Source organism: Rhinoderma darwinii, chromosome 3 (assembly GCF_050947455.1).
Source record: "Rhinoderma darwinii isolate aRhiDar2 chromosome 3, aRhiDar2.hap1, whole genome shotgun sequence".
NCBI classification, from domain to species: domain Eukaryota; kingdom Metazoa; phylum Chordata; class Amphibia; order Anura; family Rhinodermatidae; genus Rhinoderma; species Rhinoderma darwinii.
In genome coordinates this window covers 377,160,481-377,304,659 of record NC_134689.1, presented here as the reverse complement: position 1 = coordinate 377,304,659, position 144,179 = coordinate 377,160,481, and the positions used below count along the sequence as shown (strand labels likewise).

General features: G+C 41.3%; 2 protein-coding genes across 3 annotated transcripts; one reads left to right on the top strand and one right to left on the bottom strand.

Annotated features, from left to right (window-relative positions):
• Positions 1-42,388: 42,388 nt before the first annotated feature.
• On the bottom strand, positions 42,389-58,974 carry LSM1 (LSM1 homolog, mRNA degradation associated). Its single transcript, XM_075858805.1, has 4 exons — positions 58,790-58,974; positions 51,660-51,728; positions 47,167-47,282; positions 42,389-42,806 (listed from the first exon to the last, which is right to left on the bottom strand). The coding sequence occupies exons 1-4, from the start codon at positions 58,959-58,961 to the stop codon at positions 42,636-42,638; spliced, it is 528 nt and encodes a 175-aa protein (XP_075714920.1). The 5' UTR covers positions 58,962-58,974; the 3' UTR covers positions 42,389-42,635.
• A 445-nt stretch (positions 58,975-59,419) lies between these two features.
• Positions 59,420-120,663, top strand: BAG4 (BAG cochaperone 4). Of its 2 annotated transcripts, none has more exons than XM_075858804.1 (5): positions 59,420-59,628; positions 113,549-113,641; positions 114,188-114,442; positions 116,142-116,297; positions 120,120-120,663. In XM_075858804.1, exons 1-5 carry the CDS (start codon positions 59,461-59,463, stop codon positions 120,588-120,590), a joined length of 1,143 nt encoding a protein of 380 aa, XP_075714919.1. In that variant the 5' UTR covers positions 59,420-59,460; the 3' UTR covers positions 120,591-120,663. The 2 variants fall into 2 exon arrangements, with proteins under 2 accessions (XP_075714919.1, XP_075714918.1); XM_075858803.1 differs by having other exon boundaries at positions 116,139-116,297.
• Positions 120,664-144,179: the final 23,516 nt, after the last annotated feature.

The following is a 144,179-nucleotide window of genomic DNA, read 5'->3' as shown; positions in this document are numbered from 1 at the left end:
AAAAAAAAATCATACTTGCCACTGGAACACACAATAGGCTGACATTTCCCATTTTCTGCTGCACACTTGTCAATTTGTCAGTCATATAAGGCTCAGTATGCAGCTCCCCTGCCACTCCCCTGGTCTCTGGGGGAGGGGCTGTACGCATCACTTCTTGAAGACTGTATGAGTCTATAGACACTTTTCTGTCTATTAACTCCCATAAATTGCAGCAGCCATAAAACACACCCACAGTGCTGTACTGTCTATACAGACAATGCAGTAAAGATGCCTCCTGTGTGGCTGCCCCTATGGAAGTTTCACGGTATTTTGACACATGGCGGATACGCTGCAGGTTTTTCATCCATATTTGGGCTGAAAAATCCACAGTGTATTACAGTAGCAGCAATGGATGAGATTTGTCCGGTATGTGTGGATGTACCCTAATGAATAATAAAATAAATGTCATTAACACATTATTTCTCTGCTACATACTGAAATAGAATTGCTTAAACTAAAATGACATATATGATACATTCCCTTTTATGTTGATGAACACTTTTCCAGGCACCCACTTAGTAAGTTTTATTTGGCTCTGTTTATGTGTGACAATCTTTTTCTCATGGATGGTTTAGTAGTCTGCATTTTAGAATCCCTCTATCCTTGCTGTAATGGAAATCAACCCTACATGCACTTATTTCCTGATAAGCATGTGGTGGGCTTGTGTTTGTATTTGGCAGCCAGTCAGAAGAGGAAGAGCTGCAGTTTAAATAGGCTCTGTCACCACATTATAAGTGCCCTATCTCCTACATAAGGAGATCAGCGCTATAATGTAGGTGATAGCAGTGCTTTTTATTTAAATAAACAATCTATTTTTACCACTTTATTAGCGTTTTTAGATTTATGCTAATGAGTTGCTTAATGCCCAACTGGGCGTATTTTTACTTTAGACCAAGTGGGTGTTGTACAGGGGAGTGTATGACGCTGACCAATCGGCATCATGCACTCTCCATTCATTTACACAGCGCATAGGGATCCTGTTAGATCCTTATGTGCTGTCTTATACTAACACATTAACAATACTGAAGTGTTTAGACAGTGAATAGAGATTCCACGGGATGTCTATTCACAATCTCTGCACTTCGTTACTTTTTCTATGGTAGTTACAGCCGAGGAAGCGTGATCTCATTGTAACCTGTCATTTACCGCGTAATCTCGCGAGATTACGCGTCCTCTGCTGTAACTACACAGACAGAGTAACGAAGTGCAGAGATTGTGAATAGACATCCCGTGGAATGTCTATTCACTGTCTAAACACTTCAGTATTGTTAATGTGTTAGTATAAGGCCTCATTTACACGAGCGTATTATACGCGCGTGCGACGCGCGTGCTTTTCACGCGTGTCGTACGCACCTATAATAGTCTATGGGGCTGTTTAGACGATGCGTGAATTTTGCGCAGCGTGAGTGCGTTGCGTAAAACTCACGACATGTTCTATATTCTTGCGTTTTTCACGCAACACGCACCCATTGACTTCAATGGGTGCGTGAAAACAACGCATGCCACACTGACGGTCCTGCGTTGCATGCGCGAAAATCACGCAAGAGCTGTCAAAAGGATGAATGTAAACAGAAAAGCACCACGTGCTTTTCTGGTTACAAACATCCAAACGGAGTGTCAAATTAGAGATGAGCGCACCGAACTTCACCGGGTTCGGCCGAACTCGTTTTAACCGAACCCGGCAAAAAATGTTCGGGTACGCGACGTCAGGAGACAGTCACTGCCCACGGTGCTGAAAGACTTAAACTGTTTCAGCACCATGGACAGTGACTTTCGATCACAATATACATATACGTGTAAAAAAAAAAGAAGTTCTGACTTACCGATAACTCCCGGCTTCTTCCTCCAGTCCGACCTCCCGGGATGACAATTCAGGCCAAGTGACAGCTGCAGCCAATCACAGGCCAAGCACAGGCTGCAGCCAATCACAGGCTGCAGCGGTCTCATGGCCTGCCGCGTCATCCTGGGAGGTGGGGCCGGATGACAAGAGAGGGACGCGTCACCAAGGCAACGGCCGGGAGACCGGACTGGAGGAAGCAGGCAGTTCATGGTAAGTGTGAACGTCTTTTTTTATTCACAGGTTGGTGTAGATTGTGATCGGCATTCACTGTCGAGGGTGCTGAAAGAGTTACTGCCGATCAGTTAGCTCTTTCAGCACCTTGGACAGTGACGGGCGTCGACTACCTCATCTCTATGATGGCGGCTGCGCGAAAATCACGCAGCCGCGCATCATACACGGATGACACACGGAGCTGTCAATTGCCTTTTGCGCACGCAAAACGCAGCGTTTTTTTGCGTGCGCAAAACGCACACGCTCGTGTAAATGAGGCCTAAGACAGCACATAAGGATCTAACAGGATCCCTATGCGCTATTTAAATGAATGGAGAGGAGTGCATGACGCTGATTGGTCTGCGTCATATACTCCCCTGTACAACGCCCACTTGGTCTAAAGTAAAAACACGCCCACTTGGGCATTAAGCAACTCATTAGCATAAATCTAAAATCGCTAATAAAGTGGTAAAAATAGATAGTTTTTTTTAAATAAAAAGCATTACTGTCACCTACATTACAGCGCCGATCTCCTTATCTAGGAGATAGGGCACTTATAATGTGGTGACAGAGCCTCTTTAAGGAGAGAGCAGCCTGAAACTATTATAAGACAGGAAGTGTTTTTTAGACTCCCTATAGGCACTGTAGCTATGCTGAAGTCACCAATCATACCAACCAAAACCAGCCAAAAAGCAAGAACTGAGGATAATAAATAGCTGGTAATCATCGCCTACAGGTATTGACTTACCTATGATTTTCGTGCTCACAACTGAACATCTGCTTTAACTGCATTTTCAATGTTTTTATTATAAACACATTTTTAATGGACGAAAAGGAATCAAGATCTGATCATGTCCAATGTTGTTAAGGTAAGTAGAATAATGTAATCTATATATTATGGAGAAGGACTGTTCTTTAATTGATTCAGGGAATTTATCCTACTGGCGTGTGGGGTCAGGAAGGAAGGTTGTTGTCTTTTACCCTCCCATGAGACAAAATTGGCTGTTGTTGGCCAGGTGGTTTTGATTTGCCGTTGTCTGGATCAAAAAGCTGTGTGTGGGAAATGTTAAAGTTGATGGTGTTGTTTCAACTTTCCCAGGTCGATTGCCCTAAATAAAATGGCTCCCGGTTTTGAGTTTATATTTCCGTCATATGTTAAATCCATTATAGTTTCTATAAGAAAGCCATGAGTTTATTGGTTTATATACACAAGCTTTTAACCCCTTCCCAACATCCATCATACAAGTACGGCAGAAGGAGGGAAGTATGGAGCGGGCTCAGCCTGCTCTATACGCAGCAGTTGTTAGCTGTGAGACACCCTGCTCTAATGCCCGGAACCAGAGATAATTCCGATCCCGGCCATTAAACCACCTGGATGTCCCAATCAATAGCAACCGAGGCATCTAAACCATTTGACCGGTCCCTCTGTCACCCCATTTGCCCCTGCAACGCGATCGTGGGGTGCCGATGGGTTGTCATGGCTGGAGACAATGTCTGGTCATTGTCCCGACACTCTGGTAAAGTTACTGTGGGAGTAAGTGACAGCCCAGCGTGATCTCGCGAGATCACGCTGCGATGTGAGTACAGCTGGACATGAATGAAGAGAAGTGGATGACGCTGATTGGTCACTGATTGGTGAGCGTCATACACTTCTCTTTACAACGCCCACTTGGTCAAGAGTAAAAATAAAAAACCCGCCCAGTTGGGCATTTAGAACGAATTAACATAAAACGAAAAACCTGTTGGAGATAGTGAGAAAAAGACCAAAATTGGACCTATAACGGCGCTGCTAAGATGAAGTTTAAAACATCAAAGTATAAAACATATATAAAACACGGACGTGAAATACGCTTGTGTGAGTAAGGTTTACTGTCAGAGTGACTGTGACGTCACACTGACAGTTGGAATACATTACACTACTAGGTAGTGTAATGTATTCTAGCAGCGATCAGAGCTGCAGGTAAAAAAAAAAAGTAAAATGTTTAAAAAAAAAAAAGTTAAAAAAAGTTTATAAAAATGTTTTACAAAAGTGTAAAAATAAAAGTAGTTTTCCTATAATAAGTCTCTTATTATAGGAAACAAAATTAAACCGTTAAAAAACAGTACACATATCTGGTATCACCACGTTCGTAACGACCCAAACTATATAACTATAATGTTATTTTTCCCGCACGATGAACACAATAGATGAAAAACAATGCCAGAATCACTATATTTTGGTCACCACCCCTCCCAAAGTATAGATTAAAATGTGATCAAAAAGTTGCACGTACCCCAAAATAGTACTAATAAAAACTACAACCCGTCCCGCAAAAAACAATCCCTTACATAGCTTTTTTGACTAAAAAATAAAAAAAAGTTATGGCTCTCAGAATATTATTATTTTATAAACAAGTGATTTTATTGCACAAACGCTGCAAAACATAAAAAAACGATATACATATGGTATCGCCGTAATCGTACCGACCCGCAGAATAAAGTAAAACTGTCATTTATAGTGCATAATGAACGCTGTAAGAAATAAAGAATTTAAAACACCACAATTACGTTTTTTTGGTCACTTTAGCTCTAAATAAAATGTAATAAAAAGTGATCAAAAAGTTGTATGTGCCAAAAAATGGTACCAATAAAAACTACAGCTCGTCCCGCCAAAAATAAGCCCTCACACCGCTAAATCGACAAAAAAATAAAAAAGTTATGGCTCTCAGAATGTGATGATACAAAACTATTTATTTATTTTTAAATTCTGTTTTTATTTATTTATCAAAGGTGAATGACAGAGAAATAAAACATTTTACGACTCTTTGATATACAGTTATGACATAGGAGCACAAATGAAAATTATACAGACATAGAGAATACAAAGAAAGAGAGTGAGTGAACCGGAAAAGAGAAGGGTAGAGGGAAGGGGAAGAAGGGTATATAGGGGGGACATATCCTCAGCATCCAGCCCATAAGCAGACGTCCCTTAGGAGGAATACGTAAATTCAGTTACACACTATTGGGTCAGTAGATCAATATACTCCGAAGAATTCTCAAAGCTTACCCATGTAGACCATACTCGCATAAACTTATCATGAGTGTCCCGCAAGGAAGCCGTAAACTCCTCCATACGTTTCACTTCCTGGATCTTCTGAAACCAAAGGCGCACCGTGGGGGGGCTCAACCTGTTTCCACATAACCAGAATGCAAGCACATGCCGTGTTGATCAGATGTCGTACTATTGACTTCTTGTATGTGGAGATCGGGATGTCACACAGATGAAGCAGGAAGAAGTGCCGCAGTGCCCTCTGTGGATGCTGCCGCAGTGCCCTCTGTGGATAATGCAACACACCCCTAGATAATACCACAGTGCCCTCTGTAGATAATGCCACAGTGTCCTCTGTACATGCTGCCACAGTGCCCTCTGTAGATGCTGCCACAGTGCCCACCGCAGATGCTGCCACAGTGATGTCAGGGGCTTGCCAAGAGCTGGAGTCCCGGAGCAGAGCCGCTTCTAGCACTCTGCCTGGGATTCCAGCTCTGCTCCTGACATCATTGCCCATATATGTACAGAGATGTCAGGGGCAACCCCAGAGCTGGAGTCACGGGCAGAGCACTAGTAGGCTCTTCCTGGGACTCCAGCTGTGCTCCTGACATCACTGGGACTCCTGCTCTGGGGAAGCCCCTGACATCATTGTCGATGTATGGACAGCGATGTCAGAGGCTTCCCCAGAGTCCCGGAGCAGAGCCTATACTAGCGCTCTGTCCGAGTCCCCGCTCTGGGGAAGACAGTGATGTCAGAGAATTCCACAGAGTCCCGGAGCAGAGCCTATACTAGCGCTCTGCCCGGGACTCCACTCTGGGGAAGACCCTGACACACTGTCCATATATGGACAGCGATGTCAGGGAATTCCACAGAGTCCCGAAGCAGAGCCTATACTAGCGCTCTGCATGGGACTCCGGCTCTGGGGAAGCCCCAGACATCGTGTGTCCAAACATGGACACCAATGTCAGGGAATTCCACAGAGTCCCGGAGCAGAGCCGATACTAGCGGCTCTGTGTCCCTCGGGCTGCAGATGACAGCCCCAGGGGCCGTATGCTTGAGACCCCTGCTCTAGGTGCTCCTTTGCTTCTGAGGCCGGTGCTTCAGTCCATTACCACACTAGGTCCACATGTGGGATATTTCTAAAAACTGCAGAATCTGGGCAATAAATATTGATTTGCGTTTCTCTGGTAAAACCTTCTGTGTTACAGAAAAAATGTATCACATATGAATTCCGGCAACAAAAAATGAAATTTGTAAATTTCCCTTCTACTTTGCTTTATTTCCTGTGAAACGCCTAAATGGTTAAGAAACTTTCTGAATGCTGTTTTGAATACTTCGAGGGGTGCAGTTTTTAAAATGGGGTGATTTATTGGGGGATTCTAATATATAAGGCCCTCAAAACCACTTCAGAACTAAACTGGTCCCTGTAAAAATAGCCTTTTGAAATTTTCTTCAAAATGTGAGAAATTGCTGCTAAAGTTCTAAGCCTTGTAACGTCCTAGAAAAATAAAAGAATGTTCAAAAAATGATGCAAACGTAAAAGTAGACATATGGGAAATATTAACTAGTGACTATTTTGTGGGGTATAACTATCTGTCTTACAAGCAAATTTATTTACAGGAAAATGCTAATTTTTACAAATTTTCTCAAAATTTTGGTGTTTTTCACTAATAATTATTGAATTTATGGACCAAATATTTTCATTAATATAAAGCACAATATGTCAAGAGAAAACAGTCTCAGAATCGCTTGGATAGGTAAAAGCATTCCCAAGTTATTAACACATAAAGATTTGAAAAAAATCGACTGTGCCACAAGGCCAAAACAGGGTGTTTCCTTAACCCCTTCCCGACGCAGCCCTTCAGATTTTCATTTTAGTTTTTTCCACTTTATTTTTCCATCGATATAGTACTATGAGGGTTTAATTTTTTCGAGAGGAGTTGTAGTTTTTCCTAGCAGCATTTATTTTGGCATATAATGTACCAGGAAACGGGAAAAAAATTATTTGTGGGGTAGAAAATGAAAAAAACTGCAATTCCTCCATGGTTTTTTGCGCAACGTTTTTACGGAATTCACTGTGCAATTAAAACAACATGTTAACTTTATTCTGTGGGTCAATACGATTACGCCGATACCAAATATATATCGTTTTTTCTATATTTTACTACTTTTACAAGTAAAAACCTAAGTGTAAAAAAGAAAATGTATTTTGTGTCGCCAAATTCCGAGAGCCATAACTTTTTTATTTTTTCGTCAATTAAGTGGTATGAGGGCTTATTTTTTGCAGGATAAGCTGTAGTTTTTAATAATACAATTTTGGTGTACATGCGACGGTTTGATCACTTTTTAGTTATTTTTTTGTGGGAGATTAGGTGACTAAAAATTATAGATTCTGGCGTTTACAATTTTTTTTACGGCGTTCACCGTGCGGGTTAAATAATGATATATTGTAATAGTTCAGACTTTTACGGACGCGGCGATACCAATTATGTTTACGTATTTTTTTTTTTTTTTTACTATGCTCTAGGGGGAAAATGAGAAAAAATGAGTTTTTTGAACTTTTCATTTTTTTAATTATTATTTTTTTTTTTTTACACAAAAAAACGAACTAATTTGTACTTTTTTTTATTAGTCCCCCTAGGGGATTTCAACCAGCGATCGTTAGATCGCTTGCACGATATACTGCAATACTAATGTATTGCAGTATATCGTGATTCTGACAGGCACTATTAAAGGGTTATTCCCAAGTTGAGTCCAATATTTTTTTTTTTAGACATTCTAAGCTGGAATGAAATAATAAAACATTTGCTGTGAAAAATTTGTAAAAATTCATTCCCTAACTACCTTTTTTTCAAACTTGATAACTCAGCTAGTGCTGGTTCTTTTCTAAAAAGGGGCGTGAGTGGCTCGATGTCAATCAAGCCGCTCTGCAGTGTGCGCGCTCCTGACGTCGCTAGATACTGTAGTTCTAGCAGCATCGGGAGAATGTTCGCCTCAACCAGGCATGGTAAGCCTGGTTGAGACGAACACACCGTGAATGTCAACACGCAACCCTTCTATGCAACACTCTTTTCACCCCGTTTCGGCAAGCTACTTCTCCCCCTCCCAGCTAAGCTGCCCCCCTTCTCACCCCATGTAATATCTTTAGCCGTTGCACTGGTGCTGCATCCACACCCGGCGAACAACAGAAAATATATATTTTTTAAAAACTCACCTAAGACGTTCCTACGGAGATCTGAACGGTCTCTGAACGGTCCTGTCACTTTCCATCTTACTGTTGCCTTGCCCTGCATCTACTGCGCATGCGCCGATATGCGCGTTCATGAGATAAATGACATCCTCTACTGAGGACGGAGAGGATGTCATTGCGCATGCGCGGCCACCGCTAAAGGTAAATAGCGGTGGCCGGATCCCTAGACAACGAGCTACAAACAAAGAGGGACTGACAGCGACTTCAATCAACAATAGCAAGAAAACGACATCGCTGGGCTACAGAAAGGTAATTAGAAAAATTATTAACTTTAGAAGGGTGAGCTTCATAGCTACATTTATGAAGATGGGAATAACCCTTTAAGCCCTGCCTGAGGCAGGGCTTAATAGGTGCACAAAGATGGCGGACCTGGGGGCCTTCATTAGGCCCCCAGGCAGCCATAGCAACCATCGCCCCCCGCGATTGCATTGCGGAGGGTGCAATGAGCTATTAGAGGGGGTCGCTCCCCTCTTTCTAACGATTTAAAAGCTGCTGTCGCTATTGACCACCGCATTTAACGAGTTAAACTAGCGATGCCGCACGTTACTCTGAAGTGTCGGCTATAACAAACAGCCGACACCCGCATCGTATGGAGCAGGTTCACTCCGTGAGCCCGTTCCATACTTCCCCTACCCGACTTTGGCGTATGGATACGTCAAATGTCGGTAAGGGGTTAAGGCAGGGGTCGGGAACCTATGGCTCGCGAGCCAGATATGGCTCTTTTGATGGCCGTATCTGGCTCGCAGACAGGGCTCCTACCCAGTGGCGGATTATCATTAGGGCGTTTCGGGCGGTCGCCCGGGGCCCAAGACTGCCAGGGGGCCCAAGGAGCCTATGACCGCCCGAACCCCCTCATGCCCAGTGGCGTCGCTAGCACCGGAGGGAGCCCCGGTGCCAGGACCGCACCTGTCAGGCGAGGGGAGCTTTGCTTCTACTTAGCAGCCGTGGTCTGTGCTGCTTTAGAAGCTCCCCCTCCAGCCCCCCTTCCCTGCTCTAAACATCTCTGCTGCTAGCTGTCGGGACATGGGGGAGGGGAGACTGTCGGCGGGCTCTGTGCTGTGAGCAGGAGAAGAGCTGCAGTGAAGACATAAAAGGTAAGTGCATGTGTGTTTAATATCCATATTCATGTGTGTTTAATGTCCATATTCATGTATGTTTAATGTCCATATTCATGTATGTTTAATGTCCATATTCATGTATGTTTAATGTCCATATTCATGTATGTTTAATGTCCATATTCATGTGTTTACAAGGTGTACTTTGTGTATAATGTGCATACTCGTGTATAATGTGCCTACTTAGTGTATAATGTGCATACTCGTGTGTACTTTGTGTACTATGCATACTTTGTGTATAATGTGCCTACTTTGTGTACTTTGTGCATAATGTGTGTACTTTGTGTACTGTGCGTACTTTGTGCATAATGTGCGTACTTTGTACTGTGCGTACTTTGTGCATAATGTGCGTACTTTGTGCGTACTTTGTGCATAATGTGCGTACTTTGTGCGTACTTTGTGCATAATGTGCGTACTTTGTGCATAATGTGCGTACTTTGTGTACTTTGTGCATAATGTGCGTACTTTGTGCATAATGTGCCTACTTTGTGCATAATGTGCGTACTTTGTGTACTTTGTGCATAATGTGCGTACTTTGTGCATAATGTGCATACTTTGTGTACTTTGTGCATAATGTGCGTACTTTGTGCATAATGTCCTTACTTTGTGCATAATGTGCGTACTTTGTGCATAATATGGTACTTTGTGTACTGTGCGTACTTTGTGCATAATGTGCCTACTTTGTGTACTTTGTGCATAATGTGGTACTTTGTGTACTTTGTGCATAATGTGCGTACTTTGTGCATAATGTGCCTACTTTGTGTACTTTGTGCATAATGTGCGTACTTTGTGCATAATGTGCATAATGTGCGTACTTTGTGCATAATGTGCGTACTTTGTGCATAATTTGCGTACTTTGTGCATAATGTGGTACTTTGTGTACTGTGCGTACTTTGTGCATAATGTGCCTACTTTGTGTACTTTGTGCATAATGTGGTACTTTGTGTACTGTGCGTACTTTGTGCATAATGTGCATAATGTGCGTACTTTGTGCATAATGTGCCTACTTTGTGTACTGTGTGCATAATGTGCGTACTTTGTGCATAATGTGCGTACTTTGTGCATAATGTGCGTACTGTGTGTACTTTGTGCATAATGTGCCTACTTTGTGTACTAGTGTTTAGGTAGTGTTAGCAATAGTTACGGCGCGGCAGGGTGGTGGTGGAGAAGGGGGGCCCAAGTTTGGGTAACAGCCCAGGGCCCATGGTCTTCTTAATCCGCCACTGCTCCTACCTGTCTATGGGAAGGATGCATGCACCGCGCTCCATCAGCCCGTGCACCGCGCTCCATCAGGCCGCGGTGCACGCTGATATTGGTAGTTCTTTGATGGCCTGATAAGCATTGGCGGCAGTGGTGAGCGGCAGGGAGCATGGACTACATTTCCCATAACTCCCTGCATAGCCGCGCCGTCTGCAAGCACGCACCTGCGTCCCCTAGTGAAGCGGCATCTGCCTCCTCCCTTGTGTCTCCCTTGGACGTTAACGGTAGGAAGTATTCTATTCGTCGTTGGTTAGCAACAGCATTAAAACGTTATTATGTTATAAAAAAAAGAGTTCGGAGATTTGTTGTTCTTTAAAATTAAATACAAGTCAATGTGTGCACTTTATGTACAGTGAGACTATTTAATAAAGTTCAATTATTTATTACGCTGGGTGTGCCTGCTTGTATGTACCACTTTAAGTAGTAAATGCTTTAGTTCCCTATGGGTCTGAGCCTCTCTTTTTTGTTCATTTTCTGTAAGACCAACACTTTTAAAAGGGCTACTGACAGATACAATTGCTCCAGCGGTCACTTAGTACACAAAGGAGTGTTCCTCTCTGCTGCACTAAGCCACCGCTGGACCTAAACAATAATTCGCTGTAAAATAATAAAATAGATAATTGACATAACTGACAATGCGTTGTGTGACATGTCCAACATTCCAGCTTCTTTCTTCTGCGAATGCCTCAAAGCTGGCATTCTCTCAACATCAGGTGGGAAGAATGCCAGCTTCCAGTCATGCGCAGGAAAAAGAAGAAGCCAGACTGCTGGACTGATGTCATGCATCGCAAGCTCACAATGTAAGTTATTTATTTAATTTTTTTACTGCTAATTACCATTGTTTCAGTCCAGTTGTGGCTTTATACAGCAGGGAGGAGCATTCCTTGCTGTACTAAGTGAACATTGGAGCGATTGATCTGTCAATGGCCCTTTAAACATATTGTACGGCTCTCGCGGAATTATATTTCAAAATATGTGGCGTTTACGGCTCTCTTAGCCAAAAAGGTTCCTGACCCCTGGGTTAAGGTATTTATAATTTGCCTGGACTAATAACAGGGCTCAGAAGTGAAGAGCTACATGAGCATTTGAGGCATTTTTTTTTTTTTACAGCATTGACCCAGAATTGCAGGGCTCTGAGGTCAAATAGTAAAACAAACACCCAAGTAGTAACCCCTATTTTGGAAACTACACACCTTAGTGCATTTTAAGGGGTGTTGTGTAGTGAGAATTTTAACCCCACAGGTGTTTCTTCACTAGAAATTAATGTGCAGCGGATGGTGCAAAGTGAAAATTCCAATTTTTTTACTGATATGCCATTTTAATGCACAATATGTTGTGCCCTGTTTGTGCCAATGAGGACAAATACTTCATAAACTGTTAAGCCAGTTCTCCCTGGTATGGGAATGCCATATATGTGGACGTAAACTGCTTTTGAGCCTGAGCATGTGCCATTTTCTTTCTAGGGCTGGAAACCTTTTAGGCCCCGCCGTTGGCAGACAGGAGGCCATTGCTAGGCCTCCGGTCTGCCAGAGCAGTCATCGGAACACCGTGATTGCATTGTGGGGTTCCAATCTGCTAGTAAACACCATAGATGCAGAGCTTGCTTTTGAGTGCTGCATCTGAGCGGTTAATTGGCCAGATCGGAGGCCATGCAGAGACCTGGCCATGCAGCACGGTGTCAGCTGTATTATACATCGTGGGAACAGAACATCGTAAAACCCATTGAAAGCAATGGGCAGATGTTTGTAGGCGTAATGGAGCCGATTTTTCACGCGTAATTCGAGGAGTAAACCGCCCGAATTACGTCTGAAAACAGTGCGTGTGAACATACCCTTACATGGTCATCTACTCATTCAAAGGGGCACCATGTAATACTATATATCTCCTGCAGTGGCCGCTACAGTGAAAATGTGGGGCTGATCGAAACTTTCCCCAGTGATAAAAGCTGATGGACAGGGTTTTCAGATGCTGGACCTATGTCGATCGGTGACTGCCGAGGCAGCTTTCTTTTAGAAGAAGTTACCATGTTGAGGTGAGTGTCCTGGGCACTTGCATGCAGGGGATTTTTTTTGGAGAAGCAATAAATGACCCCAATTCTTACACATTATTCAGAGGAATGGATTGATAATGTTTTGTAACAGCACTGCATTAACATGCCGCTTGTTTGGCCAAACTTAATGGGCGTAATTAATAAACATTTCTATGACCGTTTTCTGGTGTAGAAAAGTCGCAAAAGGAACCGTGGTCACTGAGGGTCGGCAAATTTCTATGACCGTTTTCTGGTGTAGAAAAGTCGCAAAAGGAACCGTGGTCACTGCGGGTCGGCAAATTTATTATAATTTATGCCGGAAAACTGATGTAAATTATAGTGGATATCTAATCCAGCTACGCCATAACCCACTCTGTGGGCCATACTCTGAGAGCCACCTTCTTTTTGCATATAAACATCATAAAACACAAACGTCGAGCTCTTTCATGTCAATACCTCTAATACATTTTTTTTTTTTTAAACTTTTTAATTTACTATGGAGAAACTTTGGATTTCTTTCTGGTAATCTCCTCCATTCCCAGAGAAGAAGGTGAACCAGTGAGGTCCAGGAGAACCAGACAAGCGGTTTTTTTTCTTCTCTCCCATATGAGAGTGTAGAAACTTAGGATTGCCTTCTATCTCCACCACACCCAGAGGAGAAGGTGAACCGGCGAGGTCCAGGAGAACCAGACAAGCTGCTTTTCCCATATGGGATTGTGTAAGTACTAAGTACTGACTTTCTATCTGGCTAATTGCATAAACTACTACACTATCAGGTGCAGGTCTTTCCCCCTTTTTTTGTATTTCTCTATACACCAAGACAAGTTCCGACCACACCGGATTGCCAAGACCTACTGCCAACCCAGAAATGTTATTACTAAAAAGAAAAACAACACTTCCAGTGCGGGTTACTCTATTTATCTACGTGTTCATTTTTTCTTTTTTTTTTTACATTGTGCTTGGGGGAAATAAGAACATTTTTTTTTATCTTGTTATATATATATATATATACATATACACACACTACCGTTCAAAAGTTTAGGGTCACTTAGAAATTTTTTGCTGTTTAGAGGAGTTATAAAACGGACCTTCCTTTGAGCTAGTTGAGAATCTGGAGCATTACATTTGTGGGTTCGATTAAACTCTCAAAATGGCTAGAAAAAGAGAGCTTTCATGTGAAACTCGACAGTCTGTTCTTGTTCTTAGAAATGAAGGCTATTCCATGCGAGAAATTGCCAAGAAACTGAAGATTTCCTACAACGGTGTGTACTACTCCCTTCAGAGGACAGCACAAACAGGCTCTAACCAGAGTAGAAAGAGAAGTGGGAGGCCCCGCTGCACAACTGAGCAACAAGACAAGTACATTAGAGTCTCTAGTTTGAGAAATAGACGCCTCACAGGTCCTCAACTGGCAGCTTCATTAAATAGTACCCGAAAAACGCCAGTGTCAACGTCTACAGTGAAAAGGCGACTCCGGGATGCTGGCCTTCAGGGCAGAGTGGCAAAGAAAAATCCATATCTGAGACTGGCTGATAAAAGGAAAAGATTAATATGGGCAAAAGCACACAGACATTGGACAGAGAAAGATTGGAAAAAAGTGTTATGGACAGACGAATCGAAGTTTGAGGTGTTTGGATCACACAGAAGAACATTTGTGAGACGCAGGACAACTGAAAAGATGCTGGAAGAGTGCCTAACGCCATCTGTCAAGCATGGTGGAGGTAATGTGATGGTCTGGGGTTGCTTTGGTGCTGGTAAAGTGGGAGATTTGTACAAGGTAAAAGGGATTTTGAATAAGGAAGGCTATCACTCCATTTTGCAACGCCACGCCATACCCTGTGGACAGCACTTGATTGGAGCTAATTTCATCCTACAACAGGACAATGACCCAAAGCACACCTCCAAATTATGCAAGAACTATTTAGGGAAGAAGCAGGCAGCTGGTAATGGTATCTGTAATGGAGTGGCCAGCGCAGTCACCAGATCTCAACCCCATAGAGCTGTTGTGGGAGCAGCTTGACCGTATGGTAAGCAAGAAGTGCCCATCAAGCCAATCCAACTTGTGGGAGGGGCTTCTGGAAGCATGGGGTGAAATTTCTCCCGATTACCTCAGCAAATTAACAGCTAGAATGGCAAAGGTCTGCAATGCTGTAATTGCTGCAAATGGAGCATTCTGTGACGAAAGCAAAGTTTGAAGGAGAAAATTATTATTTCAAATAAAAATCATTATTTCTAACCTTGTCAATGTCTTGACTATATTTTCTAGTCATTTTGCAACTCATTTGATAAATATAAGTGTGAGTTTTCATGGAAAACACAAAATTGTCTGGGTGAACCCGTATGTGTGTGTATTAAAAAAACTTTACTTTACAGTATTTAACTTTTTTTACTTGTCCCCATAGGGGACTTGAATCAGCGATCGTTAGATCGCTCGCATGATATACTGCAATACTAATATGAATACTGACACTCTTCTATGAAGCACTGCCGGAGGAGTACAAAGATAGCAGAACTGGGGGCTTTCATCATGCACACAGGCTGCCATGCCAACCATCGGCACTCCACGATCTCGTCACAGCCATTGCAATGTTACAGGGGGCCACCACCGTTTCGAAACATTTAAATGCTGTGGTCGTTATAAACCATGGCATTTAATGGGTTAAACAAGCGGGATCGTGCTTGAGCGGTATCCTGCTCGTAAGGCTGAGTACACACGTTGCGGATTTGTCGCAGATTTTGCAAAGTGTAAAATCTGCGCTGAAAATCTGCGTCAAATCCGCGACATGTGAACTGCAGTGTAAGATACAGCCGACACGCTCTTTCTATGGGAAAAACGACAACTTAACTTTATTCTGCGTCTCAATACAATTACGGTAATACCAAATGTATATAGTTTGTTTTTTATTTTATACTACTTTTACAAAGAAAAGAATATTTGTTAAAAAAAATAATTGTTTTGTATCATCACATTCTGGGATGATAACTTTTTTATTTTTTGGTCGATTGAGCGGTGTGAGGGCTTATTTTTGTCAGGACGAGCTGTAGCTTTTATTGGTACTATTTTGTGGTACATACAACTTCTGGATCACTTTTTATGAATTTTTTTTTTTTTAGAGCTAAGGTGACCAAAAAACTGCGATCTTGGCGTTTTAAATTATTTCTTACAGCGTTCACCGTGCACAATAAATTTTGTTTTACTTTATTCTGCGGTCGGTACGATTACGGCGATACCATATGTATATAGTTTTTTTTTTTATGTTTTGCAGCATTTGCACAATAAAATCTTTTTTTGTGTCACCATATTCTGAGAGCCATAACTTTTTGATTTTTCAGTCAAAAAAGCTGTGTAAGGACTTGTTTTTTGCGCGACGGGTGTTAGTTTTTATTGGTACTATTTTTGTTCACTTTTTATTCTATATCTTGGGAGGGGTGGTGACTAAAAAAATAGCGATGCTGCATAGTTTTTCGTTTATTTTTTTTTGCGGTGTTCACCGTGCATAAAAAATAACATTATATTTTTATAGTTTGGGTCGTTCCGAACGCAGGGATACCAAATATGTGTACTTTTTTTAACGTTTTCATTTTACACTTTTACAAAACATTTCTATTAACTTTTTTTATTACACTTTCTTTTTTGACCTGCAGCTCTGATCGCTGCTATAATACATTACCCTACCTGGGCAGTGTAATGTATTCCAACTGTCAGTGTGACGTCAGTCACTCTGACAGCAAGCCTCTGTCAGCGGCAAAGGACCAGCAAAAATGGCGTGTCAGCTGTCAGAGGCAGCTGAACTCCCAGTTCCCAATGCACACAGTCGCCGACAGTGTGCATCGGGAATGACTCCGTAACTATACGTCCTCGTGCGGGAAGTTACTGAGCGGCGCGGCTAGGGGTTAACCCTAGGATGGCGTTAGCATGACAAAGAGCCTCTTATTTGTCTTGTGATTGGCTGAAAAAGATCCAAATGCCAAGAAGAATCAGGGCCTTACTCACCCAAGGAGGTTTTTCCCCCTGGTTTGTCCCTTCTGGTGAAGTTTTTGTCTCAGTTATTTTTAGCCAGAGGAGTGGACACAAAAGAGAGGAGATGTATTAGTCTTATCTTTATAAATTTCCATTCTTTCGAATCCACCTCTTGCGTTGGCTCAAAAAATTGCATAAAAAACTGCACCAAACTCGCATGTGTGGTCCTGGCCTTTAGGTAAATGGTAACTTGAGGTCAGTCAGGGATGGTACTAAGATATATTGTAGTTTTAACAGTTACCTCTACATATTCAAGCAGATCTGTTCATCAAAAAGAGAGTCATCATGAATGTAAGGCTTCGCACACACAAATGGATTTGGAATCCGTATTCCCATAGTAGTCTGCACTGCACATGATACTACAGGCCGAAACGCACAAGGTCATGTGCATGATGAAGTCTGATGTATTTCATTTTGTGCTTCAGAGCTGCTCTTCCTACTGTGGAAATGAATTTTCAGCAATACACAGCCATTATGTAGATTTATAAATATTTTGTCACCCAGTCACAGAACTTGTATTTTCGATAAAAAATAAAATAAATTGTAGTTTTTGTTGAACAGGGATATGCAGCTGCCAGATACTTCTGCCAGAGCTTATCTTCTGGTTGAACAAAGGATCAGACATGTTAAAATCCAACATGCCCAACAGCAGACAGTCTGGCTGCCCTCATATACATTAGATTGTCTGATCCTTTTTTGCTCTGACATCTGCCGTCAGGAAAAAGTCAGTTATGTGTATGGGCACATTTAGTTAGCCACACATTGTATGACACTACTACTAGCAAGGGGTCCGTCCACCAAATTTTAATCGGTCAAGGCTCATCACCAACTTCAGACCTGCCCTTCAAACCTTGCCCATGGATAAAACCAGGGGCATAACTAGGAAAGACTGGACCCCATAGCAAACTCTTGACTGGGGCCCCCCTGGGTGCCACAAGCAGCCCCCCTTATAAATAGTGCCCACTGTAGAATGTGCCATACAGCCCCCTGTAGACAGTGCTATATAGCCCCGCCTATAGACCGTGTCACACCCCATTTTTAGATAGTGCCCCCACCTCCCCCTCGTAGATAGTGCCAAACAGCCCCCCTGTAGCTATTGCCATAAAGCCCCCACTGTATATAGCGCTATACAGCTCCCACTGTATATAGTGCCACACAGCCCCCCCCCTTAGTAGAAAGTGCAGCACAGCCCCCCACCCCACTTAGTAGAAAGTGCCACACACAGACCCCTGTAGCTTGCGCCACACTGAGCCCCCTGTAGATAGCCACAGCCCTCCTCCTTGTAAATCGTGCCATACAGTTCCCCCTTGTGTATAGTGCCACACAGCCCTCCCCTGTTTATAGTGCCACACAGCCCCCCCTTGTGTATAGTGCCACAAAGCCCCCCCCCCTTGTGTATAGTGCCACAAGGCAATAGCGCATTCCGAGAGATGTCACTCAAACATGGAAAGGTGGGTTTGGAGGCAGGACTATGTGACTCGTCAGGATAGCGTCACCGCCCCATGACCCTCTAATGAGTAATTAGCATATAGTGTGCGTCGTTTTAAAAGTGGATTTTAAATATTTTGAGAACCATTCCATCTGCCCTGCAATTTTGTTATTATAAATATATCCTATATAACTACAGATCCAGAACCAAGCTCTGACATATATACAGTACCACAACCAAGCTCAATACATAAATACAGCACTAGAACCAAGCTCATACATGTATACGGCACGAGAGACAAGCTCATACATATATAAAGCACCAGAACCAATCTCAGTACATAAATACAGCACTAGAACCAAGCTCATACATATATACGGCACGAGAGCCAATCTCAATACATATATAAGGCACCAGAATCAACCTCAGTACATAAATACAACACCAGAACCAAGCTAAGTACATAAATACAACACCAGAACCAAGCTAAGTACATAAATACAGCACCAGAACCAACCTCAGTACATAAATACATCCCCAGAACCAAGCTCAGTACATATATACAGCACCAGAACAAAACTCATTACATATATACACAGCACCAAAACCAATCTCATACGTATATACAGCATCAGAACCAAGCTCAGTACATATATACAACACCAGAACAAATACAGCTCAATTTACTGCAACCCCTGCCGTATAGGTTTGTACGGCTTAAAACAATAGCTCCCAGCATGGCCCGAACAATGGTGAGGATATGCTGGGAGATGCTGTTTCACAAAAAAAAAATCATATCATAATCATCTCGCTGCAGATCATACAGTGACTACAGTGCTGATTAGAGGCAGAATAAACATTTACATTAAGTGACTCACCGGTGACGTCTCAGATTCTAGTTCTTTTCTTCTCCCTCCGGTCCAGACATCTATGATGGATTTCTACCGCCGTGACCCATTTCTGCAGTTTTCCGCTCAGATATCTTCAGCTTCTCACTTTTAAAACATTTCTGCACCTATAAACGAAGTTAAAATTCTCAACACCTCTAAATATAATAAAGCAGCATACACTGCACCTCTAACTATAATAGCGCCATACACTGTGTCCCTGATTATAATAGTACCATACACTGTCACACACACACCGTGCCCCCTGTAAATAGTGCCCCCATAGCCCCTGTAGATAGTGACTCCCATAGAGCCTCTGTAGATAGTGACCTACATAGAAGCCCTTGTAGATAGTGCTCACATAAGGACTCCAGAGCTGCAAGGCAATAGTGCTAACCACTGAGCCACCGTGCTGCCCTACATATAGCTTCCCCTATAGATAGTGCTCCAAGTATAGCCCATTTCTGTAGACAGTGCCTACATATAGCCACCCTGTTGCTAGTGCCCCACAGGTAACCCACCCCTGTATAGTGTCCCACATATAGCCCACCCCTATAGAAAGTGCCCTAAAAAATAGCTCCCCTATAGATAGTGCTCTACATATAGCCCACCCCGGTATAGTGTCTCACATATAGCCCACCCCTGTATATAGTGCCCCACATACAGACCACCCTGTAGATAGTGGCCCACGTATAGACCCCCCTGTATATAGTGGCCCACATATAGACCCCCTTCCCCCTGTAGATTGTGCCCCACATACAGACCCCCCCCTGTATATAGTGTCCCACATATAGACGACCCCCCTGTAGATAGAGCCTCCACTATAGATAATGCCATTAAGTTTTATGAGGGAAAAAAAACAAAAAACTTGACATACTCACATGATCCCGTTCCCACGCTGTTCGCTGGCGATGCAGATCTGCTCTCTACTGAGCGGGTCTGCAGGAGCTGAACGAGCGTCGTCCAATTACGCTGATTAGCGGGACAGAATGACTTGCCCCGTCAATCAGCGCCATTCAAGCATGGAAGCGGCGCAATGTTGTCATCGCGCCGCTAGCCAATCAGCGTCATTGTAATGCACTGAATGGTCGGGCATTCAGCGCTAGTGCATGTATTTGGCTGTCGCTAGCACCGGGGTCCCCTCCGGTGCTAGCGACGACTACATGCATGAGAGGGCCTGTGTCGCCCGGCCCATACTTGTTGGAGGCTCGGGCCCCATAGTAGCGGCGCCATAATGGCTGCTAGCAGCATTGAGCATATGGGGGGGCACGGACCCCCTCAAGCCGCGGGCCCCATAGCAGCCGCTGCTACCACGGTAGTTACGCCACTGGATACAACAGAGATTCAATAAAATTAGTGCAAGGAAAAAGTAAGTGGGGGACATGGCAACCAATCAGATTCAGAGGAGGGGTGTGTGTGTGTGTGTGTGTGTGTGTGTGTGCGTGCGTGCGTGCGTGCGTGCGTGCGTGCGTGCGTGCGTGCGTCCCAAATTATATATACCCCTTAGATAAATGAATGCCACAACCTGATTGGTTGTACATCCACCACTCTACAGTTGTACAAATTTTGATGGAGCTCCCCTAATGTGCATAAACAATACAGTCCATATGGTCAACAAAAATCTGCTCTTGGGGACCAAATTACTGCAGGGTATATACTAACATGGCATGTACTCAGTTTAACATACTATATTCATAGAAGTCTTGGAGAACCCCTTTAAGGTCATGTTCAGACGTGGCAGACAATTTCCGCTGCAGATTTTGACGCCAATTTGCGTATATATGTGAGGGTGCATCCAGACGTGGCGAATTTTGGTTCTCCGCAACAGACTGTGCATTTTGCTACATGTAGATTTTTTAAAAACCCATACACTTGTATTGTACAGTCAATTGCTGCAAAATTGTGCTGACAACAAATCCGCAGCAAAGGCGCCACATCTGAATATACACTAGGGCCCTGTTCACGCAGTGCAGCTTTGATGCAGATTTTGCATGCATTTCTTTAAACTAAAACCAGATTTGGATCCAGAAGAGGAAACACTCTTATGGTATGTTCACACGCAAACTCAAAAACGTCTGAAAATACGGCGCTCCTGATTTTCAGAAGTTTTTTTAAACCACTCGCAATTCTCACAGCGTTTTTTACAGCCGTTTTTGGAGCGGTTTTCTATAATCAATGAAAACCGGCTCCAAAAATGTCCCAAGAAGTGACCTGCACTTCTTTTTCGCGGCCGTTTTATTACGCGGCCGTTTATCAAAATGGCCGCGTAAAAAAAACGGCCCGTCAGAACAGAACGCCATTTTTCCCATTGAGATCAATGGGCAGATGTTTGGAGGCGTTCTGCTTGTCCACAGTCTATTTACCTGTACGGTTGGAAATCCTTTATCCAGACAGAACAGGAACTTGCTTAAATAAACTCCTTTTGTAATACCTGTAAGTCACTGGTCATGCAAATTTCCATAATAGGACAAGCGGAGTCCCTGCTGAACCAGCCGAGCCAGTCCTTACTATAGCTCAGCATACCAGCCTGAAATAAGATATAAGCTACACACAACAAACCTTCCGGCACGGCTATATATAGCACTCAAAAACAGTAGAACTGGTCCTACCAACAATGGGTATGTGATAGCAGTAAAGATACAATCTGACAACATTGAGCGCATACCTTTCTAAATTGAGCCAAAGGCCCAAGATGCTCGAAAGAAAATTCTTATGCAATTTTTTATTATTTTTTGCAGAACTAAATTCTGTTATCGGTTTGTCAAATATGTCAGTAATTCAGATCAAAACAGTGTGGTTATAGCTCACTGCGAAAAGTTTTCTTCGAAGTCCTACAGGATCTTCTCGTTTATGTCCTGAGGGAAGTAGGAGGAAGTAATCCATTTGTATTACCCGAATAAGGGAAGTCCAAGCAGGAAGAACAGGTTATCCTATAATATAACAGATCACTGAACCATAGATCAATAAAACATAAAAATGCAATAAATTCAAAGTACAGAAGCCACAAAGAGGAGTCTGTTCTACCACCAATATGATACATACAACCAAGCAAGTGATGCAACACGGACCATACAGGGCTGCAGGACTAAGTCTGGGATGGAGATTCTGTCGCTGTCCCTTATTTATTATCTAGTGCCCTACCAATACAGAGCACCCACACTGAAATGGGGCAACACTGTCCTGGAACCTCACCCTAAGAATGCCCTATTCTAACATCCCAGCTGGCTGCCCCCCCCCCCCCCAATCAATTAGGGTTCATCAGGTGACATATGAGGGATCAAAACTAAACCAGAAAATAATTAAAATCAAAACAGATAGAACATATACAGTACGATGTATAATACAGCCACAAAAAAGAAATAAAACGGTTATCGATAAACAGTTCCACAATGGAGCAGTCACTGAGACCCTCCTGCCCATCTACAGTATATATACTATGATTATATTAGATAATTGTTTTAATTTTTTTGGGGGGTGACCACAAAGACATGGAGAGCGTGGCAGTAAAAAGGTACCAGATGGATCATGGTACAGCACCCTTTGTGTGCTGCCATACAGGCTCTCCAGTTTGCATGAGGCCTTAGCTGACCCGATCTCATTATACCGAGATCTCCTGCTTGGGACCTACTACTGATTTTGGCTGAAATCAACAGCTACAAAAAAAAAAAAAAGCACCATATGTGCCCTCTGAAACTGTGCCAAGGTCTCTTCCATGTAAGGATTGTGCTGCTCTCAAAATAAAATCAATTGCTGTAGATTTATATAAAAAAAAAAAAAAAAAAAAAAGAAAGGCAGATTTTTGACTCTGGAAACACTGCCACTCTTGTACATGGGCTGGTATTGCACAACATCGCTTGAATGGAGCTATGCTGCAATACCAGGCACACCCCATTGACATGAGTGGCGCTGGCACATAGACTTAGGCCTCATTTACACGAGCGTGTGCGTTTTGCGCGCGCAAAAAATGCTGTGTTTTGCGCGCACAAAAGGCACTTGGCAGCTCCGTGTGTCATCCGTGTATGATGCGCGGCTGTGTGATTTTCGCGCAGCCGCCATCATAGAGATGAGGCTAGTCGACGCCCGTCACTGTCCAAGGTGCTGAAAGAGCTAACTGATCGGCAGTAACTCTTTCAGCACCCTCAACAGTGAATGCCGATCACAATATATACCAACCTGTGAATAAAAAAAGACTTTCATACTTACCAAGAACTTCCTGCTTCCCCCAGTCCGGGCTCCCGGCCGTTGCCTTGGTGACGCGTCCCTCTCTTGTCATCCGGCCCCACCTCCCAGGATGACGCCGCAGTCCATGAGACCGCTGCAGCCTGTGATTGGCTGCAGCCTGTGCTTGGCCTGTGATTGGCTGCAGCTGTCACTTGGACTGAACTGTCATCCCGGGAGGTCGGACCGGAGTTATCGGTAAGTCAGAACGTCTTTTTTTTTTTACAGGTTCATGGATTTTCGGAGCGGAAGTCACTGTCCATGGTGCTGAACCAGTTTAACGCTTTCAGCACCGTGGACAGTGACTGTCTCCTGACGTCGCGTACCCGAACATTTTTTACCGGTTTCGGTCAAAACGAGTTTGGCCGAACCCGGTGAAGTTCGGTGCGCTCATCTCGAATTTGACACTCCGTTTGGATGTTTGTAAACAGAAAAGCACGTGGTGCTTTTCTGTTTACATTCAGGAGTTTGACAGCTCTTGCGCGAATCACGCAGTTCGCACGGAAGTGCTTCCGTGCGGCATGCGTGGTTTTCACGCACCCATTGACTTCAATGGGTGCGTGAGTGCGCGAAAAACGCACGATTATAGAACATGTCATGAGTTTTTTTCTGCGCACACGCGCTGAGCGCAATTCACGCATCGTCTAAACTGCCCCATTGACTAATATAGGTGCGTACGACATGCGTGCAAAGCACGCGCGTCGCACGCGCGTCGCACGCGCGTATATTACGTTCGTGTAAATGAGGCCTTAAAAGGAAGGGGCTATAAGAGTTACAAACAGAGCTGAGCCGCAGCATTAAGTAGTGTAGATCAATAGAAAAATAATTACAGGCTTCAGAAGTACAGTGCATTCGGAAACTTTTCAGACCTTCACTTTTTTCACATTTTGTTATGCTGAGGCCTTGTGCTAAAATAAAAATAAATAAAAGTTTTCCCCATTATTCTTCATTCAATACCCCATAATGACAAAGTGAAAAGAGAATTTGACATTTTTGCAAATTTAGAAAAAAACAGAATTTCGAATGGACATAAACATCAATTTTTTTTTACTATATTGCTGATATACAGTATTTGTTCAAATTGACGTAAAGTAACCACCTGAAAGAACGCTTAAAAATTTATTTTATTAAGTATAACACTAAAATGGGCTAAGATGCCAATATACTGTATATCCGGTAACAGGCAAAAGCAACATATATCAGACTGAAGAGAGCATAGGAAAAGGAGAGCGCATAAGCTCAATTTCCATATTTAAGTCAACCTGCTGCAATTCATACAGTATCTAACTGATACAATCTGCCACTAAAAACTGCAACTATCTAGCACAGTGTGTCCCTACGCGTTTCTCCACCCAGTTGGTGTAACGAGTGCGTCCTCAGGGGTCACAAACAATCTTTTGTTAGATTTCACCGGGCAGTACTGTTATGTACTATAAGACGTGACCCGGTGTGTGTACGTCACAATAGAATGTAAACTGGCAGACAGTACTAGAAAGTACTGTATTGTGTCTCCCGGTATGCAAACGACACCGATATCCAGCAACCAATCACAGTCCACAACATCAGAGAGGTCATCCGTGACCAGTGCCACCCCCCCCCCCCCCCGTCACTGAGCCGCCAATCACAGTCGGACATCTTCACGTCCCACGTTCCCAAGGGAACACAGGCCCCTTGGGAACCTGGGACGCGAAGACATCTCTGATGTTGTGGACTGTGTTTGGCTGCTGGCTCTGATGAAGCCGATCCTATGGGCGGGACTAAGACCATTTATACTCGGCGCAAGCGGCCAGATATCAGTGTCGTTTGCACGCCGGGAGACACGATATAGTACAGCCCATTTTAGTGTTATACGGTACTTAGAACGTATATAGCCATATGGCAGTCATGAAGGGTTTAATTTTGAATCATTCTAACTGCCGATGCCCCGTGCAGTTATCACGTATATAGACGTTTGCAGCGTGCATCAGGGTTTAATGAGTGCAGAGCTGCTTCAGCGTGAGCAACTCTGCACTAATCTATGCGTCAGCTCTCTTTACAAGTGCCGACACCTCTTTGTTTTATGAAACTAAGTCAAAGATGTGTGGTTTTTTTTATGAAACTAAAGTTACAAGTGCAGCTCTGCTCACAATAAAGCAGCCTGCACTTCTCTGTAAAAAAGTGTAAAGATAAAAGTTGTTTAAAAAAAAAAATCTGCTTTTCCGATAAAAAGTCTATTATAGGAAAAAAATTAAGTATACATATTTGGTATCACTGCATCCATAAAGACCCAAAGTATAATGTTGCTTTTGCCGCACAATGAACACCGGAAAAAAAAAAAATCCAGAATCACTATTTTTTTGGTCACCACCCCTCCAAAACATAGAATAAAAAGTGATCAAAAAGTCGCATGTACCCCACAAGAATACCAATAAAAACTACAACACGTCCCGCAATACACAAGCCCTTACACAGCTTTTTTTGACTGAAAAATAAAAAAAAGTTATGGCTCTCAGAATATGGTGACAAAAAAAATATATTAAAAGTGATTTTATTGTGGAAACAATGGAAAATATAAAATCTATATACATATGGTATTGCCGTAATTGTATCGATGAGCAGAATAAAGTAAAGATGTCATTTATAAACCATGGTGAACACTGTAAAAAAAAAAAAACTGTCAGAATTGCTGGTTTTTGGTCATGTTACTTGCCAAAAATGGAATAAAAAGTGTTTAAAAAAAACACATGTACCCCAAAATTGAACCAATGAAAACGACAGATTCTCCCGCAACAAGTAAGCGTAACAGTTTGAGGTATTTCTCTTCAGTGGCACAAGCTGGGCACAACATATTGTGCACTAAAATGGAATATCAGTGGAAAATGGTAATTTTCACGACCCGCTGCACATTACTTTCTAATGAAAAAACATACGTGCAGTCAAAATGCTCACTACACCCCTTAAAATTCCCCAAGGAGTGTCATTTCCAAAATAGGGATCACTACTTTGTTAGGGTTTGTTTTACGATTTGACCTCAGAGCCCTGCAATTGTGGGCCAATGCTTTGAAAATCACCAAAATAGACCTCAAATGCGCATGTTGCTCTTCGCTTCTGAGCCCTGTCATATGTCCAGTCAAACGATAACTGCCTTTAGGGGTGTAGTTTCTAAAATGCTTGACAAGTAGTACTCCTGCCTTCCTGAGCCCTGCCATGTGTCCAAACAGCAGTTTATTACCATATGTGGGGAATTGCCTTAATCGGTAGAAATTGCTTTACAAATGTTGGGGTGCTTCTTTTCTTTATCCTTTGTGAAAATGAAAAAAAGTTTAACATTTTAGTGGAAAAACCGTGGATACTAATTTTCACGGCCTAATTCCAATACATCCTACAAAAGAACTGTGGGGTCTAAATGCTCACTATACCTAGATAAATTCCTTAAGGGGCGTAGTTACCCAGATGGGGTCACTTTATGGGGCTTTCACTGCTTTAGCCCCTCAGGGGCTTCACATACGCAACATGACACTTAAAAACCATTCAAGTGGCACTCCTTCCCTTCCGAGCCCTGTCGTGCATCCAAACAGCAGTTTAGGACCACATCTGTGGTATTGCCGTAATCGGGAGAAATTGCCTTTCAAGTGTTGGGGCTCTTATTCTCCTTTATGCCTTGTAAAAACTTGTTTGTTTTTTTTAAAAAACAGGATTTTAATTTTTACAACCCAATTCCACTAAATTCAGCAAAAAAAACAAAACAAACTGAGGTGAAAAAGCCCACTATACCCCTCGATAAATTCCTTGGTGTGTAGTTTGCCAATTGCGTCTTTTTGAGAGTGTTTCCAGTGTTTTGGAACCACAGGACCTCTTCAAGCCTGATATGGTGACTAAAATTTATTCTAATAAAAAAAGAGGCCCCAAACACTTCTAGGTGCTTCTTTGCTTCGGAGGCCGATGCTTCAGTCCAGTACCACACTAGGGCCACATGTTTCTAAAAACTGCACAATTTGTGTTTCTCTGGTAAAACCAGTATTATTTAAAAAAAACAAAGAATTAAAACAGATTTTTCTGGGGGCGTGGCTTGGCGCTGGCGGAGTGAGGACGCGTGAGCTTGGAGCTCCGGACCCGCACCACACACTACACATTACCCCGGGTCTCTCTCACCTGCTTCGTCGTCGCGATGTCCAATGGCACGCGGCAGGGTTGTCCCCTGTCTCCCTTGATCTTTATTTTGTGCCTGGAACCCTTCCTCTGTCGGGTTCGTTACAATCCAGATATAGCGGGTGTAGTAGTGGGGGGGAAGATCGCATAAAGTGGCGGCGTATGCGGATGACCTTCTGTTCTTCCTCACTGCACCCAGGATCTCCCTGCCCAACCTCATGGCGGAAATGAATAGATACTCGAAGCTGTCAAATTTTAAAATAATTATTAACTCTGTTGTCCTTGCTCCACCGCTTCATTTGGATGGGGAAACCGGCCCGTATAGCCCGCTCCACACTTTTTCGCTCTAAGAATGAAGGGGGCTTGGGGCTCCCTGACTTTATTTCCTACCACCAGGCCTCGCACTTGACGCGCATCCTGGACTGGTTCCGCCACACGGAGGTCAAACAATGGGTATCGATGGAACAGTCTTCTATGGCTGTCCCCCTACAGGCTCTGCCTTGGCTGGGCAGGGATACCCCTCTGACAGCAAAGACGCATCCGACGATAGGGCCCTCACTGACAGTGGCGTTAAAGGTCTTTCCCCGGAAAGAGATCTCCCCATCTCCGTCCCCCATGTTCCCGCTCTTAGGTAACCCAGCGTTTCCTCCAGGGCGGGAGGGGGGTCCTTTTCGGAGCTGGTTGCAGGCAGGTAGGGGCCCCGCCTCCCATTACCTGCACGGGGAGTCATGGATGACTGGCCCGCAACTGACGTCTTTGACAGACCCTCTCCCCCTCACTCCCTGGCAGGTTACTCAGCTGAGACACTTCCTGAGGTCCTTACCTAACTCTGCGGAATATGCACGGGCTAAAACTCAGTTTGAACTCCTTTGCGCAGGCTCGATGCAGCACAATCTATCCAGACTATACTCCTCACTGATCTCCCCATCTACCCTCTCCACACCAATATATTTGCTACGGTGGGAAAGGGATTTGGGAATTTCACTCGGCTGAACAACAAGATAGGGTATACACGGTGACACATAAATCGTCCATGGCCAGCAGGTATCAAGAAGCAGGATTTAAAATTTTAACGCAATGGTATAGGGTGCCTTCTAGATTACATTCCATGATTCCGGCGGTCTCCCCGCTGTGCTGGAGATGTGGTGACCAGGTGGAAACGATTCTCCATGTCTTTTGGGATTACCCGAGGCTGACTGACTTTTGATCAGAAGTGTGGCGCATCACTTCTAAATTCACAGACTTCCCGCTCCCATGCACACCGGCCTTCTTCTTGCTCCATCTGTGCGATGTTCCACTATCCTCATATCGTCGCTCTGTGGTCCGCCACCTGGTGAACGCTGCCATGGCCAGCATACCAGCGCCGTGGAGACAATCTGCTGCGCCGTCGCTCAGCATGTGGTTTAATAAGATACAGGAGATTATGAGGATGGAGGATCTCACGGCATCCATGAGAGGTACTCACGCCAAGTTCATGAAGACCTGGTATCACTGGGTCAGATTTCAATCATCAGTGGAGTTCAGGAACATCGTAGCCTCCTGATTTGTACTCTTTGCAGGGCATATATCACCAGAATTCGTCCCTTACCCTCCCTCCCGTCTTTCCTTTTTTCTCCTCTCCTTGTTCTTTCCCCCTCTTAAGTTATGCTTCACTGTGGGCCTAGTGCATGTCTGCAGGTTCGGGATGCAAGGGCCTAGCCCCAATTAATGTCGATATTTCTCTGATTGTACACACATCATACAAGATGACCTCATTATCCGGCCTGCGTGCCGAAGTGCTATATGCTTGCAGATTCTTTTTGCATCGTCGTGTTATGTTTGAAAAATTGATAAAAGAATTTATAAAAAAAAAAAAAGATTTTCTGCAAAAAAAAAAAAGAGCTATTAAATTTATACGTTTCACCTCCACTTTGCTTTAATTCCTGTGAAACACCTAAAGGGTTAAGAAACCTAAATGCTGTTTTGAATACTTTGAGGGGTACAGTTTTTAAAATGAGGTGATTTATAGGGGTTTAAATGCTTTTGAAATTTTCGTGAAAGTGTGAGAAATTGCTGCTAAAGTTCTAAGTCTTGAAGGTCCTAGAAAAACAAAAGAATGTTCAAAAAAACGATGCAAACATAAAATAGACATATGGGAAATGTTAACTAGTAACTATTCTGTGGTATTACTATCTGTCTTACAAGCAGATACACTCTAAATTTGTGGGGGGAGGGGGGGTTTATTAAAAGAAAAAAAAAAAGAATTCATCGACCAAGTTTCACCCCTCACACAAAGTACAATGCGTCACGAGAAAAATCTCAGAATAGTTTGGAAAAATAGCATTCCAAAGTTATTACCACAAAGTGGCATGTCAGATTTGGAAAAAAAAAACAGCCAGGTCAATTAGGCGAAAATATGAAGTGTTCTTAAAAGGTTAAAAAAAAAAGAGAATCAATCCTGTGAGTTGAAGCGTGCTGTGCGGTGGAAAAAGTTAGCTTCTTATACTAAGATAAGTCAATCCGCGCTAGACAAGGTCATAGATGAGGCATCCACTAGCCTTGCATCTAGTATTAAATGTATTGTGCAGGCGGAGGTTAAAAACGACCTTAAATCCCTAAGAAAGAACCGTGCTTTACCTACTGCTTATGCCATCGTAGGTGATGGGGTAAAATACAACTTCAAGTGACCTCTCCACCCCAATAGCTGGGGTCTGTTAGAATCTAAGAGGCTCCTTGCTTCCAGAAGAGTCCTCTTCCACGAATTTCAGGCATTACCCTCCATAGTAGTGATCTTTCACAAAGAATATTTCTGGGTAATCTGTTACACTGACTTAATATCTCTATATTAATAAAACTGTATGTTAGAAATTGCTCTCACAACCAGAGCGCTGCAAAACCAATAAGAATCAATATATAGACTCGAAACAAGTGTGTAATAAGGGCTGGGCACTGCAAATAACAGAACGTACCCCCCATGTCACATAAGCAGCTCCATAACAAATTCACATACCATAAAGAAACAACCAGAGCTTTTGACGCCAATATATATATAAAAGTAGTAAATTTTTATTAGACAAATAACATGGACAATTAAAATACAGAAAGATACGACTCTAGTGTGAATTGCGGAGACAATATCAATATTTGTTGCTAGCTCAAATATATGGGTGTACATATAAGTAACTAAAATGATCGAGACACATTTGACACCAATATACCCTCCCTCATAGGAAGAAAAAAGTTCTCTTAGAAGAAATAGCTGTGGAATACAGATCTACTAACTAGTGAATACCAGAAGAGGGTATAATCTAAGTGACATTGCTGTCAAAAGAGTCATATGTCAGGTCATGAACTCACCCATAGATGGCAGCAAGAAATGGTAAGTGGTGTCAGCTCCGCTACATGAACCCCATGTAGCGGAGCTGACACCACTTACCATTTCTTGCTGCCATCTATGGGTGAGTTCATGACCTGACATATGACTCTTTTGACAGCAATGTCACTTAGATTATACCCTCTTCTGGTATTCACTAGTTAGTAGATCTGTATTCCACAGCTATTTCTTCTAAGAGAACTTTTTTCTTCCTATGAGGGAGGGTATATTGGTGTCAAATGTGTCTCGATCATTTTAGTTACTTATATGTACACCCATATATTTGAGCTAGCAACAAATATTGATATTGTCTCCGCAATTCACACTAGAGTCGTATCTTTCTGTATTTTAATTGTCCATGTTATTTGTCTAATAAAAATTTACTACTTTTATATATATATTGGCGTCAAAAGCTCTGGTTGTTTCTTTATGGTATGAAAACCAATAAGAAGCAGGTTAAAACTTCAATACAAGATTGACGCAGCTTGGTTTACAGGTGAAATCACCAGATCCCCCAATGTTTCTTTTTTGTGAAGACAGTTGTAGATATCGCCTTGTACAACGGTCTCCATAAGAGACAGCTTAACCCCTTCCCGCTCCTTGACGTACTATTACGTCATGGCAGCTGTATCGTTCGCGCTCCATGCCGTAATAGTACGTCTCGGGAGTAACGGCCGTTTCGGCCGTCCTCCCGACACATACAGGAGCTGTGACGCTGCTGTCTTGTTCAGCAGCTGTCACAGCTCCTACAGCGGGGACCGATCGCTGTGTCCCCGCTGATTAACCCCTTAAAAGCCGCGTTCTATAGAGATCGCGGCTTTTTAGGGGTTAAGCTGCCATCGCCGGCCTGCTACGCGATAGCGGCCGGCGATGGTGACTATGGCAACCGGACACCAAACAATGGCGTCCGGCTATGCCATAGACGGAAGCTTAGTGGGTCCTGACAACGTCAGGACCCACTATGCTTGCTGTCAGTGAGTAGCTGACAGTTCTAATACACTGCACTACGCATGTAGTGCAGTGTATTAGAATAGCGATCAGGGCCTCCTGCCCTCATGTCCCCTAGTGGGACAAAGTAATAAAGTTAAAAAAAAGTTAAAAAAAGATGTGTAAAAATAAGAAAATAGAAGATTTAAAAGTAATAAAAGTAAAAATCCCCCCTTTTCCCTTATCAGTCATTTATTATTAATAAAAATATATAAACAAACAAATAAACTATACATAATTGGTATCGCCGCGTCCGTAACGGCCTGAACTACAAAATTATTTCATTATTTATCCCGCACGGTGAACGCCGTAAGAGAAAATAATAATAAACCGAACCACAATCACAATTGTTTGGTCACTTCACCTCCCAAAAAATGGAATATAAAGAGATCAAAAAGTCGCATGTACCTAAAAATGGTACTGATCGAAACTACAGTTCGTTACGCAAAAAATAAGTCCTCGCACGGCTTTATTGATTGAAAAATAAAAACGTTATGGCTCTTAGAATAAGGTAACACAAAAAGTGAATGATTGTTTACAAAACGTATTTTATTGTGCAAACGCCATAAGACATAAAAAAAACTATAAACATCTGGTATCGCCGTATTCGTATCGCCCCGCAGAATAAAGTGAATATGTCATTTATAGCGCACGGTGAACGCTGTAAAAAAAAAAGAATAAAAAAACAATAGTAGAATTGCTGTTTTTTAGTCACCACGCCACCTAAAAATAGAATAAAAACTGATCAAAAAGCCGCATGCACCCCAAGAAAACTACAATGGATTCCTCAAGGGGTCTAGTTTCCAAATTGGGGTCACTTTTGGGGGGTTCCCAATGTTTTGGCACCACAAGACCTCTTTAAACCGGACATGGTGCCTAATAAAAAAGAGGCTTCAAAATCCACTAGGTGCTCCTTTGCTTCGGAGGCCGGGGCTTCAGTCCATTACCGCCCGAGAGCCACATGGGGGATATTTATCAAAATTGCAGAATCTGGGCAATAAGTATTGAGTTGCGTTTCTCTGATAAATCCTTTTGTGTTATAAAAAAAATGGTATAAAGAGGATTTTCTGACAAAAAAAAAAATGTAAATTTCACCTCTACTTTGCTCTAAATTTCTGTGAAACACCTAAAGGGTTCATAAACTTTCTAAATGCTGTTGTGAATACTTTGAGGGGTCTAGTTTCTAAAATGGGGTATTTGATAGGGGTTTCTAATATATGGGCCCCTCAAAGCAATTTCAGAACTGAACTGTAACCTAAAAAAATAAATAAATGAGGCAATACTTCGCTTCTTACATTATACTGATAATGAGCCGTGCCCACCCCGAGATGACCCCAGTTTTGACCGTTTGTATAAACGGAGACCCCTATTAGACCGTTCAAGTGCCCGGTTTTCCCCAGCATACACCCCAGAGAAGTGTATTTCTATTGATGAGTCCCTGGTACATTTTAAAGGGAGGGTTCAATTCCGCGAGTACCTGCCGGGTAAGAGGGCAAGGTATGGCGTGAAGATGTATAAGCTGTGAGAGTGCATCAGAGTATACCTACAGGTTTAGGATATATGAAGGAAAGGCCACCCCCAAACCAGACTGCATCCTGGACTACAATAGGTACATGGGGAGGGGTGGACTTGTAAGATCAAGCCCTGAAGCCCTACAGCGCCATGCGGTGTGGTATAAGAAGCTGGCCGGGCACATCATACAGATGGCTTTGTACAATGCGTACGTGCTACGTCGATGTGCAGGCCAGACGGGAACTTTCCTGGAATTTCAAGAGGTGATTATCAAGAACCTAATCTTTAGGGACCAAGAAGGGGGGGCACCCAGTACTTCTGGAAGCGAGCCCACACGCATCGTACCAGGGCAACACTTTCCAGGAGAAGTTCCCCAAACTGGCAAGAAGGGAAAAAGTCAAAAGAGGTGCAATGTCTGCTATAAGAGGGCGATAAGGGATGACACAATATATCAATGTGACACGTGTCCCGAAAAACCAGAGCTCTGTATGAAAGTGTTTTAAAATGTATCATACATCCCTTGGTTTATAATTTACCCCAATTTTACTTACCCTGATGCACTCCACACAGCTTATCCCCCCTCGTCTTTTCCCTCTGGGCCCTGCTGTGTGTCCAGGCAGCTGATAACAGCCACATGTAGGGTATTGCCATACCCGGGAGAACCCACATTACAGTTTATGGGGTGTAGGTCTCCGGTCAAAATGCTCACTACACCTCTAGATGAATGACTTAAGGGTGTAGTTTTTAAAACGGGGTCACTTCTTGCGGGTTTCAACTGTACTGGTACCTCAGGGGCTTCTGCATACATGACTTCGCACTAGAAAATCCCCAGTAGGCCAAATGGTGGTCCTTTCCTTCAGAGCCCTCCCATGGGCCCAAACGGCAGTTTATCACAACAAATGGGGTATTGCGGCCCTCAGAACAAATTGCGCAACAGAATGGGGTATTTTGTTTCTTGTGAAAATAATAAATTTTCAGCCAAAACTACATATTATTTGAAAAAAATAATTTTGTTTTCATTCCCAGCCCAATTCAAATAAGTTCTGTGAAAAAACTATGGGGTCAAAATGGTCACAACACCCATAAATGAATTCCTTGAGGGGTGTAGTTTCCAAAATGGGGTAATTTGTGGTGGGTTTCTATTGCTTTGATACCTCTGGGGCTCTGCAAATGCGACATGGCACCCGAAAACCAATCCAGCAAAATCTGTACTCCAAAGAACACACAGCGCTCCTTTCCTTCTGAGCCCTCCCATGGGCCCAAACGGCAGTTTATCACCACAAAAGGGGTATTGCCGCACTCAGGACAAATTGGGCAACAAAATGGAGTATTTTATTTCTTGTGAAAATAAGAATTTTTGAGCTAAAATTACATATTATTGGAAAAAATATATATTTTTTGAATTCCCAGCCCAATTCAAATAAGTTCTGTGAAGAAACTATGGAGTCTAAATGGTCACATTACCCATAAATGAATTCCTTGAGGGGTGTAGTTTCCAAAATGGGGTCACTTCTGGTGGGTTTCCATTGCTTTGATACCTCTGGGGCTCTGCAAATGCGACATGGCACCCGAAAACCAAACCAGCAAAATCTGTACTCCAAAGAACACACAGCGCTCCTTCCCTTCTGAGGCCTCCCATGGGCCCAAACGGCAGTTTATTGCCACAAATGGGGTATTGATGCACTCAGGAGAAATTGGGCAACAAAATTGAGTATTTTGTTCCCTGTGAAAATAAGAAATTTTGGTAAAAAATTACATCTTATTGGAAAAAATGTCATTTTTTTAATGTCACAGCCCAATTGAAATAGGTGCTGTGAAAAAACTGTGTGGTCAAAATGCTAACAACAACCATAAATGAATTCCTTGAGGGGTGTAGTTTCCAAAATGGGGTCTCTTTTGGTGGGTTTCCATTGCTTTGATACCTCTGAGGCTCTGCAAATGCGACATGGCACCCGAAAACCAATCCAACAAAATCTGGACTCCAACAAACACATAGCGCTCCTTTCCTTCTGAGCCCTCCCATGGGCCCAAACGGCAGTTTATCACCACAAATGGGGTATTGCCACACTAAGGACAAATTGGGCAACAAAATGGGGTATTTTGTTCCCTGTGAAAATAAGAAATTTTGATCACAAATGACATTTTATTGGAAAAAATGAAATTTTTTTCATTTCAGAGCCCAATTCAAATACGTGCTGTGAAAAAACTGTGCGGTCAAAATGGTAACAACAACCCTAAATGAATTCCTTGAGGGGTGTAGTTTCCAAAATGGGGTCACTATTGGGGGATTCCTACTGTTTTGACACCTCAACACCTCTTCAAACCTGGCATGCTGCCTAAAATATATTCTAATAAAAAAGAGGACTCAAAATGCACTAGGTGCTTCTTTGCTTCTAGGGCTTGTGTTTTAGTCCACGAGCACACTAGAGCCACATGTGGGACATTTCTAAAAACTGCAGAATCTGGACAATACATATTTAGTAGTGTTTCTCTGGTAAAACCTTCTTTGTTACAGAAAAAAAAATGAATAAAATTGAAATTCAGCAAGAAAAATGAAATTTGCAAATTTCACCTCCACTTTGCTTTAATTCCTGTGAAATGCCTGAAGGGTTAAAAAACTTTCTAACTGCTGTTTTGAATACTTTGAGGGGTCTAGTTTTTAAAATGGGGTGTTTTATCAGGGTTTCTAATACATAGGCCCCACAAAGCCACTTCAGAACTCAAGAGGTACCTTTAAAAAAAGGCTTTTGAAATTTTTTAAAAAATATGAGAAATTGCTGTTTATGTTCTAAGCCTTGTAACGTCCAAGAAAAATAAAAGAATGTTCAAAAAACGATGCCAATCTAAAGTAGACATATGGGAAATGTGAACTAGTAACTATTTCGGGTGGTATAACCGTCTGTTTTACAAGCAGATGCATTTAAATTCTGAAAAATGCAATTTTTTCAAAATTTTCTCTCAATTTTGCAATTTTTCACCAATAAACACTGAATATATCGACCAAATTTTACCACGAACATGAAGCCCAATGTGTCACGAGAAAACAATCTCAGAATCGCTTGGGTAGGTTTAAGCATTCCGACATTATTACCACATAAAGTGAAATATGTCAGATTTGAAAAATGGGCTCTGAGCCTTAAAGAGGCTCTGTCACCAGATTTTGCAACCCCTATCTGCTATTGCAGCAGATCGGCGCTGCAATGTAGATTACAGTAACGTTTTTATTTTAAAAAAACGAGCATTTTTGGCCAAGTTATGACCATTTTTGTAGTTATGCAAATGAGGCTTGCAAAAGTCCAAGTGGGTGTGTTTAAAAGTACAAGTCCAAGTGGGTGTGTATTATGTGCGTACATCGGGGCGTTTTTAATACTTTCACTAGCTGGGCGCTCTGATGAGAAGTAACATCCTCTTCTCTTCAGAACGCCCAGCTTGTGACAGTGCAGATCTGTGACGTCACTCACAGGTCCTGCATCGTGACGGCCACATCGGCACCAGAGGCTACAGATGATTCTGCAGCAGCATCAGCGTTTGCAGGTAAGTCGATCTTACCTGCAAACGCTGATGCTGCTGCAGAATCAACTGTAGCCTCTGCTGCCGATGTGGCCGTCACGATGCAGGACCTGTGAGTGACGTCACAGATCTGCACTGTCACAAGCTGGGCGTTCTGAAGAGAAGAGGATGTTACTTCTCTTCACAGCGCCCAGCTAGTAAAAGTATTAAAAACGCCCCGATGTACGCACATAATACACGCCCACTTGTACTTTTAAACACACCCACTTGGACTTTTGCAAGCCTCATTTGCATAATTACAAAAATGGTCATAACTTGGCCAAAAATGCTCGTTTTTTAAAAATAAAAACGTTACTGTAATCTACATTGCAGCGCCTATCTGCTGCAATAGCAGATAGGGGTTGCAAAATCTGGTGACAGAGCCTCTTTAAGGCCAAAACTAGGCTGCGTCCTTAAGGGGTTAATATATTTAGCTGAAGTGGATGTGCATGGATTTGAGCCAAAATGATTGCAGGAATATAAGATGTGAATAGACCCAGGAGGAACCTCTCTCTGCAGATGGAAATCAGGGGTTGTTGTAGACTGAACAAATTATATTTTATCCTTTTCTCCTAAGGAAAAAAATTATTCTGCACCCAGGAATCTAGAAGAGTTCCCCAGAAGATTATAATCCATCCAAATTCCTCAAGATTTAAGTGCAGGTGATTTGCGACTGAATCAACTCCCTTACATACACATTAAAACAGTCTCCCTGCTTTCTTATGTGGGCTGCCCTCTCTACAATCAATTTCATGAAAGCCCGAGGGGCTATGGAAATCCCAAATGGTACAGCACAGGACTGAACGGGTTTTATTTGAGATGGATACGGTCATAGTGAGGGGGAAAACAGGCCTACTTTTAAAAGCATCACACCAGTCCATTGGTTGTATCTGGCTTTGAAACGCAGCTCCATTGGGGTGAGTAGTGCTGAGCTGCAATACCACACACAAACTGTGGACAGATGTGGTGCTGTTTTTGGATGAGTGCAACCATGTTTTCCTAATCCTGTTCATTTCTTATAAGGGTGCCTTGACACTTCACTTCTAGGAAAAGCACTTTGTGGGGTTTGCCATGATTTTGTTGGCAAAACAAGTGCAGCCAGAGGTTAGCAGAAAGTCAAAAAGAAAATATTAACCCCTTCAGGACTGAGCCACTTTTGGACCAAATGACAGAGCCTCATTTTTTAAATCTGACGTGTGTTACTTTATTTGGTAATAACTCGGGAATGCTTTTACCTATCCAAGCGATTCTGAGATTGTTTTCTCGTGACATATTGTACTTTGTTAGTGAAAAAATTTGGTCGATATATTCAATATTTTTGTGTGAAAAACACCAAAATGTAGAGAAAATTTGCAAAAAATTAGCATTTTCTAAATTCAAATGTATCTGCTTGTAAGACAGACAGTAATACCACACAAAATAGTTACTAGCTAACTTTTCCAATATGTCTACTTTAGATTGGCATCGTTTTTTGAACATCCTTTTATTTTTCTAGGACGTTACAAGGCTTATAAGTTTAGCAGCAATTTCTCACATTTTCATGAAAATTTCAAAAGCCCATTTTTTTAGGGAACTGTTCAGTTGTTAAGTGGCTTTGAGGGCCTTATATATTAGAAACCCCCACAAATCACCCCACTTTAAAAACTTCACCCCTCAAAGTATTCAAAACAGCATTCAGAAAGTTTTTTAACCCTTTAGGCGTTTCACAGGAATTAAAGCAATGTAGCTGGGAAATCTACAAATTTCATTTTTTTGGCAGAAATTACATTTTAATCCACTTTCCTGTAATACTGAAGGTTTTTACCGTTGAAGCACAACTGAATATTTATTGCCCTGATTCTGCAGTTTTTAGAAATATCCCACATGTGGCCCTAGTGCGCTACTGGACTGAAATACCGGCCTCAGAAGCAAAGGAGCACCTAGAGCCTTTTAGGGCCTTCCTTTTCTTAGATTATATTTCAGGCACCATGTCAGGTTAGAAGAGGTCTTGTGGTGCCTAAACAAAGGAAACACCCCAAAAAATACCCCATTTTGGAAACTAAACTCCTTGAGGAATTCATCTAGGGGTGTAGTGAGCATTTTGACCTCACAGGTGTTTCATAGATTTCATTAGAATTGGGCAGTGAAAATGAAAAATGACATTTTCCAATACCATGTATTTTTACCTCAAAATTTTTAATTTTTTCAACAAATAAATGATGAAAAGCACCCCAACATTTGTAAAGCAACTTCTCCAGAGTACAGAAATACCCAACATGGGGTCATGAACGGCTGTTTGGGGAAGCGGCAGGACTCAGAAGGGAAGGCACGCAATTTAGCTTTTGAAGTACAGATTTTGCTGGTTTGATTTCTCGGCACCATGTCGCATTTGTAAAGCTCCTAAGGTACCAGTACAGTGGAAACCCCCCAAAAGTGACTCCATTTGGGAAACTACACCCCTAGAGGAATTAATCTAGGGGTGTAGTGAGCATTTTGACCCCCCAGGTGTTTCATAGATTTCATTAGAATTGGGCAGTAAACATGAAAAATTTAATTTTTTTCCACTAAGACGTAGCTTTAGGTAAAAATGTTTCATTTTCTCATCAAATAAAGGAGAAAAATCACCGTAACATTTGTAAAGCAACTTCTCCAGAGTACAGAAATACCCCATATGTGGTAATAAAGTACTGTATGAATACACATCAGGGCTCAGAAGGGAAGGAGCGCCATTTGGCTTTTGGAGAGCAGATTTTATGGATTGGTTTTTCTGCACCATGTCGCTTTTGCAAAGCCCCTTAGGTAGCAGTACAGTGGAAACTACCCAAGTGACTCCATTTGGCAAACTACACCCATTGAGGAATTCATCTAGGTGTGTAGTGAGCATTTTGACTCCACAGGTTATTTTCCAATAAGACGCAGCATTAGTTAAACATTTTTCATTTTCTCAACAAATAAAGGAGAAAAAGCACCGTAACATTTGTAAAGCAACTTCTTCAGAGTACGGAAATACCCCACACCTGGTCATAAACTGCTATTTGGACACACAGCAAGGCTCTAAAGGGAAGGAGCGCCATTTAGTATTTGGAGTGGAGATTTTAGAAGATTTGTTTTTTGACACCATGTTGCATTGAGCTATAGTACCAGTACAGTGGTACCCCCCCAAAAAATTACCCCATTTTGGAAACTAGATCCCTCAAAGAATTGATCTAGGGGTGTAGTGAGCATTTTGACCGCACAAGTGTTTTGCAAAAATGAGTAAACAATAGATGTTGCAGATTGAAAATTGCTGTTTTCCACAAATATTCCATTTCAGTGCCCAATGTGTTGTGCCCAGCTTGTACCACCGTAGACACACATGCCATAAATTGTTAAGCGGGTTCTCCAGAATACAGTAATACCCCATATGTGGTCATAAATTGCCGTTTGGGTACACTGCCAGGCTCAGTTGGACCACCATTTGGCTTTTGAAGCGCAGATTTTGCTTGGTGTATTAGTGGTATTTCAGCTTATAATGTGGGGGCATATGTAAGCTGGGCGGAGTACATCAGGCTATATGTAATATGCACCGGTACATCAGGCTATATGTAAGCTGGGCGGGGTGCATCAGGCTATATGTAAGCTGGGCGGGGTGCATCAGGCTATATGTAAGCTGGGCGGGGTGCATCAGGCTATATGTAAGCTGGGCGGAGTGCATCAGGGTATATGTAAGCTGGGCGGAGTGCATCAGGGTATATGTAAGCTGGGCGGAGTGCAGCAGGGTATATGTAAGCTGGGCGGAGTGCAGCAGGGTATATGTAAACTGGGCGGAGTGCAGCAGGGTATAATAGGATGATGTAATAAATGGGGTGAATGACGAATCCATGGATTGGTGTGGTACGCTTGGAACCAATCCTTTATACACAGGCCGAGTTTATTGGGTATAATACAAAATATCTGTGCTCCAGTGTTGCCTTATATTTGACTTGTTCACTAGCCCTATAAGCCACACAAGGCCCTAAAGTTTCCTCATCTCCGCTGCATCTACGGGGTCCACCTGCGGGGTCCAGCAAATGACAATGTGGGATATTTAGTGAAATTCTACTGGACCTAAAAATGAGTCTGGGCCATCATTTAGCATCATTGCGTTTTGAGAGTCATAACGTGTTATTTTTCCGGTGACGGAGCTGTGTGAGGGAGCGTTTTTTTGTGGAATGCGCTGTAAATTTTTATTGGTTTCATTTTGGGATACATGCGATTTTTTTATCACTATTTATTCAATTTTTTGGGAGATGAGGAAACCAAAAAACAGCCATTCTAGCACGTTTCTTTTGACAGTGTTCACCGTGCAGTATAAACAACATGTTAACTTTATTCTTCGGGTTGATACGATTACAGCGACACCAAATTTATATCATTTTTTTTACGTTTCACTGCGTTCCCACAATAAAAATACTCTTCTAAAAAAATCAAGTGTCGCCATTTTCTGAGAGCCGTAACTTTTTGATTTTTTTCGTTGATATCGCTGCGGGACGGCTTGTTTTAAGCGTGGCGAACTGTAGTTTCTATTGGTACCATTTTGCGTTACTTGCAACTTTTTAGTAAATTTTTTTTGAGACAAGAACCCCAAAAAAAAAAATGCGGTTTTTTTTATAAAAATTTTTTACGGTTTTCACCGTGCGGTAAAAATAATGTGATATTTTTTAGAGATCAGGCCATTCCGAACGCAGCGATACCTATTATGTATTAGTTTTTTTTCATAATTTCATGTTTTTTTAATAAAGGAGTTGATCAGGGAAACAGGGCAAGTGTTGTTTTTATTATTTATTAACTTTTATTTATTTATTTTTCTTTCACATTTTTTACTTTTTCTTTTACACTGACCTAGGGACTTGAAGATCTGGTCTTCTGATCCCCGCTATGATGCACTGCACTACTTATGTAGTGCAGTGCATCGTAACTGTCATTTTTCATTTGACAGTTAGCGTATTAGGTCCTGCCTCGGGCAGTACCTAATAGGCTTCCGTACCTGGGCAACCAGGAAGCCTAGTAACGGCTTCCTGGTTACCATAGCAACAATCGCCACCCGCGATCCACCGCAGGGGGGGGGGGCCCGGGGGTTACAGAGGGAGCTCCCTCCCTCTGTAGACCACTTCAATGCGGCGGACATCATTGACAGCCGCATTGAAGGGGTTAAATGGCTGCGATCGGCGGTAACAGCCATCGCAGCGGCATGTCAGCTGTGTATAACAGCTGACAGCCGCTGAAGATAAAGCGCGCACAGCTCCTGTGCTCGCTTTATCTGCAGGGCGTAACTGTACGCCTGTCTGCGGGAAATCACTTTGATTTCGGACGTACAGTTACGCCCAATCGCGGGAAGGGGTTAAACGCAATCCAGCACGTTTTGTTTGGTGTTTTATTCTTTTGACTCATGTTCTTTGGCTCACTGGATTTTATTTTCAAATTGCAGTGAAGGTGAAGAGGCTGGTTTTCCTGTAGGCTTTTCCTCAGGGAAGAAAAACAAAAAAAACACAAATTCGTACAACCCACTGGTATAATAAAGAGACGCAGCCCATAGATTAAAAAATAAACCTGCCAAAAAAAATGAAATCTTTAATGGGGCGTCCGCCCCTTATCATTGTGGAACATAAGCGCCATCAGCTTGGTATCATTATTACTTGCAACCAAATTCATTTCATACATATAAACCATAATTCATACAGTGCGGCTGCAGCAGACAAGTCCAAACAGAAAAAAGGCAAAACGCAAAGTAATCCCCCTGGGATGTCTCTGGGAAGCGTGGACAGTCATGGTCCACTCAAGAGTTCAGTACTCATCCAGGGTGTCTGCTCGAGGAATGGACAGGCCTCGCTCCTTCAGGGCCTGCACCTTCATCTTCTCCGCCTCCTGTTTGCTTTGCTGTTCCACACGCTGTTCCTCTAAGATCTCCTCAATGGAGACTTGAAGTAATTGTGTGTCGCTCTCCTTCTCCAGGTCCTGTAGGGGCACAACAAGCGCAAGGATTTAGACTAAGCATTTGTATTCAGACTCTGTAGTCCTCATTTAAGGCCTCATTTACACGAGCGTGTGAGTTTTGCGCGCGTAAAAGACACTTGACAGCTCCGTGTGTCATCCGTGTATGATGCGCGGCTGCGTGATTTTCGCGCAGCCGCCATCATAGAGATGAGGCTAGTCGACGTCAGTCACTGTCCATGGTGCTGAAAGAGTTAACTGATCGGCAGTAACTCTTTCAGCACCCTCGACAGTGAATTCCGATCACCATATCGAGTAACCTGTTTTAAAAAAAAAAAAAAAAAAAGAGGTTCGCACGTACCGAGAACTTCCCGGCCGTTGCCTTGGTGACGCGTCCTTGGTGACGCGCCTCTCTTGACATCTGGCCCCACCTCCCTGGATGACGCGGCAGTCCATGTGACCGCTGCAGCCTGTGCTTGGCTTATGATTGGCTGCAGCTGTCACTTGGACTGAATTGTCATCCCGGGAGGTCAGACTGGAGGAAGAAGCCGGGAGTTATCGGTAAGTCAGAACTTTTTTTTTTTTTTTTTTTTTTTTTTTTACACGTTCACGTATATTGGAATCGGAAGTCACTGTCCACGGTGCTGAACCAGTTTAACTCTTTCAGCACCCTGCACAGTGACTGTCTCCTGCCGGGTTCGGTCAAAACTAGTTCGGCCGAACCCGGTAAAGTTCGGTTCGCTCATGTCTAAGACACTCCGTTCGGATGTTTGTAAACAGAAAAGCACGTGGTGCTTTTCTGTTTACATTCAGTTTGACAGCTCTTGCGCGAATCACGCAGTTCGCACGGAAGTGCTTCCGTGCGACCTTCGTGGTTTTCACGCACCCATTGACTTCAATGGGTGCGTGATGCGCAAAAAACGCACGATTATAGAACATGTCGTGAGTTTTTTTCAGCGCACTCACGCTGAGCAAAACTCACGGACTGTCTGCACTGCCCCATAGAGTAATATAGGTGCGTACGACACGCGTGAAAAGCACGCGCGTATATTACGCTCGTGTAAATTAGGCCTAACAGTGAGAATTCTGCAGTCCCTTAAAAAACGCCCGGCTGTTTCCTTAGGCCCCATGCACACGAACGTAAAAACGCCTGTAATCACGGGCCCATAGACTTCTATTGGCCACGGGTACCTCCCCGTATGCTTACGGGAAGGTGCCCAGGCCGTTGAAAAATATAGAACATGTCCTATTTTAGGCCGTAATTACGGTATGGGCAGGCCCATAGAAGTCTATGGGGCTCCCGTAATTACGGGTGACTGTGTGTGCACCCGTAATTACAGGAGCGTTGCTAGGCGACGTCAGGGGATAGTCACTGTCCAGGGTGCTGAGAGAGTTAAACGATCGGCAGTAACTGTTTAAGCACCCTGGACAGAAACTACAGATCACAATATAGATAGTGTTTTAAAAACAACAACTAAAAAACGTTCATACTTACCCAGAACTCCCTGCTTCTTCCACCAGTCCGGCCTCCTGTGATGACTGTTCAGCCCATGTGACCGCTGCAGCCAATCACAGGCTGCAGTGGTCACATGGACGGCCGCGTTATCCAGGGAGGTCGGGCTGGATGTCGAAAGAGGGACGCGTCACCAAGACAACGGCCGGGTAAGTATGAATTTCTTTTACTGCGGAAAGGGCTGTCCCTTCTCTCTATCCTGCACGGATAGTGAGAAGGGGCTGCCGATTAGTGCAGTGCAATTTTGCAGCGAAAACGTGCCCGCAAATACTGGTGCAATACGGATCGAATACATGTGACCACGGACCCGTATTTACGCCAGTATTTACGGAAGGAGAAAAATAAGTTTGTGCGCATGAGGGCTTAAAGAGACTGTCACCGCATTATAAGTGCCCTATCTCTTACATAAGGAGATGGGCGCTGTAAAGTAGGTGACCGTAATGCTTTTTATTTAAAGAACAATTTTTTCACAACGTTGGGAGCGATTTTGGTTTATGCTAATGAGCTTTCTTAATGCCCAAGTGGGCGTACTTTTACTTTCGACCAAGTGGGCGTTGTACAGAGGAGTGCATGACGCTGACCAATCGGCATCATGCACTCCTCTCCATTCATTTACACTGCACTAGCGATATAGATATAGATATAATACTATGTGCAGCTACATACACAAGCCCTAACATTACTACAGTGTCCTGATAATGAATACACATGAAATCCAGCCTGGACGTCATGTGTACTCAGAATCCTGACACTTCTGACTCTTTTTTTGTGAGATTCCGGCAAGTGAAAGAAAATCTCGTTTAGCTCCGTGATCTCGCGAGATTTGGTTTCACTTGCCGGAATCTCACAAAAAAAGATTCAGAAGTGTCAGGATTCTGAGTACACATGACGTCCAGGCTGGATTTCATGTGTATTCATTATCAGGACACTGTAGTAATGTTAGGGCTTGTGTATGAGGCTGCACATAGTGATATATCTATATCGCTAGTGCAGTGTAAATGAATGGAGAGGAGTGCATGATGCTGATTGGTCAGCGTCATGCACTTTTCTGTATAACGCCCACTTGGTCGAAAGTAAAAGTACGCCCACTTGGGCATTAAGAAAGCTCATTAGCATAAACCAAAATCGCTCCTAACGTTGTGAAAAAAGATCGTTTTTTTTAATAAAAAGCACTGCTGTCACCTACATTACAGCGCCGATCTCCTTATATAGGAGACAGGGCACTTATCATGTGGTGACAGAGCCTCTTTAAAGTAGAGATCCAAGAGTACTAGTTTTAACCCCTTGCCAATGTACATTCACATAACACAGCTGACAACCTATTGCAACAGTCAGGATCACTTAATCTCTTAGATGCTGCTGCTAAAAAGTAGTGTTTTGTGTCAGGGAGCCAGTCTAACAAAAAGACTGTAAAGCAGAGAACCCCTTAAAGTGATGCTTTCATCTTAGGAAAAGGACAGGCTTTCTTATATTGGAGTATAAACCTTAAAGCGGTTGTCTGGCTTAGACCCTGGATGTGATGCCTAGGTCTCAATGCTGGCATTAAGCAAGTCCTTATGTTCCCCCAAAGTAAATCTGCTAAATAAAAAAAGTGCAAATTCTTGGGAAAAAATAAAAAGTATAGGCTCCATGTGCAATGCACAGACATTAGGCACTACGCCACTACTTCAACATGGGGAATTCCAGCATCATAAGGAAATAGGTGTAGAGGGGTTCACGAAGCCAGATAAAGCACCGGTTAAAAAAAAACAAAAAAAAAAACACGGAATAGTTGCCACTTCCAGCCAACCTCAAGAGCGTTTGGAGCATACGCTGCATATTTTCCATTTAGATTTGCGGGTGGAAAATCCACAGCATAATACAGTATCAGCAGAGGGGATGAGATTTGAACATATCTCAACCACATGCTGCAAGAAAAATTGCGCACAGAATATGCGCATAAATTGCCCTGTGGTGCAAAACATAAATCTGCTGCATGTCAATTTATGCTGCGATTCAACTGCACATTTGTTGCAGAATTTCCTCATTGCTTTCAATGGAGAAGTCAAATTCCACAACAAAAGCAATGTTAAATAAACATGCTGCAATTACACTTCGATTTTGCAGCAAATTCCGCAGGTTAAAAGAAAAAAAAAAAAAAAAAAAAAAAAAAGCCCCTTTAAGTTGTAAGGGCTGTTTTCCAGCTGACATACATACACCATTTGGTTAGAGTATTTGGGCAACTTTCCCTGCATGGTCTGGGTCGTATACGCTCCGAACTTCTCCACAGCATACACACCCAGTGTGAACTTCCCCTATACTGGTGCCTGAGTAAGCAACTTCATCTTCTGTAGGTGAAGTCATCTGAAACCTAGGTTTAAACGTGTACTCCAGGGGGTACATGCCCAGCCTTCAGGGGGTACATGCCCAGCCTTCAGGGGGTGCTTTTAGTAGGCAGAATAGAAGTAGGATCATACCTTGGGGGTAACTGATGTAATTTGTTTGAATCTGCTTAGAACAGTTGACACAAAGCATTGTACCGTCTGTACTATAAGTAGGAGGCAGACATTAAATTCAGCAGTTAAAGACGGCATCAAGTCATTTCTCTGCTACTCAATAATAACCATTATACAACATTTATATAACCCACAAATGGGCAACAATCTCACGTCCATTATAACATTGAGCTGAGAGCGCCATGGTGTCACCTACCAGGTTGGATTCTTTGTCAAAGACACATGGTGCTATATGACTTACCATAGAGAAACACTGGAGTCATGGCATGATCACCCTAAGATTTTACCATGACTTGTCGCCCTGGATCCCCAGCCTACTTTATTTAGCAGGCCAATGTTGTGACAGATGCTGCTGTTAACCACTTTCATTACTTACTATCTCTCCAAGAAGAACCACGTTTTCTCCTCGTACAACAAAAATCCCCCTGGGAATATCTCCATATTTCTTCCCAACGTGTATCCTCTCCACAGTCTGGTGTAGAACAAGATTAGCTAAGAGAGGTAAGAAAAGTATGGGTGAGGGTTCAGATCATCTGTCCAATGGTTAGCAGCTGCCAACCATAGCTAAAGCAGAAGACACTGGAAGAAAATCTCCTTTCCTCTCATTTTAAAGCAGATTCCAGGAGAGAGACTATGGCTACTGTTATATCTGTTAATAAGCGTAACCGCTACGCTAGACCTGTCGTATGACCGATCCCATCGCCTTATAATAGAGTGTGATTTGGACATTAATCGCGCTGCATGCTGTCTTGTTCTTGCTGTCAAATGTGATGGAACAGTGAAGCAGGCTCCGACAGCAGTGTGAACAGAGTTATAGATTTTTTCTCAAACCTAGAAAACCCCCTTTAAGGGCAATAATTTTTTTTACTTCACCCATGACTGCAACCCAGAAGAGAACCCACATTTATCTGTAAAACCTTCCTGCCAAAGAACAAACATCCAACCTCTATTGCTTAACGAATGTATGTGAGCAAAGATCAGGCAGCACCATCTTTCTCTGCCCAAGACACTGCCACAGCTCATTCTGAACAGATCTAGAATCACAGATTCCTCTATACTCAATGACACCTTACTGCTTTGAGCAAATGTTCGATTTCTACTGAAGAGGGGGGGGGGGGCACCTCTTTAGTTATCTTCGGATATCTATGACGCATATCAAAGTTTGCAACTTTACGCCCTGTAGAACTACTTGGAAGTTTAGATTTTTTTTTGGTGTGTAAAAGTTCTAAAAAAGGGAAGCATCTTTTTTTCTGTTTAAAAAAAATAATTAAATATAGTTTTACATCTCTAATGCAGACCTATGTATCTCCATGGTAACAGGCTACAAAACAAACTTTGTGTAGTCTGATGCTTAAATGGGTTTTCCCCATAATTATTATTTATCACCTATCCACAGGATAGGTGACAAATATCTGATTGATGGGGTTCAAACGCTGGGACCCCACTGCTCACGAAATCAGGCTTACCTTGCCGTTCCTGGGAGCCCCATAGGAATGGAGTGGTAGCGCGCATCGTCAGCCACCACTCCGCTATCTGCGGCAGCCCCATAGAAATGAATGGAGCGGTGGCCGAGCATGCACATCTCTGCTCCATTCCTATGCGTCTCAGGAGAACAGCAAGGCAAGTCATCCATCTGTGCCTTAGTTCTTGATAAACAATGTTAGTAAGAAGGTGACAAAACTACACATCAGCTTATTCTACAGATGCCTCTATGTTAAAGAGGCTCCGTCCCCATATTATAAGTGCCCTGTCTCCTACATAATCTGATCGGCGTTGTAATGCAGATAAGTGATTTTTATTTTGACAAAAGATCATTTTTGAGCAAGTTATGAGCAATTTTATATTTATGCTAATGAGTTTCTTAATGAGCAACAGGGCGTGTTTTTACTTTTTACCAACTGGGCGTTGTACAGAGAAGTGTATGACGCTGACCAATCAGCCTCATACACTTCTCATTGTTCCAGCCCACATGATCCACAGCACAGTGTGATTGTGCAGGGAAAGAAGCTGGGCTGGAACAATGAGAAGTGTATGAGGCTGATTGGTCACTGATTGGTCAGCGTCATACATTCCTCTGTACAACACCCAGCTGGTAAAAAGTAAAAACACGCCCAGTTGGTCATTAAGAAACTCATTAGCATAAATCTAAAGTTGCTCATAACTTGCTCAAAAATGATAGTTTTTCAAAATAAAAACCACTGCTGTTCTCTACATTACAGCGCCGATCAGATTATGTAGGAGACCGGGCACTTATAATGTGGTGACAGAGCCTCTTTAAGTCGTTAACCTAGCCAATAAAGATGACCTCGTCCGTAAGATCTGGAGAAGCCATTACTATACAGTAAGTCATTTGCTTGTATAAACGGAGAGTGGGTCTTTGCATAACAAATGTTTGTTTCAGCAAGAACTAGAATTTCCCTACAGGCATTTGCCTAAATTATTAATATCAGCAGTGTATCTTTCATGTAAAATAAGCTGGTGTATGCTACAAGTAAAAGGAACACTGTTCAAGTACATGGGGTAGAATATAGGGAAGAAAAACATTAACAGCCTTAAAGGAATACTCGTGATTTTTTTTTTTTTTAATAATAGCCCCCGCTTGGAAAGTATAATTTGTGAAAGGTAGGGCAGAAATCCTATTACTGGGCCCATTGACAATCTCCTCCGATCCCGACCGCTGTTATGTTACATGACTCCTATAAGACACACTAAGCATCTCATAGGAATGCATAGTGAAAGTAACTTTACACAGCAGATGCTGTAGGAATCGGGAAGTCATGTGACATAACGGCAGCCGGGGCTGGAGGGGATAGTTAGGCAACAATGTGCTTGATAAGAGGACTACATGCCCTAGTTTTTACTAGGTGCACTTTTCAAACAGGAGCCATGCCCAGGGGGAATAAAAAAAAAAAAAAATCACTAAAGACTTGAAGTGATAAAGTTCTGTTTTCCTGCAGCCACCAGTAGGGGGAGCTCACTGCATACTATTAATACATCAAAATCCATAGTAAAAATCTGCAGTCCGCTCCTTCCAGTGGCGGCTCCAGGCAACAATAATTTTAAAGTGGTTTACTAGGCTGAGCTTGGTACTTTTAGTAGAGGCATGCTTGGTATTACAATGCACTACTAAAAGTACGGAGCCGTGCAAACAATGGATGGGTTAAAACAGCCAATAAGCTGGGAGGTGCCGGGAGTCAGACCCCCACCGATCTAATATTACCTGTCTATGCCAAGTATAAGCCATCAATTTTTAAGAATTAGATACCCCTTTAAAGGGAATCGGTCAGCATTGCATGACCGAGAAATGAATATTTTAAAGCTCCTTGGAGCAAGTCGCAAATGTCAGAGGCAGCCCCTTTATGTTCAAGTGCTCCGGACTCTGCACTGAACGCTGTGAGCCCCTCCCCTCTAAGTGGTGGCTCTAGCATCCAATTAGGAGCCCGCTAGCGCCGCCAATCAGAGCAGGAGTGGGGCTGGCCACTTTTAGTGCAGAGAGCCCTTTAACATCAAGGTGCCGCCTCAGTTGGAAATGCGGTATATGATGCTGATACAGTTGTTCTGACTGTCAATGTATTCTTGCTAATAAACTTTGGACTGAGAAAAAATAAAAAAATAAAAAAAGGGCCGCCTCAGTGGCATTTGTGACCACAGCCCTGAATGGCATTTAAAGGGACATGGTTTTGTTACACTGCCCTCCCCTCTATATCGTGCGGTCAGCAGTTTTGAGGATTTAGAACTGCTGACAGATTCCCTTTAACGTCAGATCTATATAGGGGATTTTAAGCTCTGCATAAGAAAAATGAAGCTCGGACCCATAACAAAATATATACTTAAGAAATCTGTACAGAATTTGACCGGTTTAGATGAAAAAAATGAACGCTAAAAGGTGGACATTTACTAAGGCTAAAACGGTCTGCCAAAAACTTCCCAATATTTCAGATAATAGGAGAAATTTGGGGAAAATAGTCTAATCTTTGCAACTATTGTGGCACGTAGTGGCTGTTCCAGCAAACATAACCGCATTTAATGAGGGGAGAAATCAAGGCATTTACAACAGCAACACAAGACCTATTGTACAGTATGACCAGACCTCCGCACATTACAGGGGGGTGATATGAAGTTACATGGGTAGTTTGTCACACAATAGGTCACCCCATGTGCACCTGCCCAAGTGAAGACTTTACACTCTTGATCGTGATGAACCATTTTCATGCAGGATGGAAACCGTGCCAGCTACACTGCTGCCACCCAGTGATAGAGGAAGGTACCGCAGGTCCATGTAACTGGGTGGAGATAAGTTACAGGACTACCGCAACTATGCTGGATCCAAGACTACCAGTGCTGGCCCTGTGTCTGAGCTGCTGAGTAATCATGTAATAGCAGGTGCCATAGAGGAGATGGCACTGCCACTTACTCTATCGTATACACAGCGCTCATTAAATGTGGTATGCAACACAAGAGACTAGAACGCATCAAAGTGTCACATGAAGATTGTGGGAGCAGACAATGCCACAGAAAGGTCAAAACATCGGTCAAGGTTTTGTACGAGGTGGGCATCTTTTTCCTCCAGAACAGCACCACTCTTGTATACTGGCTGTATCTGGTATTGCAGCATTCATGTAGTGAGCTGCAACAGACAACCCAAGAGCACTGGACAAGAGTGGTACTTTTTATGGGTAAATTACCATTTCAGCTGCCTAGAAATGCTGAACAACCACTACAAAGTCTTACAGCAGGTGTATTGGATGTCACGCAGCTTATGCCTATAAACATTATAGAACCAAATATCAGCTGAAAATAATTGCACTGAACAGTAGGGGGCGACTATGAATATGAAGTCAAGAGTCGAAGGAAAGGAAACCCACTCACCGAACTGGTCAATGCTTCTCAAGTAACCAATAAGAGTTCTCCCATCTCGGAGTAAGACCAAGTGTTTTTCTAAAACAAAAAGAAACATTTATAGTCAGAATTGTGTTCATTAATAGAGGAAAACCACCAAGTGATTGAACATGAATCCCTGGGTAGAAAACACTGGCCTGGTCTATTGCAGGCAATCTAAGACCCTATTCACATCTGTGTTCAGCATTCTCTTCTGCTCCATCAGAGAAACAGAACAAATATGCTGGAAGTGCAGGGTCCGTTGAGCCACGGAGACAACCAGCGCCTGACAGAAACCATTGGCTTTAATGTGTTCCGTCAGGGGGTCCGTGGATTTACCAGAAACAATAGCACAGCATGCCTTGCTATTTACGGTATTTTTTGCGGAATCTGGGACGGAGGTCTCATGAAGCCTCTAACGCAGACGTGAGCAGGGCTTTAGCTAAATATGAAATCCTGCCTGATAGTTCACTACAACGTAAAAGTGCAGGCAAAACGTATCGGGGCTCAGAGGATTTTCTAGACTGATACAATAGTAAAACCCTCATCTGTAAGCAGCAATAACCCAGGTCAGCGTGTGGACATTACACAGTGGTGAGTGGGATTAAAAAAAAATAAAAAATGCAACGTGTTATAAGACGAAGATTCGCCTGTGAGATTTCACTCTTAAAATCAGTCACAGCATAAAAAAAAAAAAAGTGTGATCCACAATGATCAGCTGTTATCTGAGGGAGGACCTGGCAGCAAGTGTTTAATGTCCCTGCAGTGCCACCACAGGAGAAATGAAGCATAACAGTCGTCATTTAAATCAATGGGTTGTTCTTAATGCAAGGACATGGCAGGTCCTGCAGCAACAGATGTGCTTTGTAGCCACTCTGGCTAATAAAACAGGGTTTTCAAAATCATGCAAAACGTATAGGATTGTGTATATGATGTATATGAAAGTACAGCCCGGTCCTAGCCCATCACAAGCTGCAAAGAAGCCTTCCTTCTACATTTAAAATGTCTGCTTGTAAAACAGATAGCAAAACCACACAAAATAGTTACTATTTCACATCCCCCATATGTCTACTTTATGTTGGCATCGTTTTTTTTTAAACATTCTTTTATTTTTCTAGGACGTTACAAGGCTTAGAACTTAAAGGGAATGTGTTGCCAGAAAAACATGTTGTTTTTTTTTAAATTAAACATTTAGTGTGTGGGTGATTAAACATTGTTCAAATTTTTTTTATTTTTTTCACGAGTCAGGAAATATTATAAATTAATTCAAAATTTATAATACTACTCATTTTTGGTCACTAGATGGAGCTATTCCCAAAATTGCAGCATTGCAACATTGGGTTAAAAGCCCTCGCTCTAGTGAGCTCTCAGCATCCCCCCCTCCTTTATCCTGGCTAGTGCCGGGATAAACGAGGGGTTTGAACGGTGTAACCTCCTACACTGTGTGTCGCCATTTTTTGAGCTAACACACAGTGTAGTAGGTTTACATACAGTAGTAAACACACACAAACATTGAAATCTCTTACCTGCTCCTGCCGCCGCGGCTCCCTCCGGCCCGTCCGCTCCATTTGCTGCCGCAGGTCCAAGTGCACAAATCCGGAAGCCGCGACCGGAAGTAGTAATATTACTGTCCGGCCGCGACTTCCGGTCCACAGGAAAATGGCGCCGGACAGCGCCAATTTCGAATTGGACTGTGTGGGAGCGGCGCATGCGCAGTTCCCACACAGACGCCGTACACTGAAGTCAATGGGACGGGAGCCGTCCGCAGTCCCTATGGGACTGTGGCTGCCGTATTCCATGTCTGTATGTGTCGTTAATCGACACAGACAGAAATGGAACAAAAAATGGCAGCCCCCATAGGGAAGAAAAAGTGTAAAAATAAGAAAAAGTAAAACACAAACACACAAATGAATATAAACGTTTTTAATAAAGCACTAACATCTTTAACATATAAAAAAATAATTTGTGATGACACTGTTCCTTTAAGCAGCGATTTCTCACATTTTCAAGAAAATGGCAAAAGGCTATTTTAACAGGGGCCAGTTCAGTTGTGGCTTTACATATTAGAAAGTTCCCATCAATCATCCCATTTTGAAAACTGCACCCCTCAAAGTATTCAAAACAGCATTCAGAAAGTGTTTTAACCCTTTAGGCGTTTCACAGGAATTAAAGCAAAGTAGAGGTGAAATTTACAAATAATTTTTTTTTCTGTACCACAGAAGGTTTTACCCGAGAAACAACTCCATATTTATTGCCCAGATTCTGCAGTTTTTAGAAATATCCCACATGTGGCCCTAGTGTGATAATGGACTGAAACAGAGGCCTCAGAAGCAAAGGAGCACCTAGAGGATTTTGGGGCCTCCATTTTTTTAGAAGATATTTTAGGCACCATGTTAGGTTTGAATAGGTCTTGTGGTGCAAAACAGTAAAGAGCCCCAAAAGCAACCCCATTTTGGAAACTACACCCCTCAGGGAATTTATCTATGGGTATAGTTAGCATTTTGAGCCCAGTTTTTTTGCTAAATTTATTTAAATTAGTATGTGAAGATGAAAAGTTTACTTTTTTTCTGAAAAATCGTAGAAATGTTTAATTTTTACAAGGAATAAAGGGGAAACACCCCAACATATGTAAAGCCATTTCTCCCGATTATATCTATACCCCATATGTGGTAATAAACGGCTGTTTGGACCAATAGCAGGGCTCAGAAGGGAAGGAGCGCCATTTGGATTTTGGATTTCTGATGTTGCGAAAATAGTTTTCAGTGTCGTGTCACGTTTACAATGCACTGGAGGGACCAAAATACTGGAAACACCCAAAAAGCGACCCCATTTTGAAAATTACACTCAAGTAATTTTTCTAGGGGTAAAGTTAGCATTTTGACCACACAGTTTTGCTAAATTCATTGGAATTATTCTGTAAAGGTAAAAATCAACTTTTCTGAAAAAACTTAGCCATTTTTAATTTTTACAAGGAATAAAGGAGAAAAAGCACCCCAACATTTGTAAAACTATTTCTCCGATTACGGAAATATGCCATATGTGGTAAACTGCTTTTCTAACCCACAGCGGGGCTTAGAAGGTAAGGGCGCTATTTGGAGCTCAAATTTAGCTGGAATAGTTTTTGGGTGCCATGTTTCATTTGCAAAGCCCCTGGAGTTCAGTGCGCTATAAATGACCATTTTACTTTATTCTGCAGGTCGATACGATTACAGCGATACCATATGTATATAGGGTTTTTTATGTTTTGCAGCGTTTGCGCAATAAAATCACTTCTTTATAAAATTATTTATTTTCTGTGTCCCCATATTCTGAGAGCCGTAACTTTTATTTTTCAGTAAAAAAAGCTGTGTAAGGGCTTGTTTTTTGCGGGACGGGTTGTAGTTTATTGGTATTATTTTGGGGTACATTTGATCACTTTTTATTCTATATTTTGGGAGGAGTGGTGACCAAAAAATAGTGGTTCTTGAATTATTTTTTTACGGTGTTCACCGTGCGGGAAAAATATTAGTTTTATAGTTGGGGTTGTTACGAACGCGGTGATTGCAAATATGTGTACTTTTAACGTGTTCACTTTTTTCCTATAATGAAAGACTTATAGGAAAAAAAGCAGTGTTGGTTTAATTAACTTATAACTTTTATTTTTACACTTTTTTGAAAACATTTTTATTCTTTTTTAAACTCTTATTTTACTTGTCCCACTAGTGGACATTTAGACTTGCAGCTCTGATCGCTGCTGGAATACATTACACTACACACGTAGTGTAATGTGTTCTTAGTGTATGTTCACACGCAGTGGTTTCAGACGTAATTCGGGCTGTTTACGCCTGAAAAAACGGCACCATTAGGTCTCCGAACATCTGCCCATTGCTTGCAATGGGATTTACGATGTTCGGTTCCCACGAAGCTTAATTTTACGCGTCGCTGTCAAAATATGGCACGTAAAAAGACGTCCGCGAAAAAGAGCATGTCACTTCTTGGGACATTTTTTGGAGGCATTTTTCATTGACCATTGAAAAACCGCTCCAATAACGGCTGTAAAATACGCAGCGAAAAACGAGAGTTGTTACAAAAACGTCTGAAGATCAGGAGCGGTTTTCACTTTCACACGTATTTTGCTAAGCATGTGAACATACCCTAAGGAATTAACACGAACGTGTGCGTTGCAGATCCGTGTGTCATCAGTGAATGGTGTGTAGCTGTGTGATTTTCGCGCATATGCCATCCTTATGACACGCGGTTTTGATGTTTAGAAAAAGAAATGAAGGAAGTGCTTTCGTGTGCTGCGCGTGATTTTCACGCACCCAATGACTTCAATGGGTGCGTGATGCCGGAACAACGCCCAAATATAGGACATGCCGTGAGTTTTACGCAGCGGGCACACGCTATGTGAAAATCAAGGACTGTCTGAACGGCCCCATAGACTAACATAGGTTCGTGCGAGGCGCGTGAAAATCACGGCATGTCCTTTATTTGGGCGTTGTTCCGGCATCACACACTCATTGAAGTCATTGGGTGCGTGAAAAGCACACGGAAGCACTTCCGTGTGACGCGCGTGATTCGCGCAACAGCAGTAAAAACTATGAATGAAAACAGAAAAGCACCATGTGCTTTTCTGTTTACAAACATACAGAGTGTCATAATGATGGCGGCTGCGCGAAAATCACGCAGCCACGCATCATACGTGGCTGACACACGGAGCTTTGATGTACCTTTTGCGCATGCAAAACGCCTGTCACTGACAGGAAGCCTACGAGGACCAGCCCTACGAGGGCTGCCAACTTCCGTACATGGCAGCCCGGAGGCCATTGTCTGGCCTCCGGTTGCCGTGACAAGGTTCGCCAGCCCCCTGCAAATGCATGTGGGGGGCTGCCAACCTGCTCTAAACCTCTTCAATGCGGAGATCGCAATCCACCACCGCATCGAAGAGGTTAATTCGTGATTTCAGCGGTGACGGGGAGAGCAGGGCAGACACCCTCCACAGTTAACTGCCGCTGCGGCGTAGAGCACTGTTAAAGCGCGGACGTAACTGCACGCCCAGGTGCGCGAAGTTACTGCTCACCTGTACGTGCATTTACACCAAGGTGCGGGAAGGGGTTAACATGACTTAATTTATTTATTTTTTACTTTACTTTTAAACTTTAATGCACTGGCATAGATCTATATCTCCGTGTGTAATACAGTCATTGCCCCGCTCCTGACAAAGTGTGTGTGTGGTCAGCATGAGGTGATGCGGCCGGCGGTGCACTAATGAGCGGTGGGGCAGGCACCGAGGAAAGAACGTGGGGGGTGTTTTACAGTGCGCCCACCATGTTCTGTCTTCAGTGCAGCGCTGGTCGTATCCTCTCATGCGGACCACGCGCGCTCTTCTCAGGAGCGGGACAATGGCTGTGTTACACAGCTGCAGCCCCACTCTCATACATTCATGTGTTACTATACTAAGATATGCGGCCGCACAGTTTAGTATCTAAATACATGAAATAACGGTATTGAACCATTTGAGGGTGCACGGCATTGAAACAGTATCGAAGTTACGATGCATCCCTAGTGCAGAGAGGAGATCATATACAGATACTCGGGTGGCAGTGCCCCCTGTGAGAATGCTTGGTGCAGGTCTGGGGTGTGTACCCAGGGACCAACAACATGTACCAGCAAGTGATCTTCAGAGCAATAAACACAACTGTCAAATAATACCATCATATATAGGAAGACCGCTATAACCTAGGCAGGATATTACTGCTCACATACCAAGCCTTGCCCATAGGGGGCAGTATGGAACGACAAGTTTCATTCATCAGATTAACAGCTAAAAGGCCTTGATAAACGACACCTACCAATAAGGAGTCGTCATTTCCCTTCCTCCACTATTCCTGGCTGAAAAAACATGATCCTGCAGGGGGAAACCAGCGAGTACAGGAAATACTCAAACTATGCTCCATCGTAAGGCATGATGGGGGTGATCCTTAGCCTTTAACCCTGTTTACAACCAGCTACATTTTACCATTTTTGCCTCGGCTACTCAGGAACCATACCTTTTGTCATGGCAGTCAGAAACCTTGTTTTCTGCAGGAGAAATTGTATTTTTTTTGTGCTGTACATAGAATTTACTGAGCCCTTCTGCACACGACAGGGTTTCCCGGCCGTCACACGGCGGCAGTAGGAACAATAGACCCCAAATGGGGCTATTGACACGACTGATTTTTTGACGGGCCGGGAAACCCAGCCGTCAAAAAATGGGACATGAGAAAACAAATCTCATCCATACGCTGCGTAAATACGGAGCGGAAAAAACTCCGAAATGGACCTCCAGAGCAGAATTTTATTCCGCAGCAGGTCAATTGTATTTGCGTAAACGATGCTTTTCTTTTGCAAGTTTTCCCCCATTGAATTCAATGGGGAGGTAAAACCCACAACAAACAGAAGTTGTTGCTTTTTTTGGCTGCGGGTTCGCAGTGATTCCGCCGCAAAAAAATATATCTCACCCAGAAGTCTGTGTTCCTCCCTGCAGCACGGCCTCCTGGGATGACGTTTCACCCCATGTGACTGCTGCAGCCAATCACAGGAGGTAGAGGCGGTCACATGGGATGAAACATCACAGGCCGCTAGCCGGCTGGCTAAGTGCTGCAGTTTTTCACCTGATATTCCCTGTGGCGCACATGGCAAATATGCTGTGCGCTATTATGCAGGATAACCACCCTGTGTGAACTCAGCCTTAGGGTGCATTTACATGAGACTTCTTGGCCACGCAATAAAGACCACATCAAAAATAGCGGCAAAATAGTCTCACATAAGTGCACCCTTAGGGCTCATTCAGACGTCTCATCTGTGTGCATTGAAACAACAAACAGCACGCATACCCAATGATATCATATATGACGCTATTCACACACGCGTGAGCTTTCTTACAGCAGGTGTCTGTTGTGTGAAACTCGCTGCATGTCCTAGATTGGTGCATTTCCAACATCATTTATCTACAGGTGACTGGTTGCTATGGCTACTTCACATGTTGCGAACACTAGCTTTAACACACATAGTATACAGCCATGTAATATAGAATGTATACGATATGCTATAGTCAGGCGACAACATATCATTAAAGCAGGTTATATATGCGCTATACTGACTGTCAATATCCTCTATGAGGCTTGCGGTCCCCGGCATATAATTCATTCTCTCGCCCTCCCCCTGCTTGGGGCAAAACCTCACACCGGACACCGCGTCAAGCAGCCGACCGGAAACTTCGCCATCTTGGGAAAAAAAATAACCTCCGGCGCACAGGTAGCGAAATATAAGCATTACAGTGACGTCATACGTTCCAAGCCCGCTGAGTGGGCAGGGTTGCACAGCTGAGATTTATCATTGCGCTGATTGGAGAACAGGCACTGATGTGTCCTAAATAGGCGTAGTTAGCTAGTGCATACTGATTGGTTTAAATGATATGGGTGGGCGCGGTCAAGAAATGATTTGTTATTAATACGCCTGCGCAAGTCCTACAGCCAACGATTTGATAAGGGGATTTTGACGTAGACAGAATATACTACTCTTGATTGGCTAGACTACTTATAAAGGACAAGTGAAGGCGGAATCGTATAAGTAAAGTGACAGATAATTCTCCTTACTCCCTATTCGCTATTTGAAACTGTAGTGGGCGTGTCACGTTTCGCAGGCTCAAGTCTAATTGGCTGATGATTATTCTCTGCCTGTGTGATTGGTTCATTGTTGGTTGCCATGCTTCGTACCGCGCTTGCGCAGTAAGAGTCCGTTTGCGCGGCTGGTTGTATACTCAGCTACTTTCATGTCGACTACGCACAGACCCGGGGATGGCAGCGGATATTATCCAACCGGGGACGTGCTGTCTCGGCAGGGGGAGGCCACTTCGGGCTGGGGCGCCGGTTATTATCCTCCGGAGACTACAAGAAGCTGGGCCGGAGGTGAAGAGGTGGGAGGAGCTGCCGGTACCCAGGTATTGCTTGCGCCCCGTTTAATACACAGCATATCAGATAGATGTAGTCTGTTACTATACATGTCCGTACCTTGCACAACCCCTGATTCTGGGAAAGCTGGGTGACATCCAATATGGCCGCTATTAGGGTTCCTACAAGTGTAGCCACCCAGCTTTCCTAAGATCAGAGTGTTTTCCTGCATAACTAGACAGATGTGCCAGTGACTTCTCCTGCGGCGGCTGTACTGTTTGTCACCAGCTGACCCCGCCCACTTGTTCAGGATCTACCTTGGTGGTTTCGGCTGTACACAACCTGCAGGGAGAATTCTGGCCAGTCTGACCCCTTCATTATGTTGGCCATTCATTTATGGCTGGTTACTGGTCAGTATTGCCCTGGTAGTTACCCCACTACCCAGTTACTATATTATTCTGTATGTATGATGCACATCTAAGGTGTTTGGGCCTCAGCAGAACCAGGGTGGTGGCACGGCTGGCACACAACCCATCTAGAGGAGCAGAGATCGGTGTAGGACCATGTGCAGTCGCTTTTTCTTGGCTGTCACATTATAGGCACTGTCGTGGCAGTAACTACTTTGGGCTCTGCTATGTGGTTGGAACGATCTGGGTAATTCTGAGTGGTGGGTACAATGATGCCTGTGATTTAGTTTGGGTGTTCCTATGATGGTGCTATTTGGTCTAGACTGCTTCATGAATGGCTGCCAGGTGGCACCAGTTATGATGTGTTTCTGTCTGCTGTGAATTATTCAATGGCGTCTTTTATATCACCACCTCTGGGCACTCAGGATGACGGGTATTGTTGCGAGGGATTGGCCATTGTGGTGTTAAAGGGGGTTTTCCGGGATTTTACATAGGTAGTCTATCAAAACGAGGGGGAGCGTTGCCCTCCGCTGCAGTACCAGACACCGCCTCATGCGTATAGACGGCACGGTATCGGATACTGCGCCTTTCTCCTGGCGGTGGGATAGGCTGTCAATGTCAAATCCTGGATAACCCAAATGTCTATGGGCCACTTAAGAGGTTTCAGTACCATGGACAGCATTGGCAAGTGGACGCTCCATTGTTTTTTCCGCTTTGCTCAACTCTAGGGGACAGATCACTAGTATAGACCATTAATGATTGATAATTGGGGGTCTTAGCCCAGCAGATCATCAGAAGGGACATGGCACTTGCTGGAGCATTGTGGCCCCTTAAGTGTTTTCCCAGACACAACAGCTTGTAATTCTGGACCTGGTACTGCAGCTCCGCTCCATTCAGACCCCTCTAATTAAAAGTTTAGTCCCAGAAAACCCCTGTAATACGTGAAAATTCATCTGTGACCGCACTTCACCCCAATATCCTACTGCAATGATGTGACGCTCACGGGGGTCCGGGAAGATGCGATACGAGGGGCTGTTTGGTTGAGTCTTCGCCCTGTCTCTGTGCTGCGTGTTACATGTGTGTTTTTGTTGTTTTTTTCTGGGGGGTTAAGGCCCATAGTTAAAAAAAAAAAAAAAAAAAAGGTAAAAATGTGTTTTACTTTTTAGCTCATATATTTTTTTTTTTTCTGGCAAGCTTGTTTTTCTGGTAATAATATAGTGTTACCCAAAAATAAACCTTTTTATCTGTGACCCTTATTGTCTACCGTAAAGTTTGATATATTCCATGTCTGTTTCAGGGTAATTGGGTCAGGGCCGGTGTTAGGCTGGGTTCACACGACCTATTTTCAGACGTATACGAGGCGTATTATGCCTCGTTTTACGTCTGAAAATAGGGCTACAATACGTCAGCAAACATCTGCCCATTCATTTGAATGGGTTTGCCGACGTACTGTGCAGACGACCTGTTATTTACGCGTCGTCGTTTGACAGCTGTCAAACGACGACTCGTAAAAATACAGCCTCGTCAAAAGAAGTGCAGGACACTAAGGGTATGTTCACACGGCCAAATTTCAGACGTATACGAGGCGTATTATGCCTCATTTTACGTCTGAAAATACGGCTCCAATACGTCGGCAAACATCTGCCCATTCATTTGAATGGGTTTGCTGACGTACTGTGCAGACGACCTGTTATTTACACGTTGTCGTTTGACAGCTGTCAAACGACGACGCGTAAAAATACAGCCTCGTCAAAAGAAGTGCAGGACACTTCTTTGGACGTTTTTGGAGCTGTTTTCTCATAGACTCCAATGAAAACAGCTCCAAAAACGGACGTAAAAAACGCCGCGAAAACGGCGCGAAAAACGCTGCGAAAAATGCGAGTTGGTAAAAAAACGTCTGAAAAGCAGGGTCTGTTTTCCCTTGAAAACAGCTCTGGATTTTCAGACATTTTTGGTCACTACGTGTGAACATACCCTTAAAATAATGTTTGGCAATGGGAGCGTTTTTGGTTGTTTATGTGTACTTATTTCATGTATTTTTGTGTTTTTACTATTATAATGGCCTATCCCTCAAAGGTCGGAGAAGACCACTGGCGACTTTATTATTATTATTTTTTTTAAACTATACTTTACGTTTCCATTGTAACTGGCGCTGCACGGTTGCATACGAATTCCGACCTGTTAGGGTCTTTTCACACTGGGTGGATATGCTGCGTAAAAGTACACCGCGTGTCCACCCTGGTCCCCGCAGGGCATTCCAGCAGAAAAACGAAACTGACCCCTGTGGAAAATAGCAGGTTAAAAAAAAAAATAAGCTTCGCCCATACTTACCTGTAGTCATGGCGATGCGTCTCTCTGACGTCCTGCAGCCCGGCCTCCTGGGACTAAGTTTGTTACGTGGAATGAAACGTCATCTCTGTAGGCCCAGCTGGATGCAGGAGTGTAGAGATTTGGGTAAGTATATGCTTTTTTTTTTTTTTTTTCTTTTGCGGTGGAATCGCAGCTTTTCCGCCGCAAGAGTTTCATCATTTGCTATTTGTTGCAGGTTTTACCTTCCCATTGAATTAGATGGGGAAAAACCTGCAACAAAAAAAACAGTGATTCCACAGCATAAATTGACATGCTGCGGATTAAAAACCGCTCCGCGGGTCGATTTTATGAAAGTTTTTTTGCGCAGCGCGTGGATGAGATTTGTTCAAATCTCATCCACTCTGCTGCTACTGTAATACACTGCAGATTTTCCACCGTTAAATCGTTTGCGGAAAATCCGCAGTATTACCGCTACGTGTGAACTTACCCTTATAGTGTCTATTGTCTAGTCAGAACCAGCAGCAATCATGTGACCAGTCACCTGACCACCGGCACCAATAGAAACAGTGATGTGTATGTGAGTACAGGGTAGCGGTGAAAACCGCTTCTGTCTTTTCTCCAGGGTCCCTGGCAGGCACCCGACATCCAGCTGTCCAATAGCTCGGCAGCAAGCTTAAACCCACGCTGTGTATATATATATTAGTGAGTGGTCCTCAAAGAAGAACCATCTAATAAAACTTTAGCATGTGTTAGTAAGTTTTGCAGACCCCTGACATCACGGCAGACTATAGGATGGTTTTCATGGCTTCATCTGGTCCCTGGGTAAATTGTAGGTGGGCGTCAGAATTTAAATTTCCAATGATCCTATTGACTTTTTGCTATTACCCCCCCCCCCCTTCCATTATTAGGGTATTGCTAGTTATGCTATCCTTTTTATATACCGTAATCCTTAAAGGCTACAGAAACAATGTATTATAGTGTTTAGTGCAACTTTGTAATTGTTGTCTTTTAATTAAAAAAAATGTTTTACATTTGAGGTACAGCTTCTGTGTATCCTGTATACAGAGCAGCTGTATCTTGCGCTGAAACCCAAATTCATCAGGTGAGCGGGACTGACGGCTTCGGTGACGGCGGGTCCTGGGTGTCTCTGACGCGCAGGATCCACATGTTATCGATCACATCTAAGTTATGAACTTAGATATAAACAATACCATCTGGGCCCTAGATGTGATCGATAATAGCTGGACCAGCTCTCACCGAAGCCGGCAGTCCTGCTGACATGACGGATTCGGGTTTCAGCACAAGATACAGCTCCTATGTATACAGGATATATAAAAGCTGTTCTCAAAAAGTATTATTATTTTTTTAATAAAAAACAATCACAAAGTTGCACTAAACTATGATACATTGTTTTAGTTTAAAAAAAAAAAAAAAATCTTCGGTTTCCATAGCCTTTAAAGGCAATGTCCACTTCACAAGAAGCTGATCATAAAGTGTCCCCCTGCTGAGACCCTCAGCAATCGTCTGTGGGGAAACCTGGCAACAAGTGTTCAATTTCCCTGCAGTGCCCCCACAGGGGAAATTAAGCATTACACAATGTACGTCCATGTCAATGAGTTGTCTGTGTAATACAGGACAGGTCCTCCGGAGCGAGAGACGCTCTTTGTAACCGCGCTCCACTCTGGCCAAGAGATGAGGATCCTGAGCAGAGGACCCCCCTTTATTACCTCAGAATTCCCTAATAGGGTGGATGAAAATGGGTTTTCTAAACTGGACAATCCCTTTAAAGTAGCTCTAAACTGCGGATTCCCTTGAAAGTGTAGGTTCACTTTATAATGACTCTTTATCATTTAGTTTTCGTAATATATTTTCATTAGTTATTGACCATGAGAATACTCTACAGGAAAAGTTGAAATCCATCAGTTGGTGACTAAACCGCAGTCTGAGCTGCCCCCTCATAGCGATTATGTGACAATTGCTGGTTTATTCCCAAATCAGAACAAAATGCCACGGTTTTGGCATTATTTAAAAAAACCGCTGCCTATTGCCTGAAATCCGTGATAACCAGAGCAATAAAGCTCACGGTGTGAATATACCCTTAGAATATATTCACACGTGGCAATTTGTTGCAGACATTTCATCTGATTGGATCTTGTGGAAATCCATGCGCGTGCTGAAGAAAAAAACAACCCGTTCACATGTATAGGACGACTGTCACAGAAAGTTCTGAAAGAAATCTGCCGTGTGTGAATCCGCCCTAAACCATCCAGCCGGACCGCTCACGGGCATATTTTTAGGTTTACCAGCCGATTACAACACGTTTACTTGCAGTAAATTTTATGAGCAAGTGCCTGTTAGGCCAGCGAGTGACCTTTTCTATGTGTATGAAACGTTTCTCATATTGACACGCTTATCAGTTGCTGCACGCTGATCTGTATCATCTCTCACTGTTCACAGCAATTTGGCACCAAAAATGTTCTTACAGCGATCTGATGGGTCTAAGGTACAGGAAATACACTGCGAAAACACACCGCACCCACCTACAACAACGGTATGTACAGCAGTCCCATTATATAAATGATATATATACCGGAGACTGCGTCCTATACACTGATATACAGACCGGAGAACAGTCCTATTATATAAATGATATATATACACTGGAGACTGCGTCCTATACACGGATATACAGACCGGAGAACAGTCCTATTATATAAATGATATATATACCGGAGACTGCGTCCTATACACTGAGATACAGACCGGAGAATAGTCCTATTATATAAATGATATATATACACTGGAGACTGCGTCCTATACACGGATATACAGACCGGAGAACAGTCCTATTATATAAATGATATATATACACTGGAGACTGCGTCCTATACACTGAGATACAGACCGGAGAATAGTCCTATTATATAAATGATATATATACACCAGAGACTGTGTCCTATACACTGATATACAGACCGGAGAACAGTCCTATTATATAAATGATCTATATACACCGGAGACTGCGTCCTATACACTGATATACAGACCGGAGAACAGTCCTATTATATAAATGATATATATATACACTGGAGACTGCGTCCTATACACTGATATACAGACCGGAGAACAGTCCTATTATATAAATGATATATATACACCGGAGACTGTGTCCTATACACTGATATACAGACCGGAGAACAGTCCTATTATATAAATGATCTATATACACCGGAGACTGCGTCCTATACAGTGAGATACAGACCGGAGAACAGTCCTATTATATAAATGATATATATACACTGGAGACTGGGTCCTATACACTGATATACAGACCGGAGAACAGTCCTTTTATATAAATGATATATATACACTGGAGACTGCGTCCTATACACTGATATACAGACCGGAGAACAGTCCTATTATATAAATGATATATATACACTGGAGACTGCGTCCTATACACTGATATACAGACCAGAGAACAGTCCTATTATATAAATGATATATATACACCGGAGACTGTGTCCTATACACTGATATACAGACCCGAGAACAGTCCTATTATATAAATGATATATATACACTGGAGACTGCGTCCTATACACTGATATACAGACCGGAGAACAGTCCTATTATATAAATGATATATATACACCGGAGACTGCGTCCTATACACTGATATACAGACCGGAGAACAGTCCTATTATATAAATGATGTATATACACTGGAGACTGCGTCCTATACACTGATACACAGACCGGAGAACAGTCCTATTATATACATGATATATATACACTAGAGACTGCGTCCTATACACTGATATACAGACCGGAGAACAGTCCTATTATATAAATGATATATACACACCGGAGACTGCGTCCTATACACTAATATACAGACCGGAGAACAGTCCTATTATATAAGTGATATATATACACTGGAGACTGCGTCCTATACACTGATATACAGACCGGAGAACAGTCCTATTATATAAATGATATATATACACCAGAGACTGTGTCCTATACACTGAGATACAGACCGGAGAACAGTCCTATTATATAAATGATATATATATACACCAGAGACTGTGTCCTATACACTGAGATACAGACCGGAGAACAGTCCTATTATATAAGTGATATATATACACCGGAGACTGCGTCCTATACACTGAGATACAGACCGGAGAACAGTCCTATTATATAAATGATATATATACACTGGAGACTGCGTCCTATACACTGATATACAGACCGGAGAACAGTCCTATTATATAAATGATATATATATACACTGGAGACTGCGTCCTATACACTGATATACAGACCGGAGAACAGTCCTATTATATAAGTGATATATATACACTGGAGACTGCGTCCTATACACTGATATACAGACCGGAGAACAGTCCTATTATATAAATGATATATATACACCGGAGACTGCGTCCTATACACGGATATACAGACCGGAGAACAGTCCTATTATATAAGTGATATATATATACACCGGAGACTGTGTCCTATACACTGATATACAGACCGGAGAACAGTCCTAATATATAAATGATATATATACACTGGAGACTGCGTCCTATACACTGATATACAGACCAGAGAACAGTCCTATTATATACATGATATATATACACTGGAGACTGTGTCCTATACACTGATATACAGACCGGAGGACAGTCCTATTATATAAATGATATATATACTGGAGACTGCGTCCTATACACTGATATACAGTCCGGAGAACAGTCCTATTATATAAGTGATATATACACCGGAGACTGCGTCCCATACACTGAGATATAGACCGGAGAACAGTCCTATTATATAAATAATATATATACACCGGAGACTGCATCCTATACACTGATATGCAGACCGGAGAACAGTCCTATTATATAAATGATATATATACACCGGAGACTGCGTCCTATACACTGAGATACAGACCGGAGAACAGTCCTATTATATAAATGATATATATACACTGGAGACTGTGTCCTATACACTGAGATACAGACCAGAGAACAGTCCTATTATATAAATGATATATACACCGGAGACTGCGTCCTATACACTGAGATACAGACCGGAGAACAGTCCTATTATATAAATGATATATATACCGGAGACTGCGTCCTATACACTGAGATATAGATCGGAGAACAGTCCTATTATATAAATGATATATATACACCGGAGACTGCGTCCTATACACTGAGATACAGACCGGAGAACAGTCCTATTATATAAATGATATATATACACTGGAGACTGCGTCCTATACACTGATATACAGATCGGAGAACAGTCCTATTATATAAATGATATATATATACACCGGAGACTGCGTCGTATACACTGAGATATAGATCGGAGAACAGTCCTATTATATACATGATATATATACACTGGAGACTGCGTCCTATACACTGAGATACAGACCGGAGAACAGTCCTATTATATAAATGATATATATACACCGGAGACTGTGTCCTATACACTGATATACAGACCGGAGAACAGTCCTATTATATACATGATATATATACACTGGAGACTGCGTCCTATACACTGAGATACAGACCGGATAACAGTCCTATTATATAAATGATATATATACACCGGAGACTGCGTCCTATACACTGATATACAGACCGGAGAACAGTCCTATTATATAAATGATATATATACACCGGAGACTGCGTCCTATACACTGATATACAGACCGGAGAACAGTCCTATTATATAAATGATATATATACACCGGAGACTGCGTCCTATACACTGAGATATAGATCGGAGAACAGTCCTGTTATATAAATGATATATATACACCGGAGACTGCGTCCTATACACTGAGATACAGACCGGAGAACAGTCCTATTATATAAATGATATATATACACTGGAGACTGCGTCATATACACTGATATACAGACCGGAGAACAGTCCTATTATATAAATGATATATATACACCGGAGACTGCGTCATATACACTGATATACAGACCGGAGAACAGTCCTATTATATAAATGATATATATATACACCAGAGACTGTGTCCTATACACTGAGATACAGACCGGAGAACAGTCCTATTATATAAATGATATATATACCGGAGACTGCGTCCTATGCACTGAGATACAGACCGGAGAACAGTCCTATTATATAAATGATATATATACACTGGAGACTGCGTCCTATACACTGATATGCAGACCGGAGAACAGTCCTATTATATAAATGATATATATACACTGGAGACTGTGTCCTATACACTGAGATACAGACCGGAGAACAGTCCTATTATATAAATGATATATATACACCGGAGACTGCGTCCTATACACTGATATACAGACCGGAGAACAGTCCTATTATATAAATGATATATACACACCGGAGACTGTGTCCTATAGACTGAGATACAGACCGGAGAACAGTCCTATTATATACATGATATATGTACACTGGAGACTGCGTCCTATACACTGATATACAGACCGGAGAACAGTCCTATTATATAAATAATATATATACACTGGAGACCGCGTCCTATACACTGATATACAGACCGGAGAACAGTCCTATTATATAAATGACATATATACACCGGAGACTGCGTCCTATACACTGATATACAGACCAGAGAACAGTCCTATTATATAAATAATATATATACACTGGAGACCGCGTCCTATACACTGATATACAGACCGGAGAACAGTCCTATTATATAAATGACATATATACACCGGAGACTGCGTCCTATACACTGATATACAGACCGGAGAACAGTCCTATTATATAAATGACATATATACACCGGAGACTGCGTCCTATACACTGAGATACAGACCGGAGAACAGTCCTATTATATAAATAATATATATACACTGGAGACCGCGTCCTATACACTGATATACAGACCGGAGAACAGTCCTATTATATAAATGACATATATACACCGGAGACTGCATCCTATACACTGATATACAGACCGGAGAACAGTCCTATTATATAAATGATATATACACACTGGAGACTGCATCCTATACACTGATATACAGACCGGAGAACAGTCCTATTATATAAATGATATATACACACCGGAGACTGCGTCCTATACACGGATATACAGACCGGAGAACAGTCCTATTATATAAATGATATATACGCACCGGAGACTGTCCTATACACTGATATACAGACCGGAGAACAGTCCTATTATATAAATGATATATACACACTGGAGACTGCATCCTATACACTGATATACAGACCGGAGAACAGTCCTATTATATAAATGATATATATACACCGGAGACTGTGTCCTATACACGGATATACAGACCGGAGAACAGTCCTATTATATAAATGATATATACGCACCGGAGACTGTCCTATACACTGATATACAGACCGGAGAACAGTCCTATTATATAAATGATATATATACACCGGAGACTGCGTCCTATACACTGATATACAGACCCGAGAACAGTCCTATTATATAAATGATATATACACACCGGAGACTGCGTCCTATACACTGATATACAGACCGGAGAACAGTCCTATTATATAAATGATATATACACACTGGAGACTGCGTCCTATACACTGATACACAGACCGGAGAACAGTCCTATTATATAAATGATATATATACACTGGAGACTGCGTCCTATACACTGAGATACAGACCAGAGAACAGTCCTATTATATAAATAATATATATACACCGGAGACTGCATCCTATACACTGATATACAGACCGGAGAACAGCCTATTATATAAATGATATATACACACCGGAGACTGCGTCCTATACACTGATATACAGACCGGAGAACAGTCCTATTATATAAATGACATATATACACCGGAGACTGCGTCCTATACAGTGAGATACAGAGCGGATAACAATCCTATTATATAAATGATCTATATACACCGGAGACTGCGTCCTATACACTGATATACAGACCGGAGAACAGTCCTATTATATAAATGACATATATACACTGGAGACTGCGTCCTATACAGTGAGATACAGACTGGAGAACAGTCCTATTATATAAGTGATATATATATACACACTGGAGACTGCGTCCTATATACTGATATACAGACCGGAGAACAGTCCTATTATATAAATGACATATATACACTGGAGACTGCGTCCTATACAGTGAGATACAGACCGGAGAACAGTCCTATTATATAAGTGATATATACACACCGGAGACTGTCCTATACACTGATATACAGACCGGAGAACTGTCCTATTATATAAGTGATATATATACACCGGAGACTGCGTCCTATACGGTGAGATACAAACCGGAGAACAGTCCTATTATATAAGTGATATATACACCGGAGACTGCGTCCTATACAGTGAGATACAGACCAGAGAACAGTCCTATTATATAAATGACATATATACACTGGAGACTGTGTCCTATACACTGATATACAGACCGGAGAACAGTCCTATTATATAAATGATATATATACACCGGAGACTGTGTCCTATACACTGATATACAGACCGGAGAACAGTCCTATTATATAAGTGATATATACACCGGAGACTGCGTCCTATACAGTGAGATACAGACCAGAGAACAGTCCTATTATATAAATGACATATATACACTGGAGACTGTGTCCTATACACTGATATACAGACCGGAGAACAGTCCTATTATATAAATGATATATATACACCGGAGACTGCGTCCTATACACTGATATACAGACCGGGGGACAGTCCTATTATATAAATGATATATCTACACTGGAGACTGCGTCCTATACACTGATATACAGACCGGAGAACAGTCCTATTATATAAATGATATATATACACCTGAGACTGCGTCCTATACACTGAGATACAGACCGGAGAACAGTCCTATTATATAAATGATATATATACACTGGAGACTGCGTCCTATACACTGATATACAGACCAGAGAACAGTCCTATTATATAAATGATATATATACACCGGAGACTGCGTCCTATACAGTGAGATACAGACCGGAGAACAGTCCTATTATATAAATGATTTATATACACTGGAGACTGTGTCCTATACACTGATATACAGACCGGAGAACAGTCCTATTATATAAATGATATATATACACCGGAGACTGTGTCCTATACACTGATATACAGACCGGAGAACAGTCCTATTATATAAGTGATATATACACCGGAGACTGCGTCCTATACAGTGAGATACAGACCAGAGAACAGTCCTATTATATAAGTGATATATACACTGGAGACTGTGTCCTATACACTGATATACAGACCGGAGAACAGTCCTATTATATAAATGATATATATACACCGGAGACTGTGTCCTATACACTGAGATACAGACCGGAGAACAGTCCTATTATATAAATGATATATATACACTGGAGACTGTGTCCTATACACTGATATACAGACCGGAGAACAGTCCTATTATATAAATTATATCTATACACCGGAGACTGTGTCCTATACACTGATATACAGACCAGAGAACAGTACTATTATATAAATGATATATATACACCGGAGACTGCGTCCTATACACTGATATACAGACCAGAGAACAGTCCTATTATATAAGTGATATATATACACCGAAGACTGCGTCCTATACACTGATATACAGACCGGAGAACAGTCCTATTATATAAATGATATATATACACCGGAGACTGCGTCCTATACACTGATATAGAGACCGGAGAACAGTCCTATTATATAAATGATATATATATACACCGGAGACTGCGTCCTATACACTGAGATGCAGACCGGGGAACAGTCCTATTATATAAATGATATATATACACCCGAGACTACGTCTTATACACTGATATACAGACCGGAGAACAGTCCTATTATATAAATAATATATATACACCGGAGACTGGGTCCTATACACTGATATACAGACCAGAGAACAGTCCTATTATATAAATGATATATATACACTGGAGACTGCGTCCTATACACTGATATACAGACCAGAGAACAGTCCTATTATATAAATGATATATATACACTGGAGACTGTGTCCTATACACTGATATACAGACCGGAGAACAATCCTATTATATAAATGATATATATACACTGGAGACTGCGTCCTATATAGTGAGATACAGACCCGAGAACAGTCCTATTATATAAATGATATATATACACCAGAGACTGTGTCCTATACACTGATATACAGACCAGAGAACAGTCCTATTATATAAATGATATATATACACTGGAGTCTGCGTCTTATATAGTGAGATACAGAACGGAGAACAGTCCTATTATATAAATGATATATATATACTGGAGACTGCGTCCTATACACTGATATACAGACCGGAGAACAGTCCTATTATATAAATGATATATATATACACCGGAGACTGTGTGCTGTACACTGATATACAGACCAGAGAACAGTCCTATTATATAAATGATATATATACACCGGAGACTGTGTCCTATACACTGATATACAGACCAGAGAACAGTACTATTATATAAATGATATATATACACCGGAGACTGCGTCCTATACACTGATATACAGACCAGAGAACAGTCCTATTATATAAGTGATATATATACACCGAAGACTGCGTCCTATACACTGATATACAGACCGGAGAACAGTCCTATTATATAAATGATATATATACACCGGAGACTGCGTCCTATACACTGATATACAGACCGGAGAACAGTCCTATTATATAAATGATATATATATACACCGGAGACTGCGTCCCATACACTGATATACAGACCGGAGAACAGTCCTATTATGTAAATGATATATATACACCGGAGACTGTGTCCTATACACTGATATACAGACCGGAGAACAGTCCTATTATATAAATGATATATATACACCGGAGACTGCGTCCTATACACTGATATACAGACCAGAGAACAGTCCTATTATATAAATGATCTATATACACCGGAGACTGCGTCCTATACACTGATATACAGACCGGAGAACAGTCCTATTATATAAATGATATATATATACACCGGAGACTGTGTGCTGTACACTGATATACAGACCAGAGAACAGTCCTATTATATAAATGATATATATACACCAGAGACTGTGTCCTATACACTGAGATACAGACCGGAGAACAGTCCTATTATATAAATGATATATATACACTGGAGTCTGCGTCTTATATAGTGAGATACAGACCGGAGAACAGTCCTATTATATAAATGATATATATACACCGGAGACTGCGTCCTATACACTGAGATACAGAACGGAGAACAGTCCTATTATATAAGTGATATATATATACACACTGGAAACTGCGTCCTATACACTGAGATATAGATCGGAGAACAGTCCTATTATATAAGTGATATATATATACACACTGGAAACTGCGTTCTATATAGTGAGATACAGACCGGAGGACAGTCCTATTATATAAGTGATATATACACCCGAGACTGCGTCCTATACACTGATATACAGACCGGAGAACAGTCCTATTATATAAATAATATATATATACCGGAGACTGTGTCCTATACACGGAGATACAGACCGGAGGACAGTCCTATTATATAAATGATATATACACCGGAGACTGTGTCCTATACTCTGATATACAGACCGGAGAACAGTCCTATTATATAAATGATATATATACACTGGAGACTGCGTCCTATACTCTGATATACAGACCGGAGAACAGTCCTATTATATAAATGATATATATACACTGGAGACTGCGTCCTATACACTGATATACAGACCGGAGAACAGTCCTATTATATAAATGATATATATATACACCAGAGACTGTGTCCTATACACTGAGATACAGACCGGAGAACAGTCCTATTATATAAATGATATATACACCGGAGACTGCGTCCTATACAGTGAGATACAGACCAGAGAACAGTCCTATTATATACATGATATATATACTGGAGACTGCGTCCTATACACTGATATACATACCGGAGAACAGTCCTATTATATAAGTGATATTTATATATACACCGGAGACTGTGTCCTATACACTGATATACAGACCGGAGAACAGTCCTATTATATAAATGACATATATACACTGGAGACTGCGTCCTATACACTGAGATATAGCCCGGAGAACAGTCCTATTATATAAGTGATATATATACACCGGAGACTGCGTCCTATACACTGATATACAGACCGGAGGACAGTCCTATTATATAAATGATATATATACACCAGAGACTGCGTCCTATACACTGAGATACAGACCAGAGAACAGTCCTATTATATAAGTGATATATACACCGGAGACTGTGTCCTATACACTGATATACAGACCGGAGAACAGTCCTATTATATAAGTGATATATATACTGGAGACTGCGTCCTATACACTGAGATATAGATCGGAGAACAGTCCTGTTATATAAATGATATATATACACCGGAGACTGTGTCCTATACACTGATATACAGACCGGAGAACAGTCCTATTATATAAATGATATATATACACCGGAGACTGTGTCCTATACACTGATATACAGACCGGAGAACAGTCCTATTATATAAATGATATATATACACCGGAGACTGTGTCCTATACACTGAGATACAGACAGGACAACAGTCCTATTATATAAATGATATATATACACCGGAGACTGCATCCTATACACTGATATACAGACCGGAGAACAGTCCTATTATATAAATGATATATACACACCGGAGACTGCGTCCTATACACGGATATACAGACCGGAGAACAGTCCTATTATATAAATGATATATACGCACCGGAGACTGTCCTATACACTGATATACAGACCGGAGAACAGTCCTATTATATAAATGATATATACACACTGGAGACTGCATCCTATACACTGATATACAGACCGGAGAACAGTCCTATTATATAAATGATATATACACACCGGAGACTGTGTCCTATACACGGATATACAGACCGGAGAACAGTCCTATTATATAAATGATATATACGCACCGGAGACTGTCCTATACACTGATATACAGACCGGAGAACAGTCCTATTATATAAATGATATATATACACCGGAGACTGCGTCCTATACACTGATATACAGACCCGAGAACAGTCCTATTATATAAATGATATATACACACCGGAGACTGCGTCCTATACACTGATATACAGACCCGAGAACAGTCCTATTATATAAATGATATATATACACTGGAGACTGCGTCCTATACACTGAGATACAGACCAGAGAACAGTCCTATTATATAAATAATATATATACACCGGAGACTGCATCCTATACACTGATATACAGACCGGAGAACAGCCTATTATATAAATGATATATACACACCGGAGACTGCGTCCTATACACTGATATACAGACCGGAGAACAGTCCTATTATATAAATGACATATATACACCGGAGACTGCGTCCTATACAGTGAGATACAGAGCGGATAACAATCCTATTATATAAATGATCTATATACACCGGAGAACTGCGTCATATACACTGATATACAGACCGGAGAACAGTCCTATTATATAAATGACATATATACACCGGAGACTGCGTCCTATACAGTGAGATACAGACTGGAGAACAGTCCTATTATATAAGTGATATATATATACACACTGGAGACTGCGTCCTATATACTGATATACAGACCGGAGAACAGTCCTATTATATAAATGACATATATACACTGGAGACTGCGTCCTATACAGTGAGATACAGACCGGAGAACAGTCCTATTATATAAGTGATATATACACACCGGAGACTGTCCTATACACTGATATACAGACCGGAGAACTGTCCTATTATATAAGTGATATATATACACCGGAGACTGCGTCCTATACAGTGAGATACAAACCGGAGAACAGTCCTATTATATAAGTGATATATACACCGGAGACTGCGTCCTATACAGTGAGATACAGACCAGAGAACAGTCCTATTATATAAATGACATATATACACTGGAGACTGTGTCCTATACACTGATATACAGACCGGAGAACAGTCCTATTATATAAATGATATATATACACCGGAGACTGTGTCCTATACACTGATATACAGACCGGAGAACAGTCCTATTATATAAGTGATACATACACCGGAGACTGCGTCCTATACAGTGAGATACAGACCAGAGAACAGTCCTATTATATAAATGACATATATACACTGGAGACTGTGTCCTATACACTGATATACAGACCGGAGAACAGTCCTATTATATAAATGATATATATACACCGGAGACTGCGTCCTATACACTGATATACAGACCGGAGAACAGTCCTATTATATAAATGATATATATACACTGGAGACTGCGTCCTATACACTGATATACAGACCGGAGAACAGTCCTATTATATAAATGATATATATATACACCGGAGACTGTGTCCTATACACTGAGATACAGACCGGAGAACAGTCCTATTATATAAATGATATATATACACTGGAGACTGCGTCCTATACACTGAGATGCAGACCGGGGAACAGTCCTATTATATAAATGATATATATACACCCGAGACTACGTCCTATACACTGATATACAGACCGGAGAACAGTCCTATTATATAAATAATATATATACACCGGAGACTGGGTCCTATACACTGATATACAGACCAGAGAACAGTCCTATTATATAAATGATATATATACACTGGAGACTGCGTCCTATACACTGATATACAGACCAGAGAACAGTCCTATTATATAAATGATATATATACACTGGAGACTGTGTCCTATACACTGATATACAGACCGGAGAACAATCCTATTATATAAATGATATATATATACACCGGAGACTGCGTCCCATACACTGATATACAGACCGGAGAACAGTCCTATTATGTAAATGATATATATACACCGGAGACTGTGTCCTATACACTGATATACAGACCGGAGAACAGTCCTATTATATAAATGATATATATACACCGGAGACTGCGTCCTATACACTGATATACAGACCAGAGAACAGTCCTATTATATAAATGATATATACACACTGGAGACTGTGTCCTATACACTGATATACAGACCAGAGAACAGTCCTATTATATAAATGATATATACGCACCGGAGACTGTCCTATACACTGATATACAGACCGGAGAACAGTCCTATTATATAAATGATATATATACACCGGAGACTGCGTCCTATACACTGATATACAGACCCGAGAACAGTCCTATTATATAAATGATATATACACACCGGAGACTGCGTCCTATACACTGATATACAGACCGGAGAACAGTCCTATTATATAAATGATATATACACACTGGAGACTGCGTCCTATACACTGATACACAGACCGGAGAACAGTCCTATTATATAAATGATATATATACACTGGAGACTGCGTCCTATACACTGAGATACAGACCAGAGAACAGTCCTATTATATAAATAATATATATACACCGGAGACTGCATCCTATACACTGATATACAGACCGGAGAACAGCCTATTATATAAATGATATATACACACCGGAGACTGCGTCCTATACACTGATATACAGACCGGAGAACAGTCCTATTATATAAATGACATATATACACCGGAGACTGCGTCCTATACAGTGAGATACAGAGCGGATAACAATCCTATTATATAAATGATCTATATACACCGGAGAACTGCGTCATATACACTGATATACAGACCGGAGAACAGTCCTATTATATAAATGACATATATACACCGGAGACTGCGTCCTATACAGTGAGATACAGACTGGAGAACAGTCCTATTATATAAGTGATATATATATACACACTGGAGACTGCGTCCTATATACTGATATACAGACCGGAGAACAGTCCTATTATATAAATGACATATATACACTGGAGACTGCGTCCTATACAGTGAGATACAGACCGGAGAACAGTCCTATTATATAAGTGATATATACACACCGGAGACTGTCCTATACACTGATATACAGACCGGAGAACTGTCCTATTATATAAGTGATATATATACACCGGAGACTGCGTCCTATACAGTGAGATACAAACCGGAGAACAGTCCTATTATATAAGTGATATATACACCGGAGACTGCGTCCTATACAGTGAGATACAGACCAGAGAACAGTCCTATTATATAAATGACATATATACACTGGAGACTGTGTCCTATACACTGATATACAGACCGGAGAACAGTCCTATTATATAAATGATATATATACACCGGAGACTGTGTCCTATACACTGATATACAGACCGGAGAACAGTCCTATTATATAAGTGATATATACACCGGAGACTGCGTCCTATACAGTGAGATACAAACCGGAGAACAGTCCTATTATATAAATGACATATATACACTGGAGACTGTGTCCTATACACTGATATACAGACCGGAGAACAGTCCTATTATATAAATGATATATATACACCGGAGACTGCGTCCTATACACTGATATACAGACCGGAGAACAGTCCTATTATATAAATGATATATATACACTGGAGACTGCGTCCTATACACTGATATACAGACCGGAGAACAGTCCTATTATATAAATGATATATATATACACCGGAGACTGTGTCCTATACACTGAGATACAGACCGGAGAACAGTCCTATTATATAAATGATATATATACACTGGAGACTGCGTCCTATACACTGAGATGCAGACCGGGGAACAGTCCTATTATATAAATGATATATATACACCCGAGACTACGTCCTATACACTGATATACAGACCGGAGAACAGTCCTATTATATAAATAATATATATACACCGGAGACTGGGTCCTATACACTGATATACAGACCAGAGAACAGTCCTATTATATAAATGATATATATACACTGGAGTCTGCGTCTTATATAGTGAGATACAGAACGGAGAACAGTCCTATTATATAAATGATATATATATACTGGAGACTGCGTCCTATACACTGATATACAGACCGGAGAACAGTCCTATTATATAAATGATATATATATACACCGGAGACTGTGTGCTGTACACTGATATACAGACCAGAGAACAGTCCTATTATATAAATGATATATATACACCAGAGACTGTGTCCTATACACTGAGATACAGACCGGAGAACAGTCCTATTATATAAATGATATATATACACTGGAGTCTGCGTCTTATATAGTGAGATACAGACCGGAGAACAGTCCTATTATATAAATGATATATATACACCGGAGACTGCGTCCTATACACTGAGATACAGAACGGAGAACAGTCCTATTATATAAGTGATATATATATACACACTGGAAACTGCGTCCTATACACTGAGATATAGATCGGAGAACAGTCCTATTATATAAGTGATATATATATACACACTGGAAACTGCGTTCTATATAGTGAGATACAGACCGGAGGACAGTCCTATTATATAAGTGATATATACACCCGAGACTGCGTCCTATACACTGATATACAGACCGGAGAACAGTCCTATTATATAAATAATATATATATACCGGAGACTGTGTCCTATACACGGAGATACAGACCGGAGGACAGTCCTATTATATAAATGATATATATATACACCAGAGACTGTGTCCTATACACTGAGATACAGACCGGAGAACAGTCCTATTATATAAATGATATATACACCGGAGACCTCGTCCTATACAGTGAGATACAGACCAGAGAACAGTCCTATTATATACATGATATATATACTGGAGACTGCGTCCTATACACTGATATACATACCGGAGAACAGTCCTATTATATAAGTGATATTTATATATACACCGGAGACTGTGTCCTATACACTGATATACAGACCGGAGAACAGTCCTATTATATAAATGACATATATACACTGGAGACTGCGTCCTATACACTGAGATATAGCCCGGAGAACAGTCCTATTATATAAGTGATATATATACACCGGAGACTGCGTCCTATACACTGATATACAGACCGGAGGACAGTCCTATTATATAAATGATATATATACACCAGAGACTGCGTCCTATACACTGAGATACAGACCAGAGAACAGTCCTATTATATAAGTGATATATACACCGGAGACTGTGTCCTATACACTGATATACAGACCGGAGAACAGTCCTATTATATAAGTGATATATATACTGGAGACTGCGTCCTATACACTGAGATATAGATCGGAGAACAGTCCTGTTATATAAATGATATATATACACCGGAGACTGTGTCCTATACACTGATATACAGACCGGAGAACAGTCCTATTATATAAATGATATATATACACCGGAGACTGTGTCCTATACACTGATATACAGACCGGAGAACAGTCCTATTATATAAATGATATATATACACCGGAGACTGTGTCCTATACACTGAGATACAGACAGGACAACAGTCCTATTATATAAATGATATATATACACCGGAGACTGCATCCTATACACTGATATACAGACCGGAGAACAGTCCTATTATATAAATGATATATACACACCGGAGACTGCGTCCTATACACGGATATACAGACCGGAGAACAGTCCTATTATATAAATGATATATACGCACCGGAGACTGTCCTATACACTGATATACAGACCGGAGAACAGTCCTATTATATAAATGATATATACACACTGGAGACTGCATCCTATACACTGATATACAGACCGGAGAACAGTCCTATTATATAAATGATATATATACACTGGAGACTGCGTCCTATACACTGAGATACAGACCCGAGAACAGTCCTATTATATAAATGATATATATACACTGGAGACTGCGTCCTATACACTGATATACAGACCGGAGAACAGTCCTATTATATAAATGATATATATACACCGGAGACTGCGTCCTATACACTGATATACAGACCCGAGAACAGTCCTATTATATAAATGATATATACACACCGGAGACTGCGTCCTATACACTGATATACAGACCGGAGAACAGTCCTATTATATAAATGATATATACACACTGGAGACTGCGTCCTATACACTGATACACAGACCGGAGAACAGTCCTATTATATAAATGATATATATACACTGGAGACTGCGTCCTATACACTGAGATACAGACCAGAGAACAGTCCTATTATATAAATAATATATATACACCGGAGACTGCATCCTATACACTGATATACAGACCGGAGAACAGCCTATTATATAAATGATATATACACACCGGAGACTGCGTCCTATACACTGATATACAGACCGGAGAACAGTCCTATTATATAAATGACATATATACACCGGAGACTGCGTCCTATACAGTGAGATACAGAGCGGATAACAATCCTATTATATAAATGATCTATATACACCGGAGAACTGCGTCATATACACTGATATACAGACCGGAGAACAGTCCTATTATATAAATGACATATATACACCGGAGACTGCGTCCTATACAGTGAGATACAGACTGGAGAACAGTCCTATTATATAAGTGATATATATATACACACTGGAGACTGCGTCCTATATACTGATATACAGACCGGAGAACAGTCCTATTATATAAATGACATATATACACTGGAGACTGCGTCCTATACAGTGAGATACAGACCGGAGAACAGTCCTATTATATAAGTGATATATACACACCGGAGACTGTCCTATACACTGATATACAGACCGGAGAACTGTCCTATTATATAAATGATATATATACACCGGAGACTGCGTCCTATACAGTGAGATACAAACCGGAGAACAGTCCTATTATATAAATGATATATATACACCGGAGACTGCGTCCTATACACTGATATACAGACCGGAGAACAGTCCTATTATATAAATGATATATATACACTGGAGACTGCGTCCTATACACTGATATACAGACCGGAGAACAGTCCTATTATATAAATGATATATATATACACCGGAGACTGTGTCCTATACACTGAGATACAGACCGGAGAACAGTCCTATTATATAAATGATATATATACACTGGAGACTGCGTCCTATACACTGAGATGCAGACCGGGGAACAGTCCTATTATATAAATGATATATATACACCCGAGACTACGTCCTATACACTGATATACAGACCGGAGAACAGTCCTATTATATAAATAATATATATACACCGGAGACTGGGTCCTATACACTGATATACAGACCGGAGAACAGTCCTATTATATAAATGATATATACACACTGGAGACTGCGTCCTATACACTGATACACAGACCGGAGAACAGTCCTATTATATAAATGATATATATACACTGGAGACTGCGTCCTATACACTGAGATACAGACCAGAGAACAGTCCTATTATATAAATAATATATATACACCGGAGACTGCATCCTATACACTGATATACAGACCGGAGAACAGCCTATTATATAAATGATATATACACACCGGAGACTGCGTCCTATACACTGATATACAGACCGGAGAACAGTCCTATTATATAAATGACATATATACACCGGAGACTGCGTCCTATACAGTGAGATACAGAGCGGATAACAATCCTATTATATAAATGATCTATATACACCGGAGAACTGCGTCATATACACTGATATACAGACCGGAGAACAGTCCTATTATATAAATGACATATATACACCGGAGACTGCGTCCTATACAGTGAGATACAGACTGGAGAACAGTCCTATTATATAAGTGATATATATATACACACTGGAGACTGCGTCCTATATACTGATATACAGACCGGAGAACAGTCCTATTATATAAATGACATATATACACTGGAGACTGCGTCCTATACAGTGAGATACAGACCGGAGAACAGTCCTATTATATAAGTGATATATACACACCGGAGACTGTCCTATACACTGATATACAGACCGGAGAACTGTCCTATTATATAAATGATATATATACACCGGAGACTGCGTCCTATACAGTGAGATACAAACCGGAGAACAGTCCTATTATATAAATGATATATATACACCGGAGACTGCGTCCTATACACTGATATACAGACCGGAGAACAGTCCTATTATATAAATGATATATATACACTGGAGACTGCGTCCTATACACTGATATACAGACCGGAGAACAGTCCTATTATATAAATGATATATATATACACCGGAGACTGTGTCCTATACACTGAGATACAGACCGGAGAACAGTCCTATTATATAAATGATATATATACACTGGAGACTGCGTCCTATACACTGAGATGCAGACCGGGGAACAGTCCTATTATATAAATGATATATATACACCCGAGACTACGTCCTATACACTGATATACAGACCGGAGAACAGTCCTATTATATAAATAATATATATACACCGGAGACTGGGTCCTATACACTGATATACAGACCAGAGAACAGTCCTATTATATAAATGATATATATACACTGGAGACTGCGTCCTATACACTGATATACAGACCAGAGAACAGTCCTATTATATAAATGATATATATACACTGGAGACTGTGTCCTATACACTGATATACATACCGGAGAACAGTCCTATTATATAAATGATATATATACACTGGAGACTGCGTCCTATACACTGAGATATAGCCCGGAGAACAGTCCTATTATATAAGTGATATATATACACCGGAGACTGCGTCCTATACACTGATATACAGACCGGAGGACAGTCCTATTATATAAGTGATATTTATATATACACCGGAGACTGTGTCCTATACACTGATATACAGACCGGAGAACAGTCCTATTATATAAATGACATATATACACTGGAGACTGCGTCCTATACACTGAGATATAGCCCGGAGAACAGTCCTATTATATAAGTGATATATATACACCGGAGACTGCGTCCTATACACTGATATACAGACCGGAGGACAGTCCTATTATATAAATGATATATATACACCAGAGACTGCGTCCTATACACTGAGATACAGACCAGAGAACAGTCCTATTATATAAGTGATATATACACCGGAGACTGCGTCCTATACACTGAGATACAGACCAGAGAACAGTCCTATTATATAAATGATATATATACACCGGAGACTGTGTCCTATACACTGATATACAGACCAGAGAACAGTCCTATTATATAAATGATATATATACACTGGAGTCTGCGTCCTATACACGGATATACAGACCGGAGAACAGTCCTATTATATAAATGATATATACGCACCGGAGACTGTCCTATACACTGATATACAGACCGGAGAACAGTCCTATTATATAAATGATATATACACACTGGAGACTGCATCCTATACACTGATATACAGACCGGAGAACAGTCCTATTATATAAATGATATATATATATATATATACACTGGAGACTGCGTCCTATACACTGAGATACAGACAGGACAACAGTCCTATTATATAAATGATATATATACACCGGAGACTGCATCCTATACACTGATATACAGACCGGAGAACAGTCCTATTATATAAATGATATATACACACCGGAGACTGCGTCCTATACACGGATATACAGACCGGAGAACAGTCCTATTATATAAATGATATATACGCACCGGAGACTGTCCTATACACTGATATACAGACCGGAGAACAGTCCTATTATATAAATGATATATACACACTGGAGACTGCATCCTATACACTGATATACAGACCGGAGAACAGTCCTATTATATAAATGATATATGCACACCGGAGACTGTGTCCTATACACGGATATACAGACCGGAGAACAGTCCTATTATATAAATGATATATACGCACCGGAGACTGTCCTATACACTGATATACAGACCGGAGAACAGTCCTATTATATAAATGATATATATACACCGGAGACTGCGTCCTATACACTGATATACAGACCCGAGAACAGTCCTATTATATAAATGATATATACACACCGGAGACTGCGTCCTATACACTGATATACAGACCGGAGAACAGTCCTATTATATAAATGATATATACACACTGGAGACTGCGTCCTATACACTGATATACAGACCGGAGAACAGTCCTATTATATAAGTGATATATATACTGGAGACTGCGTCCTATACACTGAGATATAGATCGGAGAACAGTCCTGTTATATAAATGATATATATACACCGGAGACTGTGTCCTATACACTGATATACAGACCGGAGAACAGTCCTATTATATAAATGATATATATACACCGGAGACTGTGTCCTATACACTGATATACAGACCGGAGAACAGTCCTATTATATAAATGATATATATACACCGGAGACTGTGTCCTATACACTGAGATACAGACAGGACAACAGTCCTATTATATAAATGATATATATACACCGGAGACTGCATCCTATACACTGATATACAGACCGGAGAACAGTCCTATTATATAAATGATATATACACACCGGAGACTGTCCTATACACTGATATACAGACCGGAGAACAGTCCTATTATATAAATGATATATATACACCGGAGACTGCGTCCTATACACTGATATACAGACCCGAGAACAGTCCTATTATATAAATGATATATACACACCGGAGACTGCGTCCTATACACTGATATACAGACCGGAGAACAGTCCTATTATATAAATGATATATACACACTGGAGACTGCGTCCTATACACTGATACACAGACCGGAGAACAGTCCTATTATATAAATGATATATATACACTGGAGACTGCGTCCTATACACTGAGATACAGACCAGAGAACAGTCCTATTATATAAATAATATATATACACCGGAGACTGCATCCTATACACTGATATACAGACCGGAGAACAGCCTATTATATAAATGATATATACACACCGGAGACTGCGTCCTATACACTGATATACAGACCGGAGAACAGTCCTATTATATAAATGACATATATACACCGGAGACTGCGTCCTATACAGTGAGATACAGAGCGGATAACAATCCTATTATATAAATGATCTATATACACCGGAGAACTGCGTCATATACACTGATATACAGACCGGAGAACAGTCCTATTATATAAATGACATATATACACCGGAGACTGCGTCCTATACAGTGAGATACAGACTGGAGAACAGTCCTATTATATAAGTGATATATATACACCGGAGACTGCGTCCTATACACTGAGATACAGACCGGAGAACAGTCCTATTATATAAATGATATATACACACTGGAGACTGCGTCCTATATACTGATATACAGACCGGAGAACAGTCCTATTATATAAATGACATATATACACTGGAGACTGCGTCCTATACAGTGAGATACAGACCGGAGAACAGTCCTATTATATAAGTGATATATACACACCGGAGACTGTCCTATACACTGATATACAGACCGGAGAACTGTCCTATTATATAAATGATATATATACACCGGAGACTGCGTCCTATACAGTGAGATACAAACCGGAGAACAGTCCTATTATATAAGTGATATATACACCGGAGACTGCGTCCTATACAGTGAGATACAGACCAGAGAACAGTCCTATTATATAAATGACATATATACACTGGAGACTGTGTCCTATACACTGATATACAGACCGGAGAACAGTCCTATTATATAAATGATATATATACACCGGAGACTGTGTCCTATACACTGATATACAGACCGGAGAACAGTCCTATTATATAAGTGATATATACACCGGAGACTGCGTCCTATACAGTGAGATACAGACCAGAGAACAGTCCTATTATATAAATGACATATATACACTGGAGACTGTGTCCTATACACTGATATACAGACCGGAGAACAGTCCTATTATATAAATGATATATATACACTGGAGACTGCGTCCTATACACTGATATACAGACCGGAGAACAGTCCTATTATATAAATGATATATATACACTGGAGACTGCGTCCTATACACTGATATACAGACCGGAGAACAGTCCTATTATATAAATGATATATATATACACCGGAGACTGTGTCCTATACACTGAGATACAGACCGGAGAACAGTCCTATTATATAAATGATATATATACACTGGAGACTGCGTCCTATACACTGAGATGCAGACCGGGGAACAGTCCTATTATATAAATGATATATATACACCCGAGACTACGTCCTATACACTGATATACAGACCGGAGAACAGTCCTATTATATAAATAATATATATACACCGGAGACTGGGTCCTATACACTGATATACAGACCAGAGAACAGTCCTATTATATAAATGATATATATACACTGGAGACTGCGTCCTATACACTGATATACAGACCAGAGAACAGTCCTATTATATAAATGATATATATACACTGGAGACTGTGTCCTATACACTGATATACAGACCGGAGAACAATCCTATTATATAAATGATATATATACACTGGAGACTGCGTCCTATATAGTGAGATACAGACCCGAGAACAGTCCTATTATATAAATGATATATATACACCAGAGACTGTGTCCTATACACTGATATACAGACCAGAGAACAGTCCTATTATATAAATGATATATATACACTGGAGTCTGCGTCTTATATAGTGAGATACAGAACGGAGAACAGTCCTATTATATAAATGATATATATATACTGGAGACTGCGTCCTATACACTGATATACAGACCGGAGAACAGTCCTATTATATAAATGATATATATATACACCGGAGACTGTGTGCTGTACACTGATATACAGACCAGAGAACAGTCCTATTATATAAATGATATATATACACCAGAGACTGCGTCCTATACACTGATATACAGACCGGAGAACAGTCCTATTATATAAATGATCTATATACACCGGAGACTGTGTCCTATACACTGATATACAGACCAGAGAACAGTCCTATTATATAAATGATATATATACACTGGAGTCTGCGTCTTATATAGTGAGATACAGACCGGAGAACAGTCCTATTATATAAATGATATATATACACCGGAGACTGCGTCCTATACACTGATATACAGAACGGAGAACAGTCCTATTATATAAGTGATATATATATACACACTGGAAACTGCGTCCTATACACTGATATACAGACCAGAGAACAGTCCTATTATATACATGATATATATATACACCAGAGACTGCGTCCTATAGACTGAGATATAGATCGGAGAACAGTCCTATTATATAAGTGATATATATATACACACTGGAAACTGCGTTCTATATAGTGAGATACAAACCGGAGGACAGTCCTATTATATAAGTGATATATACACCGGAGACTGCGTCCTATACACTGATATACAGACCGGAGAACAGTCCTATTATATAAATAATATATATATACCGGAGACTGTGTCCTATACACGGAGATACAGACCGGAGGACAGTCCTATTATATAAATGATATATACACCGGAGACTGTGTCCTATACTCTGATATACAGACCGGAGAACAGTCCTATTATATAAATGATATATATACACTGGAGACTGCGTCCTATACACTGATATACAGACCGGAGAACAGTCCTATTATATAAATGATATATATATACACCAGAGACTGTGTCCTATACACTGAGATACAGACCGGAGAACAGTCCTATTATATAAATGATATATACACCGGAGACTGCGTCCTATACAGTGAGATACAGACCAGAGAACAGTCCTATTATATACATGATATATATACTGGAGACTGCGTCCTATACACTGATATACAGACCGGAGAACAGTCCTATTATATAAATGACATATATACACTGGAGACTGCGTCCTATACACTGAGATATAGCCCGGAGAACAGTCCTATTATATAAGTGATATATATACACCGGAGACTGCGTCCTATACACTGATATACAGACCGGAGGACAGTCCTATTATATAAATGATATATATACACCAGAGACTGCGTCCTATACACTGAGATACAGACCAGAGAACAGTCCTATTATATAAGTGATATATACACCGGAGACTGTGTCCTATACACTGATATACAGACCGGAGAACAGTCCTATTATATAAGTGATATATATACTGGAGACTGCGTCCTATACACTGAGATATAGATCGGAGAACAGTCCTGTTATATAAATGATATATATACACCGGAGACTGTGTCCTATACACTGATATACAGACCGGAGAACAGTCCTATTATATAAATTATATATATACACCGGAGACTGTGTCCTATACACTGATATACAGACCGGAGAACAGTCCTATTATATAAATGATATATATACACCGGAGACTGTGTCCTATACACTGAGATACAGACAGGAGAACAGTCCTATTATATAAATGATATATATACACCGGAGACTGCGTCCTATACACTGATATACAGACCGGAGAACAGTCCTATTATATAAATGATATATATACACCGGAGACTGTGTCCTATACACTGATATACAGACCGGAGAACAGTCCTATTATATAAATGATATATATACACCGGAGACTGCGTCCTATACACTGAGATACAGACCGGAGAACAGTCCTATTATATAAATGATATATACACTGGAGACTGTGTCCTATACACTGATATACAGACCAGAGAACAGTCCTATTATATAAGTGATATATACACACCGGAGACTGCGTCCCATACACTGATATACAGACCGGAGAACAGTCCTATTATGTAAATGATATATATACACCGGAGACTGTGTCCTATACACTGATATACAGACCGGAGAACAGTCCTATTATATAAATGATATATATACACCGGAGACTGCGTCCTATACACTGATATACAGACCAGAGAACAGTCCTATTATATAAATGATATATACACACTGGAGACTGTGTCCTATACACTGATATACAGACCAGAGAACAGTCCTATTATATAAATGATCTATATACACCGGAGACTGCGTCCTATACACTGAGATACAGACCAGAGAACAGTCCTATTATATAAATGATATATATACACTGGAGACTGCGTCCTATACACTGATATACAGACCGGAGAACTGTCCTATTATATAAGTGATATATATACACCGGAGACTGCGTCCTATACTCTGATATACAGACCGGAGAACAGTCCTATTATATAAATGATATATATACACTGGAGACTGCGTCCTATACACTGATATACAGACCGGAGAACAGTCCTATTATATAAATGATATATATACACTGGAGACTGCGTCCTATACACTGAGATACAGACCGGAGAACAGTCCTATTATATAAATGATATCTATACACCGGAGACTGCGTCCTATACACTGATATACAGACCGGAGAACAGTCCTATTATATAAATGATATATATACACTGGAGACTGTGTCCTATACACTGATATACAGACCGGAGAACAGTCCTATTATATAAATGATATATATACACTGGAGACTGCGTCCTATACACTGAGATACAGACCGGAGAACAGTCCTATTATATAAATGATATCTATACACCGGAGACTGCGTCCTATACACTGATATACAGACCAGAGAACAGTCCTATTATATAAATGATATATATACACTGGAGACTGCGTCCTATACACTGATATACAGACCGGAGAACAGTCCTATTATATAAATGACATATATACACTGGAGACTGCGTCCTATACACTGAGATACAGAACGGAGAACAGTCCTATTATATAAATGATATATACACACTGGAGACTGCGTCCTATACACTGATATACAGACCGGAGAACAGTCCTGTTATATACATGATATATATACACTGGAGACTGTGTCCTATACACTGATACACAGACCGGAGAACTGTCCTATTATATAAGTGATATATATACACCGGAGACTGCGTCCTATACAGTGAGATACAAACCGGAGAACAGTCCTATTATATAAGTGATATATATATACACACTGGAAACTGCGTCCTATACACTGAGATATAGATCGGAGAACAGTCCTATTATATAAGTGATATATATATACACACTGGAAACTGCGTTCTATATAGTGAGATACAGACCGGAGGACAGTCCTATTATATAAGTGATATATACACCCGAGACTGCGTCCTATACACTGATATACAGACCGGAGAACAGTCCTATTATATAAATAATATATATATACCGGAGACTGTGTCCTATACACGGAGATACAGACCGGAGGACAGTCCTATTATATAAATGATATATACACCGGAGACTGTGTCCTATACTCTGATATACAGACCGGAGAACAGTCCTATTATATAAATGATATATATACACTGGAGACTGCGTCCTATACTCTGATATACAGACCGGAGAACAGTCCTATTATATAAATGATATATATACACTGGAGACTGCGTCCTATACACTGATATACAGACCGGAGAACAGTCCTATTATATAAATGATATATATATACACCAGAGACTGTGTCCTATACACTGAGATACAGACCGGAGAACAGTCCTATTATATAAATGATATATACACCGGAGACTGCGTCCTATACAGTGAGATACAGACCAGAGAACAGTCCTATTATATACATGATATATATACTGGAGACTGCGTCCTATACACTGATATACATACCGGAGAACAGTCCTATTATATAAGTGATATTTATATATACACCGGAGACTGTGTCCTATACACTGATATACAGACCGGAGAACAGTCCTATTATATAAATGACATATATACACTGGAGACTGCGTCCTATACACTGAGATATAGCCCGGAGAACAGTCCTATTATATAAGTGATATATATACACCGGAGACTGCGTCCTATACACTGATATACAGACCGGAGGACAGTCCTATTATATAAATGATATATATACACCAGAGACTGCGTCCTATACACTGAGATACAGACCAGAGAACAGTCCTATTATATAAGTGATATATACACCGGAGACTGTGTCCTATACACTGATATACAGACCGGAGAACAGTCCTATTATATAAGTGATATATATACTGGAGACTGCGTCCTATACACTGAGATATAGATCGGAGAACAGTCCTGTTATATAAATGATATATATACACCGGAGACTGTGTCCTATACACTGATATACAGACCGGAGAACAGTCCTATTATATAAATGATATATATACACCGGAGACTGTGTCCTATACACTGAGATACAGACAGGACAACAGTCCTATTATATAAATGATATATATACACCGGAGACTGCATCCTATACACTGATATACAGACCGGAGAACAGTCCTATTATATAAATGATATATACACACCGGAGACTGCGTCCTATACACGGATATACAGACCGGAGAACAGTCCTATTATATAAATGATATATACGCACCGGAGACTGTCCTATACACTGATATACAGACCGGAGAACAGTCCTATTATATAAATGATATATACACACTGGAGACTGCATCCTATACACTGATATACAGACCGGAGAACAGTCCTATTATATAAATGATATATACACACCGGAGACTGTGTCCTATACACGGATATACAGACCGGAGAACAGTCCTATTATATAAATGATATATACGCACCGGAGACTGTCCTATACACTGATATACAGACCGGAGAACAGTCCTATTATATAAATGATATATATACACCGGAGACTGCGTCCTATACACTGATATACAGACCCGAGAACAGTCCTATTATATAAATGATATATACACACCGGAGACTGCGTCCTATACACTGATATACAGACCCGAGAACAGTCCTATTATATAAATGATATATATACACTGGAGACTGCGTCCTATACACTGAGATACAGACCAGAGAACAGTCCTATTATATAAATAATATATATACACCGGAGACTGCATCCTATACACTGATATACAGACCGGAGAACAGCCTATTATATAAATGATATATACACACCGGAGACTGCGTCCTATACACTGATATACAGACCGGAGAACAGTCCTATTATATAAATGACATATATACACCGGAGACTGCGTCCTATACAGTGAGATACAGAGCGGATAACAATCCTATTATATAAATGATCTATATACACCGGAGAACTGCGTCATATACACTGATATACAGACCGGAGAACAGTCCTATTATATAAATGACATATATACACCGGAGACTGCGTCCTATACAGTGAGATACAGACTGGAGAACAGTCCTATTATATAAGTGATATATATATACACACTGGAGACTGCGTCCTATATACTGATATACAGACCGGAGAACAGTCCTATTATATAAATGACATATATACACTGGAGACTGCGTCCTATACAGTGAGATACAGACCGGAGAACAGTCCTATTATATAAGTGATATATACACACCGGAGACTGTCCTATACACTGATATACAGACCGGAGAACTGTCCTATTATATAAGTGATATATATACACCGGAGACTGCGTCCTATACAGTGAGATACAAACCGGAGAACAGTCCTATTATATAAGTGATATATACACCGGAGACTGCGTCCTATACAGTGAGATACAGACCAGAGAACAGTCCTATTATATAAATGACATATATACACTGGAGACTGTGTCCTATACACTGATATACAGACCGGAGAACAGTCCTATTATATAAATGATATATATACACCGGAGACTGCGTCCTATACACTGATATACAGACCGGAGAACAGTCCTATTATATAAATGATATATATACACTGGAGACTGCGTCCTATACACTGATATACAGACCGGAGAACAGTCCTATTATATAAATGATATATATATACACCGGAGACTGTGTCCTATACACTGAGATACAGACCGGAGAACAGTCCTATTATATAAATGATATATATACACTGGAGACTGCGTCCTATACACTGAGATGCAGACCGGGGAACAGTCCTATTATATAAATTATATATATACACCCGAGACTACGTCCTATACACTGATATACAGACCGGAGAACAGTCCTATTATATAAATAATATATATACACCGGAGACTGGGTCCTATACACTGATATACAGACCAGAGAACAGTCCTATTATATAAATGATATATATACACTGGAGACTGCGTCCTATACACTGATATACAGACCAGAGAACAGTCCTATTATATAAATGATATATATACACTGGAGACTGTGTCCTATACACTGATATACAGACCGGAGAACAATCCTATTATATAAATGATATATATATACACCGGAGACTGCGTCCCATACACTGATATACAGACCGGAGAACAGTCCTATTATGTAAATGATATATATACACCGGAGACTGTGTCCTATACACTGATATACAGACCGGAGAACAGTCCTATTATATAAATGATATATATACACCGGAGACTGCGTCCTATACACTGATATACAGACCAGAGAACAGTCCTATTATATAAATGATATATACACACTGGAGACTGTGTCCTATACACTGATATACAGACCAGAGAACAGTCCTATTATATAAATGATATATACGCACCGGAGACTGTCCTATACACTGATATACAGACCGGAGAACAGTCCTATTATATAAATGATATATATACACCGGAGACTGCGTCCTATACACTGATATACAGACCCGAGAACAGTCCTATTATATAAATGATATATACACACCGGAGACTGCGTCCTATACACTGATATACAGACCGGAGAACAGTCCTATTATATAAATGATATATACACACTGGAGACTGCGTCCTATACACTGATACACAGACCGGAGAACAGTCCTATTATATAAATGATATATATACACTGGAGACTGCGTCCTATACACTGAGATACAGACCAGAGAACAGTCCTATTATATAAATAATATATATACACCGGAGACTGCATCCTATACACTGATATACAGACCGGAGAACAGCCTATTATATAAATGATATATACACACCGGAGACTGCGTCCTATACACTGATATACAGACCGGAGAACAGTCCTATTATATAAATGACATATATACACCGGAGACTGCGTCCTATACAGTGAGATACAGAGCGGATAACAATCCTATTATATAAATGATCTATATACACCGGAGAACTGCGTCATATACACTGATATACAGACCGGAGAACAGTCCTATTATATAAATGACATATATACACCGGAGACTGCGTCCTATACAGTGAGATACAGACTGGAGAACAGTCCTATTATATAAGTGATATATATATACACACTGGAGACTGCGTCCTATATACTGATATACAGACCGGAGAACAGTCCTATTATATAAATGACATATATACACTGGAGACTGCGTCCTATACAGTGAGATACAGACCGGAGAACAGTCCTATTATATAAGTGATATATACACACCGGAGACTGTCCTATACACTGATATACAGACCGGAGAACTGTCCTATTATATAAGTGATATATATACACCGGAGACTGCGTCCTATACAGTGAGATACAAACCGGAGAACAGTCCTATTATATAAGTGATATATACACCGGAGACTGCGTCCTATACAGTGAGATACAGACCAGAGAACAGTCCTATTATATAAATGACATATATACACTGGAGACTGTGTCCTATACACTGATATACAGACCGGAGAACAGTCCTATTATATAAATGATATATATACACCGGAGACTGCGTCCTATACACTGATATACAGACCGGAGAACAGTCCTATTATATAAATGATATATATACACTGGAGACTGCGTCCTATACACTGATATACAGACCGGAGAACAGTCCTATTATATAAATGATATATATATACACCGGAGACTGTGTCCTATACACTGAGATACAGACCGGAGAACAGTCCTATTATATAAATGATATATATACACTGGAGACTGCGTCCTATACACTGAGATGCAGACCGGGGAACAGTCCTATTATATAAATGATATATATACACCCGAGACTACGTCCTATACACTGATATACAGACCGGAGAACAGTCCTATTATATAAATAATATATATACACCGGAGACTGGGTCCTATACACTGATATACAGACCAGAGAACAGTCCTATTATATAAATGATATATATACACTGGAGTCTGCGTCTTATATAGTGAGATACAGAACGGAGAACAGTCCTATTATATAAATGATATATATATACTGGAGACTGCGTCCTATACACTGATATACAGACCGGAGAACAGTCCTATTATATAAATGATATATATATACACCGGAGACTGTGTGCTGTACACTGATATACAGACCAGAGAACAGTCCTATTATATAAATGATATATATACACCAGAGACTGTGTCCTATACACTGAGATACAGACCGGAGAACAGTCCTATTATATAAATGATATATATACACTGGAGTCTGCGTCTTATATAGTGAGATACAGACCGGAGAACAGTCCTATTATATAAATGATATATATACACCGGAGACTGCGTCCTATACACTGAGATACAGAACGGAGAACAGTCCTATTATATAAGTGATATATATATACACACTGGAAACTGCGTCCTATACACTGAGATATAGATCGGAGAACAGTCCTATTATATAAGTGATATATATATACACACTGGAAACTGCGTTCTATATAGTGAGATACAGACCGGAGGACAGTCCTATTATATAAGTGATATATACACCCGAGACTGCGTCCTATACACTGATATACAGACCGGAGAACAGTCCTATTATATAAATAATATATATATACCGGAGACTGTGTCCTATACACGGAGATACAGACCGGAGGACAGTCCTATTATATAAATGATATATATATACACCAGAGACTGTGTCCTATACACTGAGATACAGACCGGAGAACAGTCCTATTATATAAATGATATATACACCGGAGACCTCGTCCTATACAGTGAGATACAGACCAGAGAACAGTCCTATTATATACATGATATATATACTGGAGACTGCGTCCTATACACTGATATACATACCGGAGAACAGTCCTATTATATAAGTGATATTTATATATACACCGGAGACTGTGTCCTATACACTGATATACAGACCGGAGAACAGTCCTATTATATAAATGACATATATACACTGGAGACTGCGTCCTATACACTGAGATATAGCCCGGAGAACAGTCCTATTATATAAGTGATATATATACACCGGAGACTGCGTCCTATACACTGATATACAGACCGGAGGACAGTCCTATTATATAAATGATATATATACACCAGAGACTGCGTCCTATACACTGAGATACAGACCAGAGAACAGTCCTATTATATAAGTGATATATACACCGGAGACTGTGTCCTATACACTGATATACAGACCGGAGAACAGTCCTATTATATAAGTGATATATATACTGGAGACTGCGTCCTATACACTGAGATATAGATCGGAGAACAGTCCTGTTATATAAATGATATATATACACCGGAGACTGTGTCCTATACACTGATATACAGACCGGAGAACAGTCCTATTATATAAATGATATATATACACCGGAGACTGTGTCCTATACACTGATATACAGACCGGAGAACAGTCCTATTATATAAATGATATATATACACCGGAGACTGTGTCCTATACACTGAGATACAGACAGGACAACAGTCCTATTATATAAATGATATATATACACCGGAGACTGCATCCTATACACTGATATACAGACCGGAGAACAGTCCTATTATATAAATGATATATACACACCGGAGACTGCGTCCTATACACGGATATACAGACCGGAGAACAGTCCTATTATATAAATGATATATACGCACCGGAGACTGTCCTATACACTGATATACAGACCGGAGAACAGTCCTATTATATAAATGATATATACACACTGGAGACTGCATCCTATACACTGATATACAGACCGGAGAACAGTCCTATTATATAAATGATATATATACACTGGAGACTGCGTCCTATACACTGAGATACAGACCCGAGAACAGTCCTATTATATAAATGATATATATACACTGGAGACTGCGTCCTATACACTGATATACAGACCGGAGAACAGTCCTATTATATAAATGATATATATACACCGGAGACTGCGTCCTATACACTGATATACAGACCCGAGAACAGTCCTATTATATAAATGATATATACACACCGGAGACTGCGTCCTATACACTGATATACAGACCGGAGAACAGTCCTATTATATAAATGATATATACACACTGGAGACTGCGTCCTATACACTGATACACAGACCGGAGAACAGTCCTATTATATAAATGATATATATACACTGGAGACTGCATCCTATACACTGATATACAGACCGGAGAACAGCCTATTATATAAATGATATATACACACCGGAGACTGCGTCCTATACACTGATATACAGACCGGAGAACAGTCCTATTATATAAATGACATATATACACCGGAGACTGCGTCCTATACAGTGAGATACAGAGCGGATAACAATCCTATTATATAAATGATCTATATACACCGGAGAACTGCGTCATATACACTGATATACAGACCGGAGAACAGTCCTATTATATAAATGACATATATACACCGGAGACTGCGTCCTATACAGTGAGATACAGACTGGAGAACAGTCCTATTATATAAGTGATATATATATACACACTGGAGACTGCGTCCTATATACTGATATACAGACCGGAGAACAGTCCTATTATATAAATGACATATATACACTGGAGACTGCGTCCTATACAGTGAGATACAGACCGGAGAACAGTCCTATTATATAAGTGATATATACACACCGGAGACTGTCCTATACACTGATATACAGACCGGAGAACTGTCCTATTATATAAATGATATATATACACCGGAGACTGCGTCCTATACAGTGAGATACAAACCGGAGAACAGTCCTATTATATAAATGATATATATACACCGGAGACTGCGTCCTATACACTGATATACAGACCGGAGAACAGTCCTATTATATAAATGATATATATACACTGGAGACTGCGTCCTATACACTGATATACAGACCGGAGAACAGTCCTATTATATAAATGATATATATATACACCGGAGACTGTGTCCTATACACTGAGATACAGACCGGAGAACAGTCCTATTATATAAATGATATATATACACTGGAGACTGCGTCCTATACACTGAGATGCAGACCGGGGAACAGTCCTATTATATAAATGATATATATACACCCGAGACTACGTCCTATACACTGATATACAGACCGGAGAACAGTCCTATTATATAAATAATATATATACACCGGAGACTGGGTCCTATACACTGATATACAGACCAGAGAACAGTCCTATTATATAAATGATATATATACACTGGAGACTGCGTCCTATACACTGATATACAGACCAGAGAACAGTCCTATTATATAAATGATATATATACACTGGAGACTGTGTCCTATACACTGATATACATACCGGAGAACAGTCCTATTATATAAATGATATATATACACTGGAGACTGCGTCCTATACACTGAGATATAGCCCGGAGAACAGTCCTATTATATAAGTGATATATATACACCGGAGACTGCGTCCTATACACTGATATACAGACCGGAGGACAGTCCTATTATATAAGTGATATTTATATATACACCGGAGACTGTGTCCTATACACTGATATACAGACCGGAGAACAGTCCTATTATATAAATGACATATATACACTGGAGACTGCGTCCTATACACTGAGATATAGCCCGGAGAACAGTCCTATTATATAAGTGATATATATACACCGGAGACTGCGTCCTATACACTGATATACAGACCGGAGGACAGTCCTATTATATAAATGATATATATACACCAGAGACTGCGTCCTATACACTGAGATACAGACCAGAGAACAGTCCTATTATATAAGTGATATATACACCGGAGACTGCGTCCTATACACTGAGATACAGACCAGAGAACAGTCCTATTATATAAATGATATATATACACCGGAGACTATGTCCTATACACTGATATACAGACCAGAGAACAGTCCTATTATATAAATGATATATATACACTGGAGTCTGCGTCCTATACACTGATATACAGACCGGAGAACAGTCCTATTATATAAATGACATATATACACCGGAGACTGCGTCCTATACAGTGAGATACAGACTGGAGAACAGTCCTATTATATAAGTGATATATATATACACACTGGAGACTGCGTCCTATATACTGATATACAGACCGGAGAACAGTCCTATTATATAAATGACATATATACACTGGAGACTGCGTCCTATACAGTGAGATACAGACCGGAGAACAGTCCTATTATATAAGTGATATATACACACCGGAGACTGTCCTATACACTGATATACAGACCGGAGAACTGTCCTATTATATAAATGATATATATACACCGGAGACTGCGTCCTATACAGTGAGATACAAACCGGAGAACAGTCCTATTATATAAATGATATATATACACCGGAGACTGCGTCCTATACACTGATATACAGACCGGAGAACAGTCCTATTATATAAATGATATATATACACTGGAGACTGCGTCCTATACACTGATATACAGACCGGAGAACAGTCCTATTATATAAATGATATATATATACACCGGAGACTGTGTCCTATACACTGAGATACAGACCGGAGAACAGTCCTATTATATAAATGATATATATACACTGGAGACTGCGTCCTATACACTGAGATGCAGACCGGGGAACAGTCCTATTATATAAATGATATATATACACCCGAGACTACGTCCTATACACTGATATACAGACCGGAGAACAGTCCTATTATATAAATAATATATATACACCGGAGACTGGGTCCTATACACTGATATACAGACCAGAGAACAGTCCTATTATATAAATGATATATATACACTGGAGACTGCGTCCTATACACTGATATACAGACCAGAGAACAGTCCTATTATATAAATGATATATATACACTGGAGACTGTGTCCTATACACTGATATACATACCGGAGAACAGTCCTATTATATAAATGATATATATACACTGGAGACTGCGTCCTATACACTGAGATATAGCCCGGAGAACAGTCCTATTATATAAGTGATATATATACACCGGAGACTGCGTCCTATACACTGATATACAGACCGGAGGACAGTCCTATTATATAAGTGATATTTATATATACACCGGAGACTGTGTCCTATACACTGATATACAGACCGGAGAACAGTCCTATTATATAAATGACATATATACACTGGAGACTGCGTCCTATACACTGAGATATAGCCCGGAGAACAGTCCTATTATATAAGTGATATATATACACCGGAGACTGCGTCCTATACACTGATATACAGACCGGAGGACAGTCCTATTATATAAATGATATATATACACCAGAGACTGCGTCCTATACACTGAGATACAGACCAGAGAACAGTCCTATTATATAAGTGATATATACACCGGAGACTGCGTCCTATACACTGAGATACAGACCAGAGAACAGTCCTATTATATAAATGATATATATACACCGGAGACTATGTCCTATACACTGATATACAGACCAGAGAACAGTCCTATTATATAAATGATATATATACACTGGAGTCTGCGTCCTATACACGGATATACAGACCGGAGAACAGTCCTATTATATAAATGATATATACGCACCGGAGACTGTCCTATACACTGATATACAGACCGGAGAACAGTCCTATTATATAAATGATATATACACACTGGAGACTGCATCCTATACACTGATATACAGACCGGAGAACAGTCCTATTATATAAATGATATATATATATATATATACACTGGAGACTGCGTCCTATACACTGAGATACAGACAGGACAACAGTCCTATTATATAAATGATATATATACACCGGAGACTGCATCCTATACACTGATATACAGACCGGAGAACAGTCCTATTATATAAATGATATATACACACCGGAGACTGCGTCCTATACACGGATATACAGACCGGAGAACAGTCCTATTATATAAATGATATATACGCACCGGAGACTGTCCTATACACTGATATACAGACCGGAGAACAGTCCTATTATATAAATGATATATACACACTGGAGACTGCATCCTATACACTGATATACAGACCGGAGAACAGTCCTATTATATAAATGATATATGCACACCGGAGACTGTGTCCTATACACGGATATACAGACCGGAGAACAGTCCTATTATATAAATGATATATACGCACCGGAGACTGTCCTATACACTGATATACAGACCGGAGAACAGTCCTATTATATAAATGATATATATACACCGGAGACTGCGTCCTATACACTGATATACAGACCCGAGAACAGTCCTATTATATAAATGATATATACACACCGGAGACTGCGTCCTATACACTGATATACAGACCGGAGAACAGTCCTATTATATAAATGATATATACACACTGGAGACTGCGTCCTATACACTGATACACAGACCGGAGAACAGTCCTATTATATAAATGATATATATACACCAGAGACTGCGTCCTATACACTGAGATACAGACCAGAGAACAGTCCTATTATATAAGTGATATATACACCGGAGACTGTGTCCTATACACTGATATACAGACCGGAGAACAGTCCTATTATATAAGTGATATATATACTGGAGACTGCGTCCTATACACTGAGATATAGATCGGAGAACAGTCCTGTTATATAAATGATATATATACACCGGAGACTGTGTCCTATACACTGATATACAGACCGGAGAACAGTCCTATTATATAAATGATATATATACACCGGAGACTGTGTCCTATACACTGATATACAGACCGGAGAACAGTCCTATTATATAAATGATATATATACACCGGAGACTGTGTCCTATACACTGAGATACAGACAGGACAACAGTCCTATTATATAAATGATATATATACACCGGAGACTGCATCCTATACACTGATATACAGACCGGAGAACAGTCCTATTATATAAATGATATATACACACCGGAGACTGTCCTATACACTGATATACAGACCGGAGAACAGTCCTATTATATAAATGATATATATACACCGGAGACTGCGTCCTATACACTGATATACAGACCCGAGAACAGTCCTATTATATAAATGATATATACACACCGGAGACTGCGTCCTATACACTGATATACAGACCGGAGAACAGTCCTATTATATAAATGATATATACACACTGGAGACTGCGTCCTATACACTGATACACAGACCGGAGAACAGTCCTATTATATAAATGATATATATACACTGGAGACTGCGTCCTATACACTGAGATACAGACCAGAGAACAGTCCTATTATATAAATAATATATATACACCGGAGACTGCATCCTATACACTGATATACAGACCGGAGAACAGCCTATTATATAAATGATATATACACACCGGAGACTGCGTCCTATACACTGATATACAGACCGGAGAACAGTCCTATTATATAAATGACATATATACACCGGAGACTGCGTCCTATACAGTGAGATACAGAGCGGATAACAATCCTATTATATAAATGATCTATATACACCGGAGAACTGCGTCATATACACTGATATACAGACCGGAGAACAGTCCTATTATATAAATGACATATATACACCGGAGACTGCGTCCTATACAGTGAGATACAGACTGGAGAACAGTCCTATTATATAAGTGATATATATACACCGGAGACTGCGTCCTATACACTGAGATACAGACCGGAGAACAGTCCTATTATATAAATGATATATACACACTGGAGACTGCGTCCTATATACTGATATACAGACCGGAGAACAGTCCTATTATATAAATGACATATATACACTGGAGACTGCGTCCTATACAGTGAGATACAGACCGGAGAACAGTCCTATTATATAAGTGATATATACACACCGGAGACTGTCCTATACACTGATATACAGACCGGAGAACTGTCCTATTATATAAATGATATATATACACCGGAGACTGCGTCCTATACAGTGAGATACAAACCGGAGAACAGTCCTATTATATAAGTGATATATACACCGGAGACTGCGTCCTATACAGTGAGATACAGACCAGAGAACAGTCCTATTATATAAATGACATATATACACTGGAGACTGTGTCCTATACACTGATATACAGACCGGAGAACAGTCCTATTATATAAATGATATATATACACCGGAGACTGTGTCCTATACACTGATATACAGACCGGAGAACAGTCCTATTATATAAGTGATATATACACCGGAGACTGCGTCCTATACAGTGAGATACAGACCAGAGAACAGTCCTATTATATAAATGACATATATACACTGGAGACTGTGTCCTATACACTGATATACAGACCGGAGAACAGTCCTATTATATAAATGATATATATACACTGGAGACTGCGTCCTATACACTGATATACAGACCGGAGAACAGTCCTATTATATAAATGATATATATACACTGGAGACTGCGTCCTATACACTGATATACAGACCGGAGAACAGTCCTATTATATAAATGATATATATATACACCGGAGACTGTGTCCTATACACTGAGATACAGACCGGAGAACAGTCCTATTATATAAATGATATATATACACTGGAGACTGCGTCCTATACACTGAGATGCAGACCGGGGAACAGTCCTATTATATAAATGATATATATACACCCGAGACTACGTCCTATACACTGATATACAGACCGGAGAACAGTCCTATTATATAAATAATATATATACACCGGAGACTGGGTCCTATACACTGATATACAGACCAGAGAACAGTCCTATTATATAAATGATATATATACACTGGAGACTGCGTCCTATACACTGATATACAGACCAGAGAACAGTCCTATTATATAAATGATATATATACACTGGAGACTGTGTCCTATACACTGATATACAGACCGGAGAACAATCCTATTATATAAATGATATATATACACTGGAGACTGCGTCCTATATAGTGAGATACAGACCCGAGAACAGTCCTATTATATAAATGATATATATACACCAGAGACTGTGTCCTATACACTGATATACAGACCAGAGAACAGTCCTATTATATAAATGATATATATACACTGGAGTCTGCGTCTTATATAGTGAGATACAGAACGGAGAACAGTCCTATTATATAAATGATATATATATACTGGAGACTGCGTCCTATACACTGATATACAGACCGGAGAACAGTCCTATTATATAAATGATATATATATACACCGGAGACTGTGTGCTGTACACTGATATACAGACCAGAGAACAGTCCTATTATATAAATGATATATATACACCAGAGACTGCGTCCTATACACTGATATACAGACCGGAGAACAGTCCTATTATATAAATGATCTATATACACCGGAGACTGTGTCCTATACACTGATATACAGACCAGAGAACAGTCCTATTATATAAATGATATATATACACTGGAGTCTGCGTCTTATATAGTGAGATACAGACCGGAGAACAGTCCTATTATATAAATGATATATATACACCGGAGACTGCGTCCTATACACTGATATACAGAACGGAGAACAGTCCTATTATATAAGTGATATATATATACACACTGGAAACTGCGTCCTATACACTGATATACAGACCAGAGAACAGTCCTATTATATACATGATATATATATACACCAGAGACTGCGTCCTATAGACTGAGATATAGATCGGAGAACAGTCCTATTATATAAGTGATATATATATACACACTGGAAACTGCGTTCTATATAGTGAGATACAGACCGGAGGACAGTCCTATTATATAAGTGATATATACACCGGAGACTGCGTCCTATACACTGATATACAGACCGGAGAACAGTCCTATTATATAAATAATATATATATACCGGAGACTGTGTCCTATACACGGAGATACAGACCGGAGGACAGTCCTATTATATAAATGATATATACACCGGAGACTGTGTCCTATACTCTGATATACAGACCGGAGAACAGTCCTATTATATAAATGATATATATACACTGGAGACTGCGTCCTATACACTGATATACAGACCGGAGAACAGTCCTATTATATAAATGATATATATATACACCAGAGACTGTGTCCTATACACTGAGATACAGACCGGAGAACAGTCCTATTATATAAATGATATATACACCGGAGACTGCGTCCTATACAGTGAGATACAGACCAGAGAACAGTCCTATTATATACATGATATATATACTGGAGACTGCGTCCTATACACTGATATACAGACCGGAGAACAGTCCTATTATATAAATGACATATATACACTGGAGACTGCGTCCTATACACTGAGATATAGCCCGGAGAACAGTCCTATTATATAAGTGATATATATACACCGGAGACTGCGTCCTATACACTGATATACAGACCGGAGGACAGTCCTATTATATAAATGATATATATACACCAGAGACTGCGTCCTATACACTGAGATACAGACCAGAGAACAGTCCTATTATATAAGTGATATATACACCGGAGACTGTGTCCTATACACTGATATACAGACCGGAGAACAGTCCTATTATATAAGTGATATATATACTGGAGACTGCGTCCTATACACTGAGATATAGATCGGAGAACAGTCCTGTTATATAAATGATATATATACACCGGAGACTGTGTCCTATACACTGATATACAGACCGGAGAACAGTCCTATTATATAAATTATATATATACACCGGAGACTGTGTCCTATACACTGATATACAGACCGGAGAACAGTCCTATTATATAAATGATATATATACACCGGAGACTGTGTCCTATACACTGAGATACAGACAGGAGAACAGTCCTATTATATAAATGATATATATACACCGGAGACTGCGTCCTATACACTGATATACAGACCGGAGAACAGTCCTATTATATAAATGATATATATACACCGGAGACTGTGTCCTATACACTGATATACAGACCGGAGAACAGTCCTATTATATAAATGATATATATACACCGGAGACTGCGTCCTATACACTGAGATACAGACCGGAGAACAGTCCTATTATATAAATGATATATACACTGGAGACTGTGTCCTATACACTGATATACAGACCAGAGAACAGTCCTATTATATAAGTGATATATACACACCGGAGACTGCGTCCCATACACTGATATACAGACCGGAGAACAGTCCTATTATGTAAATGATATATATACACCGGAGACTGTGTCCTATACACTGATATACAGACCGGAGAACAGTCCTATTATATAAATGATATATATACACCGGAGACTGCGTCCTATACACTGATATACAGACCAGAGAACAGTCCTATTATATAAATGATATATACACACTGGAGACTGTGTCCTATACACTGATATACAGACCAGAGAACAGTCCTATTATATAAATGATCTATATACACCGGAGACTGCGTCCTATACACTGAGATACAGACCAGAGAACAGTCCTATTATATAAATGATATATATACACTGGAGACTGCGTCCTATACACTGATATACAGACCGGAGAACTGTCCTATTATATAAGTGATATATATACACCGGAGACTGCGTCCTATACTCTGATATACAGACCGGAGAACAGTCCTATTATATAAATGATATATATACACTGGAGACTGCGTCCTATACACTGAGATACAGACCGGAGAACAGTCCTATTATATAAATGATATCTATACACCGGAGACTGCGTCCTATACACTGATATACAGACCAGAGAACAGTCCTATTATATAAATGATATATATACACTGGAGACTGCGTCCTATACACTGATATACAGACCGGAGAACAGTCCTATTATATAAATGACATATATACACTGGAGACTGCGTCCTATACACTGATATACAGAACGGAGAACAGTCCTATTATATAAGTGATATATATATACACACTGGAAACTGCGTCCTATACACTGATATACAGACCAGAGAACAGTCCTATTATATACATGATATATATATACACCAGAGACTGCGTCCTATAGACTGAGATATAGATCGGAGAACAGTCCTATTATATAAGTGATATATATATACACACTGGAAACTGCGTTCTATATAGTGAGATACAGACCGGAGGACAGTCCTATTATATAAGTGATATATACACCGGAGACTGCGTCCTATACACTGATATACAGACCGGAGAACAGTCCTATTATATAAATAATATATATATACCGGAGACTGTGTCCTATACACGGAGATACAGACCGGAGGACAGTCCTATTATATAAATGATATATACACCGGAGACTGTGTCCTATACTCTGATATACAGACCGGAGAACAGTCCTATTATATAAATGATATATATATACACTGGAGACTGCGTCCTATACACTGATATACAGACCGGAGAACAGTCCTATTATATAAATGATATATATATACACCAGAGACTGTGTCCTATACACTGAGATACAGACCGGAGAACAGTCCTATTATATAAATGATATATACACCGGAGACTGCGTCCTATACAGTGAGATACAGACCAGAGAACAGTCCTATTATATACATGATATATATACTGGAGACTGCGTCCTATACACTGATATACAGACCGGAGAACAGTCCTATTATATAAATGACATATATACACTGGAGACTGCGTCCTATACACTGAGATATAGCCCGGAGAACAGTCCTATTATATAAGTGATATATATACACCGGAGACTGCGTCCTATACACTGATATACAGACCGGAGGACAGTCCTATTATATAAATGATATATATACACCAGAGACTGCGTCCTATACACTGAGATACAGACCAGAGAACAGTCCTATTATATAAGTGATATATACACCGGAGACTGTGTCCTATACACTGATATACAGACCGGAGAACAGTCCTATTATATAAGTGATATATATACTGGAGACTGCGTCCTATACACTGAGATATAGATCGGAGAACAGTCCTGTTATATAAATGATATATATACACCGGAGACTGTGTCCTATACACTGATATACAGACCGGAGAACAGTCCTATTATATAAATTATATATATACACCGGAGACTGTGTCCTATACACTGATATACAGACCGGAGAACAGTCCTATTATATAAATGATATATATACACCGGAGACTGTGTCCTATACACTGAGATACAGACAGGAGAACAGTCCTATTATATAAATGATATATATACACCGGAGACTGCGTCCTATACACTGATATACAGACCGGAGAACAGTCCTATTATATAAATGATATATATACACCGGAGACTGTGTCCTATACACTGATATACAGACCGGAGAACAGTCCTATTATATAAATGATATATATACACCGGAGACTGCGTCCTATACACTGAGATACAGACCGGAGAACAGTCCTATTATATAAATGATATATACACTGGAGACTGTGTCCTATACACTGATATACAGACCAGAGAACAGTCCTATTATATAAGTGATATATACACACCGGAGACTGCGTCCCATACACTGATATACAGACCGGAGAACAGTCCTATTATGTAAATGATATATATACACCGGAGACTGTGTCCTATACACTGATATACAGACCGGAGAACAGTCCTATTATATAAATGATATATATACACCGGAGACTGCGTCCTATACACTGATATACAGACCAGAGAACAGTCCTATTATATAAATGATATATACACACTGGAGACTGTGTCCTATACACTGATATACAGACCAGAGAACAGTCCTATTATATAAATGATCTATATACACCGGAGACTGCGTCCTATACACTGAGATACAGACCAGAGAACAGTCCTATTATATAAATGATATATATACACTGGAGACTGCGTCCTATACACTGATATACAGACCGGAGAACTGTCCTATTATATAAGTGATATATATACACCGGAGACTGCGTCCTATACTCTGATATACAGACCGGAGAACAGTCCTATTATATAAATGATATATATACACTGGAGACTGCGTCCTATACACTGAGATACAGACCGGAGAACAGTCCTATTATATAAATGATATCTATACACCGGAGACTGCGTCCTATACACTGATATACAGACCAGAGAACAGTCCTATTATATAAATGATATATATACACTGGAGACTGCGTCCTATACACTGATATACAGACCGGAGAACAGTCCTATTATATAAATGACATATATACACTGGAGACTGCGTCCTATACTCTGATATACAGACCGGAGAACAGTCCTATTATATAAATGATATATACACACTGGAGACTGCATCCTATACACTGATATACAGACCGGAGAACAGTCCTATTATATAAATGATATATATACACTGGAAACTGCGTCCTATACACTGATATACAGACCGGAGAACAGTCCTATTATATAAATGATATATATACACTGGAGACTGCGTCCTATACACTGATATACAGACCGGAGAACTGTCCTATTATATAAGTGATATATATATACCGGAGACTGCGTCCTATACACTGATATACAGACCGGAGGACAGTCCTATTCTATAAGTTTTATATATATATATATATATATACTGGAGACTGCTTCCTATACACTGAGATACAGGGCGGAGAACAGTCCTATTATATAAGTGATATATATACACTGGAGACTGCGTCCTATACACTGATATACAGACCGGAGAACAGTCCTATTATATAAATGATATATATACACCGGAGACTGCGTCCTATACACTGATATACAGACCGGAGAACAGTCCTATTATATAAATAATATATATACACCGGAGACTGGGTCCTATACACTGATATACAGACCAGAGAACAGTCCTATTATATAAATGATATATATACACCGGAGACTGTGTCCTATACACTGATACACAGACCGGAGAACAGTCCTATTATATAAATGATATATATACACTGGAGACTGCGTCCTATACACTGATATACAGACCGGAGAACAGTCCTATTATATAAATGATATATACACACTGGAGACTGCGTCCTATACACTGATACACAGACCGGAGAACAGTCCTATTATATAAATGATATATATACACTGGAGACTGCGTCCTATACACTGATATACAGACCGGAGAACAGTCCTATTATATAAATGATATATACACACTGGAGACTGCGTCCTATACACTGATACACAGACCGGAGAACAGTCCTATTATATAAATGATATATATACACTGGAGACTGCGTCCTATACACTGATATACAGACCAGAGAACAGTCCTATTATATAAATGATATATATACACTGGAGACTGTGTCATATACACTGAGATACAGACCGGAGGACAGTCCTATTCTATAAGTTTTATATATATATATATATATATATATATATATATATATATATATATATATATATATATATATACTGGAGACTGCTTCCTATACACTGAGATACAGGGCGGAGAATACTTGTATTGTGTGTCATGCAGTTGTCACATTAGCTGCTCTTACATGAGATCACGCAGTCATGCTTTATTTATTTTGGAAGACGTCTCCAGTGTCTCGGTTCTTTTCCCTGTAATGGCAGTGATGACATGGACACTCCTTGTACCGCTGTCTGGGCTGACGCGTCTTCATCACCTGCGGTTATCGTCACTCCATGACTCAATGTTTATTACCTGTGAGAAGTCAGACAGTTCCTGTAATACACTTCACAGGTAAGGACGATCGAGCCGTCTAGTATCCGAATAGTATTTATTGACTGCTAGTATTATGTAGTATTACTATTTAGTATTATGGGGCGTTGCACATATTCCACCATTTATTCTTTATATTGTATATTCACTGGTGAGGTGTATTATTCTAGTAAGGAGGGACCACTGGTGCTTGTTTTTTGGTAGCTTATTTATTTTAGGCTCTTTTACACTGGACGATTATCAGGCAGACGAGGGTTCACAGAACGCTCGTTGCCGATAATTGCCCTGCGATCAGCAGATGAACGTGCAAACGCTCGATCATCTGCGGATCCTATCGTTTTAAAAAAAGTTCAATATTATCGTTGTCGGCAGCGCATCTTCCGGTGTAAACAAGGAGAATCCCTGCCTACATGACGATAATGTATGGGGACGAGCGATCGGAGTAACAACTGCTCGTCCCCAGCGCCGATCAACGAGCTGTCTAATTGATTGGCGCTCGCTGCACCGGCCGATTATCGGCCGGTGTAAAAGGGCATTAAGTTGCCGTTTGGTTTATCTTTATTCGGATTGAGATTAGATTAAGATTGCTGTGTTTTTTGTAAAATCTTTAGCAATACATGAATCCTCAGCCTATCTTGGCGTGACTTTACACGCCTCGATAATGTGAACGATTTTAGGGTTTTACATTTTTGGAGCGGAGCACCCCGCCTGATGTGGATATGCTTCCAGGGGATGCTTTTTGTTAGGAAGATCAAATGTGCAGCTCATCCAACGCAGTGTTAAAGGGGTTTCTGTATAGATGCCTTTAATGGTATATCCACTACATGTCATATAGGCTAGATCGGTGGGGGTCTGACCACTAGGCCCCCCTTTCACCTTGAGGATAAGGGGCATCCAGCATCTTTAACTTCAATTGGCCGACCACGCGTAGTCTGAAAAAATGAAAGGTGAAGCTGAAGTGGCGCAGTACTTTCCCAGCACCGCCGTTACTTTGGTCTAGTGAAGGGATTGGACTCTCACCTATTTGAGATCGGTGGCATAGCCTGGCAATATACCGTCCATGTCTTTACTGAGAGACGTCATGTAGTAAAATCCAGCAGTGTTTAGGTTCCGACTCCATTTTTGTTTTCTTCCTCTCCTCTGCATTATCTATGTTGGAACAGCAGTGCGTGTTCTAATCCTTGTCCTACTCCTAATACCATGGGCTATATAGTCTCGTCAGTTCTTAGCACCTTACTTGATCGCAGGCGGATGTGACAATATTTTGCCTATAACAAAATGTGGTATTCCTGTAAAAATGTTTAACTTGAAGTAGTGCAATCGGACTCTGTGGCCAGTTGTTCACCCCTGAGCTGTAATAACCCTTTAGATATGGTGCCAGAACAAGTTTATTTTGCAGCCGTTTTCGTTTTGGATATGAAAATTTATTGTACCTGCTCTGATCTGTCCTAGACTTCTCCATATCCCGGATACGATCCCAGCGGCTGGTCCTGTGCCGGTCAACCCCGTCCTCCCTATCCCCCCGCTTATACAGTTGGCGGTCAGGTATGTAAAATGAAAGTGTGCCGATCATTATTCACTTTGTGGCATAAATGTGAACATATGTAACGTTTGAATATCTTATCAAGGGACATTGCCTTCATCTTCACCTTCCGGCAGCCTTTAGTCCCCCTTTTCCTACCTGCTCCCTGTTCAGAAATCTCCTCTGCCCCCTATCAAATTCATGTAGTGTAAAACTGTAAAAAGAAGACCGGGAGGAGGGAGATGCAGCTGCAGTTTCTCGCACGGTCTCTGAGACTGAATGCTGTGAGAGGGCAGTCGAAATCTGATTGGCTGACCATAGCACCAGGAGGACCCTGCCTACTCAGCAGGCAGGGGGGGATAAAAAACAGGTTTGATACGGCATTTCTGTCTGCACTACGTCCAATATATCTACCCTGATGCACACATGATGTACTATTTTAAGGCTCCTTATTCTCTTTCATCGTTTTGGACCACATAAGCGACTTTCTGGTTTTGTTACTAGTCTGTGTTCTTGCTTTGAAACCATGAAATAAAGCTGATATTACATATGTTTTTTTTTTCTCACAGGGGATGGAGCACTATACCAATGGTTCATATGGACCACACTATAACCAATCTTCAATGAACCCACCCTACCCTGGTCTACCCCCACCAAACCCTTATTACGCACCCCCTTCCCAGCCTCAATATCCTGTTGATCCCTACAAGACGTCCATGCAGCAAGGGGCTCCACAAGCGCCTTCTCATTGGGGATACCCCCAGCAAGGTTGTCACAACATTCCTCAGCAGCGTCCACCATTTCCTCAGTACCCTGCTGCACCGGTGAGTAAAAGCTATTCCTTGTATAGGGGTTTAGTATGTCGGAGGGTTTAACCCCTTACCGACATTTGACGTAGCTGTCTCCTAGTCAGTGGGGGGGGAATAAAGCGGGCTCATTGGATGACCCCGCTCTATACTCAACGACACTTCACTGCCGATAATTCATTGTAAGAAAACTCATCCCGGTTGTTTAACCACTTAGATGCCACAGTCCATAGCGGCCGGGACATCTAAGCCAATATAAAGATGACGTGTAAAAAACGCTAGCGTTTTTGTAAAGTGCTTTTTTAAAATACAGGCTTTTTTGATGCATTTTGTGCGCGTTTTCGGACTCCCATTGAGTATGGGAATTGGGCGCATTTTTGGCACGTTTTACGCGCCAAAGAATTGACCTGACTTTTCCTTTTTTTTACCTTATGCGTTTTTTAAACACGCACGCATAAAAAAAAAATTCTTCGTGTGCACTACAATGCACTTTTCCATTGATGTCAATGGGGGCTTAAAGCAAGCGTTTTTGACGCGTCCATTACACGCCGTGTGAACAAGGCCTAGCTGCCATACGGTTATAGGTCAGGAGGCTGAGCTGAGACCTCCTTCGTTGTAACTGACCGTTATGTGTCTGCTCATCAGTAGTTAGTAACATACATTTCTGTATCCCTTCTGTGGAGAAGCTGTTCGGTAATTTTTTTTTATCTGGAGTGCCTCTTTAAATGGGTTGGTCGGGACCTTCAATTGGTGGCCTATCTTTAGAAAACAAAGGCACAGCGCCTAACCCTAACCTCGGAGCTGCAGTTCTAGACGCCGCCATACTCGTAGTTATGGCGATGTGCCTGGATAAACCGGAAATGTGCTGCGGCGCTACAGACTGTACCACCGCTCTTATTCTCCTGATCATGGGGGTCCTGAAATTAGGACCCCTACAGCTTATACACCGATGGCCTATCCTAACATTAATACTGTACTGCAGATTATACCAGCGTTCTATAAATAAAAAGTAATGACCTACATCTATTGTCCCAACGACATTGACTAGCGCAGTGTAACAATACGGCAGCTCTATAAACCGTCTCTACGTGCTCTATATTCCGGATATCTTTGGGTGAATGTCGATGCAGAGCGATTCTCTGTATTATATACCCGGGGGGATGATTATTAATAAAGTTCTTCCTGCCAGAGACGTTATCGGCATAACTAAAATAGACTATGGCCATGCTTACCACGGGGTGGGACAGATAAGGTGTTGATAGAAAACGTAAATACTTAATTATCATGATTAATAACCGTATAATCATCGATTGTGGTAACCTCAAGCATAGTAGGAGTGTGTCCTATTATACCACGATGTAGGCAGCATCTCTCTATGTAGTTGCAGGAGACCCCCTTGTAGCCAGCATCCCTCTAGGCAGCTTCTAGAGACACCCCCCCCCCCTCCATGTTGACCGCATCCTTCCAGGCAGCTTCTAGAGGCACACCCCCCCCCCCCCCCGTCGATGTTGACCGCGTCCCTCTAGGCAGCTTCTAGAGACACCCCCCCCCCCCCTCCATGTTGACAGCATCCCTCTAGGCAGCTTCTGGAGACCCACCGTGTTGACTGCATCCGCTTATTCGGCTTCTGGAGACCCCGGCGTTGACAGCATCCCTCTAAGCATCTCTGGAGATGCCCTGCTCTTTTTTACTTTGTACTTTATATATGTCATAGCAGGGTCCTAGAGATGACAGCTGGAATATGTATGGAGCTCCCAACCACTACCAGTGGCATACAGCACCACCGCAAAACCCAAATGGCACTCATTATATGACTGGAGGCAGGCCACCCTGGCCAGGAGGAGATGGCCAGTCGCCCGTTTATGATGTAAAGGTAAGAATTTAAATAATTTCCTAGGCTAGGTTTTTCCTGTTGCAGATCAGCCTGAACTAAGCAAGTTCTGTTCCATCTGTCTATAGTACGATCTGTAAGTCAAGACACAGAGCAGCCATTATAGTATAGACACCTAATGCCTAATCACTGATATATGTCAAGAAAATAGATCCGGAGTACTAAAATATAACTTTTACTGATATGAATAAAATAGGTGTGAACAAACATGTAAAAAACATGAGGATCCTATCTGCCAATACTGCATACAGATTCTTAATTATTTTCCATCATTTCAGATTATTGTCAGAAATTCTATTGACAGCAAAGAATCAGTCCACCTTTATAAGGTTTCCTAATTTGAATAGTGCTTAATCTTCGGATCACATATGGAGGAAAAGAACAATAGGGCAGTTGCCCTCCTACCCCGTATTTTTCGGTCAGTAGTCCTCCACGCCAATGTGTCCAGCAATAGTATTGTGTCCTCTCCTGGATGGTATAAAACGACAGGTAGTTCTCCCGACGCGTTTCCTGCTGACCAGGCAATTCCTCAGGGGAGATAGGTCAATGAAGCAGTGGTGTCCAAAATCAGGGCTTGCTGCTTGAAGTGTAGCTGTCAATACGTATGGAGAGGAGTGCTCAGTAATTCAGAGCATGTTGGATCAATGAAGCAGTTATTTTCAGTTTGCTGCTCAGCTGTCACTTCTTGCACGAGGGAATGCTCGACGATTGGAGCAAGTTTGCAGTGGCAGAAGGAATCCTTTAGTTAGAACAACCTTGCAGTGGCAAGGAATGTAACCTTCCTGGTGGGAGGTAAACAAAGAACGCCTGTCCCTGGCGTGTACCGTCAGTGTAATGAGGGATTCCCTGCTTTATATGTCCGATTATTACCCGTAGACCCGCCCTACCTAACACACCCCCTTGTGATGTATCAAGGGGGCGTGTATCTAATGTGACAGGTTGATCCTCCCCGCGACCGCAAGCCCGCCGGGCATGATAAACATGCCACAGCTGTGCGAGCGGCCGCGCCGAGGACAAGCGCCACAGGACACCTCCAGAGACCTCACTCAGGTCTAAATGCTGGAGATGTTAAAGCATCTCCTGGTTGCGATCCAAGTGCAAACAGGAGATGCATGACAGGGGGAACTGAAGAGTCCGTCCCTCCTAATGACGTGACAGCCCTTCTGCCACTGAAAACTTGCTCCAATCGTCGAGCATTCCCTCGTGCAAGAAGTGACAGCTGAGCAGCAAACTGAAAATAACTGCTTCATTGATCCAACATGCTCTGAATTACTGAGCACTCCTCTCCATACGAATTGACAGCTACACTTCAAGCAGCAACCCCTGATTTTGGACACCACTGCTTCATTGACCTATCTCCTCTGAGGAATTGCCTGGTCAGCAGGAAACGCGTCGGGAGAACTACCTGTCGTTTTATACCATCCAGGAGAGGACACAATACTATTGCTGGACACATTGGCGTGGAGGACTACTGACCGAAAAATACGGGGTAGGAGGGCAACTGCCCTATTGTTGTTTTCCTCCATATGTGATCCGAAGATTAAGCACTATTCAAATTAGGAAACCTTATAAAGGTGGACTGATTCTTTGCTGTCAATAGAATTTCTGACAATAATCTGAAATGATGGAAAATAATTAAGAATCTGTATGCAGTATTGGCAGATAGGATCCTCATGTTTTTTACATGTTTGTTCACACCTATTTTATTCATATCAGTAAAAGTTATATTTTAGTACTCCGGATCTATTTTCTTTATTATTCTAATACTACGGAGAAGTGAATTTACCATTATCCAGGTGGGGGATACACAACACCACAAAAAAATCAAGATATTCACTGATATGTCAAGAAAATTGTCCAGTTTAGATGTAAACTCAATTTGTTTTCTATTGCAAAAAAAACTAAACTTCTCTTTGAGTTTTTGATTTCGGAGGATTTCCATAATTACAAGTAAATGTTGCCTTGGTTAGATATAATTTTATGTTGTTGTTGTGGCAAAGCAGCAGTGCAATCTAATGCCATAGACGGAGGGCATATGAAATGTGAAATATATGTTAGAGGATCTGTCACTATTTTAGTAATGCCCTATCTCCTAGCTAATCTGATAGGCGCTGTCACACTGATAATGATAGTGAAAATTGTGTCCCACAACGATTATTATTTTAAAAGTTATGAGCTTTTTTCTAAATATAAAAATAAGGCTATACTAGAGAAGTGGGAGGCAACAGCAGCGATTCTCCTGGGGTGGAGCCTCCTCACAGCCTCTGATGCTGTCCTATCAGCATGAAGCTGCTTCACACAGTGAGAGAGACTGAGGCTGGAGGGATGGGGGGACCATTTCAAATAGCCATATCTAGGGCTGTGGACCACCTACAAAAGCGGTTCTGATGGCATATGAAAGTGGTTCTAGCTGTGACACAACCAGAGAGATCACCAGTTGAATACAGTCGGGAATGGAAGCAGTGTACTATATGATCACACTGAATTGCTGGGCTTGAAAGGGGGAGAAGCTGTAAGCTGATTGGACAGCGTCATACAGAAAACATTACACAGCCCAGAGTGAAAAGAAACAGTCACCTCTTATTTGGCTATTAGAGCCACATTAGCATATTTAGTAAAATGCTCATAACTTTGCAAATAACCATTTTTGAAAAATAAATCGCATTGTAGCTATCAGCATCACAGCGCCTATTAGATTAGTTAGGAGATAGGGCATTAATATACTAGTGACAGTCTTCTTTAACCCCCTTAGTGACCAGCCTATTTTAGGCCCTAATGACCAAGTTTTTTTTTTTTTTTTTTTTTTTTTTTTTTCTATAGTTACATTCAAAGAGCTATAACTTTTTTTTTATTCTTCAGTCGACATAGCTGTATAGGGTCTTGTTTTTTGCGGGATTAGTTGTACTTTTTAATTGCACTATTTTGGGGTAGATACCATTTTTCAATTAACTTTTTTTGGAGGGAATAGAAAAAAATCCCTGAAATTTCGCCATTGTTCTATGCGTTTTAAATTGACACAGTTTACTGTGCGGCGTAAATAACACATTACCTTTATTCTAAGGGTCGGTACGATTACGACGATACCACATATCTATAGGTTTTTTATGTTTTACCGCTTTTTAGCACAATAAAAATACTTTTGAACTAAAATGTATTTATTTTTGCATCGTCTCTTTCCAAGAGCCATAATTTATCAGGCCCCCGGGTGCCATGGCACCCCATCGGAGGCCCGCGATTGCATTTGCGGGCCACCGATGGGTAAGAGAGGGAGCTCACTCCCTCTGTAAATTATTTTAAATGCTGCGGTCCGTATTGACCGCGGCATTTAACGGGTTAAACAGTCGCGATTGAAGTCGACTTCGATCGTGGCCGTTGGAGCAGGAGCCCGGCTGTCATCAGACAGCCGAGCCCCGGCTCCAGCCTGCACTGGACAACCGTGCAGGACTTGGACTGGGCCGCTGTGAAAAGGTGGTGACCTATCCTAAGGCCCTTTAGTGACCGCCGTGAAAAGGCATATTGGTGATCACTAAGGGGTTTGGTGTCCATAGAAGCAGGTTCATATTGTGTTTTATATTTAAAATATCAACATAAAAATGATGTTTGACTTGTCTCTTATAAGAACCAGCTTCTGTCAACATACTCTAAGGCCCTGTTCACATCAAGTTTTTTGTGTACCTGTAAAACGTGATGTGAACATTGCCTGAGGCTGAAACTAGTACGTAGAACCTACATGATGATTGACATATATGTGATAACTTTAATACTTGTAAAAACCTTTTTTTTTCCTCCTAATTTTCATTTTAGGATACGCCTCAAAATCCTGGTTATAACCATCAGAGACCGTTCCCGGGCTACCCCTCCGATATCCCTCAATGCCAAATTTCTGAACCCAAGCCAAACCTTCCTCCACCCAACCCTCATTACAGCGCCTCTCCACAGATGTATAACAGGAAGGAGCCTTCAAATCCAGAACCTGCGCCTAGATCCAGAGAAGCCAACAATTCTCCAGCTGACCCTTCAAGCACGTCACATCCAGGCATATTCAAGATCTACCAGGTCTTGGAAAGGATGGTGGATCTGGAAAGAGAAGTGGATGAGTTTGTAGGCAAAAAGAGTGATATGAGTTATCGGTGTTTAGAAGAGATGTTGACCAAGGAATTACTAGAGCTTGATTCCGTAGAAACCGGTGGCCAGGACACTATTCGCCAAGCACGGAAAGAAGCCGTGAAAAAACTGCAGTCTTTATTGGAGAGGCTTGAGAAGAAGGGGCTGTGATTACCTGATGCGACCTCTTTAGGGAAACCAGCTACGGCATCCGTCAATAAAAGGAATCTCGAGAGTTCTTGAACATATGTAGCCTGTTGTGCTCATTGAAGATCTAAAGAAGCGAAGACTTGATAAAAATAAGGAGATGAGAACAACGGTGTGCGGATTTTGAGAAATAGGGGAAATCTGTTTCCTTTTTTGGGGGGGGGGGGGTGGGGGTTCTTTGCCACTAGATGACCATGGCTTACAGATGTACAGATAGACCTCCATTTTTTATTCACCTTGAAGAATGTACAGAGTTTTCCAAAAACGTTTCGATCTAAAACCACCAACATTTTTTATTTTTTTGGCGTGAATCAGGAGTTTCCTGTGGAGCTTTAAGTTTATTTTTTAGTAAACCAAGCCATTTGTGAATAAACAGGTTTTGATTCTTTGAAGCCATTTCAAGATGTGTGCTGATGACGGCACAGACTATAGACCAACATGAGACCATTCAGATATTCACGTTCATGGATCTTGTGGTTTTGAAATAAGAAACCGGAACAGCCCTGTGACCTGTACTTTTGCTTCGGCCATAAAATCCTGTAAAATACCTTTTTTTTTTTTTTTTGTGGGTGAATGAAGTTAAATGGTCATCGGAACAATATAATTGTAACTTCTCCTGTACGTAAATCACGAGACCAAATCATGTTGTGCTATCTATCTTCTAGAGATGGCAAAAATAACGGATTTGAGAAAGACTGGACCTAACGGAACCCAAAACAGACGCAAAGAAAAACCTTGGAATGTGTTTTGGAAATTACTTTAAAACTGGCCATGCACGTGATATTTACTGGCAAGTCGCACCATTTCTGGTGGGGTTTTTCGGCAATCTAATGTCCATGACCCACCATTGATCTCCCACAAAAAGCCAGTAAATATCTAATGTCTATGGCCATCTCAAGCCTCCTAGTTTGTAAGCGTAGGTGGTGCCTCCAGAACCTAAAACTCAACTTGCTTTGCACAAAAACACCACGGATATCATGTATATTTACAAAGATTATGCGCTATTTCTTACTGCGTTTACATCTGCCTAAATGAGCTGCTCCACCCGAATAAATTTTTACAAAAATAGTTAGTAGGGCAGTAAGAGATTGAGAAAGGTGACGACTGGTTGCTAAGGAGGTGCTACCTGACAACACAGTTTAAAACACTATGGTTGCTAGGCAATGTATCTCTAGCAACCAGATTGTCAAACCTGACAAAACTGCATTGGCACTATGCCAAGACATCAGGAGGGGAAGCAGCTAGTCAGCAGTCCGGTCGTACCTTTCCCCATCTTGGTGCCATGTTGATTAAATTTAGGTGGAGGACCTCTTTAAAGAAGCTCTGTCACTAGTCCCTATCTCCTACCTAATGTAATAAATTCTTTGATGCTGATAAATACCATTTTGTTTTTTTTGAAAAACGTTTATTATTGACAAAGTTCTGATCATTTTTACATTTATGCAAAATTTTTCTAAATGCCCAACTGGGCTTTTTTTTTTTTTTCCTGTTTCACCAAGTAGGCGTTGTAAAGAAAAGTGTATGACGCTGACCAATCAGCGTCCTACACTTCTCTCCATTCATGTTCAGCTTTAGTCACAGCATAGCGTGATCTCGCGAGATCACGCTGTGACGTGACTTCCTCTCGCAGTTTCTTCACCGGAGAGGCGGGAGAATGACTGGACATCGCCTCCAGCCGTGCCAGGACTACTGCTGAGGAGAATTATCGTCCTGGCACGGCTGGAGGCGATGTCCGGTCATTCTCCCGTCGCTCCGGGGAAGGACCTGCGGAAGGAAGTGATGTCACAGCGTGATCTCGCTAGATCACACTGTGCTGTGAATAAAGCTGGGCATGAATGAAGAGAAGTGTATGACGCTGATTGGTCAGCGGTCATACGCTTTTCTTTACAACGCCCACTTGTTGAAACTAAAAATAACGCCCAGTTGCGCGTTTAGAAAAAAATGATCAGAACTTTGTCAATAATAAACGTTTTTCAAAAGAAACAAAAGTATTTATCAGCATCAAAGCGATTATTAGATTAGGTAGGAGATAGACCAGTATTAAACTCGTGACAGAGCCTCTTTAAGGGTATGTGCACACACACTAATTACGTCCATAATTGACGGACGTATTTCGGCCGCAAGTACCGGACCGAACACAGTGCAGGGAGCCGGGCTCCTAGCATCATACTTATGTACGATGCTAGGAGTCCCTGCCTCGCTGCAGGACAACTGTCCCGTACAGTAATCATGTTTTCAGTACGCGACAGTTGTCCTGCAGCGAGGCAGGGACTCCTAGCGTCGTACATAACTATGATTCTTGGAGCCCGGCTCCCTGCACTGTGTTCGGTCCGGTACTTGCGGCCGAAATACGTCCGTCAATTACGGACGTAATTAGTGTGTGTGCACATACCCTAAGGAGGTTGTTTATAATCAAACTAAATGGTCCTATTTAAAGGATAACTCCACTGCGTGGATTGGTTTTGGAATAATGGTAGACCATAGTATTGACATGTACTCTGAAACAGCATGAGCACCCGAAGTGCTTTTACACCATTATATAAATATAATATTCTGAGAGCGAATCTATGGGATTACATCTGAGGATTGTGACTATTTCTTTACTTAGCCACATTATTGGATTCCATATTTAAAATGAATGTCCACCTTTTATAACACCGTGTTTAAAGTCCGACATTCTGTGCTGATGAATTTATTTAATATATATTAATACCAGTCTGGGCTTTATTTTTCTGATGCAGAGCACCAAATCATCTGCATAGATGTTAGAGTAACATTCTTGTTGCTTGCAGTCAACACTAGGGGAGGTTTACCACATACTATGCTACTATCGAGGTCAATATATAAACAGTATGCAGTAAGCTCTTAAGCTCCCCCTAGTGGTAGCTGCAGGTAGCATAAATTAAGCCGTTCCTGTAACGTTACCTTGCCATTCACAGGGCTGGGCCCACCATGCCCTCTGGTCTTTTTGCCTTCAGGCTCAATGTCATTATGACCAACTATCTTCTGTATCCGCCATGTACGCCTGACCAACCTTGTTTTCTTCCCAGTGTATAGCTGTTCTTGTCGATGACATCATCTAAGTGGCTTGAAAATTAAATTTTTCACCCCTCTTTGGAAGCATTTGCCATAAAGTTGTTGACTATAGATGGGATACCGCCGAGCCACAGCCACTTGTGGCTAACGAATAGGCGGGTGCTGTATGAACGCAATAGTTTGACGGAAAACTGCAGATCCAACTACCACATAGCGGGTTTATGTTACCCTCCTGCCCACCACAAGGCTCCCTTCGTCCAGTTACAGTATGGTTTCCACTTTACAGCTAGTGGCTGGTGTCTCCAGGATATTTCCCAGGCTCCACCCACTCGTGATTTACTGGCACTGTTGGTTGGCGCACAAACTAAGCTTTAAGATTTATGAAATGGCAGTAGGAAATGATGCATCATGGGATAAAACTACAATAAAAATATTATGTCTATTCTATGGTTTTCAAGCCTTATGGTGTCTGATCTCCAACCTGACCTGGTCATTGTAACTAATGGTGACTTGACATTTTCTTTACTGAACTTGCCCTTTAAATGCAGAACACTTAATCTTCAGCAAAGTTGGTAACGCCACCGCATGGACGTATTTTATAAGGCCAGTGTGGATACGTTTTATTAAAATTGTCTGAACTCTGGGAATAATTAAGACAATCGTAAACTTTATCACAGGAGGGTTGAGATCATCCTGCCAGGATATTACCGATAAAATAATAGATTTTTATTATCTCAGGAAAATGTGTCATGATGGATTCATGAATGGCAAAAAATGAACCTAATTTATTCTAAATAACCCTTATGTATGGGGATGTCCTTTAAATCACCATGGCAACAGGAAGAACTTGAAACTCTCATCCGGCTGTCTTGGGGATGATCGGAAGTTTTTAATAATTGCACTGAAGAAAACAGATTGCTGTGTACATTTACATATATATAATGAAGGCACTTGTTGAGTTTCCTAAATAAAGCCATATAGAAATACCATGGGCCATTATTGTCAATGCTTTGTATGGAAGTAGCAATGGTTTATAATCTATTCTAAGATGTAGTATGTTGGCATATACTGTGTAATATTGTAGGCTGGCATTTAAAGTGATACTCCAGACAATAGCTGTAGTTTCAGCTTTTACCCGGAATTGAGACTCTCACCCCAGCCTCAAATTCTATTTTGTAATCAAGACTATTAAGGGAACATTAATATTTCTATTATATATTCATATTCTGGTATATTTCAAGGGGTTTTCTATGTGGCTAACCCTCTTTTATAAGGGCATATGGCTGTCGTAGGGGGGGGGGGGGGGGTTTGTAAGAGGGCTGGCCCTCCAAAAGCCAGAGCTTGGCTTGCCTTAGGGCTGTGCGATCTACATGGCTGTATCGGGTGCAGCACCCTCGCTACAATACGGGTGTAGCTTTGCACCCTTCACATTCTTCCCCTCTTTTGCACTCCCCCCTATGAAGTTAATAGGTCTTATTTGATTAATATTGAGGTCCCGTTGGGTGATTGAGCAAGGGGGAGAAATACGTGAGCAAGTGTAGGGGGGGGATGTGAGCAACAAATCTAAATGAATGCTCAAGTGTTAACAGAGGCGTAACGAAGAGCTGCTGGGCACCAATGCGAAATCTGTAAGCGGGTCTCCCACCTACCATGTGCTATTTCTAACTGGTGTCGTCTTATGTAAGAGAGGGACTATTGGCTCCCCTCAGACAACCAGGGCCTGGTAGCGACGGCTGCCGTTGCACCATATGTGGGGGGGGGCAACAATAGGGTCCCAAGGGCGCCATCCAACCAGAGACCTGAGGCAGTGTACATTGCTGCTGGTCACCTGTTTGAATGGGCGCCAAATAACACTCCATTTTAGTGACCGCTACCCCTGGCAATAACCACTGATCCCCCGCCAGCCCTGCAGGATGTTCTCAGTTGCCACAACCCTTTTTAACCCCTTAGATCAAGTTCTGTTAGTTATCTGTTGCTGGCAGGTGCTTGATTGTGGCGGGAGTGCGGCTGTAACACGCAGGTGTGCTCCTGCAGGAACCGGAGAATTCTGATCCTGGCAGTTTAACCCCTTAGATGCCTAAGGTGTTTGACTAAGAGCTACACCAAAGGCATGGCCCAAAAATTAAGGCTCTTGAAACACTTGTTCCTGAAGGCCATTGTAGGCTGATACTTTAAGGGCTATCCCACAAATGTGGATAGCTTATTAATGTATTCTCACTAGGGCCCCACTGCTGGGATTCCCACCGATCATGAGAACCCCCCTTCCTCAGTGCATTGCCACAGTGAAGAGAACTTAAATGGAGCGGCGGAGGTCACGGTACCGCTCCATTCAATGTCTATTGGACTGCCGGAGACAGCCGAATACAGGGTGACATGGAGTCCTTTAGGCTGGATTCACACGAGCATGTTCGGTTCGTAAAGGACAGAACGTATTTCGGCCGCAAGTCCCGGACCGAACACAGGGCAGGGGGCCGGGCTCCTAGCATCATAGTTATGTACGATGCTAGGAGTCCCTGCCTTTCCGTGGAACTACTGTCCCGTACTGAAAACATGATTACAGTACGGGACAGTTGTCCCGCAGCGAGGCAGGAACTCGTAGAGTCGTACATAAGTATGATGCTAGGAGCCCGGCTCCCTGCACTGTTTTCGGTCCGGGACTTGCGGCCGAAATACGTTCTGTCCTTTACGGACCGAACACGCTCGTGTTAATCCAGCCTTGGGGTATGTTCACATGCAGTGTTTTCAGACGTAATTCGGGCGTTTTACGCCTGGAAAAAACGCCCCTAATACACCTACAAACATCTGCCCATTGCTTGCAATGGGTTTTACGGTGTTCTGTTCCCAGTAGGTGTAATTTTACGCGTCACTGTCAAAATACGGTGTGTAAAAAGACCCACGAAAAAGAAGTGCATGTCACTTTTTGGAGCCGTTTTTCATTGACTCCATTGAAAAACAGCTCCAACATCGGCCATAAAATACGCCACGAAAAACGCGAGTTGCTACAAAAAAGTCTGAAAATCAGGAGCTGTTTTCGCCTGACAACAGCTCCGTATATTCAGACGTATTTTGCTACTGCATGTGAACATACCCTTACTTTCATCTCCAGGATCTGTGTTGAATGTGACTGCTGCCATCATAGACTCGAATGGGCACATGCCGATCAGCACTGCCAACATGTAACGCAAATTTTTACAGCTAAAATCCAAAGTGGAATAACAATCCTGGGCTCTTTCTTGGAGTAAATGGGGTTTCCAACTCCTAGACCTCCACATATTTAACCCCTTCCCGCTCCTTGACGTACTATTACGTCATGGCAGCTGTATCGTTCGCGCTCCATGCCGTAATAGTACGTCTCGGGAGTAACGGCCGTTTCGGCCGTCCTCCCGACACATACAGGAGCTGTGACGCTGCTGTCTTGTTCAGCAGCTGTCACAGCTCCTACAGCGGGGACCGATCGCTGTGTCCCCGCTGATTAACCCCTTAAAAGCCGCGTTCTATAGCGATCGCGGCTTTTTAGGGGTTAAGCTGCCATCGCCGGCCTGCTACGCGATAGCGACTATGGCAACCGGACACCAAACAATGGCGTCCGGCTATGCCATAGACGGAAGCCTAGTGGGTCCTGACAACGTCAGGACCCACTATGCTTGCTGTCAGTGAGTAGCTGACAGTTCTAATACACTGCACTACGTATGTAGTGCAGTGTATTAGAATAGCGATCAGGGCCTCCTGCCCTAAAGTCCCCTAGTGGGACAAAGTAATAAAGTTAAAAAAAAGATGTGTAAAAATAAGAAAATAAAAGATTTAAAAGTAAAAATCCCCCTTTTTCCCTTATCAGTCCTTTTATTATTAATAAAAATATATAAACAAACAAACAAGCTATACATAATTGGTATCGCCGCGTCCGTAACGGCCTGAACTACAAAATTATTTAATTATATATCCCGCACGATGAACGCCGTAAAATAATAATAAACCGAACCACAATCACAATTGTTTGGTTACTTCACCTCCCAAAAAATGGAATAAAAAGAGATCAAAAAGTCGCATGTACCTAAAAATGGTACTGATCGAAACTACAGTTCGTTACGCAAAAAATAAGTCCTCGCACGGCTTTATTGATTGAAAAATAAAAACTTTCTGGCTCCTAGAATAAGGCAACACAAAAAGTGAATGATTTATTACAAAACGTATTTTATTGTGCAAACGCCATAAGACATAAAAAAAACCTATAAACATCTGGTATCGCCGTAATCGTATCGCCCCGCAGAATAAAGTGAATAAGTCATTTATAGCGCACGGTGCACGCAGTAAAAAAAACGAAAAAAAAAAAAAAATCGTACAATTGCTGTTTTTTAGTCACCACGCCACCTAAAAATAGAATAAAAACTGATCAAAAAGCCGCATGCACCCCAATAAAACTACAATGGATTCCTCAAGGGGTCTAGTTTCCAAAATGGGGTCACTTTTGGGGGGTTCCCAATGTTTTGGCACCACAAGACCTCTTCAAACCGGACATGGTGCCTAATAAAAAAGAGGCCTCAAAATCCACTAGGTGCTCCTTTGCTTCGGAGGCCGGTGCTTCAGTCCATTACCGCCCGAGGGCCACATGTGGGATATTTCTCTAAACTGCAGAATCTGGGCAATACGTATTAAGTTGCGTTTCTCTGATAAATCCTTTTGTGTTATAAAAAAAAATGGTATAAAGAGGATTTTCTGACAAAAAAAAAATGTAAATTTCACCTCTACTTTGCTCTAAATTTTTGTGAAACACCTAAAGGGTTCATAAACTTTCTAAATGCTGTTGTGAATACTTTGAGGGGTCTAGTTTCTAAAATGGGGTATTTGATAGGGGTTTCTAATATATGGGCCCCTCAAAGCAACTTCAGAACTGAACTGGAACCTAAAAAAATAAATAAATGAGGCAATACTTTGCTTCTTACATTATACTGATAATGAGCCGTGCCCACCCCGAGATGACCCCAGTTTTGACCGTTTGTATAAACGGAGACCCCTATTAGACCGTTCCAGTGCCCGGTTTTCCCAAGCATACACCCCAGAGAAGTGTATTTCTATTGATGAGTCCCTGGTACATTTTAAAGGGAGGGTTCAATTCCACGAGTACCTGCCGGGTAAGAGGGCAAGGTATGGCGTGAAGATGTATAAGCTGTGAGAGTGCATCAGGGTATACCTACAGGTTTAGGCTATATGAAGGAAAGGCCACCCCCAAACCAGACTGCATCCTGGACTACAATAGGTACATGGGAGGTATGGACTTGTAAGATCAAACCCTGAAGCCCTACAGCGCCATGCGGTGTGGTATAAGAAGCTGGCCGGGCACATTATACAGATGGCATTGTACAATGCGTACATGCTACGTCGATGTGCAGGCCAGACGGGAACTTTCCTGGAATTTCAAGAGGTGATTATCAAGAACCTAATCTTTAGGGACCAAGAAGGGGGGGCACCCAGTACTTCTGGAAGCGAGCCCACACGCATCGTACCAGGGCGGCAACACTTTCCAGGAGAAGTTCCCCAAACTGGCAAGAAGGGAAAAAGTCAAAAGAGGTGCAAAGTCTGCTATAAGAGGGCGATAATGGATGACACAATATATCAATGTGACACGTGTCCCGAATAACCAGAGCTCTGTATAAAAGTGTTTTAAAATTTATCATACATCTCTTGGTTTATAATTTACCCCAATTTTACTTACCCTGATGCACTCCGCACAGCTTATCCCCCCTCGTCTTTCCCCTCTGAGCCCTGCTGTGTGCCCAGGCAGCTGATAACAGCCACATGTAGGGTATTGCCATACCCGGGAGAACCCACATTACAGTTTATGGGGTGTAGGTCTCCGGTCAAAATGCTCACTACACCTAGATGAATGCCTTAAGGGTGTAGTTTTTAAAACGGGGTCACTTCTTGCGAGTTTCAACTGTACTGGTACCTCAGGGGCTTCTGCATACATGACTTCGCACTAGGAAATCCCCAGTAGGCCAAATGGTGGTCCTTTCCTTCTGAGCCCTCCCATGGGCCCAAACGGCAGTTTATCACAACAAATGGGGTATTGCGGCACTCAGAACAAATTGCGCAACAGAATGGGGTATTTTGTTTCTTGTGAAAATAAGAAATTTTCAGCCAAAACTACATATTATTTGAAAAAAATAATTTTGTTTTCATTCCCAGCCCAATTCAAATAAGTTCTGTGAAAAAACTATGGGGTCAAAATGGTCACAACACCCATAAATGAATTCCTTGAGGGGTGTAGTTTCCAAAATGGGGTCGTTTGTGGTGGGTTTCTATTGCTTTGATACCTCTGGGGCTCTGCAAATGCGACATGGCACCCGAAAACCAATCCAGCAAAATCTGTACTCCAAAGAACACACAGCGCTACTTTCCTTCTGAGTCCTCCCATGGGCCCAAACGGCAGTTTATCGCCACAAATGGGGTATTGCCGCACTCAGGACAAATTGGGCAATAAAATGGAGTATTTTATTTCTTGTGAAAATAAGAATTTTTGAGCTAAAATGACATATTATTGGAAAAAATATATATTTTTTTAATTCCCAGCCCAATTCAAATAAGTTCTGTGAAGAAACTATGGAGTCTAAATGGTCACATTACCCATAAATGAATTCCTTGAGGGGTGTAGTTTCCAAAATGGGGTCACTTCTGGTGGGTTTCCATTGCTTTGATACCTCTGGGGCTCTGCAAATGCGACATGGCACCCGAAAACCAAACCAGCAAAATCTGTACTCCAAAGAACACACAGCGCTCCTTCCCTTCTGAGGCCTCCCATGGGCCCAAACGGCAGTTTATTGCCACAAATGGGGTATTGATGCACTCAGGAGAAATTGGGCAACAAAATTGAGTATTTTGTTCCCTGTGAAAATAAGAAATTTTGGTAAAAAATTACATCTTATTGGAAAAAATGTCATTTTTTTAATGTCACAGCCCAATTGAAATAGGTGCTGTGAAAAAACTGTGTGGTCGAAATGCTAACACCAACCATAAATGAATTCCTTGAGGGGTGTAGTTTCCAAAATGGGGTCACTTCTGGTGGGTTTCCATTGCTTTGATACCTCTGAGGCTCTGCAAATGCGACATGGCACCCGAAAACCAATCCAACAAAATCTGGACTCCAACAAACATATAGCGCTTCTTTCCTTCTGAGCCCTCCCATGGGCCCAAACGGCAGTTTATCACCACAAATGGGGTATTGCCACACTAAGGACAAATTGGGCAACAAAATGGGGTATTTTGTTCCCTGTGAAAATAAGAAATTTTGATCACAAATGACATTTTATTGGAAAAAATGACATTTTTTTTCATTTCAGAGCCCAATTCAAATACGTGCTGTGAAAAAACTGTGCGGTCAAAATGGTAACAACAACCCTAAATGAATTCCTTGAGGGGTGTAGTTTCCAAAATGGGGTCACTATTGGGGGATTCCTACTGTTTTGACACCTCAACACCTCTTCAAACCTGGCATGCTGCTTAAAATATATTCTAATAAAAAAGAGGACTCAAAATGCACTAGGTGCTTCTTTGCTTCTATGGCTTGTGTTTTATTCCACGAACGCAGTAGGGCCACATGTGGGACATTTCTAAAAACTGCAGAATCTGGACAATACATATTTAGTGGTGTTTCTCTGGTAAAACCTTCTGTGTTACAGAAAAAAAAATGAATAAAATTGAAATTCAGCAAGAAAAATGAAATTTGCAAATTTCATCTCCACTTTGCTTTAATTCCTGTGAAATGCCTGAAGGGTTAAAAAAACTTTCTAAATGCTGTTTTGAATACTTTGAGGGGTCTAGTTTTTAAAATGGGGTGTTTTATCAGGGTTTCTAATACATAGGCCCCACAAAGCCACTTCAGAACTCAAGAGGTACCTTAAAAAAAAAGCTTTTGAAATTTTCTTAAGAATATGAGAAATTGCTGTTTATGTTCTAAGCCTTGTAACGTCCAAGAAAAATAAAAGAATGTTCAAAAAACGATGCCAATCTAAAGTAGACATATGGGAAATGTGAACTAGTAACTATTTTGGGTGGTATAAGTGTCTGTTTTACAAGCAGATGCATTTAAATACTGAAAAATTCAATTTTTTCAAAATTTTCTCTACATTTTGCAATTTTTCACCAATAAACACTGAATATATCGACCAAATTTTACCTAGAACATGAAGCCCAATGTGTCACGAGAAAACAATCTCAGAATCGCTTGGATAGGTTTAAGCATTCCGACGTTATTACCACATAAAGTGAAATATGTCAGATTTGAAAAATGGGCTCTGAGCCTTAAGGCCAAAACTAGGCTGCGTCCTTAAGGGGTTAAAACGTTTTGACATGTCTGTTGCACAAAAAGAGGTACGAGAAAGCGGCCGTATACTTCACTACTATTGCCAGTCCGTGGTCCATCGCACTATACTAAATGTGGCTCTGTTCTTCATCCTATACTCTATTTGCAGAGCTCTACAATCTTCAGCACTGAAGCTTTTGTGAAACTACAATCCCCAGCATGCTTTGACTGCCTTTATCCAGAATAATAGTCTTTGGCTGTCATGGTATGCTGGGAGTTGTAGTTTCACACACAACAGCTGCAGTCCTGACGGTTGTGGACCCCTGCGTCTTGTAGATATGTTAGAAGGGGTGCGGGGTGAAAGTCGCTATCCCTTTGAATTAGTAGTCTACCATTTTTTCCTCCGTTTAGAAGAAGGCTTCTCAGAGTTCAGAGAGTAGGAAACTTGCGGCCTGAGATAAGTCAATGGTAATGGCGCTGTCATAACACGGTGCAGTTTTGTTTTCTCATGCATGTTGTAACAAAGAGTCGTCCTGCCAAGTACAGCGGAGGAAGGGACACACCCGGTCACCCAATATGAGTCATGCTCCGGCTGATGTGTAATTCTTCTGCATTTCCTAAAAGGCTATGTAAACCTTTGAATGGCATTTTTTTTTAATAGATTTTTATAGAAAGGTCAGTCAGTGTGATTGGTGTTACTTTAAGTTTTTACTAAAAAAGTGTTTTTACTTTTTGAGATACAGCTAATTTGTATCTTGCGCTATGACCTGAATCTGAGTCCCGCGGACGTGACTGGTTCAGTGACAGCGTGTCCTGCGTGTCTGCGACACACAGGATCCACCTGTAATCTATCACATCTGCGCTAGGGCTCCGTTCACACGCTCCGTCGGAGCTTCCTGTCAGAACGGAACTCTGACTGAAAGAAACAGAAACCATAGGTCTCCGTTTGCATCACCATTGATTTCAATGGTGACGGATCTGGTGCATATGGTTTCCGTTTGTATCCGTTTTTGCAAGGGTTCTGTCGTTTTGACGGAATGAATAGCGCAGTTGACTACGGAAACGTAGGAACGTGTGAACGAAGCCTTAGATGTAATAGATTACACGTGGAATCTTTGAGTCAGAGACGCAGGACCCGCTGTCACTGAACCAGTCAGGTCATAGCGCAAGATACAGCGGCTTCGTATAGAGAATACAGAGCCGCTGTATCTCAAAAAGTTGAAATAATTTTTTAATAAAAATGATTTATAAAGTTACACCAAACACACTGACTGACCTTTCTGTAAAAATAAAACCATGCCTTTTAAAGGAGTACATAGCCTGTAATATTCAGAGAAAAAACCCTTCATTTTCCACTATATTCACAGACCTCGTTCTTATAAAATAGTACAAGACACAATGTAAATAATATTACCAGAAACATACAATAGTACAGGCCATATTATGCCACCTGTAGAATCTAAGCTTGATACAGTGCCATGCGGAGGCACCTTACAGCGGCACACATGGCACCATACTACAGAACAGTAGGCACCCTGTGCTGCATTATAGGTTGTGCGCATAAGACCATGCCCGTAGTCGAGTACACCATTTGGACAAAAGTATTGGGATACCTCTTAATTATTGAATTCAGGTGTTTTATTCAGTCCCAGCGCCACAGGTCTATAAAATCTAGCACCTGGCCATGCAGTTGCCTTTAGGCCGGGTTCCCATGTAGCGTAAACGCTGCAGAATTTCCGCAACGGAATTCTGAGCGGAAATTCTGCAGCGTTTACAATAGCAGCAAAGTGGGCGTGTTTTTCTGGATTTTCCCTTGCAGGTTTTCACCAATTGAGTACAACGGGGGATGCAAAACGCACAACAGAAAGCCAAGCGTTGCGACTTTTGTAGCATAATCACAACGTTTACGCCGCAAAAATTGCAACTCCGTAAGAAAAAATAAAATAAATCATACTTACCCAGAACACCCTCCTCCTTCCTGCAGTCCAGTCTCCTGGGATGACGTTGCATCCCATGTGAACGCTGCAGCCAATCACAGGCTGAAGCGTCACATGGCCTGCAACGTCATCCAGAGCGGACATCAGAGGAGGGAGGGGGGTAAGTATTAACGTCTTTCTGCCACAGCCGAATTTCCGTCTGAAAAATTGCACCATGATTTGGTTCGATTTTTTGGGGACGGAATGTCCTCTGGGTGCCAGGTCGGACACGCTGCATGATTTTTATACAGCGTATCTGTCCCATGGGAATCCGGCCTTACAAACATTTGTGAAAAAATGGGGCGTTCTAAAGAGCTCCGTAAATACCAGCGTGGTCCTGTAATAGGACGCCACCGTTGTAACAAGTCAGTTTGTTACGTTTGCAGATATTCCACAAGAAACTGAGTGATATTATTACAAAGTGGAAGTGTTTAGGAACCAAAGCAACTCAGTCATGAAGTCTCAGACCACGTAAAGTTACAGAGCGGGGTCGCCGAATGCTGAAAAGTGTATAAAAGTCGCCAACACTCTGCTGACTGCAGAGTCCAAACCTCTAGCATTAACATCCGCACAAGAACTGTGCCCGGAAGTTTCATAGCTTGGGTTTCTATAGCCGAGCAGCTGCATACAATTCTTACATCACTAAGCACAATGCCCAGCATCGGATGGCGTGGTGTAAAGCAGCCGCCACTGGACTCTGGAGCAGAGGAAACGTGTTCTGTGGAGCGATGAATCACCTTCTCTATCTGCCAGTCTGATGGACGAGTCTGGGTTTGGTGAATGCCAGGAGAACGTTACCTGCCGGGCTACATTGTGCCAACTGTAAAGTTTGGTGGAGGAGAGATAATGCTATGGGGTTGTTTTTCAGGGGTCGGCCCAGGCCCCTTAGTTCCAGTGAAGGGAAATCTTAATACTTCCACTTACCAAGACATTTTGGACAATTAAATGCATCCAACTTTGTGGGAACAGTTTGGGGTTCAGCCCTTTTCTGTTCTATCATGTCTGTGCCCCAGTGCCCAAAGCGAGGTCCAGAAAGACATGGTTGGTTGGGTGAGTTTGGTGTGTAAGAACATAACTGGCCGCACAAAGCCCTGACCTCAACCTAATTGGAATGAACTAGAACAGAGATTGTGAGCCAAGACCTCTCGCCCAACATCAGTGCCTGACCTCACAAATGCTCTTCTGGATGAAATTACCACAGGCACACTTCAAAATCTTGTAGAAAGCCTTCTCAGAAGAGTGGAAGATGTTTTCGCTGCAAAGGGTGATCAACTCCATATTAATGTCTATGGATTTCAATTGGGATGTCATAAAAGCTCCTGTAGGGATATGGTGCAGGTGTCCCAATACTATTGTCCATATAGTGTATATTCCTAGGATAGCGTGAGAGCATGAATGACGGTCCACGTGTGTATTGGTGATGACGGTTCATGAGCGCACATGGTTAGACATCATGATTTTGCGCGAGCAAGCACATAAAGTCCTTTTACACGGGCCAATTATCGGGCAAATGAGTGTTCATATGAAGGCTCGTTCCCAATCATTGCCCGCTGTAAACAGGGCAACGATCAGCCAAGGCTCGTTCATCAGCTGATAGTATTGTTTATGCTGCCAATAAAATGGTCGCTAGTCGGCAGCACATCTTGTGTAAACAGGTAAATGTGCTGCCAACATGATAAAAACGTATGGGGACGAGCAATCGTAGTAGCGAATCGCTCTCCCCCATACATAGCTCCTTGTGAAAGGAGGAACAAGCGCCGTTTAGCAAGATGTCTTGTTGTCGGCACTCAGTTACACAGACCATGTCGGGCCATGTAAGAGGACCCTTAGTCAGGCGAGCATATGGGAAGAGAGTCCCACACTGGGCCCCATTTAACCTGAAGCTGACCCTACTTGGATCTAGTGATATTTAGAATTATATGCTGCATACTGGAATATGTAGCTCAATACTCCCCCCCTGTGGACTATGTCAGTAATGACATTACTGTACAATTTCATAATTGAGTTTTCCGGTTTTATGTTAAAAAAGCTTAATCGTTAAATGTTCTACAACTTTCTAATGCACTTTGTGTTTGATTTTCAATACATTAGTTTGCAGTCAGTGAATGAGAACACTCTTCTTTACATTCAGAGGCAGCAAACCTGTACAGACCTGGGCCTGCTCTGAGCTGAGAAGTGGATACAATTGTATCAGTCTAGACTAAACAATGCTCTGTGAGCTGAATACATCAGCAGCACAAATTTCTCTGGGAGTTTGCTACAATGTATCAGTCTAGACTAAACAATGCTCTGTGAGCTGAATACATCAGCAGCACAAATCTCTCTGGGAGTTTGCTACAATGTATCAGTCTAGACTAAACAATGCTCTGTGAGCTGAATACATCAGCAGCACAAATCTCTCTGGGAGTTTGCTACAATGTATCAGTCTAGACTAAACAATGCTCTGTGAGCTGAATACATCAGCAGCACAAATCTCTCTGGGAGTTTGCTACAATGTATCAGTCTAGACTAAACAATGCTCTGTGAGCTGAATACATCAGCAGAACAAATCTCTCTGGGAGTTTGCTACAATGTATCAGTCTAGACTAAACAATGCTCTGTGAGCTGAATACATCAGCAGCACAAATCTCTCTGGGAGTTTGCTACAATGTATCAGTCTAGACTAAACAATGCTCTGTGAGCTGAATACATCAGCAGAACAAATCTCTCTGGGAGTTTGCTACAATGTATCAGTCTAGACTAAACAATGCTCTGTGAGCTGAATACATCAGCAGAACAAATCTCTCTGGGAGTTTGCTACAATGTATCAGTCTGGAGATGCAATGTGTTTGGTCTGTTGAACTGATATAAAACTACTACTCATGTAAATTAACGCAGTCACTAGGAAACATCCAGATATAGAAGCACGGTACGTTGGATTATTGACTTGCTTTTGTATTATGAAAAACTTTGAATAAAAACCTAATGGAAAATTTAAAAAAACCACGGTACAGGCCTCGCTGCAAGAGGCTATACACCGTTTCATAGATTGGGATGCAAAAACTTTTATAGGAAATTGTAAAAGGTATATTTATTGTGATCAGGCATCCAAGATAAAGTTATTGACAACCACTGCATAATGATGGCTAAAAGGAAACCAGAATAATTTTGGACACAGCTCTGGATGTGACTGGAGTATACTACATGATGTAACAAGATCAGTGCAAGATAAGTAAAGCAATGTTACTCAGTATTATGAGTAGATTTATACTGTGGGAAATCTTCAGTAACTGAGCTATTATGCTTTAGACCCTTCGATGTTTAACCCCTTCATGACTGAGCCTGTTTTGGCCTTCAGGACAAAGCCGATTTTTCAAATCTGACATGTGTCACTTTATGTGGTAATAACTCCGGAATGCTTTTACCTATCCAAGTGATTATGAGAATGTTTTCTCGTGACATATTGTACTTTATGTTAGGGAAAAAATTTAGTCGATAAATTCAATATTTATTTGTAAGAAACGCCAAGATTTAGAGAAAATTTGCCAAAATTTGCATTTTTCTAAATTTAAATGTATTTACTTGTAAAACAGATGGTAATACCACACAAAATAGTTACTAGTTAACATCCCCCATATGTCTACTTTATGTTTGCGTCGTTTTTTGAACATTCTTTTATTTTTCTAGGACGTTACAAGGCTTACAACTTTAGCAGCAATTTCTCATATTTTCAAGAAAATTTCAAAAGCCTGTTTTTTCAGGGACCAGTTCAGTTCTGAAGTGGCTTTGAGGGCCTTATATATTAGAAAGTCCCCAGAAGTCACCTCATTTTGAAAACTGCACCCATCAAAGTATTCAAAACAGCATTCAGAAAGTGTTTTATCCCTTTAGGCGTTTCACAGGAATTAAAGCAAAGTAGAGGTGAAATTTACAAATTTCATTTTTTTTCTTCGAAAATTCATTTGTAATACATTTTTTCTGTACCACTGAAGGTTTTACCCAAGAAATGCAACTCAATATTTATTGCCCAGATTCTGCAGTTTTTAGAAATATCCCACATGTGGTCCTAGCGCGGTAATGGACTGAAACACCGGCCTCAGAAGCAAAGAAGCACCTAGTGGATTTTGGGGCCTCCTTTTTTTAGAATATATTTTAGGCACCATGTCAGGTTTGAATAGGTCTTGTAAACAGTAAAGACCCCCCAAAAGTGTCCCCATTTTGGAAACTATACCCCTCAGGGAATTTATCTATGGCTATAGTTAGCATTTTGAACCCACAGTTTTTTTGCTAAATTTATTTGAATTAGTATAAGAAGATGAAAATCTACTTTTTTTGTGAAAAAACGTAGAAATTTTAAATTTTTTACAAGGAATAAAGTGGAAAAAACACCCCAACATATGTAAAGCAATTTCTTCCGATTATAGCAATACCCCATATGTGGTAATAAACGACTGTTTGGACCCACAGCAGGCCTCAGAAGAGAAGGAGCACCATTTGGATTTTGGATTTCTGATTTTGCTGGAATAGTTTTCAGTGCCGTGTCGCGTTTACAATGCACTGGAGGGATGAAAACAGTGGAAACCCCCCAATAGTGACCCCATTTTGGAAACTACACCCCTCAAGAAATTTTTCTAGGGGTAAAGTTAGCATTTTGACCCCACAGTTGTTTTGCTGAATTCATTGGAATTAGTCTGTAAAGGTAAAAATCTACTTTTTTTCTGTAAAACAAGTTCTCCTGATTCCGTAAATACCCCACATGTGGTAATAAACTGCTGTTTGGACCCACACCGGGGCTTAGAAGGGAAGGAGCGCTATTTGGCTTTTGGAGCTCAAATTTAGCTGGAATAGTTTTTGGGTGTCATTTCGAATTTGCAAAGCCCCCGAGGGACCGAAACAGTGGAAGCCCCCAAAAAGTAACCCCATTTGGGAAACTACACCACTTAAGGAATCTATCTAGGGGTATAGTGAGCATTTATACCCCACACGTCTTTTGCAGAATTTAATAGAATTAATATCAACATTATTTCCACTAAAATGTTGAATTTTTTCAATTTCACAAAGGATAAAGGAGAAAATGCCGCCCAACATTTGTAAAGCAATTTCTCCCGAGTACGGCAATACCCCATATGTGGTCATAAATGTTTTTTCATTAGAAAGTAATTAACCCTTTCCGAACTGATCCATGTTTTGCTTTTTTCTTTTTCGTTTTTCCTCCCTGCTTTCCGAGAGCCACAACTTTTTTAATTTTCCGTCAATAGAGTGGTATGAGGGCTTATTTTTTGCGGGACGAGCTGTAGTTTTTATTGGTACCATTTTTTAGTACATAAGACTTTTTGAGCACTTTTTATTACATTTTTTGGTAGAGCCAAGGTGACCAAAAAACTGAGATTTTGCAGTTTAAAATTCTTTATTTTTCACCGCGTTCACCGTGCGAGTTCAATAATGGTATATTGTAATAGCTTGGACATTTACGGACGCAGCGACACCAATTTTGTGTATTTTTTTATTTTTTTACATTACTTTAGAGAAAAAATGTGAAAAGGGTTTCTTTTTGGACTTTAAATATTTATTAAATTTTTTCCAATAATAATAACTATTTACTTTTCGCTGTTTCTGTCTATTAGTCCCGGGTATCAGCTGTAATACACAGCTGACACCCGCAGCGTATGGCGCGGGCTCAGAGCGTGAGACGCTCCATATATCACCCCCCACACCACGACATGCTATTAAGTCATGGTGCGCGAAGGGTTTAATGCGCAGCGGATGGTGCAGAGTGAAAATTAAAATTTTCCACTGATGTGCCATTTTAGTGCACTATATGTTGTGCCCAGTTTGTGCCACAAATACCACATAAAATATTAACTGGGTTCTCCCGGGTATGGCGATGCCATATCGGTGAACGTAAACGGCTGTTTGGGCATGCTGTAGGGCTCAGAAGGGAGGGACGCCATTTGGCTTTTGGAGCGCATATTTTGCTTGGTAGTAGCTCTGGCGTTTTGCTGGTATGTCAGTTTATAATGTGGGGGCAAATGTAGGCTGGGCAGAGTACATCAGGGCATAATAAGATGGTATAATAATGGGGTAAATAAATAATAATCCATAGATATGTGGCCAGTGTCGCACTTATAAATTGCACCCGATCCTATCCACTTTTGGAACGCTCTGCACATTTTGCATCGCCATAATCTGGGAGCCGGAACTTTTTTTATTTTTTCACCACCGGAGCTGCGTGAGGGCTTATTTGTTGCAGGACAATCTGTAATTTTCATTGGTACCATTCTGGGGTACATGCGATTTTGTTGATCACTTTTTATGCCATTTTTCGGCAAGCAAGGTGACCAAAAACCATCAATTCTGACAATGATATTTATTTATTTTTGATGGCGTTTGCCTTGGGCTATAAATGACCATTATACTTTATTCTGTGGGTCGGTACGATTACGGCGATACCATATGTATATAGGGTTTTTTATGTTTTGCAGCGTTTGCGCAAAAAAATAACTTATTTAGAAAATAAATTATTTTTTGTGCACCCATATTCTGAGAGCCATAACTTTTTTATTTTTCAGTCAAAAAAGCTGCGTAAGGGCTTGTTTTTTGCGGGACGGTTTGTAGTTTGTATCGGTACAATTTTGGCGTACATGCAACTTTTTGATCACTTTTAATTGCATATTTTGGGAGGGGTGGTGACCAAAAAATAGTGATTCTGGCATTGTTTTTCATTTATTTTTTTTGCGGTATTCACCGTGCGGGAAAAATAATATTATAGTTTTATAGTTGGGGTCGTTATGAACGCGGTGATACCAAATATGTGTACTTTTTTAAAATATTTATTTTTTTCCTATAATAAAAGACTTATTATAGGAAAAAAAAGCAGTTCATGTTTATGTCACTTATAACTTTTATTTTTACACTTTTTTGAAAACATTTTTATTCTTTTTTTTTACTTTTTTCACTTGTCCCACTAGGGGACACTTAGGGCGGGTTCACACATGGCGGAATTTCACTTAAATTCCGCTGCGGACACTCCGCAGCGTTATTCCGCAGCGGAGCCGTTTCTCCATTGACTTTCACTTTAATTTAGCAGTGTTCGTTTACACGATGCGTACAATTCCGCTGCGGAGCATAGGCTGCGGAGCGGAATTTGGTGTCCGCAGCATGCTCTGTCTGTTGCGGAGCAGTGGCGGACTCATGGCGGAATTTCTCCATTGACTTCAATGGAGATTCAAAGTTCCGCAATGAAGTCCGCAGCTGTCATGCACATGTCATGTGTGCTGCGGATGCGTCTTGCTTTTTTAACTTGACATTTCTTCATTCTGGCTGGACCTATGTATTTCTAGGTCTACAGCCAGACTGAGGAAGTCAATGGGGCTCCCGTAATGACGGGAGCGTTGCTAGGAGACGTCAGTAAATAGTCACTGTCCAGGGTGCTGAAAGAGTTAAGCGATCGGCAGTAACTGTTTCTGCACCCGGGACAGTGACTACCGATCCCAATATACATGTATCTGTAAAAAAAAATGAAGTTCGTACTTACCGAGAACTCCCTGTTTCTGTCTCCAGTCCGGCCTCCCAGGATGACGTTTCAGTGTAAGTGACGGCTCCAGCCAATCACAGGCCAAGCACAGGCTGCAGCGGTCACATGGACTGCCGCGTCATCCAGGGAGGTCGGGCTGGATGCCGAAGGAGGGACGCGTCATAAAGACAACGGGCGGTAAGTATGAATTTCTTTTACTATCACTAGGGAAAGTGCTGTCCCTTCTCTCTATCCTGCACTGATAGGGAGAAGGGAAGCACTTTTCCCGCAGTCCGCAGCAGCTAGTCCGCATCAATTTTCTGCACATTTTGTGCAGATCCGCAGCCGTAATCCGCAACCCGGATTAGGTGCGGCATTGATGCGGACAGTTGCGGAGGAATTCCGCCATGTGTGGTCATGCCCTTAGACTTGCAGCTTTGATCGCTGCTGGAATACATTACACTACACACGTAGTGTAATGCATTCCAACTGTCATTGTGACGTGACAGTCACACTGACAGGAAGCCTACGACGACCACCCTCCGGCTGGTCCTCATAGGCTTCTGTACATGGCAGCCCGGAAGCCATTGTCTGGCGTCCGGTTGCCATGGGCACCATCGCCAGCCCCCGTGATTTCACGTGGGGGCTGCCGATCGGCGCTAAACACCTTAATTGTGGCGTTCAAAATCGAACGCCGCAATTAAGGGGTTAAATGCCGAAATCAGCGGCGATGGGCCGCTTATCGGCAACGGGGAATGCAGGGCAGACACCCTGCACAGTTAACCGCCGCTGCGGTGTAGCACCGCACGGCAGTTAACTGTCAAAGCACAGACGTAACTGCACGTCAAGGTGCGCAAACTTACTGCTCACCTCGACGTACAGTTACGTCAAGGTGCGCTAAGAGTTTTGGGGACTATAATATTGTTCTATACTTTGGATTTAAATGAGAATCGAACCTCCGGGACCCCTACTGTCAAGCCGAATGAGGAGAGGGAGTGCCACGGCCCATTCATTGGCTAGACAGGCACTGTGCGTCTCAGCGGGAAGCACCCCCGGCGTTCTACCACAGTCACGTGGTGCTTCACGCCGCTGTTTGTTGACAGCGCTGCATTGTCAACGTGGCTGTATACCCATGTGAGAATTGAAACCAATCAATAGCCTCAGTGGTGTACAGCATGACAATGCTCAGGCCAGTGATTGGTTGCCGGGAACATGTGGGTATACAGGCACGTCACTGCTGCAGCACTGTCAACATAGCAGCGTGGAGCACTGGCGCGACTGCGCTAGAACGCCAGGGAGGATCTGTCTGGTATGTAATGGCCCCTTTTTGTCCGAACTTGGAAAACCCCATTGATTAACTATCAATGTTAATGGGTTGGAACACCCCTTTAGGACAGGATCACACACGCAGTTTTGATGCAGTTTTTTGTGGCAGTTTTTGGCTAAATTTTTTGGCCCAATGTCAGAAGTGGATCCAAAAGGCAAAGAAATGTATAAAGAATACACTGATGCATCTCATTTCATTTGTGTCCACTCCTTGGTTTGGCTAAAAAAAAACCTGAACTGAATACTGCCACAAAAACTGCATCCTGGTGTGATCCTGGTCTTAAAGTGTAGCTAAACATTTGACAAACTTCTGACATGTCATAGGGACATATCATAAGTTTTGATTGGTGGGGGTCCGAGCACTGAGACCCCCACCAATCGCCCAAACAAAGCGGCAGAAATGCTCGTGTGAGTGCTCAGCCGCTTCGTGTACGTTTGGCTTTTTCAGGAAAGCCGATGTATCAAAGTACGGGCTCATAGACTTTCTATTGAGCCCGTACTCCGATACATTGATTTCTGGAGAAAGCCGAACAGACACGAAGCGCCTAAGCGCTCACACGAGCGCTTCTGCGGCTTCGGTAGCACAGTGCTCAGACCGCCACCAATCAAAACTTCTTACTTGTCACTATGACATGTAAGAAGTTTGTCAAACGTTTAGTTATACTTTAAAGCTTTCAAATGTTTTGCTTTAGATATTACACCAAAAGCATAATAAACTCCCCAGTACTAGTGATCCAATAGTTTTTCTCAAACTGATTTCCAGTGAACCCAATCTTCTCACGGGTGTTCTCCAAAAAGAAAACGTGTGATGGTGTATGAAGGGTGGGGGGAGGGTGTTGTGCTAGTGCCATCATGTAAATTGTGCCCCACGGGAGATCTGTCACTGCAGCCTACCAGTACCGAACAGCGACAATGTCATCCCTGTCCGTGCCACACTATTACAGGAGAAGACTTGTGACAGACTCTTTTAGGATTCAAGCCACATGGGTTATTGGACTTGAAGCAACAAGAAGGGATCAGACACCTTCTTAGGGTGCGTTCACATATATCAGTTGTATCAAAATTTATCAGTTGCCATCAGGCTTTTTCACAATTTTTACTACAAAACCATCAGTTGTCGTTAGTTGTCATCAGTTTTTACCGCAATGGTCCACCAAAAAGGCAGTCTAGGCTCTGAAAATGTGCAGATTTGATCAGAGTGATGCATAGTTTATGATAGATTGGATACATGATAGATTGGATACATGATAGGTTGGATACTTGTGTACTTGCCATTTCACAAAACTTCTGACGTGATCCTGGCATGTCGGGGCTCCTCCTGTGCTCCGGCCTCGGTGTTACACTGAGGTCTGACACACACATTGTAATGTCACGTGTGTCATATTTAGTGCAGCGCTTAGGCCGGCGCCAAGAGAGAGAGCCCAGAA

Coding starts and splice junctions, on each gene's coding strand:
- LSM1 (XM_075858805.1), bottom strand. CDS start 58,961: ATGCTTATATTTCGCTACCTGTGCGCCGGAGGTTATTTTTTTTCCCAA. Junction 51,729..58,789: donor CCTCATAGAGGATATTGACA/GTCAGTATAGCG, acceptor TTTTTGTTTTAG/AAAAACACTTGGTCTTACTC. Junction 42,807..47,166: donor TGGTTCTTCTTGGAGAGATA/GTAAGTAATGAA, acceptor GTGCCCCTACAG/GACCTGGAGAAGGAGAGCGA.
- BAG4 (XM_075858803.1), top strand. CDS start 59,461: ATGTCGACTACGCACAGACCCGGGGATGGCAGCGGATATTATCCAACC. Junction 114,443..116,138: donor CTCAGTACCCTGCTGCACCG/GTGAGTAAAAGC, acceptor TATATGTCATAG/CAGGGTCCTAGAGATGACAG. Junction 116,298..120,119: donor CGCCCGTTTATGATGTAAAG/GTAAGAATTTAA, acceptor TTTTCATTTTAG/GATACGCCTCAAAATCCTGG.